General features: G+C 35.1%; 2 protein-coding genes and 1 pseudogene across 7 annotated transcripts; 1 reads left to right on the forward strand and 2 right to left on the reverse strand.

Moving 5' to 3' along the window:
* Positions 1-3,523: 3,523 nt before the first annotated feature.
* On the reverse strand, positions 3,524-39,014 carry LOC123678408. Of its 2 annotated transcripts, none has more exons than XM_045615423.1 (12): positions 38,312-39,014; positions 37,958-38,145; positions 37,096-37,278; positions 30,823-31,283; positions 29,080-29,388; positions 20,625-21,531; positions 16,411-16,857; positions 15,643-15,952; positions 12,912-13,372; positions 10,418-10,997; positions 8,129-8,503; positions 3,524-4,321 (listed from the first exon to the last, which is right to left on the reverse strand). In XM_045615423.1, exons 2-12 carry the CDS (start codon positions 38,018-38,020, stop codon positions 4,146-4,148), a joined length of 4,272 nt encoding a protein of 1,423 aa, XP_045471379.1. In that variant the 5' UTR covers positions 38,021-38,145; positions 38,312-39,014; the 3' UTR covers positions 3,524-4,145. The 2 variants fall into 2 exon arrangements, with proteins under 2 accessions (XP_045471379.1, XP_045471378.1); XM_045615422.1 differs by having other exon boundaries at positions 38,306-39,012.
* A 27,334-nt stretch (positions 39,015-66,348) lies between these two features.
* On the reverse strand, positions 66,349-121,365 carry LOC123678923 (E3 ubiquitin-protein ligase TRIP12). 5 transcript variants are annotated; one of them, XM_045616192.1, is made up of 18 exons: positions 121,210-121,365; positions 120,294-120,525; positions 117,594-117,923; positions 114,953-115,460; positions 96,063-96,251; positions 89,583-89,801; positions 86,581-86,771; positions 86,269-86,457; positions 84,480-84,952; positions 82,707-83,012; positions 81,595-82,048; positions 80,555-80,758; positions 79,026-79,433; positions 76,305-76,778; positions 72,470-73,004; positions 69,438-70,493; positions 68,295-68,678; positions 66,349-67,261 (listed from the first exon to the last, which is right to left on the reverse strand). In XM_045616192.1, exons 2-18 carry the CDS (start codon positions 120,441-120,443, stop codon positions 67,065-67,067), a joined length of 6,267 nt encoding a protein of 2,088 aa, XP_045472148.1. In that variant the 5' UTR covers positions 120,444-120,525; positions 121,210-121,365; the 3' UTR covers positions 66,349-67,064. The 5 variants fall into 5 exon arrangements, with proteins under 5 accessions (XP_045472148.1, XP_045472149.1, XP_045472150.1 ...); XM_045616193.1 differs by lacking the exon at positions 121,210-121,365 and adding an exon at positions 120,916-121,072; XM_045616194.1 differs by lacking the exons at positions 120,294-120,525; positions 121,210-121,365 and adding an exon at positions 119,866-120,084.
* On the forward strand, positions 77,888-78,625 carry LOC123678924 (annotated as a pseudogene).
* Positions 121,366-130,368: the final 9,003 nt, after the last annotated feature.

Raw genomic sequence — 130,368 nt, forward strand, 5'->3', positions numbered from 1 at the left:
GATTTGTCTTTAATTAATTAATAATTTAATAATAATTAATAATTTAATTAATTAATAATTAAAAATTATTTTGTGAGCTTTTTTAATTTTTTCTTCAGTGACACCCTCTTTTGGGCGTCCACTACGTTCGCCGTCTTCGGTGAGCTCATTTCACCAAGTTTAAACTTAGCATAACAATCAATGATAGTCGATTTTCCTGGTGCAGACCCCGGAAACTCTTCATCGAGCCAAGATTTTGCCCCAACTGTAATTTTTCCCTTCAAAAAGCAATATTTTATCAGCATAAGAATTTTTTTTCCATCTTTTTTTCAAACAACAAATCTCACAAACTAATGGTCGGACTGCTGTCAAATTTCGACACGTATCGTTTGGAGGTTGGTACTAACTAAAAATCATATGGATTTAATACAAGCACGTGTATCAGACCGGGGACTTTTCAATTGGCCTAATATAGAAAAATAAGATATTTCATGGTGACTAGCCCGCTATCTGGTCAGCTGTCACTTTTGAAGCTGTCGTTTTATGACATTTGACAAGTAGAAACTAGTACATTACTAAAAATGAAATGATACACATTTCAACAAAATGCATTAAAATTCTCTATAAAAATGGCCACAGTTCACAAAATTAAAACAGTCATCGTGAAGCACCTTCTCGGAAGGCAATAGTGAAACTGGTGGAAAAATTTGAGCTGTTGGGACAAGTTAGTGATGTGCAGGGCCCCCGCAACCGCGCGTGCAACGCGTGCACCGCACGCGGGCGCCACTCTTAAAGGGCGCCAAAACCTCTTATAGACCGCATGAAGAACCGATGGACTAAAGGTTTTCGAAAAAGATTCTTTCAAATTTTTTTAACAATTTTTTTTTCCAATCTTCTTGCAATTTATACAAGTTTCCGAACGTCGCAATCGTTATGAAATAGCCAGATATTGGTTTACAAAAACGCATACTCGATGCTAATCCTAGGGCATTTTTTGCGCCATGTGCTGCACACAGCTTAAATTTAACTGAAAATGATGCTGCTTAGGTTTCAAATAAAACAGTGGATTTTTTTGATATTGTACAAGAACTTTATATATATTTCTCTTCATCCACAAAAAGATTGGAATGCTATAAAAAAGCATGATCCTCAGTTACATCTAAAACCCCTAAGTGATACTAAATGGTCAAGTAGAATTGATGCTAAAGTTTCATTTTATTCAAATATGTGATAGCGTTTTAGAAATAGTAGAAAATGATACTTTTAACATAGAAACTAGACATAAAGCAAGTTCTCTTTTATTAAATATTCATTCTTTTAAATTTATTTGAAGTATAATAATTTCTTATGATGTTTCATTCCAGATTAATATTGTAAGCAAAATGATGCAAAGTGTAGCGATTGACATTAAAGGGTGCCAAAACTATTTGAAGAATTTAGTTGATCATTTCAAAAATTATAGGGATGATAATGTTCTCGAGGAAAAACTTGCGGGATCTGGAAAACTAGCGGCTGCTCTTGAGATAGATCAAGGTTTTTCTCCATTATATACTGTAAGACGAAAGTATAAACCAAAATTGTTCGATTATAAACAGACGGATGAGGTACCAGAAGATCCAAAAATCGCTTTTAAAATAAATTTTTTTTTGAAAATAATTGATCAAACTACAACAAGTTCCTTAAATAGTAGAAAACGTTAACGTTTTTTGTTTTATTTGTGATATTCTTAAATCAAATGACAAATATCTATTAAAATGCTGTCATGCTCTTGAACAAAAGCTAACTGATCAGGAAAAAAAGAGACTGAGGTGAAAGAAAATGGTTTATTCAACGAGGTGAAAGCTCTAAGATTGTTTTCATTATAAGAAGCGAAAATCCTCTTGAAATTCTACAATATATTTTTGGAAATAATCAAACTTCTTCTCTACCGAATCTTAGTATTGCCTCTAGAATCCTTCTCACTTTACCTGTGTCCTGTGTCTGTTGCTTCTGGTGAGAGATCATTCATTAAATTAAAAATAATTAGAACCTATTTGAAGTCTACCATGTCATAAGAAAGATTTTCTGGGTTGGCAATCTTAGATATAGAGCAAGAGATACTCGATAAAAATGATTGATTGATAATATAAAAAAAATTTGCATCAGCCGAATCTAGAAAAACATCCATTCAATTTCTGGATTGATCCTAATTAAATGTTAATGCCTTTATGAATAATTTATAGAAGAATACAGCTTATGTTTTGAAACACATTTGAAATGTATTATGTTACAACTAACACCATAAAGTTCTTAAGGCAATGAAGATTGCTGATAGATTTTCAACCATTCTACACTAAATTCTTAACAAAACTTTAAAAAAAAAATTCCGATTATCCAGCAGTGCTTTTCTCCACCTCCCCCCTTTAATGGGCGCCAAAATATCTATGTTCCGCACGCGTGCGTTGATGTCCCTCGCGGGGGCCCTGAAGGTTTGTCGATTCCTCGTCGATCTTGGGAATTAGGCATTCTAGTTCCACACACGTACGTATTTGGTATAAAATCTTAGGTCTTAAGGCTACTGAAAAACAGTTAACAGAGTACTTCCACTCAGAAATTGCGAGTTTTCCTTATTTCAATTCCTTCCTTGATGACTTTTGAAGTTTTCATTTTAGGTAGAAGGCAGTTTGCTTAAGTAACGCCCACCTCTTTTTATACTCAGAATTGACTGAAAGAATGGAAAAAAATTGAGTTTTGATGAATTTGAGTTGTCTTCGTCGCCACCACTTTGTCTTCATTATAATCTCATTGACTCATGAAACCGTTTCATTGAAACGTTTGGTTTTTACCCAAGTTATGGCTCATTGATGAAGCCTGAAATTGGCATCAAATAAGCTATCTAATGGTGCAATAATATAATGGGTGTGCCATTTGAAGTAAGAAAGAAACGGTCTAATCTGTTTTCGGTGTAACCGGAAGATGTCTAAAAATATTTTAAGAAGAAAGATCATTGTCACAAACCTCAACAATTAAATTTTCAACACAAACTTAGGATTTGTTTTCCATGAAGGTCTAATGAGCCGTCGCGGTAGATCACCCTGTATAAAATATTTTATCAAAATATTCCATGTGATCATATGAAACAGAGGGAAATTGTAATTGAAATAATTGTAATGTTTCGTAGTGCTGATGACCTACGCAATCAAAGCACGATAAATTTCATTGAAAAAAAGAAGGAATTTTGGTTGGAAAAGGAATTTCAGAGTGAAATATTTTCTGTTAAAAATGAATGAGTTTTGAAAAATTTTCTGTTAATCTGTGGAAAAGAAGTTTAGTGTTCTAAAATAAAATATCTTTCCATGTACATATCATTTCAATGAGTTTTCTGTATAAGTTTCAATTTCAAGTTTGAATAGTATTTCCACGAAATATTAATGTTTAATTGTATATTATGATTATATCAAATCGTACCAAAAATTATGGGTTTTTGTTTATTTTTTTGGGGAAAGGATCGAATTTAATGAATGAATTATTTATTAAAATCATCAGATTTTCACATTTTTCTCTAATATACAATATATACAATAATAAGTATTCATAATCAAAACTAAATAAAAAAGTTGTTACATCATTTCAAAAGTGTAGCCTAGTAAGAGCAATTCATAAAATTCGCAATATGTTTAGGTATGTTACATTATTTTTTTTCAATTCTAATTTATCCTGCACTTTGTCAAAACAGGTCATTCTCAATATCAAATATGTACTTTAATAATGTTCATGAATATCAGCTTAGTTTCCAGTTTCAATTATGTACAAAATAAATCTTATATAATACAGAATATTACAATATCATCACAATTGGAAATATCACAGTAAATCTTTCACAGCCAATATTCATAAATTCAAAATATGTACTTATTCTTTGTTTATTTTACATCCTGAAAATATCACAGATTTACATTAAAAAAAAGTTAAAAATTATTATCATTCGGTGATGCCTACATAAGGGATATTTTATTATTTTTCCCTACTAAAGTTATCTGGTATATATATTTTTTGAAGCAGGTTTGTACGGAAAATTTTTTAAAGAATCGAATACAATTAATAATGTCTTATAAGGGGAATTTTTTCGATTTTTCTTGGATAATGACATTCGGTCGAAATAGTTTTGTACAAAAGATGTTATAATTCTATGCGAGTCCAAAAGACTGATATCCCTCAGTTATTCCTAAATAATAGAATTTTCTCAGTTTTTCTTTCTTGATTCCAGCAGGTAGATATATTTTATTGAAACAGGTTTGGACAAATGGTGATTTATGCCTGTCTAGGCGTGCTATATGCAAGCGGGGCTCTAGACCTGCAAACCCTGAAAAAAAAATTATCATTCAATATGTACATAAGTTCACAGGATGTGCTGATCAGAATAAAATACAGGATGTTTCAGACTGAGATGCTGATGCTTAGAATAAATCCTCAGTACTACTGGATTCATTCCATACCAGCAGTACGTGAAACATGAAAATCGAATATGAATATAGAAAATATTATCACATCATAATTTTCGGCTCTATTCAAACTAATTTATTATCTAATTACGAAATTTTTGGCTCTTCAGATTACCAAGATCTCATGGGTACACTGGACTTATCCTATAGCGGTAGATGGTGAAAACTGCAAATGGGTTCAAACGTGAGCCTAAAATGAGCCTAAAATTATGGTGTAACCATTTTTTCCATGAAGGTACATTTTCGATTTGCATTTTTCACCAACTACCGGTATAGGATGAACATGGGCGCCCGCAGAAATTTTTCTCAGGGAGGGCAAAATGAAAATTATTGAAAAACAATAAGGCGTCCTTGATTGTCGTTGGAGACATCGGTATTCCGTTTCTTTCTATTTCTGTATTTATATTCATAAATATTGCAGCCCATAACTGAGCAGCTCTTCTTGTTGTTAAATTCATTGAAGTTTCTCCAGATGGTATAGCAAAAAAAGTTTTGAATATAGTATTAAAGTTTTCAGCGAAAACTCGCAAAGATTTAATTTAGCTGACCAACGAGTTCCACAAAACAAAGGAATATTTGGAATCAGAATTCTTCTTGAAGTACTCTCTCGAAAAAAGACTATAATGTCCTTAACGGTGCCAATGCTATTACGAATTTCAGTAATTTTACTGATGTCATTTATTACTAAATTCAACCTATGGGAGGCATAATGGAAATGAATTGCTTTCTTGTACTTATCTCTAATGATCTTTTGAACCCCGTGAATTACACCTGCCATTGTTGAGCATCCATCATAAACTTGCCCTACAAGTTTGTCTAAATTCAAACCAAATTTTTCTATTAACTCAAGAATTGAAGCAGCTATGCAATCAACATTCAATTTATTCAATTGTACGAATCCAAGAAACTCTTCTCTCACTGTAAAATTTTCATTTTGCTCATGTACATATCGTATTCCAATAGATAACTGGTCATGTCCAGAAATATCAGCAGACTCGTCAGCCATTACACTGAAATACTTCGAACAATTTGCTTCTTCTACAATATTTGTCTTTATTACATGCGCAACTATCGAAATGATCTCGTTTTGAATAATTCTGTGAGAAGTATATTTCGAGTTACCAACTGCATTAAATAAATGGATCTCTAAATCTTTATCACCAGCGTCTGAATTTCAAAAGATCACTAAAATTTCCATCAGAGTTCTTGTTGCCCTCTCGTATAGGCATATCGTGAGTGTCGCAAAAAACTATTGTTTTTATAATCGGTAAAAATTTTTTTCTATTTTCTGCAACACTTTTTTTTAAATTCTTACTTTTTCTTTCCTTGCCCTTTGGATTGAGAAAGTATTATTGAGGGTGTTGTCCTGAAAAATGAGGCAGTCAAAATCTCAGGGGGGGCCATGGCCCCCCCTGGCCCCCCCCTGCGGGCGCCCATGAGGATGAATGTAGTTGAACATAGGAGGAGCAACAAATTTCGTAATAGGGTAATAAATTAGTTTGAATAGATTCTAAAATTATGGTGTAATCATATTTTTCATTTTCATATTCGATTTGAATTTTTCACGTACCGCCGGTACAGGATGAATCTAGTAGTATAGTATACTGGTGGAATAAAATAAAGGATTAAAATAATTTAATTCGAAATTTTTAGCGATTTTTCAAATGGCTGTATAACGATAACAATTGTCGTATCTCAATTTGAAAACAATTTTTTGAAGCTTATAGTTCAGAGATCTCATGATGAAAAAATTTTTCAAGCAACGTGTACCGCTCAATCCTAATGAATACAGTATCTAAAATTTCCGCGAAATTTTTTCAGTTTTTAATTTTTGACCTACAGAATTGGAAATTTTTTTTCCAACTCAACCACTATATGGATGAGATAACTTGTTCATTCAGCTTCAATATCCTTCCTTCAAAATTTCGATACGAGCATTTTTCTCTGAAATATCGAATATTGAATTGAAAAGGACCTTTTTGTTTTTAAACATCAATATCTCACCCAGTGATGTTTGCACAGAAAATTTAGGGGATGTTTTCAAATCTTGAGTAAATTCTCTACAAGAAGTAGTTATTGTATTTTCGGAAAAAAAATTTCTTCGTTCTCTACACAAATTTGAAAAGTTGAAAAAGGCTTTAGGAGGCTTTTTGGATAATCAAGCGCTGAATTGAAAATTTCGTAAAAACCATCAATGTTGGGTATGCGTTTTACAGTTCAATATCACCACAAAAATCCCAGAGAATTTCAATTCAATCCATGGAGCGCATTTTTTGTTTCATTCGATCGAATTTTCAAAAAATTAAAGGATCACAATTTTCGATTCAAATGTAATCTCCAACAAAATGAAGAAATTAAATTTTTAAATTTTTTTCTCTGCATTTTCATCAATAACAGAACAGAACAATAACAGAATTCATGAAATAAATTTTTGAAAATTGAAAAAAAAATTTGTTTTCTTGTTTAATTTTTTTTTATTGACTCCAAATAAATCAATTCAACATGTCATTATCATTTCTAATGCGATTCCGTTATTTCATTCCACGATCTTGATGATAGAAACCAAATTAAATTCGAAATGCAGTTGATATATCCAAGGGAATTTCGAAATCGATCTACTCGCTTTTCAGAAAATGTATATCTCAACTTTTCATCTATAGAGCTTTCACAACGCTAAAAAAAGCCAGTTTATTCTCAAAACGAATTTGCAAAATTTGAAAATTTTTTTTGGTTTCCTAACATGGTTAGAATGCGTGGTCCTTTAATTTTTCGAAAATTGGATCGAATGAAACAAAAAAACCGCTACAAGGATTGAATTGAAATTCTCTGGGATTTTTGTGGTGATATTGAACTGTAAAACGCATACTCAACATTGATGGTTTTTTTGATATTTTCAATTCAGCACTTGATTATCCAAACAGCCTTCAAAAGCCCTTTCTTTATCAACTTTTCATATAATGTAGAGAACGAAGAAATTTTTTTTTCCGAGAATACCATAGCTACTTCTTGTAGAGAATTCCTTCAAGATTTCAAAACATCCCCTAAATTTTCTGTGCAAACATTGATTGGTGAGATATTGATGGTTAAAGACAAAAAGGTCTTTTCCATTCATATTTCGATATTTCAGAGAGAAATGCTCGTATGGCAATTTTGAAAAAAGGATATTGAAGCTGAATGAACAAGTTATCTCATCCATATAGTGGTTAAGTGGAAAAAATTTTCCAAGTCTCTAGGCCAAAAATAAAAACTGAAAAAATTTCGCAGAAATTTTAGACACTGTATTCATTAGGATTGAGCGATACATGTTGCTTGAAAAATTTTTCCAATAGGAGATCTCTAAACTATAAACTTCAAGCTTCAAAAAGTTTTTTTTTTCAAATTGAGATACGACCATTGTTTATTTTGATCCTTTAATTTAATCCCCTAGAGAAAATTGGTAATGGGTTCGAACTTGAGCCTGAAATTATGGTGTAATCAGATTGTCCATAAGAAATCGATTAGCTCGGTGATTCTGCTAACAAAACGTTCAACTAGCATAACCCGCGATTTCTTCGACAATTTGAGAGAAAAAAAAAATTTAATTGGGGTAATAAATTAGCGTAAAATTATGAACTTGAAAGAGTTTCTGCTAGTTTAACTGTGGTTAGTTATGGATTAACCAGACTTACCTTTAGGAGGCAGATAGGGACATCCAGTTACAAAATGTAAGAATCTCCTCTTCTCTTCGATGGTCATCTTTGAAATTATATCGAAAGTGTCCAATACTGTCGGACAATTAACAGGGAATTTTGACAGTTCGATGTTAGCTATGAAATGATCGAAAGTCCAGAATTGCGAGTCCTCAGCTCCACACGTCATTCCCAGCAACTCCGAAGGCTCTAACATCAGCAGGTATTCGAGTTTGATAATTCGATTGAAACCTCGTCTCATGGCAATCATACTGTCTCTCACACCAGATTTCAGAATGGAATCCACCATTTTGTATGAATAGTAAGTAGCGCTTTCATTCGTGACCAAGAAGTTCATACCGTCCGGGATCAATTCTGGAAAAAAATAAATTTAAATTCAACATTACAAAGACTTTCGAGCGCTCTTTTATTGATTCGCTTGATTGGCCGTTAGATATAGCAAAACCTTAGAACATTAATACTCTATAACATTATTTCTTTTAGTTCACCGTCTAGCGGGTTGGTACGTGAGACAACCCGGCTGACTCTTCAGCCAATGTTGTTCTCAGGAGCTGGTCAAGAACTTCCTTACTATCCGTGATTGTATGCTATAGACCTATCTGTGACTATGGCATGTATACATATTACATATACAGGGTGTTTCCTAAACATGCGGCAAAAATTCAGGGGGTTGTTCCTTGGACTATTCTAAGAATATTTTGTCCTTTGATGATTTTTGAAAAACCTATTTGTTTCGAAGATATAGGGGAAACAAAATTTCAGATAATAACATTTTATTATGAAAAATTACATGAAAATTTAATGAATTTCCATCAGCAAGTCCATAAATAAAATGCATGTCAGTCATCTCGGTGTTTGTATAGCGATTCATAATAGTCAAAGATAAAATGTTAATTGCTAATACATCACAAAACGAATTCAAATGAAAACCGTGTTTAATCTGTATTCCTTTACCATCTGCACTTATCAATTTTTAGTCAAAAAACTGGCCGTTTTTAGTAATTGGAATGTTGTTAAACAAATTTAAAAATAAATTGTACCTACTTAGTAAACACAGTGCGGTACGCATTTTTATTTAAACTATTATTAATTTTAAAAATATGAAAAATGTTGTTCGCCCTGTATCTTCGAAACAAAGAGGTTTTTCAAAAATCATCCAAGGACAAAACATGCTTAAAATAGTCCAAGGAACAACCCCCTGAATTTTTGCCGCATGTTTAGGAAACACCCTGTATATTAGGCCAATTGAAAAGTCCCCGGTCTAATGCACAGATAGCGGTGCTAGCATTAAATCCATATGATTTCTTTGTTAGAATTAAAGAAGAATCAAATTGAAGAAGAATTAAAAAATAAAAGTTATGGTTTGAGGTTTAACCTTCCTAGCAGCGTTAAAAATAAACCGTCACAATAAATTTGGAATATTGTTGAACGACCAAGACGCCGCTTTTAAATATTTTTTTGTAACCATTTATTGCCGGAAATCCCAAGATCCATTGTCAATATCTTGTTTCTACTTAGCTTATCCTATATTTAGTTATATGAGAAATAAGTTCACTTAAAAATGTCAGTAATTCAAAAATGTAAAATATCTGAAGAAACTATAATTGTTATATTAAATAATAATTGAAAGTGGAAATAGATTAAATCATTCGATTTATTTCAAAATTAATTTCCATAAAATGATGATCGAATCAATTCTCGGCTCAGAGTAATAAACATATCTAGAGGGAGCATACGTCATTTTCAGTAAGCAAATTTTGTCCCCAACATGAACTATCAAATTTAACATGAAGCGCGCGGAATTGAAAACATATCATCAGTGATACGATATTTTATTCAATCCGCGAGTTTTTTCACGAAGAACGCACTTCTTATGTCCCATAGTGAATCAATGTTTCATATTAACTCAAAATATATTGAAACAAGTACCTAAATATATCAAAAATTCAGAAAACAAACTTCAAGCGCGCCCAACGATGTGAAACAACCGATGACACTAGGAAAGTTGCAAAAGGTAGATACAGAAAATAATAAATAAAATATCAGATTCCGAATATTCAAATTTGCATATTTAATCGGCAATCACTCAAATAACTATATTTCATTCAATATAATATTCATTCATAATGATATAGTAAAATTATGGATTTGAAAATATATCAAAATCCGACAACGTAATTTAAACATGTTGAGGACATGTAAAAATTGCGTATACTCCCTCTATTTATGTTTATTACTTTATGAATCAATCCAATATTTGAAACTTACCAATTTCGTGACGAGGTAACACAAACGTTAAACAAAAGTCTTCTATTGAGGTTAGTAGCGATTCTTGAGGAATCCTATTGATCAATGCCCTCGTCCAGTTCAAGTCTGGCGAACTATTTCGAATTTTTGACTCATCATCCTTATCTTGGATAATTTTAAGCAATCTGTAGTACGACGGATCGACATATTTCAGATCATCGACGCACAGTTCCATTTCTTCTTGCGTCAACCACTTGAACACAGTCTGCGACAGTGGCAAGGGGAATATCCTGCGATCCAAGATGGCCTTCGCCATAAACGTTCCGATGATTTCAAATTTCATGTCTTGCGAACATTCATTGAAATGGCTATCGTATTTCCCTCTTTCCCCTAGGTTGAGATCGGGATAGAGTCCTGCTTCGGTGCGTAGGTATCCTGAATTGGTAACTTCGTCTTTTGAGGCGGCCCATAGGTTGAGATCAGCTTGCATCAGGCTCTCAGCCACGGTTGTGCACACGTCTTGTTCTACCCCTACGCCACTGCCCATTTGTGAATCGTAGGTCGTGTTCCAGTGGGAATATGGCCGTGTTTGCTTAAGGGCCTGAAATGGAAATTTCAATAAGTCTGCTGGGAGTAGTCTGTTCAGTGGCGACGCCAGCTTTCGAAAACAGGGGTGGCCAAGAGTGGGCCGAATTTTTTTTGGGGGGGCCAAAGTAATTATAGTTATGATAATCTTTTAGCCTTGGTATGTCAAATTTTAGGGGGGGCAACAGAATTTTAGCCCCCCCCCTAGCGTCGCCACTGAGTCTGTTACTTTGTGATAGGCCATATCTAAGATGTCTAAAAACATGGTGCCAATTTTTGAATGGAATGACATTCGACCAAATTGAGAATATTAGTTTTATTTCGAGGTGGCGCCGTAATGTCATAATCACAGATTACAGATATAATGTATGTGGTCATAATGTGCAAATGTCACTGTGGCGAAAGAAAATATAAAATCCACTAATGACAGGAAAAATACGATAGCACTAACGGTTTTCAGAATATTTTTCATGTAAGGCCCTAATCTAAGAAAACAAAGGTAAGATGAATTTTAATGAACTAGTTTAGTTCAGTTAGTTAAAGTGCATCGTGTCCAAAGAAAAGTGCAAGGAATGATCATCTTGCGACTATTTGTACTTCCTAGCAATTTCAAGAAGAAATCAGTGAAAAGTCATCTCCATTTCGTGGTACATCTGAAGTGAAATATTCACAAAACGTTCATTAGAATAAATTCAAATAATTTAAATAACAAGAATCTGTCATAATTGGTTAATAGCGCTACCTACAGTTGACATAACGAAGCTTAACTAATATTCCCAAAATAGGCAAAACAAAATCTAATCAGTGCATTCAACAGGTTTCCAGACATCTTAGTCATATCGAATGGAATAAGAAAAACAATGCATATTTTATACTATGGTGTGTTTACAGGGTTTCCCGGGAGAACTGTACATACTCTTACCAGAGGTTGAGTAGGGCTAAGAGAGTACGTATTGGCTGCAAAAAATTAAATTATGCCTTTCCTAAGAAAGGCACAGGGTGAGTTTGCATATTCATGGAAATAATGAAACTATCATCAGAACCAAACTTATCGGCGGAATTTATTGAAACTTTGGATGTAATTGACACATGCCGAGGTCAAGTCAGAGAGATGTTAATTAGGTCGATATTTCAGGACCGAACCCATTGTTTCTCATTCGAACTGTTCAGGTTTGAAGTATCACATTTCCAGTTTTGAAATCATTGTGTAAATTTTCGAAAACTGCAGAATTTCAGCTTCAATACGCGGTATCATTCGAAGATGTCACATCTAACGTTCTTTTATCATGAATTATTGAAATTGGAAAATGTTCGGAAAATTCGACATTTCGTAAAAGTCGTTAATGAATATGAAGAGTAAAAATCTTCTTCAAAACGCAGTGAACGTTTAGTATATGGTAATAATTTGCTGATAAATTAAATAATTTATTAGATTACTGATGGACGCTTGGAAAGTTCGGTTCATCTTGACTTCTTGCAAAATATTCAACCCATCAATCCAAATATCCAAATAGATAGATATGTCGAGGAAGACCCATTTCATGGTCTTCTCGATCTTTAGATCTTAAACAACTCGATTATTTCTTTGGGGATAATTGAAGAATATGCCTAATGAATACATCCAGTCAAGAGACTAGTTGAATAAAATAATTTTTTTCCGGAAAAATCGGATGCCCTTATGATATAACGTACGAAAATAGCGAAATAATAAACGAGTGATAAAAAGGAATAAAACATTGTACAAGCAAAACAGCTCAGCAGATACGTTTTCCGCCTAGTCATGTAACTCTTAAGTAATGACGATAAATGAAACGATCAATGAAGAATAGCCTTTTGAGCTGTAAAGCATTGAAAAAACTATTCAAAATAAACCATAGTTTGAAAATTTGCAGTATTTTCCGAATTGAATCGATTCTTTGTTCTTACTTACATTTTTGACTTGATCCAGTACGTATTTCTTGTTGATATTCACTAATGGATATCTGTCATCAAGTGTGAAAGTTTCGTAAAAGATTTTATGTCTATCGAAAACTGCTGTGGCAGCACGAAGTCTATCAGTCACTAGTACTTCAAATGCCATCTTCCTAGTATCAAAAGAGAAGAGAAAGGGGTAAGACTTTACAATCTCAACAATCCATTCTGGATAATTCCCAGTGAGAGCGCTGAAAGGGTCGAAGAGAGTCTTTGCCACAGACTTATCCAGCTGAGGAAATACAAATTCTTTTTTGTCTATGAGAGTTTCTCGGTCCAGGGGTTTAAAAAGACGCGATCCAAATCTGTTCATTCGATAGAGGAGGGCGAGAATCAGTAGAACAGTGTCTCCATACGCACTATCGAAAAATTTCCTATACTTCAAGTCATCCCATAGTGGATCTCTTTCTTTCGTAACATCTGAAAATTGAATTGTTTACACTATAGTATTCGATAACAAATTAAATAATAGTTAATAATAATAAAAGTAATAATATACATGTATTGATCCTTTCAGTCGAACAAGTGTAGGATAGGTCCTAATGAAATAAAATAATGAAAATTCAAACTTAACAAAATTTGCGAATGACTGTGTTATAGTTCTAAGTCATAATCCCCTAGATATTCTCTTACAAAGCAATAACATTTACTTACTAATGAGTTCGTTACAATTTTTTTGAAATGGTACAGGGTGTTTCACGTAAGTGGGTCACTGTATTTTGTGGCTTATCCTTCAGATATAAAAAGTTACCCATCAATATATATATTTTTCACGGGTTATCCAAATATGCTATTGGAAAAACTATCAAATCAAAGCATGGAAAGTTATTGAGGAAAACAATTTTTTTTTGCAATTTGACTGGTTTTCAAAATAGAGAGAGAGAGAAAAAGATGTAGAAAGCGAATTTCTCACCAACCGTTTCTTCATTTGAAACTCCGGTTTTCTAAAAAATGACAAAAATTTTTTGCAAAATGTACTTTATTACTCGAGAAACACTATTTCTCGAGTAACAGGAAAAATAATGAAGTGAATCAAAAAATAAAATGTTGAAAAACGATAAGGCTAAAGTGTAAGTTTAGTTCCAACTTGATAACTGCTACACACTACAGAGTGTTACGAATTTTACGAAACAAAACCAATTATAATTGCGTTACCCGGTATTTGCGAAATAAAGGTTTTTATGCGCATATTATGGTTTACACAGAGAAAAAAATCTGTCATCCAAAAAAAACTCCCAATTTGAAAAGTAGTTTTGACTGAAATGTATTTGGAACTTTTGCTTAATTTTAGTGGTGCGTTAATTTATTGGGAAAGCGTACCTACTTGTTATTTAATGCTACATAAATATCAGGTGTGTGAATAAGTCTTTCCCGTTTTTTGTAAGAGATGGCGCCACCAATACTGTGCGAGTATTTAATGGTTACATATGTCATAATCAAAGCTTATTCATCTGTCAACAATTCCACACTAACACATTAGTTGAAATTTTTTCGCATCATAAATTTTTGAAATCGTGAAAATGTCGAAATTTGAGCCGAGTCGACGTCATTTGCGGGAAGTTTCACTTTATTGGTTCAATTTGAAGAAATCTGCTGCCGAGGCGCATCGGTTGCTTCAGGAAGCTTATGGAGAAGGTTGTGTCGATGATTCAAGTGTTCGCGGATGGTTTTGACGCTTCAAAAGTGGCGATTTCGACGTGGAAGACAAGGAGCGTTCCGGGCGGCCGCAAATCTTTGAAGATCAAGAATTGGCGACTTTGCTTGATGAAGATTCGTGTCAAACGCAAGAAGAACTTGCTGAAGCATTGGGAGTTGACCAAACAACCATTTCCAAGCGTTTGAAAGCCATGGGAATGATCCAAAAGCAAGGAAATTGGGTGCCTTACGAACTGAAGTTGAGAGACGTCGAACGGCGTTTAGTCACTTGCGAACAGCTGCTTCATCGACATAAAAGAAAGGGTTTTCTGCATCGTATCGTGACTGGCGATGAAAAGTGGATCCGTTACGATAATCAGAAGCGAAGAAAATCATGGAGACTACCCGGCCATGCATCATCATCGACGGCCAAGCCAAATATTCATGGCGCCAAGCTCATGCTCTGTATATGGTGGGACCAGCTAGGTGTGGTTTACTATGAGCTTCTGAAACCGAATGAAAGGATCACAGGCGAGGTCTATCGACGACAATTGATGCGTTTGAGCCGCGCACTGCGAGAAAAACGGCCACAATACTCCGACAGGCACGACAAAGTTATTTTGCAACATGATAGTGCTCGCCCACATGTTGCACAGCCGGTGAAAACATACTTAGAAACGCTCAAATGGGAAGTCCTACCTCACCCGCCGTATAGTCCAGACATTGCTCCGTCTGATTACCATCTCTTCAGATCGATGACGCATGGCCTGGCTGACCAGCACTTCCATTCCTACGAGGAAGCCAAAAAATGGGTGGATGACTGGATAGAGGCCAAACCGGTCGAATTTTTTCGCAACGGGATTCGTATGTTGCCAGAAAGATGGGGAAAAGTTGTAGCTAGCGATGGCCAATACTTTCAATAATTCATTTGTAACCATTTTTTCACAATAAAGGCTCAAAATTTGAAAAAAACGGGAAAGACTTATTCACACACCTTATAAGTACCTCAATTTCAAGTATCCACCTACTTATTTGAATTGGAAAAATATACTAACCGTCTTCTGGCTCCTGGGAAATGTCAACTTTTTTTAAGAAAATAACGTATTGCGTTGTGTAAATTTCATCCTTCACAAATCCATATTTATTAATTGCTTCGTATAGTGTTATTTTAGAAGGAAGCTCAATGTCATTCATGTAAAGCTTCACTTTATTGCTAGAATTAATCCATTCTTTAAATTGGTAGTGGATATTTTTCTCATTAGCATAATGAGTCTCGTACATGTAGTGCTCCAAGTATTCTATCGAGGTGAAGGGATATATTTCATCTCTTACGATTTCACGGCGATCGGAGTCCATAAAAAGAATCTAAAAATTGAAGTAATGTTAACTGAGTACATAAAAAAAGGATAGCAATAAAAAAAGAAATCCATCTTAGGGCGTCTGTGTGGTAAACTTTATGCCATAAACAAAAATGTTTTTGGGTATAGAAATTTATATGGTTTATAACAAGTTTGTGTTATAACTTCAAAACTTGTAATGAAAAATAAATGATAACACAAATGGATTCTACTGAATAAGTGCCTGTACTATGTTTTTATTACTTATAGCTAGAAAACAGTTGAATTTATGAGGTTGCGTTTCCACCAAATAAATTCTCTCAAATATCGAGTCCAAATATGTGTCATTATTTTTTTTTTTGTAGTTCAAAGGGATTCTGTTATCCCCTCTCTAGACAGCGCATTTGAGACACCCTGCACATATTTTATAACCGAATCACAGCTCACGTCCTTCCTAAAATCTCTTATAGGTATGTATGTACTTACATGGATTGTTTTCATTGAAATATATCTTATGGTGTGTACTCCAGCGAAGAATATTTCATCAGTTGTCATTTCTTGAGGCCATGGGTATTTACTTCCTTTTAGTTCATAGTGATATCTCGCTAAATCCAAGAGTTTTTCGACAAATTTTCTAAATGGTTCAGCAGAAACCACCTCTTCATCCCCAATTTTTTCTACGTCTAAGAAAACGTAAAAGAACTGATTCATATTTTCTCCGACTTCGTTAAGCAACATGTGCACCAATCTTACGAGTTCAGAATGAGTAAATAGATTATTGGGTGTAGTTTCCACAAACTGTTTGCGTTTTTCTCGAAAATATGCTGTGGCCTTCGAATTTTGTGATACAGTATTATTGCTAGAAGCGCTTTCAATGAGTGGCCTTTGTTCTTGGACGATCAATTCGTATTCAGCCCGACATTCAGCCATAATCTGGAAAAAAAAATGTTTGAGAAGGGTACCTACTAGTCACTTATGCTGTTTCTTTCTTTGAATTTTCTGTGGTTTTGGTGATGCTATCAATAAATAATATTAGGTGTACAACTTTGCTTCCGCCGTTTTGCAATAGGTAACTGTAGCGGTAAGTGGTAGTTGAAATAAAAAAATCGTAGATGTCATAGCTTAGGTATTTGTAAACATAACGCCATCGAAATATTAGTCGATTTGTGTCTGTATCGTAAAGTTATTTTCGATCTTAGAATATTAATAAGAGGAACGGAAATCACCTTGTAACTGATGCATTTGTTTTGATGCCGACATTCGTCACTCCTCGTCTGACAAGACACTATAGCAGTAGCGTAACATAATTTGATTAATTTCGAAATTATCATGCTCAAAAATGGTTTAAAATATGATATTTTTAAAATTCTTTCGTGTTTTCTGATAGAGTTCGGTTTACTGATTGAGCTGTTGTGAAGTTATGGAAAAAGGATTCCTGATAGAGCATCCAACAATCAAAACAGGATTCTCCACGCCTATGGCTCGCACACACAATCGGCTAGCTCGATTGTGATCCATCTCTCTTGTATTCGGGATCGAGCACAAATGTTTACTTTCCGTTCCTTCTATCTATATTCTAAGTTATCGATTAAATATGTCAGCTCAAGTGCCAAATTCATTTGCGGGAGGTTTTAATTTTCTGCTTTGATATGAAGAAGTCCGCGGCTGAGGTCATCGAATGCTCTCAAACACCTATGGCGATGCCGCTATTAGTGAAAGAACGCTTCAATGGTGATTTTGACGTCGAAGATTAGCTTGGGGGTGGTAGAGAGAAGATTTTCGAAGAGGCAGAATTGGAGGCATTACTTGATTAAGTCGAAGGCAATAAGAATTGGCAGGATCATACGGAGTGACGCAACAAGCCATTTTTCGACATATACAGGGTGATTCACCGGGATGGTCGATTAGACGTTTATGGAAAACTAATTATAATTTTGAACTGAAAATTTGCATATTGAGGTTTGAGACAATGATCTTTCTCCCTAAAATATTTTCAGATCTCCACAACTTCTGGCTACACCTAAAACAGACTGCTACTTCCTTATTTCAAATGGCACACCCAGTATATTATTGAATCATTAGATAGCATTTTAACTTTTTTTTTCATCAAAGTATGCAATGTACATACCTAGGAGAAGAAATATTCAATAACTAGAGATTTTACCAAGAAGTACGGACTCACATGAATAAAGCATTACGAATATCTGAATGCTAGAGAGAAATAATGAGGAAGAACAAACATATCCAAAACAAAGACTCTGATGAGATGTACGGATATGAAAATCAACAATAAAGAGAATAACACTGCGGGACCAAATAAGAAGCAAGGTTATATGGGAAGAACTGGAACAGGATATCGTTCGGTTCGTACGGTCAAGACGCCGGAACTGAAGACCCTACGTGGAAAGAATGAGAAACGATCAATGGGAAAAAGGGCAAAATATGAAAATCCAAATTCAAAACAACCTCCTGGCCGACCACCAAAGAGATGGCACGAGTTGGATATCCACATCGCAAGAGGCTGGATGAACAGAAAATAACAAGACATGGTCTCAAGAATAAGGAAGAATAAGAAGAAGCGGGTTCAAGATTGAATGAAAGATTAAAAAGAAATGTAGGTAGTTCTTTCTTAGATATTAACATTAACAGAGGGTTATTTATTGAATGATCAATTCTATTTTACTATCCAATAATAATGTTGAAATATTAGAATATTCCAAACTGTTCACTTGTCACTTGAACTAGTCCATAAAAACGCTTGGCCATAGATGTCCCTTAGAAGTGGATACCGCGATCTTCTAAATACCGGAGTTTATTCGAGAGTATTGTTAGGCAATAAATTTACTGGCCCCAAAGGAATTTCTAGAAATTTGGAAAACCCTTGTATAATCGGAATATTCAGCTTCCTCCAAGTGACTTTGGATATACTATATATACCATTTCTGAAACAAAATGGAAAATGTGGCACCCACAAAAAAGCTAAAAGTTTTACAAGTGCATAAATAAAAGATGTTGCTCTTGATGAAGTTTATTTAATAGCCAAGGTTGTTGTGGTATTTTGGGATTTCAAGCGTTCGTTCAAGTGTTTGCCGAATTTGTGAAATAAGCCAGGTAACAATAGGTGACTCCGGAACGCTATCAATTGTGGAACTTTAAATACAAAAAAAGATCATGGAAAATGCTAACTCATATACAGGTCATTCGTTTCGAATGATCATCTGCTACAGCTTACATTTTTATTTGAATCTAAAGGAGACTTGATGACACTGAAGAAACATGGCGGTTAGAAGTCATCAACGATTGCTGAATTGGTATCTTTCAGGACAGAAATAGCTAATAATGTGTTGATAACATGTGGTAGTCTCGAAATAACACCTGATTTGCAACCAAGAATATCGAAAGAGTTGTGCCCATAGCAGAAAGAACACAACACAAGAAAATTGTAGAGAATACTTCACAGCAGTCGATGGTTTTCTTAGAAATAGAAAATAGAAATTTTATTTACTGATGAAGAGCCATTTTCATGAGGCATGGCGTCTTCAATCTGAAGAATTCGAATATGTGGACTGAAGAAAATCCTCATGAAATCAGATACACCAAATCCCAATACAAATTTTCAAAGTACGTTTGGTGTGGAGTTTATAAGACCCAATTGATTGGGGCACACATCCTTCCAAGACAGCTTACGGGTGGTCTTTATTTAGATTTCCTTCAAAATCGTCTACCTGCCATTGCAGGGATGTAATTTTCAGCATGATGGGAATTCATCCGAACTTTCCAAATATGTGGATAGGCAAAGGTGGACCCTATATGGGCCGGCTAGATCACCAGATTTCAATCCTGTCGATTATTTCGTTTGGGAATATTTGAAATCCTTAGTGAATTCGTCTGGAATATGAAGTGAGGAAATTCTCTTACAACGTATCGAAGATGCATACAATAAGATCCGTAATAATCCAGACATGATAAAAAAGGATATTCAACATAATTAAAAATGGGCAAGAATGTGTATCGAGCAAAACAATTGGCCTTTCGAACAACATCTGTGATTCTTTTTAAATGTTTTCTTTGTTCATTTATTTGTGTTTAGTAATTTATTCATTGTTGCCAACACCCCACAAGCCATACGTTTCTGGAAAATACTTTTGAAAATTTGTCAGAATATCAAGCAATACAAATATTCAATCAGCAAAACAAGAATTTCCCAATTTAATCTCAATGTACGATTTTTCTGAGAAGTTAGTGAAATTCCACTATTGAACTAAATTGCCATATTTTTCTAATAAGGACCTGATTTTTTCAATTAGTTTAAAGATTAATCGAAGGACCTAATGGAGTAAATTGTTCCTTCGAATATGAATCAAATATACTGGGTGGTTCAAAAGTTATAAGGAATTGAAAATATTGGTGAATTTATAAACCACCCTGTATCTCGGCTATGGGGAAGATTAGACCTATCATATATAGGTTTTTTGGACTCATCAGGGCAGTTCTACCTCAGGTCAACGTATGTACATTTACCAATGAAACACCCTGTATATCCGGGAAAAAATATTTCATAGAAAGTCCTTTTTTATGACCGATCAAATGTCAATCGTTTTTCCTTTTGTAGAAAAAATTTGCTTTCACAAGTTAGTCCCCGAGACTTATTGAGGAAAGTGTGACACTGTGATAAAGTATGTTGATTTACTTGTACCTACCCCAGAAATTCTGGAAGCATCCAGCAAGCGAGACAATGAACATTGCTTTACACATTCTTCGCCGTAAGGCTCGGGATGATAATATAGTCGAAAGAGACTTGAACAAATCAGCGCTTCATATGTCGTGTTCACTACGTCCGTTTCTGAAAACACTATTTGTCCAAACAACTTCTCTATGAGCGAGTTAGATGTGACAGCTGTTGGGTCGTAAAAATAATCCTCATCTACATCATAAAGTAGATCATTCTCGTCTGTCTGGACTTCTTGAACACCTGTACGTTCAACAACGGACTGTTCTGCTTCAATTATTACTTGGTTAAAATCTTCTTGTTCAACGTCAATTTCTTCAGTCTCCACTTGGTTGGACTCTTCTTGTTCAACGGGAAGATCTATTGCTACCAAGATAGGTGCTTCCGCCTCCTCTCGATTGAACGCTTCCTGATCAACATAAAGATCTTCTACAGCTTCCAAGACAGGTGGTTCCGCCTCCTCCCGATTGAACGCTTCTTGTTCAACGGGAAGATCTATTGCTACCAAGAGAGGTGCTTCCGCCTCATTTCGATTGAACACTTGTTGTTCAGCGGAAAGATCTTCCGCAGCTCCCAAGAGATTACCCTGGTCTTGGTGGTCCCTTCGTGTCTCTTCGTGACCTTGAATTTCTTCTTGTGTTTCTTCCTTGTATATTTTAAATAAGAGTTCGTTGCGTTGTCTGTCGGACAAGGAAGAAATCAAAGTATGAAGCGTTTCCATCAACAGATCCTTTTCTTTTGGAAAAAAGGTTTCAAGTCTCGAGTGGATGAATCGGTAGACGTACTTCACGTATTCTCTCGGTAACTCCTTTGGCGAGTATCGTTTTGTTTTTTTCAAATGCAATATGGAGATATCGGACTTCTTCACGATGAGCTCTCTGAAAATAAAATTTTATATATAGTGATTCCATAATTCTTTCGAAAAACTAAAAACTGAATAAAAATTCCAAAATGTGAGAGGAACTCAAACGTATTGTTGATCACAGAAATTAGAATATCTTTCAAGATGTTCTACATAAATTTTCAAGGTTCTGTGCTGTTTTTATAACGGATGTTTTTTTAGCTGCATGAGAAGTTTCGATGTATGTTGTCTATGGTTTGACAGATGAGAATGTCAAACTGTGTTGACGTTGACATTTCTGTTCAGCAAGGTTTGGCAATTCAACCGTTTCAAATTGTGGAAGTGTATAGACCCTTCTTCCATTTTACGAAGAAGCAATTGGTGCATTGATTGTTTTCGCTCTAGTTTTACTCTTTTCGCCCCTATTAGTTTAGTTTAGTGTCGCCAATCACAATCGAGCTAGCCGAATCCATAGGCGCGCAGACTCCTAATTTGATAGTTGAATTTTTTATCAGGAATCCTTTTTTCATAACTTCACAATGGCCAAATCATTGAATTGAGAAAAAAATTGACCTCCTTGAAGCACGAAAGAATTTTCATGAATATATCACATTGTAAACTATTTTTGAACATCAATTGATAATTTAGAAATAAATCAAATGATGTTACTATACTGCGATAGTGCCACGTGGCCCAGTGGGATAGATGTCTCAATAATTTAGGAGGCAATCCCTTGTCGAAAAATAAAGTGGGTCTTTCAGATTCCAGATGGCGCCCGAAAAGTAGTTTTTAATTTGTGAAGTGTTTATAATTGTTTGTTTTTGTTACATTTATTTAAAATTTGAACCAGTTCTCAATGAAAATATCGTTTCGACATCCTCTTATTTGATAAATTTAAGTTCGAAAATAATTCCAGCCTCAAAACTCAGGCGTATTATCTGTTGATAATTTTTTTTCTCAAAAACCACGAATTTCAGCAGAAAATTACAAGGGACTTCATTTTTATTGAATTGATCAGTCTATCCAATATTAATTTTTTTATCGTGAAATATGAGTAAGGAAAAAGTTATTGAGAAACAAGTTTAGGGGGTGGCTTTTTCAACCCCTTGGAATCATAGAGGAACACCACTAACATTTTTTTTGAATGCCTTCTTGCCCGCATAAAATATCAGCTCAATTATTTTTTGTGAATTTTCTGGTTTTTTAGAAAAAAATTTAAAACTACTTTTTGGGCGCGCCTTTGGGGGCTTCAACTGAGCAGTTTATAATTTATATAATTTAAAATAATTTTTTCGCATCTATTGATATACACCCTATATATTAATATTAATGATAAAGTATAGCTAGGTAGAAGAAATTAAAAGGTTTTATTTTAATGCATGGTGTCGGTATCCAATTTTTTTTCGATAGATACATTATTAGAGGTTTCATAATATATACTAAAAAAAATGTATATTTTCGTTGAATGAATGGTTTCAATATATAATAATGGTTTTTCATTACCGCTTGAAGATCGAAAGTGCTAAATGTTTTTTATAATAATTGTTGCTTGAGACATAGAAAATCTCATGAATTTTGGTTTTTATTCACACAGTACGACGGGCATCTATCCCACTCAGTATTTTAATGGGGGGGCAACTATTTATACCTGTAGGCATCTATCCGCAAAAAAAAGTATTCCACAAACAGCAGAATTTTGTAAAATTGCTAGGTCAAAAAAAATCATAGTATTCCATATCGAATGATAAGACTACTGAAGTCGTAGAAATTATTGATATAATATGAATATTTCCAAAATTATGAGTTAAATTTCATAAAAGTGGGGCATCTATTTGGATTTTACCCTACATGCAAAATTTCAACTTGGTCGGATCTGTGGTCACTAAAATATTAGGTCTTTTCTTATTTTTCTGGAAATTCTCTGAAATTTTGGACCAAATTATATACTAATTCGAGGTCGTGGATCTTTTTTTTCTTGGGAGAGGGGGGGGTTAATCGGAAAAAAATTCTTGAGGACAACGTTCACTCATATCTGTAATATGAGAAAGAAGGGTTGGATAACGAAGTTTACTCGAAATAATAGCATTTTTTTGATTCATACCATTCGATTGTTCCTAAATTGGAGGTACTACGAAAAATGAAAAATTCCTTGAATAATTTTAAGAAAAGGATCTTAAACAAGGATCTTTCAAGCTTTTTCTATAATCGGAACTGAGCTAGTGAGCTAGGAACCTGAAACTGCAGGGCCCACTCTAGAGGGGCGGCAAATAATGGAGTGTGGCATCTACTTTTTCTGGAAAATCTGGATTACTGGAAGAACGAATTAAACATTTTTTTTATGTAAACGAATTTCACTAATCATTTTTTTATCAAATTTCTAATATCAAACTTCTTTGCATCGTGAATATCTGTAACATCTATCCGAATTTGAAATAATTGTTTATTCGCATCATCCGGTTGTTTAATTTAATCATATCAAAGAAAAAAAAAACTAAATGTTCGAGTGTTATACAGGGTGGCCACTTTTTCAATGGGATTGTATTGGTAACTTTTAAACCATAGGAGTTAGAAGATCGGTCAAATGGAGAAAAAGTTGCATGCATAGAAGCATTATCAAGCAGTTCAAACAAATCGAGATTATCAGGGCCGGTTTTCGAGATACCATAAGAAAATTAAATTATGTCATTTTGATTTTTCTTTTTTTCCCACTTTATTTCAAATATTATAAAAAAATGTTACAGGAATTTTTTATTCGACAGTAAATTATCCTCAATTTGACGTAATCAGATTTCGTATCCAACGTTTCGTACTCTCTGGGCCACCCTCAACCTCATTTTTTTCAATACGGACCTGCATATTTTATGACATTTTTCGAAATAACCTTTAACGCTGAATTCAACGATATATCAAACAATGTCATTCAAAGTTGATTTTCAGGTGATTTTGACCGTCATCCAAATTTAATGGTGTGTATGTAAAAAAAAACAAGTCCATTAACGATATCAATGTTCTGACCCAAATTCAATCGAACCCAGAAAAAAAATCGAGAACTGGGGCCAGTGAATGGAATTTTTCAAAAACTGCTGTTAATAAAATAGTCAAGAGACGCGAATACAATGATTTTAAATTTGAATACCAAGCCTTGCAAAACTTATATCGTAATGATCTCAAAATAAAGTTCGATTCTGTAATTTGTTTCAACGGAACAAATGACAAATACAACAATAGTGATACCTCGCGAGAAAATTGAGAATGTTTTGGAAGGTATTCAAGGAGACCAAACAAGCAAATGTATAAGAAGTATGGGTTCCAGAACCGTAAAGTGCATTTTACAAAATGGTGAACATTTCGAACACTTACTCCATTAATTTTCATTTACTTTCGAATAATCATTTGATTTTTCTTTCACTAAATGATACTTTCGTTCAATTATTATGAATTGAAATATTTAAATGATTATTATAAAAGAAGAACCAAGAAACCAGTATACTGGTTTCTTGTTTTGATTCTAATATGTTCCATTTAGTTCAAGAAGGGTAAGTTGATTTTCTTATCGAAATTTATTGCATATTGCATGTTGTTAATTAAACTAAATGAAGGTAATACAGATCCGACCCAAAGAAAATTGGATAAGGGTCAAAATCACCTGAAAATACACTTTGAATGCCATTGTATGATATATCATTGAATTCAGCGTTAAAAGTTATTCCGAAAAATGTCATAAAATATGCAGGTCCGTATTGAAAAAAATGAGGTTGAGGGTGGCCCAGAGAGTACGAAACGTTGGATACGAAATCTGATCACTTCAAATTGAGGATAATTTACTGTCAAATAAAAAATTCTTGTAACATTTTTTGATGATATTTGAAATGAAGTGGGAAAAAAAGAAAAATCAAAATGACAGAATTTACTTTTTTTATGATATCTCAATAACCGGCCCTGATAATCTCGATTTGTTTGAACTGCTTGACAATGCTCCTATGAATGCAACTTTTTCTCCATTTGACCGACCTTCTAACTCTTATGGTTTAAAAGTTACCAATACAATCCCATTGAAAAAGTGGCCACCCTGTATGTAGTCAAAACTTAGCAGAAGTATCTGAAACCTGAATTCAATTAATATATTTTATCATTTATTCATTAGAATTCAATTGAGCACGTTTTTTGTTTATTACATTCCACTTATCCTAAATCATCTATTGGATTAAAATTTGAATCCATAAAAAGAATTACACTTAAAATACATTTTTTCTTTCCTTTAATACTTTTTATAAAAATGTGTGGAGTTTTTCACACTTACACACTGAATCTTTGAAAACAAATTAACCAAACCAACTCTGGACCCCGATTAACCAATATTAATTAGAAGTAAGTTTTGTTAAGGCGGCAAAATGGGTCTCTGCCTAGGGCGGCAGTTTGGCTAGCGACGGCCCTCACTATAAGAAATAAACTTGAACTTCAACATTTGCATCTCGAAAACAAATCGTTACTGGACCCATGTTTATCGCACTCTTGAAATCATCTGATGAAGCTGTCATTTTCGTTTCTGTATAGTAAATTCAAAACTAATGTCTTTACAAATAAATTGCAATTTGCATGAAACACATTAAATTGTAAAAAACATCACAGACAATTTTTCAATGGACTAACTCAGTTCAGATCTTTGATAACTGCAGTATTAAAATTTTGTGAGGAAAATGATAAAAAAATTAAAACAATGGTTAAGTGTATACCGATGACAAATGCAAAAAGTACAGATGGCAAAACAATGGGGACACCGACAAAACGGATAGGTGAAGGAAAATAATAAATCTCGGACATTGAAAAGCTCGTAGTGCAATAAAAAGTTATCATTTTGAAAGCGATAATGAACTCATAAACCGTATTTTATGCTGCCGTGTCGATTTTTAAGAGAATTTGAAACAGTATTGGTTCATTCTATGGAAAAATTTGCGTTCTTCGTCTCATTATGAAATTATATATTTTGGAAATCTTGGGGGGGGGGTTCTAATTAATTAGAAATGTGCCATAATTTACGACTGGGCAGAACAGTGGTTTTTGAAAAATAATTTTGTAATGAATACCACTAAAACCAATATTATAATATTTCGTGCAAGTAATATAAAACCTAAACCGTACACAATAAATTTTAACAACTTCACCGTAAACACAACAGAAAGCACCAAATTCCTCGGAATTGTTTATAGATGAGTTTTTAAAATGGACTCCACATATAAACAACTTGGTGAAAAAACTTGATATATTCTGTTATGCTCAAAGAATATTAAACAAATATGTGGATGAAAAAATTTAAAAAATTCTATATTTTGCTAACTTTGAATCCTTGATTAGATATGGAATAATTTTTTGGGGAATTAGTGCCTCAGTACAGTCGGTATTTATTATTCAAAAGAGAGTAGTAAGAATACTCTTGAACTTGAGATACAGGGAATCGTGTAGGGGAAAATTTAGGTCCTTGGGAATATTAACTGTATATGGTCTTTACTTGCATGAATGTTTGTTGTATCTTCATAGAAATAAAGCTGAATTCCTTCAGAATAATACAAATTTCACCTACAATACAAGAACAGCCAATATCAATGTTCCCATGCACAGGTTGACTATATCCGAAAAGTGCCCTTCTTATATGTGCATACGAATTTTCAATAATTTGCCCCAAAATATTGAATATATACAGAATTATAGACAATTCAAATCAAAAACTAAGAAGTTCTTGATAGACCTTGAGGTGTATGGTTTAAATGATTATTTCGAACGGAAATTGTAAAATATTTAGTTATAGGTTGAGTTTATTTGAGTAGAGTTAAGTTATGTGTTATTGACACTATTCCATTTCTTCTTTATGTATTCTCAGGGAATATTTGAAATAAAGTTATCTATCTATCTATCTATCTATCTATCTATCTAATTACCCCCAGTCCCCCCCATTTCTACGCCCTTGTACTAACTGACAAATAAACTGCAACACCCATGAGGAGCTGTTTAAATTTAATTTTTTTTTTGTTAAACATAGATAGTACCTATAGCAAGGAGTAAATGATTGAATTTGGAGACAAAATCGTGAAGGTTCTTCCATGTGAACAATTTTTGTTATTTAAATATTGAAGTCGGTTTTTGCATGTTTTTTAAATTTCACAAACAAACCAGCTGTTCCGAGGAGATCCATTTAAATGCCTAGAGCACTCGTACGCGGAATTTATCGCCAGCTAAGTGAATTTGAAAGAGGTCAAATTATTGATCTACGGGAGGCAGGGTTGTCATTTTGAGAATTAAGAATTTGGTTTGATAATGCCCAAAATCGAAGAAGACTTATGGCAATTAAAGATCGATTTGCGACAACTCGATCTTTGGCTGATGAGTGGTTAGGAGAACAAGGCCATTCTGTAACTGTCCGAAAGGTTTACCGCCGGATAAGGTCTTTTGGACTACAGCATTATCGACTCCATCTTATGTTACCTCTGACGGTTGGGCATCGCCGGCAACGATTACAGTGGTGCGGAGAACCAACATTGGAATGTGGAATGGCATCAGGTCGTCTTTTCTGATGAATCTCGATTCTACTTGGGTGCACATGATGGCCGAAGAAGGGTTAGACGACGTCGGGGAGAAAGACGTGGACCTCAGTTTGATGTTGACCGTCATGTACACCGGACAGTAAGCGTTATGGTATGTGAGCTATTGCAAATACAAGTAGGTCACCTTTTTTATCCGAGGTAACATGACAGCGCTGCGTTACCTTCAAGGAATAGTGGATCCATATATATTTTCCCTTACCTCAACCGGCTCGAGAATCCAATATTTCAGCAAGATAATGCCTGATCTCATGTTGCCAGAGTTAGTTTAATCTTTTTCGAAGCGACCCATGTGAATCTTTTACCATGGCCGCCCAGATCCCCCGTTACCTTCAAGGAATAGTGGAGCCATATGTTCTCCCTTACTTCAACCGGCTCGAGAATCCAATATTTCAGCAAGATAATGCCTGATCTCATGTTGCCAGAGTTAGTTTAATCTTTTTCGAAGCGACCCATGTGAATCTTTTACCATGGCCGCCCAGATCCCCCGATCTTTCACCCATAAGCATGTTTGGAACATCATGGGTAGAAGGCTTGGAAAGTAACCCCAGCTCCACGGACTTTGGTGGCTCTGAGAGATGAAGTACAGGTAGCTTGGGATAGTTTCCCTCAAGAAGAAATAGACCATTTTATTGCATCAATGCTGCCGAGATGTGTTGGGGAGTGTATAGATAATCACGGTGGACAAACACATTATCAACAAATTTATTGAAAACAATTGTAAACCCATCTTTTTTTCTCCAAATTTCAATCATCTACTCCTTGCTATACTATGTTTTACCAAAAAAAAATTAAAATTTAAACAGCTCCTTCTGGGTGTTGCAGTTTCTTTGTCAGTTAGAATAATTCGAAACTTCAATATTCTGAGATATAACTCGGAATTTCAGGTAAAATTTCAGAGTTATAATTTGGAAGTTGAATTTTTATTTTGGATGACCCTTCCAGGGCTTCGTACAAACTACTTTCAAGAATAATTCGAAAAAGATACTTACGTTGTCATCATCGTTGCGAAATTTATCATGGTTTTGTCTTTCACGTTTACTTGGCATACTTTGTTGTCGTCAATAATCAAAACATTATCTACAACCTGGTTCTGACTTGTCACTTGTAAGAAAGAGGATACCTTTGGTGTAAATGGAAAGGTAGATTGCCCACCGATGACTTTGTGCCAAGTGTTCCACTCATAGGACTTGTCATTTTCTTGATTCTTTTTTTCGTTCACTCTTACTATATACTCATCAGTAAGATTAGGCATGAGAGCCCACATCAGAACAATCAAGTCGTATTGAGGATAAGGATCCCTGAAAAGAAGATTTCATTGTTATTCAGCTCATTCGTTGGTTCAATATTAAGTTTTGACCTCAGAGTATCCAACATAGTTCAAGAATTGATCGCTCAATCACGATTGAATGGTGAAATTTTCTAATTTTCTTTCGACACAGTACCAAATGATGGAAATGACCAGATATTTTGGTGATAATATTAAAAATTACTTTTTCCTAAGGATTTTCAACAGAGCTGAATTGGAAAAATGGTAAAGGTGAAAGTGTTTCTTTTCACATTAGGAATTTTCTGTTGTTAATATATAAAGGTCCAGATTTTAGTTAAATAACATAAAAAAGTTACGATAAATATATATCCTAGTAACTTCGTTTTCGAAATTTGAAGTTTGAAAAAAAAAATTTTTTTCTATAACTCTTGTATTATGACATTCATTATTTGAATTTGTAGGTGTTGAATGATGTAATGCTTCGGATTAGGTGTCTCCTGCCAAAATTATCCAAAGGCGTAGATATAGGGGTACGATGATCCTTTTCTATTGAAAATCCGGACCACTGTCTATTTTTTGGGAAAATTATTTCATTTTTGAAATCAACAGAGCTTCACTAAAAAAAAAAAGTTGAATTTCCTCTCATAAAATGTACCATTGTTCAGATAATCGAGTAGAAAGCACTATCCACGAAAATTCACAAAAATTGATTTTTCAAATTTTCCCATTAGTGATGAATGAAATACAAAAATTGACGTATAGGTCATTGTAATGCTTTTAGATGTCATTTATTTGAACAATTCAAAAAGAACATCTGTCAGCAATAAAAAAAATTGTGAGTATTCTGAAAATTGATGTTAAATGTTAATGATAAACGTTCTTTCTAAAATGTCCATTTGAATGCCATCTTAAACGTTTCAATACACTAATTTTTGTAGTTCCATTTATCATTAATTGGAAATTTGGAAGAATTATGGATTTTCCTGGATAGTGTTCGCTTTATTTCGATCATCTCGAAAACGGTCCATTCTATGAAAAAAATTTAAGGCACTTTTTTTTTAGTGAAACCCTGTTTATTTCAGAAGTTGAATACTTTTTCTCGAAAAAAAGACAGTGGTGTTAATTTCCAATAGAAAAAGGATCATCGCACCCCTATATCTACGTCACTGGAAAATTTTGGTAGAAGACACTCACCTAATTCGAAATATTACATTGTCTTAACTTCAATACCAAAATATTAAAAGAATGAATGTAATAATACTAGAGTAAAAGATAAAAAATTGATTTTTTTTCAAACTTTAACATCCTGTATCTCGAAAACGAAGCTTGTTAGGATATATGTTTATATGAACTTTCTTTCATGGAAAGAGTTGTTTTATCAGAGGCCAAACTTATTGAACTAAAATCTGGATCACCCTGTCTGTACGAGTCAAAGACTCGTCCTGGAATATTGCTCTATACTTACATGTTCTTATATTGATCATAAAATTTGGATATGCAATCCAGTATTTTAAGACGCAATAGGAACCTAGCGTTCTTATTGTCGTGTACGGCAATTACGCTTAGTATGCGTATTATGAAATGCTTGTCCATGATGAGTACAGCATTTGTTCTCCACATGTCGAACAACGTTCCTATCAAAAATCTGGACGTCATTCGGTTGACGATTTCCCCGTCGTCTCTATAGTCCATGTAGATATTGTGCAGGCATTCAACTAGGCCTTCAACTAGAGCCAAATCTTTATAGGGGTGGAAATCAAACCAAAAATCCGCAAAGGCAGTCAAGAATTTCTCTATTATATTGACATTAGAGACGGTTATGTGTACATATTTTTTGCTCAACAGGGTGAGCAGCACTCTGAGTACTTGTTTCGGATAGCAGTAATGTGTCTTCATGCAGGTTAAAAGAGCTGCCTCCAGTTCGACCTGAAAAAGATGTGAAATAAGTTATTTGATAAGGTTTTGTATAAACCTTGGCTACCGAATATACCAGGATGTTCGTATATTGAGGCGACGCTCTATTACGATTGTTTGGATGTATTAGACCAACTGAAAAGTCCTCGGTCTGATGTACAGACGGCGGTGCTAGTATTAAATCCATATGATTTTTAGTTAGTACTAACCTTCAAACGATACGTATCAAAATTTGACAGCAGTCCGACCATTAGTTTGTGAGATATTGCGTTGTGAGTGTAGTTACTTTTGTTATTTGAAAAAAGATGAAAATAAAGAATTTCATGTGCTGATAAAATATTGATTTTTGGAGGAAAAAATACAGTTGAAGCAAAATCTTGGCTTGAGGAAGAGTTTCCGGGATCTGCACCAAGAAACTCAACCATCATTGATTGGTATGCTAAGTTTAAACGTGGTGAAATGAGCATCGAAGACGGAGATCGCATTGGACGCCCAAGAGAGGCTATCACCGACGAAAAAATCAAAAAAGTTCACAAAATAGTTTTGAATGACGTTAAAGTTAAGTTGATCGAGATAGCAGACATTGTGAAGATATCATCTGAATATATATGTACATCATGTCATTCAATAATATTTGTACGAGCTCACAATCGATCAAAAGCAACAATGTGTTAATGATTCTGAGCAGTGTTTGAAGCTGTTTAAGTGCAATAAACCTGAATTTTTGCGTCGATATGTGACAATGGATGAACAGGGCCGGCGTTGGGGTGAAACAGTAAAGCGACTGTTTCAGGCGCCTCTTTTCGATGGGCGACAATTTAGCCCAGTTTGTGGCTGCCCTTTCATATTTCTAAAATAATATAGTCTTGACTCTTAAAAACAACATGAGCTTGGTCCGCTTTGCTGCGTTTATCAACATTCCCTGCAATAAAAATCTCCAAACCGTCTTAATGCCCGCCACTCACGAGGCGTTTTTTCGAGCGTTTGGAAGGAGGCGACCAAGTAGCTTGCGTCGAAATGGTAGCTAGTCTACACTGACGGACGTCCCTTGCTGCCATCGAAACCCGCCACTCAAGAGGTTGTTTTATTGAGTATCCAGGTCGGATTTCAGATGATCACAGACAACTGGCAATTTATCAGGTACCGTCAGAACTTCGTAGCGTACCAAATTCTTGTGCAAAATGAAAGAATTTTTGATAGGTTTCATCGAAATATTTAGGCAGAAAACCTCTCGATGGAAAATAAAAAGTTCAGCATACGCAAACAGGAATATGAAAAGTAAAGCCTATGGGGAACTAGTAGAATATTCCAAAGGAAAATTGCAGAATGAAAGAATAGATATAAATTTCTATTTGGCCGATATCGTTTTCCAACGTTATCGACAAATCTTCCTCTACATAGAAATAAACATTCATTAATTTCTCTTATAATTGAAAATAATAATCCAATTAGAGGTTTGGATATTTACTTTTAGACTTTGTCTGGTATAACCTAACCTTAGCTAAACTTTCGCCTAATAAAGGCGGTTATTATTATTATTATATGACCAAAATTTGTTTCTTTTTATGAAGAGATCTTTCTTCCATAAAATGTCCCATTTGATGGTAGTGTTCCTAGTCAATCAGTATTTTTACCGATGTGGAAGCCTAATCGAAAAATTTTTCTTTGCAACAACGTGTACTCATATCTGTAATTTGAGAAAATGAGATTTGAAAGTTCGAACCAAATTACTCAAAATAAATTTTTTTATTATCAATTCGATTGTCCTAGCCTGTAATTTTCTGTTTACGTATCGAATGAAAAATCCGAAAGTCGTATCAAAAAATATGTCGAAAACTATAAATGTTATTAGCTAATTTGAAATGAAATAAGCTAAAATATCAGTTGTTATACTGGAGGGGTTTTCCAAAAAGAGCTGTCATTTTGATATCAAAGAAAACGAGTATATTTTAAGAGAAATTAATGAATGTTTATTTCAATGTAGAGGAAGATTTGTCAATAACGATGGAAAACGATATCGACCAAATAGAAATTTACATCTACTCTTTCATTCTGTAATTTTCCTTTGGAATATTCTACTAGTTCCCCATAGGCTTTATTTTTGATATTCCTGTTGGCGTATGCTGAACTTTTTATTTTCCATCGACAGGTTTTCTGCCTCAATATTTCAATGAAACCTATCAAAAATTCTTCCATTTTGCACAAGAATTTGGTACGCTACGAAGTGCCGACGGTACCTGATAAATTGCCAGCTGTCTGTGACCATCTGAAATCCGACCCGGATACTCAATAAAACAACCTCTTGAGTGGCAGGTTTCGATGGCAGCAAGGGACGGCCATCAGTGTTGACTAGCTACTAGGGATGGAAATACCGGTTACTCACCAGTCGCGTTACATTTGCGACCGCTCCAGAAAAATACCGCTCCAAAATACCGCGATTTTGTAACTGTGGTTATAGGTAACAAAACCGTAGGCGATTGCAACTAAGTTGAGTACCAGCGACGGAGGAACGAAGGAAACGAGACCGTTGGTATACCTAGACTATTTGTGGACTGTCCTGTTTAATAATAATTCATTGTTCATTGAGTTTCTACGTAATTTTAGAAGAACGTATGCAAGCATAACAAAATCATAAAACTATAAAAATGTTTTGGTGGCTCAGAATAACAACAAAGGTTAGAATCTTCGAAGGGCACCTCATTAAAAACAGATGGTGTAAACTCCAGTGGAAATATACCATCATCGGGTAATCTAGGTATTACGTGAAAGAAATTATATCTGGAATTTCATTGGCAAATTGAATATAACGAATTGATAGAAACTTATTTCACATATAGTAATATCTAGAATCGATTTTTTGTTTACCGTTATTTTACAGAGAATTTTTAAGTATATTTGCATTTCCGATTGAGAATAAGTTTCAATTGTTGAAAGTAATCTCGGACTAACTAATTTACATTTGCTACAACCAATTTTCATCGAAGAAATAATAAAAAATATTTAAAAAAAAACATCGAAAATATTGAAATCATTAATTCTGGAAAATACTATGGAAATCAAATATATTCCATTAGGCTTTGAAAACACAATGGCAAAATAGTTATTTATAATACAAGTGCAGAAGGCATTGATATTCTTCCACGAGTTCAAAATTCAAAAACGAGCCACGAAATTGTTTATTACATATTTTACAAATATGCCTCTGGCCACGAAGTGGCGAGTTTTGGAATGAACGAGTGGTAGAATGAGCCTTCTGTACGAGTATTATACATTATTTTCTCTAATTCATTGCAATTTCATTGAAATTAATGAAATATTTCCATAAATATAATTTAGTGATTTTTGCATTGAAAAATGTTGGTTGGCAGAACTGATTTCTTTAAGGCAAATTGATGAATTGACAGATAAAGCCGTAGCGGAAAGTTCGGAGTGCCAACATAGAATAATAAAATATAACCATGAAAACTGTGCGTTTCTGATATATTCTCGCACGATTTTGTTCTACCAGATATGGAAGAATGAACGGATTAACCACAGAATTAGAGAAACGATTTTTACGAAGTTACAGGAAAGTAAATTAATTTCTCCTCGTTGAACATGGCGCAAATGAATGAAAAAAATTAAAAGCACTGACAGCAGGAGTTTTTGGGTGATCATAAATGAATTTAGTTTTGTAAAAGGAACTGGCGTACTATTTTTTTTTCGATGTTATTATTCGAAGTCCGGTGCCGGTACGCCGTAACTATCGTTACTTTGGAACCGGTTACTTTACGTTTGTGGAACGCGCGACTACGTTACTCAAAAATACCGTTCCAAAATCGCGGTATTGAAATACCGTCCCATCCCTACTAGCTACCATTTCGACGCAAGCTACTTGGTCGCCTGCTTCCAAACGCTCGAAAAAACGCTTCGAGAGTGGCGCGCATAAGACGCCTGTTCAATTCACTTTCAGTTCAATAAATAACACATGGCAACCCAACCAATACAAGCAGCATTGCCTATTACCCTAATTGAATGAGGGATGAAATGTTTTTCACAAAGACGAAAAACAACACAACGAATTACGTGAAAGTTGTTTACACATTCAACATACGGAAAATTTCTACGATTCTGAATTCGAAAAAAAGTTACTGATAAATGCTGAATGTTTTCAGCGGACATATAATATAAAGACAATGCGCCGTCACAAATCAATGAAAACAATGGCAAAATTGCATAAATTGGGCTTCGAATTGCTTCTTCATCCACCGTATTCGCCAGATCTGGCCCCCAGCGACTTTTTCCTGTTCTCAGACCTCAAAAGGAAAGAAATTTAGCACCAATGAAGAAGAAATCGCCGAAACTGTGGCCTATTTCGAAGCGAAAGACGAATCGTATTACAAAAATGGTTTCGAAAAGTTGTAAGATTGCTATAATCGCTCTATCGCCCTCAAACTGCCTCAAAGGCAACTATGTTGAATAATAAGATCGAATTTTGCCAAAAATATGTGTTTACTATTGTTACCGGGGACTTTTCAATTGACCTGTTACACATGGTATGTCAAAAGTGCAATTGATTTTTTTTTTGTATGGAACATTTTTTTTTTCTATTGAATTTCCAGATTGCATGGAATAAAAGAACTGAGGTTCGTTTCAAGCTTCAGATGCTTAAAACATAACGTTTTTGAGTTATTTCGGTTTTTCATCAATTGGAGGGTCTTTGGAAAAACACAATATCTTCGAAATTACTATATATTATTCAGAAGTGAATACTGAAAGAAACAGGTATGTTTGACCTTTTGATAATCATTGTGACATTTACTGGGTGTTCAAAATGCGACGGTTCCATGACGACTCATTCAAACTTCTGTATCGGGGTTATTTTTACAGATAATTAATCGAAAAATAATGGAATTCGATAGGATAGATCTCAATAATTTTCCGAAGATAATAAATTTGCTACCTTATAAAAAACTAAAATATAGGGTGTGCAATGTAGAATAGGCCCGATAACAACGCTTGAATCAGTAAGCTGAAAAATGTTGTCCATAAATTATTCGAAAAATTTTACTCAGAATTTTTTTTTCAATTATATTTGGCACGAATTTTCATCCCGATCGAATATGCAATTTTGAAATTGAAAGGGAACAATAGTGAAATAATTTTTCTATCCGATTGACAGCAAATATTAGTTTTGCAGACACATATCAATCAGTAAAGCATAGGTAGCAAAGTGAGGACTTTCTTGCCTAGTCACCAAAATGATTATTCTCAATGGTAATTAAACATTTCAAAAGTTGTCAAACTGAATTCCCATAGCAATCAATCATTCCAAAAATTGCGATTTCTATCAAATATTTTTCAATTTACCACTACCGGAAATACAATATCCTACATATACCATTATAAACAATTGGAGAAAAAATTATATGTTCAACTCGGCAGCAAAGTAGATTGGCTGCCTCAGCTGAATTCCTAGTTATGAACTATCAGCAGTATCAGCCGCGGCTTCAATCTACTATTTGGCTGCCTAGTAAAACAAATAACCAATTTCCACTCCCCTTACAGAATATGACGAAATTTTCACAATTCGCCAACTACGTAACTGTCTATTTATGCAACTGTGAGATTTACTCTACCGTAAACAGAATACACGATTAACAACCAATAAGTTAGCATCTGTAAAGTAAATCACACAGTGAATAACCAATAAGATAAAACCTTTGGTAGTTGCCATGTCAACGAATAACAAACAAACCGCGCAGCTGGTTCTTGCAACTCTCGTTATGTAATATACAATTATCTTCTAAAAGTATGAATAAAATGCAGAACTGAAAAAACTTACGTCTAACTGCTGTGGTGTTTCTTTGGGGATAGAATATCCCAATAATCTCACAAACATCCCAAGTACATCGCTTACGGTTCTTTTGTGATGATAAACCAATATATCTCTTCTTAGTTCCCAAATTAGCATTCTAGAAAAGTTTATCCTTATTCGGTTCAAAACTTTCATCACTTTGAACACCAACTGAAAATATTCGTCCATAGAAATAGCAGAAACAAAATGGAATAACAACATTTTATTTATTTTTCTTTCAACAGAACATTTCTGCAGCAACAAAAAAGAGCGCGTTACAATTATCAACTAACAGAAAGCCAAAATAGTACTATGTATGCAGAATTAATAGATAACAAGAGTTACACATTTACTTAAATTTGTTTTATGTAATTTTGAATAAAGGTAACTTCATGATTTGTGACAGGTTATAGGGAATCGTTGAAAAAGGTCTAAAAGTATAGCATCACCAGTTTTTATTTTAAAATAAAAAAAGGAGAGCACTTAATTCATGCGCCAATTGCTCCATTGGAGATCACATAATTGTATATAGGTTTACATGTGGTCGCTAGGGGTGCATTTGACGACTTTACGATAGATTTGTTATCATTAGGTATTTCTTTTCTACTTTTTAACATATTATTGCATAGCTTCTATTTGTTATTTGAACTTTAAACTAATAGTTAATTGGATACTTATAGAATGAAAGGAAAGCCTAATGATATATAGAACATATAGAAGTTCCGTAAACATTTATCGGGATAAAAAAAGATATAGGTATGTTGTATTTTAAGTGAAATGAACGTTTCTTGCTCTTCTAATATATTTTTATATTTTTTTATTATTACCTATTATTATGCCAAGGACTCACCGGTATATATCTGAATTTCATTAAAATGAAGTATGACATTTCAAACAATTTATCCATATTCATTAATGTTTTTGCTCTTTCCTGTTCTATTTGGACATTGATTTTCTCGAAGCATTTTGATATCCTGTTCCTCCATTTGATTGTTGATTTCAAATAATATGGCGACCAAAGTTGTAGATCATCATAAACTGAAAGTTAATTTATTTAAATTAGTTTATTTAGTTTCAAAAGGGTTCAATAATAAATTATTATAATTACATAAATTATTTGCAGAGACTCTTTTTATATTTCAAAGGTTACATTATGTGATTATGTATGGAAAATAACATCATTCAAACCGTTGCTCACCTGTACCTTACGTACTGAATTTTGTTATCACTTTTCCACACTCTGTATAAGGTAACTGTATACCCAATATGACCTACGTATTTTTTTTTTGATTATGATAATGTTTAATAATAAGTTTTTGGGAGGTGAAAATACAAATTTCGAGGGTATTGATAAAATTGAAAACAAAATAAAAACTAATTGTTGCATAATATTGAAAATAAAATAAAAACATTGAATGGTTCAAATGAAGAAATGCAACTGTCAATACAGAAAATAAGTATGTATATTGAATAATTTATAATACATATTTCGGGCATATGAAGTCCTCTTTATCAGTATTCTTCAACCGAAAACAATCTTCATGAACGTAAGTTTCACAGACAATACAAATACGCTTATCCTTCTTCTCATCTTCATTGCAGATTGAACAAAAAGATTTTAATTTTTTTTCAGAGAAAATATGTTTTATAATGGCGCAATAATCAATTTTTCACCAATCCTAGGTAATTATCAAAAAAATAGATTGTTAACTCGTATATACAATTAGATCAGGCTCATCATTATTCGGCATCAGAGAATATACGTGCACCGATATTAGCGTAATAGTTCAAATAAATAAACATTCTAAATTTAAAATAATGATTTTCGTCTGAAAATATTTTAAGAAGTATACAGGGTCTATCACGGTCGCGTCGGTGGTACGTTAAACGTTTATGGAGAACGGAATTCATTGAAAATTTGGTACAACTGCTTTATCGATCTAAAATATTTCAAGTGCTGCGGTGTTGCCACTTATGTCGAAGAGTAGAGGTAATTTGTAATTTCAAATGGAACACCCTGTATATTTTTGCATCATTAGATAGCTTTTTTGACGATAATTGCAATTTGCAATATGCCATAACTCGGTTGAAAACTCAATGGTTCATGAGTTAATGGGATTTTTATGCAAAAAATGGTGGCGATGAGGACTCAGATTTTTTGAATTTTTCGGCAGAAAAAGCTTTTCTCGAAAAAAAAACTTAATTTATCTATTTTTTTTTCGATTCTGCTAATACGTAGTATTATAAGACTTTTTGCGGTTTGGACCAAAAATGTACAGGGAGTTCATAAGAAGATCATGAACTTGGACAACTCAAATTTATCAATGAATTTTTGCTTTCCGTTCTCCGTAAACGTTTTACGTACCATCGACCGTGACACATCCTGTATATATTGGCATGACAGACAAGTTTTTTTTACCTTAAGAAAGAGTACCTCCTCGAGCGGGAATCGAACCCGCAACCTTACAAAAAAATTCTTAATTTACCAAATGGTTATTCAGAAAAGTTTATCAAGAAATTCCCAAATGGGAAAATTAAGAAATGACGCATTTGGAATTCAATTCCATTTCAGCTGAAAGTGTCTCCAAATATTTTCTCTAAATAACAACTTGATGACTTTCGGAAGTGTTCTGCTTCAAAATCGGGCATTTGATTGTCTTAATTAAAACACCCTGTGTAAGAACGATAAACCAAATTCTTCAACTGTTTTCTCTTGAAAATTGGATAGTAACGATAATGTTCAACTTTGTGATAACTGTCGGAAAATAATATAGATAAGAGAAATATGCCAGAACCATCACTCCAAATGAAACTACTAACGTTCTTAAGATCACATTGGCCATAATAATTAGATGAAGATGAAGAAGTTTCATCGATATTTCAGAGTAATTGCAATATTTGAAGAAACTCTAGTTGTTATAGAAAATGAAAACAAAAATAATTTAAATATTTGTTAGTACAGGGTGTTTCACTGAATTTTGTGGCTTATCCTTCGAGCAAAATTGAAAAGTGACCCATCAATGTATTTTTAACGGGCTATACAAATATGTTATTGGAAAAACTAACGAACCACGGCATGAAAAGTTATTGAGGAAAAACCGTTCCAATTCCATTCATAATAATCAATCTGGGGAAATTCAGATTGCATATTTAAAAAATTTCTCTATATTGTTCCTGTATTTCTCCATTGCTCATAGTGTTTATGAAAAAACGTTCTATGCGGAATATTTTTTCTCTAATTCTGTGGTTATTCCGTTCATTCTTCCACATCTTGTAGAACAAAATCGTGCGAGAATATATCAGAAACGCATCAGAAACTCGCCACTTCGTGGCTCGTTTTTGAATTTTGAACTCGTGGAAGAATATCAATGCCTTCTGCACTTGTATTATAAATAACTAATCTATCTGGATGCAGTGTTTTGTTATTTTTAATATATATTTCCAAAATATTACATCTTTTTTCAAGAGTATACATATCGAGAGCTTTGAATGAAATTTAGGATTTATATTTCAGCTTTCATTATAATCGAGATTGAAAACTTCAGAATTTGACAATCGAATATTTATTGAACCACAAACAACTTGGATGAGGTTGATTATAATTGGAATTGCTTGAAATAAATATAAAACTACCACTATATTCATATATTCTGATTTAGAATCGATTGAGCATTCAGAAAATATGGGAAAATATTATCAAGTATATTTTGCTAGAAAAAATGTTCAGTTTTCAGAAAACTGGAAGTTCAAATAAAGAAACGATTGGAGATAAATTGTCTCTAGACCTCCTTATTTTGAAAACCAGTCAAATTTGAAAAAAAAAATTTTTTTGAAAAATGTTTTTTCTTTAATAATTCTCTATGCCTTGGTTCGATAGTTTTTACGACAACATATTTTGGATAGCCCGTGAAAATTACTATCATTGTGATGGGTCACTTTTCAATATTGCTAAAAGGATAAGCCACAAAATCCAGAGACCAGCTTACGTGAAACACCCTGTACAACCCTGGCGATGAAACGTAAATAACTAGGACCACCCTGTATGATATTCGGCTCAGATAAAAAGTTATAAGCATTTAATGCTAATGGGCTAATGTAATGTATAATTTTTTCGGATTGTATTGTATGGATTATTTTTTTTTTTGGATGAACGTTGTCACATTTTGCATTGTGACAATCGATTTGGATCACATTAAGTAATTATGTACCATTCATCGAAAAAATCTTATTTTGCTTGAGGAAGTGAAAAATTAAAATTATGACATACATATATTATTCCGAAAAAATTTGTCGAATTTTTCACTTGATTTATTTAACCTTTTACATCTTCAAAATGGTGCGTTTGGCGGGAAAATATGAGCACAAATTTTATTTTTATTTGAATAATTGAATATTCTAAGAGGGACTTTGGATAATACCTACTAGTATTTTCATGCTAATTTCGTACAGTTTTATGATTGCCCCTTTTTGAAAGGCAACTTTAGAATTTCACACGTAGTGTTCGATGAAAAAAATGTTTTGTAACTTTTGAAATATCTCAAACGGATATCGAGGTATAGCGAAATATTTGGAACATTAATTTTTGAAAATGCCCCGCAAGTCGAAAAGGAATCAAAATACGATCTGATTTTTGATATTTCTGGTCGAGATATACCAGTTCTTGAATCCTCAAACCAGGGCCGTATCTAGGGCGTGGCACTTGCCACGCACGCAAGGTTCGCAGGGGCGCCAAAAAAAGTTGGAACTTGGAACACCAGGCGAAATAATTCGAAAGATCACAACTCGGTTTTCATGTATGTATACGCCTCGTAACGAGCGATACCGAGGAATCTGGATTCTGAGAACATTTAAAATATTGCTAGCCTTCCCTAGAATTTGCGTACTAAGCCAAATATAATTATAAAATCAACAAAACTTTAATTTAAGGTAGGAAACAATATAAATATGGATATGTTCAAGCGTGCAGTAATCTAGTCATAAATATCTCTGTCGGGTGTCGGCATGTGTGCTTACCCCTATTTTGCGCTTCATCAAGCTTGTCAGTTTTTCTTCGACAAACAGTACCATCCATTTTTGTGGGAAGTGCGGCTCCTTTTTCTTTGATATAATTCCATTTTCAGATCGTCAGGATTCGCTTTATATGTATGTATATGAAATGTGTATTCCAATTGTTACAATAAAAATACGTACATATGTATACAGGGTGTTTATGAACAGTTGCGAAAAAAAATTGGTGGTGATTTCTTATCAAAATTAGGGCCGGTCTTTTATATGAACTTTTTTCAGCCCCTTCCCGCTAAAGGTGAAGCACAAAAAGTAGTTTTTAATTTTTTCTCCTCAACCAAAATATTCACAAAAATATAATCAAGCTGACATTTTATGCGGGCAAAAAGCATTTAAAAAATTTTTGGTAGTGTTCCAAAGGGTAGAAAAAGCCACCCCGCAATTACTTTTTCTTTACTCATATTTTGCAATAAAAAAATAAATTTTGGATACACTGACCGATTCTTAACGAATGATGTCTCTCGTGATTTTTCACTAAAATTCACGGTTTTTGAGGAAAAAATACAACAGATAATACGTCTGTGGAGGTTGGAATTATTTTCGACGTCAAATTTATCCAACAGGTGGATGTCAACACGATATTTGTATAGAAAACTGGTACAAATATAAAATAAATGTGGAAAAAAAAATGTTTTATATCAACTATTCATATACCCCCAGGAAAATATTGTATTTTATTTTAAAGCTTTAACGAAAATATATGATTCAAATTATGAGCAACGAATTATTGAAAGGAAATATTATTATTATTATTATTATTATTATTACATATAAATGAAGGCTGAGGACCAAGTCCTATGTAAGCCTAAAAACTAAAGAAATCAATAAGCTGACTGAATGCATGCAGAGAAAAAAAAAAGAAAAAAAAAATATAATGGATAAAAAGAAAATCTTCGAAAATGGGGGGCGCTGTCTGATATATTGCCACGGGCGCAATAATACCTAGATACGGCTCTGCCTCTAACTCACAGTTGGCATCGAGTTTGGGACACACTGTTGTGAGAGCTCAAAAATTAGTAAGTACTAAGTAGTTTGTTCTCTAGAAATTGCTGAGACATGGTGGTAGTTTTACTCACCTCGAATGATATCTTCCAAAAAAATTGCAGAATCAAGACTAGGACAAGCATCAGCTTCATCTTCTTCATCTGAATATGGAGGGTCGATAGAAGGTGATGGGTATAACCACGATTTACAGTCGATTTCTGGTAGTTCCATATATTTTAAAAAGGGGTTCACATGGTAAGGCTCTTTTATGATCATTTCAACCTCTGGTATTTGTTCTTCTTCTTCACTGTAATCGCTTCGTTCATCATAGTGTTCTACACCACCGATCGCTTCTGTTAGATATGGAGGTAATGAAAATATGGTTGGATCCATACCAGTGTTGTACTCGAAATTCTGGCCGAACACCATTTTGTGGCAGGACCAATCAATTCTTGTACTGAATTATTTTTGTATCCTTTAGTTTGTCACGTTAATGCATGCATTACACTATCTGCGTAAGACGCACAACTCATCACGAAAGAAAAGGAAATGAACTGTGTTCATGGTTGCACCACCTGTATATAAAGTTTCGAAAGTCGGGATGACCTTGAGGTGGGGGAAGTTAAAACCCTCAGAGGATTCGTGCTTTTTCGCAATGATAGGGATGGGCAACGGACAGAAAACTATCGATATATATTGTATCGATATTTTCTGGCACTATCGTAAAAGTAAAAATATCGATATATATCGCTGTAATATTTTTGTGTGGGGAAATTCTGTTGAATTCATAGACTAATAAACATATGTTTATTACTCTGAGGTTGAATTCAATAAAGTTTTTCTATCATAGAGGAGAATAATAAGATTCAGATGACGAGACTCAGTTGAAAACGACATATTTAATAGTTTGCTTCCAATTTTATGGTATATTTTTGATATACAGAATTTCAGTTTAGCAATTCTACATATCGATATTTATTTTAGAGTACCGATATTTTTTAATATTTCGTATTATGATTTCGACCACACGAAACATAGTATGATCTAGTTGCATTAGTCAAAAATTCTGATTTATCGTGATCAAATTCAGTTGAAAACGAGATATTTAGTAGTTTGCTCCCATTTTTATGGAATATTTTCGTTCTTCAGAATTTCAGTTAAGCGATTCTACATTTCGATATTTATTTTAGAGTTCGAATTCGATATTTTTTGATATTTCACATTATGATTTCGACCACACGAAACATATTATGATCTAGTTGCATTATATTGTATCGATATTTTCTGACACTATCGAAATGTATCGAAATACCCATGTAAGGGAAACATATCGATTGATCGATATTTATCGATATAGTATATTGCTGTAATATTTTAGTGTGGGAAAATTTTATTAAATTCAAAAAAAATTTTCTATCATAGAAGAGAATAATAAGATTCAGTTGAAAACGACATATTTAGTAGTTTGCTTTTTATTTTTTAATTTTTATGGAATATTTTCAAAATGAAGTAGATACTTCAGATCTGAAATTCTACATATCGAAAATCATCATCATCATCATCATTCAGCCCTAAACCGTCCACTGCTGGACATAGGCCTCCCCAAGGCATTTCCATCTTTCTCTATTCTGTGCGGCTTATCGAAAATACTCGATATTTATTTTTAAGTGTCGAATTCGATATTTTCCATTTATTTATTCATTTATTTAATAACTACACCCATCTACAGCCTGAGCCATTTACAGAATGGGGGAATACAAAATTACAATAGACAATACAAAATAGTATATATACAGATAGCTGCATAAAGAAATTGCGACTCTTAAACAGCCCTTTTTATATCAAAATGAGTACAACAAAAAATGTCTTCTAAAATATTCTGAACATTGCAAAAATCTTGATACATTCTGAACAGAGGCGAAAATCGAAGTACGTTAGTACGCGGAAAAGGAAGGTAGAACGTGGTTAAATTTCGAACAGGCAGCCTTGGAACGTGCCAATCTACTGAGGCTAGCAAGTAAGGGCAATCAATTTGAGAACTTATAATATTGTAGAAAAAAAATTCTCAAGTAAACTCTGCGCACTTCTAGGGAGTTCACATGAAATCTATTGAATAAATATTCCTGTTGCATGCTACGATTTGGATACATGCCATCAATTTTGAAACAAACACACTTCAAAATAGAGAAATATGGCGCCACGCAGCAACGTCGTTTCGGATATGTCGTGCAGAAAATGCTCGAAAGAGGTGAAAATATTTATTAGTTGTGGAAAGTGTGACTCTAAATACCACCCTAGTTGTGTATTGAAGATCTGTGGCACCTTTGTCAATTCTGAGGGTGTGGTTATATGTTGTGAAAACCGAAAGGATTGTAAATGTGAGGTTAAGGATAGAGAAATCGAGGAACTAAAACTGAGAATTTCTGGTATAAATGAATCTTTATTCGAAAAATCCCTAGCATTAGATCGAAATGGCTCCGATGTCGTTGAACTGAATGGAATATGCGACAGTAAAAATGAACAATCAATTATTATGTATGGGAATGAAAGTAAGTTCGACTATCAAGAAATGTTGATCAAACAAAAAGATATGCTGATTTCTGAAATGAGCGATAAAAACGAAATATTAAAGAAGCACGTCCTCCTTCTCGAAAAGTTTCAAAATATGGAATCTCCCTCGATCGAAAACCCCAAACAACCTGAACGAAAAATAAATAATAACATAAATACAGTAAATAAATCAAACAACGCATGTGGAAATGCCGGGGATCCGTATTCGAATTGCGATAATAATGAATTAGATAAGGATGATTCAAATATGATATCGCCAAGAACATGTGAATCCCAGGAATCCTATAAATGGCAACAAGTGAAACACAGGGGTAACGGAAACAATAACAAAGGAAGGAAATCTTTTACGGGAGTCTTTCCTGTCCAGTCTGTGCAAAAATCATCATCGGTGAGGGATGTCAACAAAAAATCTCGTCCTGAAATAGTAAAAGGTACCGGAAAATCCGATGGAGAGGTACAAGAGTTCTGCAGCAGTAGACCCAAAATATGGCTTCATGTTGGTAGGGTCAGCCCCAATACGACTGAGGAGTCCATTATGAAACATTTGAATAGGACCTTCCCAAACCGACCTTTCACTGTTGAGGCTCAGCCAACAAATGCGAACTCCGAAAGCATATCATTTAAGGTAGGTGGAGACGTTGATTTACAGGAAGACCTGTATAAAAGTCATAATTGGCCGGAGGGAGTGACTATAAGACGGTTCACATTTTTTCGAAAAAGAAACTATTATAAATAAAATGAAAAATAAACAAACTAAGCAGATCACACTTTTAAATTTTAATCTGCAATCATTAGCAAATAAAATTGACAGCGTTCGACAACTTCTTGAATCGCGCCATGTTGACATAGCGTGTTTTACAGAACACTGGCTTACGGCTGATATTATTTCGAAAATTAATCTGGGAAATTATGAAGTAGCTAGTTCTTATTGCAGACAGTCTTCACGACACGGAGGCACAGCTATTGTCCTCCGTAAGGATTTACCTTTCAAGGAATTATTAGAAGTAAAATCTAACTCTGTTGAAAAACAAATAGAACTTGCTGGCGTCCGACTGACGAAATACAAAATATTGATACTCTCACTGTACAGGCCGCCATCTGGTGACGTGTCACAGTGCCTTGATGTTTTGACAAAAGTACTCGAATTATGTCAGGCCTTATATCCGACTGATCGATTGTTTGTTTCGGGAGATTTCAACATCGACTTCGGGAAGAACTCGAAAGATCGACAAAAAACCATCGAGGTCCTCAAAATGTTTAACCTGGATGTGGTTTTCTCTGAGCCGTCACGTGTGACTAACATATCAAGCTCGTGTATAGACAACATTTTCTCCAACATCAGCATCGGTTCTGGCGGGAGATTCACTTTTCAGCCTTATCTTTCAGACCATATGGCCCAAATCGTGAGATTTTCAGTTTGCAACCTTGAGCCTGAAACAAGAAAATATAAATTCATACGGGAATTCAACGCAACCAAAACTCACCATTTTCTAGAATGCATAAGAGTCGAGGACTGGACGAAAACATATTCAGATAGTCCGATTGTTCAGTTCACAGAATTTCACGACCGTTTGTTGGATATTTTCCGGTCATGTTTTCCTGAAAAAAAAGTAATTGTCAATAAAAAAAAGAAAAAATACTCTGTAAGTCAGGAAATAACAACAATTAAGGATAGATTGGAGGCAGCTGACACAATAGCAAAGGTTAAGAAGGATCAGGCTAGTGAGGAGCTGTGTAAGGTCTTGAGAAGGTCTCTGCGGATGAAAATCAGGGAAACAGTAAAAAAGAAAAATGCCGATAAACTGTCGATATCGAACAACAGACTATGTGGCAGTTGATTCGCGAGGAAACGAATAAAAACGGATCAGCAAGGACAGAGAATAATCTCACTGCCGATGATTTGAATAGATACCTGGTTTCTGTTGGCACGAAATTCAACTGTAGTTCTGACATTTCCATCGAAAAATCAGAAAGCCTGCTTAAAAAGAAACATGAATCAGTTCAGACATCCATGTTCTTGTTTCCCATAACGGAATTGGAAATTGCAAATGCGTCCCATGACCTCAAAAGTAAGAATTCTCGGGACATTAATGGAATGTCAGTCGCTTTGATGAAACAAATGATTCCTTTGCTCTTAACACCACTGTGCAAAATTTTGAACGACTGTATGACACAAGAACGTTTTCCTGAAGAACTAAAAATTGCTAGAGTTTGCCCTATTTACAAGAAAGGTGATGTGGATGATGTCTCCAATTACAGGCCCATATCGATATTACCAGCATTATCGAAAATATTTGAGCTCATAATGAAGAACCGCCTTGTTGAATTTCTGGAAAAGCACTCAATTATCCATGATTCCCAACATGGTTTCAGACAGAACAGATCAACAATAACAGCAATGATCGAGGTGCTCGAGGAAGTTATGACGGCATGTGAGAGAGGGGAGGAGGCTGAGTTTACGTGCGTGGACTTGAGTAGGGCTTTCGACACGGTGAATCACGAAATCCTTCTGAATAAGCTCCATCACTATGGTATAAGAGGAAAAGCAAATAATCTATTCCGTTCTTATCTTTCGAAGAGGAGGCAGGTGGTTGATTGGAACGGTGTGGTGTCAGGATTCGAGAGCTTGGGGAGTGGAGTTCCGCAGGGGTCCATACTGGGGCCGGTGCTGTTTATTTTATACATAAACGATCTATTTCCAAATGTCAACTCCGATAAGACCGTATGTTATGCTGATGATACTGGTTTTATAAACAGATCAAAGTGTCCCGAGGAGCTCCACAGATCGTCGATAACTTCAGAGAGAGATGCACGTTCATGGTTCGCGGCTAATGGTCTGGTGTTCAACGAGGACAAAACACAGAAATTGGTTTTCACCGGTAGGGACTCTGGTGAGAACTCATTGATTTACCTGGGATTGCAGTTCCAGTCTTCTCTCGGCTGGGCCACTCACATCGACACACTTTGCAAAAAACTGTCAACTTCGATATTTATGATACGTCGAATGAGAGAAATAGTTGACCAAACAACAGCTAAGCAAACCTACTACTGTGCCTTCCATAGTTTGGCAGTCTATGGAATAATTCTTTGGGGACACAGTAGTCATGCCGAAAGAGTCCTCCTGAAACAGAAGAAAGCTTTGAGAACCTTGTATGATATGCGAAGCACAGAGAGCTGCAGGGAAACTTTTAAAAAAGAAGGCATACTTACCATAACCTCCGTGTTCATATTGGCTTGTGTAGATTATATTCACGCAAACAAGGAGAAGTACACAAAGCACTCGTATTATCACACCTACAATACTCGAGAGAAACATAAATATACATTACCCCGTCTAAAAATGAGGAAGGAGGAACTTGGTCCAAATTTCTGGGGACTCAAATTCTACAACAAGCTTCCAGATGAAGTGAAGAGCCTGGGAAGATTGCGGTTTCATAAACGAGTAAAGAGTTTGTTGCTGCAGAACACTATATATTTTTTACATGAGTTCCTTGGCTGATTCGTTAGTACTTGCATTGTTTTAGATTATGTATAGTGCCAAATTTGTGTTTATATTTTTTTTATCATAGTTAATTATGTATATCGTACCAAATTTGTGTTTGTATTTTTTATCGCAGATTATTGCATTGTAGCGAGAATTTATATATACATATTATATTCATAAGTATTTACATAATTGTGAAAAGTTCTGATTGACATGTCATGTAATTCATTGATGACGTTAATATATATTACTATTACTATTAAAAAAAAATCGCCTCTGTATTTTCTCCAAACTATCAATGTGAACTTTATAACCAGGGCTCCACACTACACATCCATACTCTAGCTTTGACCTCACAAGCGCCGTAAAAAGGAGAAAAAGGGTTCGAGACTCAAATAAGTATTTGGAGTTTCTAAGTATGAAACCGAGAGTCCTGAGTCCCTCCGAAACAACTGCACTCACATGTGTCACAAAAGTCAGCCCTTGATCAAATAAAATTCCCAGATCTCTACATTCAGTCAATCTGTTTAAAACACAGCCTTCAACGTTGTACTGAAAATTATTTTAGATTTCCCACGACCAAAGGATATCACATTGCACTTTTTTATATTTAATGAAATCAAGTTTCTTCTACACAAATCAATCGATTGCCAATGTCGCTCAGAAGATCCCAACAATCCTGTATGGAACCAATTCGGTGAAACAATTTACAATCATCAACATACAAAAGAAACCAGCACATCAAAAATAAAATCAAACCATTCATAAATAACATAAACAACAGAGGCCCCAAATTAGAACCCTGCGGAACGCCAGATGATGCTATGAACTCAAATGACCTGAATCCGGAACACTGAACGAACAATTTTCTATTTGTAAGATAAGATTCCAGAAAAAAGACGAAATTCGTTGTTAAGCCAAAAAAAGACTTTGTCAGAATAACTCCATGGTCTAGCCTGTCAAACGCATTGGAAAAGTCAGTATATATAACATCCACTTGGGAGGACTCATCCAAAGCAGTGCTCAGATATTGAGTCAAACAAGTCAAGTTCGTTGCAGTGGAGTGACCTCTAATTAAACCGTGCTGACTATCATTTCTACATTTTACGTGTGCATAAATTATATCACATAATACTCGTTCGAAAACCTCACTGAAATTGCTCAGAATGACAATGGGTCTATAGTTCTCAACGTCTTCCTTGCAGCCATTCTTGAAAACAGGGCACACTTTCCCTTCCTTCCAAATACCCGGAAAGCAGAGTTTAGAGATAGAGATAGCTTCAAAAGCAACGTTAAAGGCTTTACGAAAATGATGGCGCAGTATCTCAATAAAAAGGATGGCATTTCATCAGGTCCAACAGTCATGCTACTCTTGCACTCTCTCAAACATTTCAACACACTATCTTCACTTATATTGGGAATAGGAAGAGTTTGCTCAAAACAGCCCTGGCGAACATGGTTTTGTTGATGTCTAGAAGAGCTTACAAAAGCAGACTCAAAAAAAGTCGCAAAAGCATTTGCAACATCCTGAGGCGCAGATAAAACGGAACCATTGAATTTCATCGACCCCGAAATAGATGAACTTCCTCTAATTTTATTTTAATAAGCCCAAAATTTAGACGGATCCCTAGACAAATCATCCTCAGCCTCACGACAGAAACTGGCTCGAGCAACCGATATATCATTTTTTAGATCTCTGCGAAGCCTTCCAAACTCCTCCAGTAATGAAATGCAACCTGTAGATTTATAGCTACTTCGACATCTTTCTTTGGATTTTAACCTAAAAATAATTTCATTAGTGAACCAAGGTGGATATAGGGACCTTTTACCCGATGTTTTGGGAACACATGCTGTCAGTATGCAATTCAGGTTTTCATAGAACCCCACACAAGCCAAATTGATATCATCATATTCAGTCAAAAAATCCCAGTTAGCATTCAGCAGATAGTCATAGAGCAATGAGAGGTTAGATCTTCTTAAATTGAATCTCTTGGAACCACCATCCTTTATATTATCTTAAGGCTGACAAAGTCAGAGAAAACTCTAGAGGAGGATGATGAGCATCTCCAGGAACAAGAGAAGAATTAAACCTTGAAACGAGGATTTGACGTAGACAACAAACAAGATCCAAAAGTTTTCCATTTATATTCACAACATCATTGAATTGACGCAATTCCATATCAAAATCCTCGCAAAGCTTCAACCCTACATACAAATGGAAAGAAGATAACTGACAATCCACATATTCAGGAATATTAAAATCTCCGAGAATAATGATATTGCCATCATCTAGAAGCAAATATGGTAAGCTTGAGACAGCATCGAAGAGTTCTTCATATTGTTCAAGTCTGGAACTAGGGGGTATATAAATGGTGAAAATATATAAACTAGAACCTCGCTTCCAATATTTCGCGTTATGATTTCGATCACCACGAAACATGTATGCTCCAGTTAATTAATTGAACATCCAGATTTATCGTGAACAGATTCAGTTGAAAACGACATATTTAGTAGTTTGCATATTTTCAATACAACTTATTGTATAGATTAATATTGGGTAGGTACAAGGGATCTTGGAAAATTCAGCAATAACCAATTATTGGTTTAGGACGTTTAGGTACAGAAAAATATTTGAAAACGGCCGTTGAATTATATTTCAATTTTATCGTGTCTATTTATTTCTTGCGCTGTTAGCAAGGTTGAGTCAAATTTTTATTTTCGATATGTAAAATTTCAAAACTGCTACATATCGAAAATATTCGATATTTATTTTACAGTCCGCTAAATCAGGATTTTCGACTAATGAAACTAGAGTAGGTATAATAAGTTTCGTGAGGTCGAAATCATAATACGAAATATAAAAAAAATATCGAATTTGATATAGGTACATATATCGATAATATTTGAATTAAAAATATCGATGATATTTATCGAACATTTTCTGAAAAAATATCGATATTTCGATATATCGACTTTTTTTGCCCATCCCTACGCTTTGACGATTGACGAATAGGTCACTTTCTTGACACGTGGCCGTTTCTTGTTGCCAAGTGGAAGAGGCAATTCGAAATGTGCACCCTGTACAGGGTGCTTCGCAAGGGCGTAGATCTTTTTTTTTCTTGGGGGGGGCATAATCGAAAAAAAATTTTACTCATATCTGTAATGTACGAAGAAAAGGTTTGATTATGAAGTTTGAACCAAAATTACTCGAAATAATAGCATTTTTTTTTACCGATTCGATTGTTCTTACCTTATACGAGGGGTTCCTAAATTGGTGGTACGAAGTAAAATGACAGATTCCTTGAATAATTTGAAGAATAAAATGCCCTATACATGGAACATGGAACCGCAAATGCTACTACTAGTACTACGGTACTATTTTTTTGTGATGCTTGTAACAGTATCGAATCTTCATTTATCTTTACTACAGATTGGGTAAATAAGAATCAAAACTTATAATTAATTTTATTCATCACAGCTTACTGCATCTTATAATAATTTGAATTTTCCTAAGGATTACTGAAGAATTGATTGACAAGAATCGACATGAAACCAAAAAGTGTATTACTAGAACAGAGTTTCTTATTACAATTTTCTAACAACCAGTGGTTTTGCGGGTAGATGAAAGAAAATATTAAACCTCGGAGATAGACGTGCTCGTTGTGCAATAAAAGTAATCATCTTGAAAGCTATAATAAACTCATAGTTCGTATAAAAGGTTTCGATTTTTTGCTGCCGTGTCGATTTTAAAGAGAAAAATAAAAAGATTAATGATTCATTTTATGGAAAAATTTTCGTTCTTCGTCTCTGAGAGAATTCTGAAATTTTATATTTTGGAAATCTTGGGGTGGTAGTTACCCCCAGTACCCCCCATTTCTACGCCCTTGGTGCTTCGAAGTCGATGTCTAGTGAAAGAATATCCGGAACTGCAGTAGTTAGAGAAAAATTGATGGCACATTTTTTTCAAGGGCAGCTGCGAGATTTTTTGGCTCAATAGAAAGTTAATTCATTATAGGCAATAGTTACTATTCATTGGATTTTGTTGGACTATTTATTATTTGAGGTTCTCTCTGTGATAAAGTACATCGTACTCAGAATATTGAATTTTATACATAAGTAATTTTTGCAGCATAACAAACAGATTTCATTGCGATTTCCATATCAATAATGTTTTTGTTTCAACAGCAAACTTTGACAGATGATTGCTTCCATCTTGAACATTTTTCCCTTTGAATATTGGTTCGATTCGTTTTTGTTCAGAAATCACGAGAATTTGAACAAAATTATAACAATATTATTCGAAATATCCACCTTAGGCTTAAACGTAAGCCTCACTTCGAAGAACCCAAGATTCTGTTACTAGGCTGATCAGATTTGGGTTGTTTCTCATTTGTTTGCTCCATGTTGAATTGGATCAAGTAATACATGGTTGATGAGATGTGATTTCAACATGATTGACAAGCTTCTTCATATGTTCCCATAAATAAAAATCTATCAGATTGAGAACCGGTGAATGAGGTGGCCACGGCGTAAGTTCACCTTCACAGTTGAAAAGTTGAAGTTGAAAACATTGTGTTCCAAAAAATTTTCGGACATATCTGCATTTGAACAATCATTTATAACAACCACTACATCAAATCATTGTTGAAAATCCCTCCCCAAACGTTGACACAAAAACGATATTGAAATGGTCTAATGGCTTATGAATTTTGTAGTGCCCATACATGTTCATTATTATTGTTGTTGATATCGTCCTTAGTGTAATAAACATCGTCAGATCACCGGAAAAATTAAATAAATCTATTTTTTTTGTGAATGAGGTTGGAGTAACCATCGACAAAATTCTAGTTGGCATATCAAATTGGTATTTTCGTTAGTCGGCCTACTTTTAATTCATAAATAAAATATTTCGAATTCTTGTAACTTCTTAACGCCAACGAAAATATATTCAGGAAAAAAATTACAAACTTTAACCAATCAACGTTTATCATAGGGCTTGAAGAACACTCAGTATTGAACCCATCATCTAGATAAAGTACCAATTAGGTAAATTATTATGAATCATATCTTATCCATATAATCATACACCACTACTATGATAACACAGTTTTTGTGTTGAAATGAGAGGCATTTCAAAATACAATTTTCATTAAGAATGGCCAGTCTCTAAACTGGGGATTCAAAACCTCAAAATATGATGATTCTGCCCAACACTCTTATACAAATATTGCTGGTCTCCGAGATATCGGGAAAATTTCGAAAATGAATTTAGATTTTCCTAGTTTTTGTCATTCGATGAGGTAAGAAGAAGTAATAAAACATTTACATATAGTGTAAAATTTCAAACGGTTCAGTTGGGATATGATTCTAAATCTAAAGCCGTCTAACATATTTCGAAAATCACCTTGATGGTCAAAATGTTGAAGTTTTGTGTTGTATGGGTCTTTTTCTCAGATACAAGGGCACAGAGCAGGTACTTCGAATTGTTGGAACCGTACCAATAATCCTCTGGTACCATAATTACAAAATGCACTTATTTATGGTCACTCCACGGCAAAGCAACAAAATTTACAGTATTTTCTATTTGGTTATTGGTAAATGAATTTTTGACAAACATTTATAACGTGAAGTCAATATCTCAAAAAAGAAAACCTTTGAAAATAAAACTTGATTAAATTAACGATTTTTTGTTCAATTTCAATTCCTGTTTCTGAATTGGGAATACAAAAAAAAATTACAGATTCCTCGAATCATTTTAAGGAAAGAAAATTCTATAAATATGGGTCTGCAAACGCCTTGTTTTCCAGATACATGGTGTTGAAGTTTGTTTTTTTATCTCATACCCCTTCCCTTCATAAGATATTCATTTAACTTGAATTCGGCGGGTGTTGAAGTTTGTTTTTTGCTCATAGCCCCTTCCCTTCTCAAGATATTCTTTTAACTCAAATTCGGCATTGATATTCCAATTTAAAGTTTTCATCTTATGATATGCTAATTTTGCTTGCAAATGATATTTTCTGGAACAGCGTCCACTTATTTTCTCCAAAACTTTTTTTAGTGGACCAATGGTAAAAGAATAAGAAAAGAAATCTTGGGTCAGTAATACTTTTTGGTTTCTTGTAGTTTTGTCGTAATTCATTTTAAGTTTTGGTACTTATTCACCCAATCTATGGCAAAGATTTATGAAGATTCGATAAAATCGTAATATCATCACAAAAAAGCAGAACTACAAGAAGAACCTGCATCTTGAAAACAAAACGTTTGCAGGCCCATTTTCATAGGACCCTTTTTTCTTAAAATTATCCAGGAATTTCTCATTTTCCTTTGTACCTCCAATTTAGGAACACCCTGTATATCTATGGAGTTGTTCAAAGAAAAAATTGTGTCTGCAGTTTAGAGTTTTTCTTTAAAACTTAGTTGTTCAAAAAATAGATAGACGAATACCGAGAACCCGAATCAATATATTCTCGGATCCCACATCTATGTATCAAGTGGAATTTGCTACGCCCATGGATTTTAGCATCGAAATGAGTACGATAGATATTCTAGAAATTATCGCAACATTTATACTCCGGGTTGACTTTTAGAAGAGAACAGCTTATTTTCTCGATGTTCTTTTGTTACCAACGCGTAGAAATGCACTAGAAATACGGAACGATCTACTGAAGCAACCCTTACCACCCCGTGACCATAGGCGTCCTACCTTTTTTTATTGGGGAAGAAAATCTGAATTGATTCGAATTCCTTCTTCGTGGTAGTAGAATGACCAATATGAATTGCATTATACGTGTTACCATTATGTAGAAGAACACATTTTAAACTACGTTTTAAACTGTCAATAAGAAGGCGCTAATTATCTGGAGTGTATTCTGTCAAACTCATTTCTGCTAGGAGTTTTTTATACTGTTACAACATTCCAGGTTGTAGTTTCAAGTTTTCATCATGATATATACTAATTTTGAATGCCAATCCACAGGAGGATATTTTTTTTGGAAGGGTGCCTGATTCTTTTCTTCAGAAATATTTTTTGGTGAACCGCTGGTAGTTCTGATTCAATACTACACTTTTTGGTTTGTTCTAATTTTATCGTATCTGCTAACGATTTCGAGAAAAATATTTCACACAACTCTCTAGTAATTCTCAGGAAAATCCAGATTATTATAAAGATCAAGCTAGTAAGCTGTAATGAAGTAATTATAAGTATTGGTCTTATTTACCCACTCTGTAGCGAAGCTTAATAAAGATTTGATAAACTAATATAAGCATCGCTAAAAAGTACGACAAACTAGAAACACCCTGTATCTCGAAAACAAAGCGTTTGCGGGCTTACATTCATGGGACTTTTTATTCCTAATATTATTCAAGGAATCTCTCATTTTCCTCCGTAACTCTAATTTAGCAACATCTAGTATAAGGTAAGAACAACCGAATTGGTAAAAAAAAAATTTTTTTCGAATAATTTGGTTCAAACTTCGTTATCAAACTTTTTTTTCTCAAATTACAGATATGAGTAAATGAGGTCGTCAAAAAAAATTTTTCGATTACCCCCCAAGAACAAAAAGATTTACGCCCTTGTTAATATTCTGCATCTCAAAAACTAGAGCTGATAAAAAAATTTGGTGTAGTTTTTGAAATAAGCACATCAATAACATTCAAAATTAGTTTTTGACTTTCCGGCGTCAAATTTATTTCTATTCTTTTGGCCTGTGTTTTTTTTTGGTCCGATACGCAGAGTGAGTCACCGAGATGACCTAGTAGACGTTCATGAAAACTAATCTTAATTTTGTGCTAAAAATTCGCAAAAATATTTTCAGGCCTTCACAACCTCCGGTTATACCGGAAACAGACTACTACTTTCATATTTCAAATGGCATACCCAGTATATTATTGCATCATTAGATAGCTTAATATTTGATATCAATTTCAGCAATAGACCATAACTTGGGAGGAAAAAATGTGACGGAAGAAGCGATTTTACCCTTATTGTCCCCGATGTGGACGCCTGTGACTTCATGCCGAATTCCAAAGTTTCTACTGACAAAACCAGTTGTATCCAAGTCAACTGCGATTTTTCAGGTAGAAAATCTCTGAAGGCCAAATTATGGCCATATGACCTTGAATGGAAAGCTCGAAAAAGTTTCAACGCCACCCCCCGATCATCCCTTTTGATTTTGGTAACATCTGCGTAGATTTGAATCTCTGTGTTGCCATGTTGCAATGAAATTCTTTCGTTCTACTGAGAAAATTTTTTGGAAACCGTACATTGTCGAAATACAGAAGTATAAACAGCGAATTTCATGTATGACCACTTAATTAATAACAAAGGTGAAAAGTTATATTTTTTTTGAGTTATAATGTCCGAATCATCGATAAAATTATTAAAAGTTTACAAATTTCAGAGTTTTGAAATATTGAATATTTAGTGTTCAGTAATAATTTTTTTTTAAAGCGATCCCACGATACACCAGATCTTAGTACTTATTTCGATATTTGATAATTGAATTTTTAAATTCCATGCGAGAACAGATAAATTCCTAATTGTTCTTTCTACTGGTAAAGAAGAAAAATTTTAAAAAGTAGCTAGAAAAAATTTTTTGATATTCTTTCTGTTGATGAAATGGCACAACAGTTTTATATACTCATGCGGGGTTTAAGCATTATTGAATTTGTTCACAGTGATTCATTTTGTACCAAGCAAATTTTCCAATTTTCAAGATGGGTCGCAACTGTTGAAATGTCTAACATTGTCTCAAATTTTGCATTGCAAATTTAATTTGGTGTGTCAAAGAGGATTCATAGATTCTGTAACATGTAAGTTTAAACAAATCTTATCGAACAACTATCGTATTCTCTTGATTTGGTTCCGGCAGACTTTAATCTTTTCCCAAAACTGAAATTACCGATGTTTGTACAATGTACAATTTTCATGTCAATAGCTATTGTGGTTTCCAAGATAAGCTTTGGAATGCGGGTGGTAAGATTTTTTTCAATTTGCTTTGAGATTCTACCCATTTCTAGCGTGCACAGTTCAGGGCGATTAGAATAATTTTGCCGTGAAAGATTTCAAGAGATAAACTGAAATTCCAAAATTCGCACCCACTGGTTTCTTTCTTGCCACGTTTGGTTAACTACCTGCCTCATTGACTTAGGGTAGGTGCATTTCGAAAAACGTGTCGGAACAAGAAAATTTTTGAACAATAAGTTCTGACAATCACTAGGCAACTAGACTGCATGCTGTTTGAAGATTTACAGTTGGTACATGCTTGCTTCAAAACGAATAACTATTTACGTTTTCTCTTATTCCAAGAATAATTTACATTGCTGGATGTTTTAGCACTACAACTTTTAAACCAGATGAGATAGACAAAATCTGATACCCCATTCTCGGTCTCTTTTTGTGAGAAACTAACAAGGGTAGTATTCATTTTTGGCCACCTTTTTTTGTTTTCGAGTTATACGTGAAAATTGGAAAAATGGTGATATCGAAAAACATTTATATCTCCGATAATACTGATAATAGAGCTCTGAAATTAAAACATTATAGAGGCACTTTTTTACGTAGAATCCAGTGGCGTGCTCGTATTTTCAAAAGAGTTTTTAATTACGAAGCTATGACTCAAAGTTATGTTATTTCAAATGGGAACACTAGGTTTTTGTGCCATTTTCTGAAAGCTTAATTTTTCCTGATTTCAAAAATATATAACATCGTATGATTCGTATCAATATAAATAATAGAAAATGGCCAAAAACCTCTTTTCACCTAAGAGTCTCAATATTTCTATGGTTTCAACTGTTGATGAACACATAAAAATTGAGCTTTCTATAACAAGGGCAGTGTCCTTCCGTCAATCTGATTATTTCTATTCTTTTCACTTATTTCTACAAAATTCGAATCTAGATATGTTTTATAAATTTTTATCTAAAAATTGATTTGGAAATGACGGAGAAACCACATGATCGAATTTTTCAATCGAAAGAGTTGTATTGAGATGCATGTATCAGAAGATTATTTACATAGGTCTCCAAAATCAATACGCACAAGTACCAATCCATTTTAAACAGCATATGAAACAATGCATATATGATTGAACTCAACAATTTAATTACGAAGGGACAAACAAGAAATCATATTTCACCTAATAATGACAACAATTGCACAATGCACAGTCGACACATCTTCTCGATTTTTCAATAGATGAATATTTGAAACTGTGTTCAAGCTACCTAGGAAACTTTTTCCCAGTTCGTTTATCTTTTCGAAACTATTTGTATAAAATAAATATAGATTCGAATTTTGTAGAAATAAGTGAAAAGTAGAGAAATAATCAGATTGACGGAAGGACACTGCTCTTGTTATAGAAAGCTCAATTTTTCTGTGCTCATCAACAGTTGAAACCATAGAAATATTGAGACTCTTAAGTAAAAAAAGGTTTTTGGCCATTTTATATTATTTATATTGATCCGAATCATACGATGTTATATATTTTTGAAATCAGGAAAAATCAAGTTTTCAGAAAATGACACAAAAATCTAGTGTTCCCATTTGAAAAATCATAACTCTGGGTCATAGCTTCGTAATTAAAAACTCTTTCGAAAATACGAGCACGCCACTGGATTCTACGTAAAAAAGTGCCTGTATAATGTTTTAATTTCAGAGCTCTATCATCAGTATTATCGGAGATATAAATATTTTTCGATATCGCCATTTTTCCAATTTTCGCTTATAACTCGAAAACAAAAGAAGGTGGCAAAAAATGAATACTAACCTTGTTAGTTTCTCAGAAAAAGAGACCGAGAATAGGGTATCAGATTTTGTCTTTCTCATCTGGTTTAAAAGTTGTAGTGCTAAAACATCGAAATTTGCCCACCCTGTACATCAAATGTTCAAAAATGGAATTTATCCCCAAAAAATACATTAAAACCCTAATCAAAAAGGCTTTTGGCAATACTACTACACTTCTTATCCATATTTTATGTAGCATCGAATATCGGGTGAATTTCCATGAACACGAACCTAAGAATATCCGATTGAATTTTTGCATAAGAAAAATATCGAAAGTTTTGTCTGTCCTGAAATTACGGTTTTCAAATAGAGATGAAATTTTCTGCATCGAATCGAATGAGCTTGAATAAAATATATGTGTACTTCAATTGTTTTTTCGAATATTTGATTCCATTTATTTCTCCATGAAGCCTTTGGATCTGCTATACCACAGGTATTTTAATAATTTCAGGTAATTTGAAGGGAAAGCAAAAATGTTTGTATTCCGGTAAGTAAGATGCAGCACATTCCTAAAGACTTAATCATCATTTAAAATGGACATTGTTCGAAAATTGAATATTCACAGGTGTTTATTTTGTAAATGAAAATATACCCGATATTTATCAATGCGACAGAAATTATTGATAGGAAGTGTGGCAGTTTTGCCAATTGTTTGATAGGCTGTTTTGTTTTGAAGGATGATTTTAATTTTGAAAAAAATTTTATAGTACAAAGTGTTTTATAAGATGTAACATAAAACATATGATTTTCTCAGTCCAGACCTGTGCTATAGAGAAGTCACTAGAAGAGATAATTGGCCATCATAGGCGCCCGCAGAAATTTTTCTCAGGGGGGGCAAAAGATGAAAATTATTGAAAATTGATAAGGCGTCCATGATTGTCGTAAGCGATATTAGTATTCCGTTTCTTTCTATTTCTGTATTTATATTTATAAGTGGGGGGAGGACTGCAAAATAGAAATTATGAAGTTTTCACTTCAACATTTTTTTTAAACATCAACAACATAGGGTGATGTAAAATAATACGTTAACTCTCTTCAAAAAGAGTCACATTCAATGGAAGAATTTACAAAAAAATAAATATAAAAATATGGAGAACGAAATGAAATAATTATTATAATTGCTGATAAAGAAAAAACAACGAGTAATAACGAAATAAAAAATATATACATATATGCTCGATAAAACTATGTTCATAAGAATAATAAAAGAATAATAATAAATCTTGAAATATACAGTGAATGACGCAAACAATGGAGTTTAAAACATGATAGTAAAATATGATTCAAAATAGCACAGAATTGCTCCAGAATGTAAAAACAACAAACAAGTATTTTATCAAAATTAACAAATCATAAATTGCAAAAAACAACTCATAAAAACAATATTAATTCTGAAGACAAAATACTTAATCGCTATACAACAGAGTAGGCATATTTTATTCTGATCTAAAATTTAATTCTGCGCTGAAACTACGCACTATAGCACGAGTAGTACATGGAAATGTAAGGAGAGGAATAAGGCATTCTTTGATAGCAGGAGAAAATTTACATTGTCCGATAAGATCTTCAATTTTTATGTTTTCATCCATTTATGATTTAGATAAAAACTCATTCCAAATGTTCAATTCACTTTCTAAATTTTCAATGTTATACATATTTCCGACCTTAGATGCGAAAGATTCAATATCTAGTAATTTTGAATTCTTTGGCAATTGAAGAAAGAAAAAAGCATTACATGTTCTTTCGAGAATCTCGTTTCAAGGGCTGAAATCAAATGATCGAAATATGGGATGAATATAGATTTTTCAAAGTAATCTCCAGCTGAATCTGCTGTATAATTAGATCTGTATATTTGTCTACCGCAAATTCGTGGTTTTCCAATCTCTATATTGAGACTCTGAGCAAAAGTTGATGCTTTGGAAAAAATTTCTGTGAAGCACGCATCATCTGAGCGATGTTTTCCACATATTTCTATAATTAAATTTATATGACGGTGAAAATCTACAAAATCAATAGAAACACCTTGTAGCTTGTAGTGTATTTGCTATTGGTTCCAATTTATTTTAATATTTACTTGCTACCGTCAAACAAATCACAAAAGTGAAAGAGTTTATTGCAGCCCATAACTGAGCAGCTCTTTTTGTTGATGAAGAATTCATTGAGATTTCTCCAGATTTTATAGCAAAAACAGTTTTGAATATAGTATTGAAGTTTTCAGCGAAAACATGCAAAGATTCATATTTAGCTGACCAACGAGTTTCACAAAACAAAGGAATATTTGGAATCAGATTTCTTCTTAAGGTACTCTCTCGAAAAAAGACTATAATGTCATTAACGGTTCCAATGCTCTTACGAATCTCAGTTATTTTACTGATGTCATTTATTACTAAATTCAACCTAGTGGAGGCACAACGGAAATAAATTGCTATCTTGTAATTGTCTCTTATGATATTTTGAACCCTGAGAATTTCACCAGCCATTGTTGAGCCTCCATCATAACCTTGTGCTACAAGTTTGTCCAAATTCAAACCAGCTGCGTTGAATGAATGGATCTCTAAATCTTTATCTCCAACGTCTACTCTGAATTTCAAAAGATCACTAAAATTTCCAGAGTTCTTGTTGCTCTCTCGTATAGGTATATCTTGAGTTCCGCAAAAAACTTTTGTTTTTATAATATGTAAATTTTTTTTTCTATTTTCTCCAATACTTTTTTCTTACCTTCATATATTAAAGACAATAGGAGAGTATATATAAGATGTTTTTTTTTAAAACGCTTCTAAAAAAGTTTTCAATTCAAAAAATACCTCTGCCGATTATGGATATGTGTATGTGGATGTCTTTATAGTAATTCCATTGAAAACTGGAAAATTGTTGTGAATCCATTACTTTCCTTTTTTCCTTGCCCTTTGGATTGCGAAAGTAATATTGAGGGTGTTGTGCTGAAAAATGAGGTTATCAAAATCTCAGTTTGTAGTTTAATTCGCTTTTTGAGAAGTTACAGGAATATTAAACTACTATCTTGTATACTCTCGAGGATTTTGAGTATCATTTGCCTTTAAATTTATTCTTGAAGCTCAAGAGTTTTCTGAGCTTGGAATTGGTCCTTCAGCCTGTAGATGAAAAAATACATAGATGACACTTATGGCGATTAGAGATGTATAATGTTTATTCTGGTGGTCGCATTTTTAGAAATTGGCTTATTTGGATGAATAGGTACCTAATTATATGTGTACTAAGCAGAAAAAATTTAGTTACATCAGCAGTTTTTGGTTTGCATAACAAAGTTTTTCAAGAGATGCAGAGTAAACTTATCAAAACAGGAGTTCTAGTACAAGAAGATTGATTGAATGCATTTCAGGAGTAATTGACATACTTAAATGGTGGATAAATTAATAATAAATTCGCTTCAATGAGCTTGGGATTGGTCACCAACCTGAGACTTTCAGCCTGAAGCAGCAGCTTTAATGTAAAATTCATCTCAACAGGACAGGTACTGGAAGATCGATTAAATGCATTTCAGGAGGAATTAAAAATGAATACCCTTTATTAAACTTGGAGTTGGTCACCAACCTGAGTCCTTCAGCCTGCAGATGAAAAAATACATAGATGACACTTATGAAGATCAGAGATGTAAAATGTTTATTCTTGTGCTTGCATGTGTAAAAATTTGTTCATTTGGATGAATAGGTAAATATACATATATGTACTAAACAGAAACAATTTAGTTACATCAGCCGTTTTTGGTCTGCATAGCAAAGTTTTTCAATAGATGCATATCAAACTTATCAATAGAGGTGTTCTAGTACATGAAGATTAATTAAATGCATTTCAGGATTAATTTACATAAATGGTGGATAAATTAATAATAATTGCCCTTTATTAATCTTGGAATTGATCACCAATCTGAGACTTTCAGCCTGTAGATAAAAAAATACATAGATGACACTCATGGAGATCACAATTATTTTGTAAAATGTTCATTCTGGTGCTTGTATCTTTATTTTCATTAATAGTTAATTATATATCAATAATTGAATGTGCTAAGAAAGAACAATTTACTTACGTCAGCAGTTTTTCGTCTGCACAACAAACTTTTTCAATAGATGCTTGCAAAACTAATCAAAAAAGGATTTTTAGTGCTATAAGATTGATTGAATGCATTTCAGGAGTGGTTTAAATAATTGGTGGATAAATTAATAATAAATGTCCTTCAGTGATCTTGGAATTGGTCATCAACAAAGGCTGACGCTCTAGGTTGAGAAAGAATTTGCTGTCCTAACAGAAGCCAACTTTGAAGAATGCAAAAAATTCATATTGTAACTATGAATATCAGGAGCAGGAGTAAAATCGAATAGGCAAAACACAAAACGTCTTAGTGTATGATTGGTTGCCTATAGAAGATTTGCAACCCGAATACCTCCTCCTTCATCATATGGTCCTGATACGAATTTTTGTGTTAGGATTTGATTTTCGTGTGTGAAATGGGTAAATTCGAACGAAACAACAAAAATTTGGCGTACGAATTTTGTAACAGGAACATATGAGACCGAGGAGGTATATCAGGAGCAGGAGTAAAATCGAATATGCAACACACAAAACGTATTAGTGAATGATTGGTTGCCTATAGAAGATTTGCGACCCGGATACCTCCTCATTCATCATATGTTCCTGATACGAATTTTTGTGTTAGGATTTGATTTTCGTGTGTGAAATGGGTAAATTCGAACGAAACAACAAGAATTTGAGGTACGAATTTTGTAACAGGAACATATGAGACCGAGGAGATATATCAGGAGCAGGAGTAAAATCGGATATGCAACACACAAAACGTCTTAGTATATGATTGGTTGCCTATAGAAGATTAGCGACCCGGATACCTCCTCATTCATCATATGTTCCTGATACGGAATTTTTGTGTTAGGATTTGATTTTCGTGTGTGAAATGGGTAAATTCGAACGAAACAACAAGAATTTGGTGTACGAATTCTGTAACAGGAACATATGAGACCGAGGAGGTATATCAGGAGCAGGAGTAAAATCAAATAGGCAACACACATAACGTCTTAGTGTATGATTGGTTGCCTATAGAAGATTTGCGACCCGGATACCTCATCATTCGTTCCTGATACGAATTTTTGTGTTGGGGATTTGATTTTCGTGTGTGAAATGGGTGAATTCGAACGAAACAAAACGAATTTGGCGCACGAATTTTGTAACAGGAACATATGAGACCGAGGAGATATATCAGGAGCAGGAGTAAAATCGAATATGCAACACACAAAACGTCTTAGTGTATGATTGGTTGCCTATAGAAGATTTGCGACCCGGATACCTTCTCATTCATCATATGTTCCTGATACGAATTTTTGTGTTGGGATTTGATTTTCGTGTGTGAAATGGGTGGATTCGAACGAAACAACACGAATTTGGCGCACGAATTTTGTAACAGGAACATATGAGACCGAGAAGATATATCAGGAGCAGGAGTAAAATCGAATATGCAACACACAAAACGTCTTAGTGTATGATTGGTTGCCTATAGAAGATTTGCGACCCGGATACCTTCTCATTCATCATATGTTCCTGATACGATTTATTGTATTAGGATGTGATTTTCGTGTGTGAAGGAAATGGGAAAATTTAAACCATCTTTTTGAAAAATTTTAATAAGTTTTATCTATCTGGTGGAGTAGTTCCAACCAAATTCTGGTAACGTTACAGAATTTTACTAGTGGTTGGCTGCGGTAAGACTAAGTTTAGTAAATTTTGTATAGATGGCTTCTAGGCAAACCCTCTACTATAGCGATTTAATCAAACATAGTGACCACAATTCGTTCAAATTGAGCCTAAAAATGGCGAATAGGGACATAGAACTTAAGAATACAATTGACTGAACTGACACATGTCAAAATGAATTATTGTTATTGGGCCTGATATTATTTGATTGTATATAGAACAAATTTATTTAACTGAAGATTACTACAGTGACTATATAAAATGGGCCTTACATTTTGAATAAATCCCAAAAATCGGGTAAATGGAGAATGTAAAAGCCGCCATATTTATGCTCAGCCAATCAAAAATGAGACTTCGCTTGTTGCCACTGTGGTTTATTAAGTCACTGTATCCTCTACTGAATTGAATTTAAATGAAAATATCCCGTAATGAAAAGTCATCTATACTTCGACTTGTTCCTTTCTCAGGGGTATAATCTGTAATTTTCTTTGTATTAATTTTTAATGAAAAGGGGTACCTACACAAGGTCTGGTAATTGAGTAATCCGAGAGCTGTCAAAGACTCTTCACAATTATTTGATAATAAAAGAAAATGGTAAGTAAAAAATAAAAGCATAATATTATGTATACAAATTTATTGAAACATATTTTTGGAAGAAACCTACATTCTGATAATGAAATATAATATGGCTGTTTTCCAATTGGTCGGACACAAAGTGGTGGTTCGCAGATTTGGCTAGTCCGAACAAATGTTATTTGCACAACACTCTTTGAAAATACCATTTGTGTCCATTGCACTTATCAGTCAGGATTGCAGCTTATCACTTTTTCACTTTTTAAAACTTCGAGTCCTTTGCCCACCTTGTAGAAATCAATTTTCACTCTCTTCAATATATTTACGGTATATGTAATATTAAATATTAATTTTAGGCATTTTAACTTTTCATAATATGAAGTTTAATCACAAACTTAATAGTGCCTGTATTCTCAAATAGATTAATAAAAAATAAACATCAATTTTCAGAATTTTTTTCAAACAAAAGTAATTATTATCGAAGACACCATTATTTACGGGGGCTACAGTTCCTCTATGCTTAAATGTACTAGCTTCCCGAAACAATGAACCAAAGAAATTTTACCACAAACTAAAATATTTTAAGAATAAAATGTCTGCAACAATTTGTATCACTCTTTTCATGTTTTAGATAAAATCTCGCCGGTGTTTTTGTTCGGTTCACATCATTCACAATAAATCAGATGGTTCGCAACCATTGGTACTGATAATAAATAACACTTTTTTATTCACACGTTTTCGTCTTTGATTTCGTATAAATGTCTATGACAAATGGAACGAATGCTGTCCTTCCGAAGCAGCCAATTTTAGCTTTTCACGCATCACTTCGATACTTGAATAATCAGGTAACTTGAGGTAGTTCACACAGGTCATCACAGATGGCAGATAATCGTCAGGGTTCATGTTGGGCTCCAGTGTTTTCCGCACTACAGTCAATGGCGGAGAGAGTGATTTGAAACCTGGAAAAAAACATTATCAGTTAAAATAAGAATTTTCAACTCTACTTAATTTATAAGAGTTTTTAATTTAATTTTATAAGAGTTCGGTTCAACTCAACAACCACAGGGCTATTTCGGGCAGCAATTGATAAGGTCCGTGTCACCATCATGTTAGCCAACATCCAGAATGGATAGGCACCAAAAGAAGAAGAAATTTATAAACCCATAATTAGGCACCAAGTCTTTTTTCATGCTTGAAATAAAAACGAAATTTGTATACCTCCCAGCTTATTTTCTTTTATAGTTACTTCTTTCAAGGATATTTCTGAACTATGTTTTTGATTTGTCATTTAGAGAAATAAATTTCTTATATAATTGAAATCCATTCAATTCTTTAGAAGAAAATAATTCGATAACTGTCTGAGATACATAAAACAAAAAAGAATAATTTTTTAAGTAGAATCTAACGTTCTTCTATTTTACTATTTCACTCATAGTTCAGCCGAAAAAAATTTGCTTTGATTTACTAAACACAGATAATTCTCATGTAAAAAAACGTAAAATTGCCACTTTTCAAATGGAAATTGTAAAAACGAGAAAAATCTCGGAAACCACCAATACCATGTTGGCAGAATATTCATACTTTGAGGTCTAGCATCTATAGGGTTTTTCATTGAGAGGTTTGATTTCGAATTGAATTTTGAAGTTGTTATCTTTTGACAATTGACCCCCTAGATCTTGTGATTCAACACCTTGAGACTTTTTTATTTGGGGCCACGTGAAAGATAAGGTCAATAAAAACATCCATTCACTTCTCTCAAACTATACTAGTTTTTTTAAATATCAAAATGAAACCATTCTTTGGAAAACCTTTTATAAATCAAAAATTGGACATTCTTAATGAATCACATATGTAGCGAAAAATGTCAAATAAAGTTTTGCAGCTCTTAAATCGGCCCTAAATCAAGTAGCAAGAAGGCCACAGTTCTGGAATACACATGAAATAGGAACGAAAAAAGACAAGACAAGCCAGAAGATCAATAATTCGACTCACCTCCTACTGGTAAACGGGGACTTCCCGTAAGAAACTGTACAAAGCGGCGTTGCTCCTCCCTATCGTAGGAACTCAACACTTCAAACAGGAACCTAATGGCCTTGGAGTCCGCATTGTAGCCGTGATCTGGCCGACAACACTCCATCAGCGTTTTCGCGTCCCATCCGCTCAATGTGTCTTTGGGACTACCGCAAAACACGGACTCCAACTCGTCGGGGAAGAACAGTCTCAAATTCTGCAGGGGAAACACTGTCTCGAAACCTTCACGTAACGATTCCATCTGTCTGGACACACCTTCAATCAGTGTCCAATGCGTAACTAGGTTCACGTACTGATGGAGGTTGTGTATCGTCAAGTGGATGTTCTTTCCGTTCTTCATTAATTCTGAAACAAACAAAAAGTTGGAATTATACCTATCTGAAACAATTATATTTATAAACCATTCAGGAATTATTGATATCCCGGACGGCTGAGGAAAATCGAAATTGAGTTGGTAATGGCTCATTCAGTAATATTTTTATTTGCAGAATTCAAGTTGGTATTGGAAATGTTATTGACAGAAGATACATATTTTGAATTTAATTCACGATTGAATTACAAAGGAAGAATCTCTTTGACCCATGCACTTTTCATGAATGAACAAGTGTTAGAATGACTCTATACCAGCATTATACATTATTTTCACTATTTCACTGAATTTTTATTGCAATTAATATTTCTATAAATATCTCTCGCAAATTGCTGAATATCTGAAAAATCCCGAAGATTATACAGGACAAGGCTTAAGACAATCCTTAATATCTATGTTAATCGAGGGCCAAAGAGATTTGCGTTCTTTGACAGTGGCTGAAGGCTATATCGAAGAATCTGTAGGTAAAATGATTGATGTTTGTCGTAAATTCTTTAGACATTTGAATATGGCAAAAACAACGTCAACATCAGAACACAATGTAATAAAAGAAAAACAAAAACTGAATACTTCTACGAATATAGTAGCACATTCGACTGAATAGATATAATTCTTCAATAGTGAATAGAACCCGATCATCGTCTGCAAAATTCTGAAATTACAGACATTTGGGCCCAAACATAGCCCGTTGCTTCAATGGAACAAGCGCAAATAAAGAAAAAAACTTTACTCACCTATATTATGACCAGGCAATACGAAATCCAATCCAAGATCGGCTATCGGACAACCGTCGAAAGTGATCTTCTCTATTTCGACCTCAATTTCCTCGTGGGACAAATTCTTATTCTCCATTATTATATCACGCTGTCTGACCAACAGCTGCATCTTCTGCAGAGTCCTGTGCACTTCGGGAGCCACGCACTTCAAATCGGACAAGGACAGACTGTGCTCCTGTCCTAAGAGCCACCGGTAGAAGCTGACTGAGAAAGGCAGGTCCAACATTCTCGAATCCATGACCGCCTTGGCCATGAATTTTCCCATAAACCTGAACTTGGTCTTTAGTTTGGTCACCTGACCGACCTTGGCGCTCTTGGCTATCGGCGCTGGGAACAGACCGTCCTGGTTGTGAACGTACTCTTTCTCGTCCGTACCCGGCGCGTTCCACAGTTCCAAGTTGGTCCTCTGCAGTTCTTTGGAGACGAGGGCGTAGAATTCGAGGGTGGGGCCCAGACCGGTGCCCACCTCGTTCTCGTACTGGATCTCCAGGAGCGCCTTGGACGAGGCCATGTCTTGCATCACCTGTTCCGCCTGTTTAAGGACGTCCTCTCTGGCGATGGTCCTCTTCCTCCTGTCCAGACGTGGCGTGACCCTCTCCTGGGAGTCAGTGGAGCTAAGTTCGGGCGACATGTCCAGCAGTCTCTGTAGGGCGCGGTCTCTGTCGAAGGAGGTGGCGTAGAATAGCAGCTGACGAGTCTCGAAGGGAAACAAGAACGGACAGACTGTCGCTATCTGTTGCAACCAGTTGGGCAGATTGCCCGTCATTATCACAAGGGGATCTTGCAGTTGCCTGCTCGCCTTCGCAGCTATCTTGCTGTTCAGGAAATCCGAAGGCGGTAGGATTGGCCTGTATTCGAGCATCGGGTATAGGCTGTTCCAGTAGGTGTTCAGACCGTGTAGGATGCGCAGGAGGCAGAGCACTTCTAACGACGCGTCTTGTATCGTTACAGTTTCAGGTAGTTGCGTCCTCAGATAGGGAGTCAGTGGCGACTGGATAGCGGGGGCTATTCCTTCTGTAAACACAAGATTGAAAGATTTGTGAAAAAATGTTTGTAATAAGTCGATGATTCAAGAAAGAAAAATTTGGGGGAAAACAAATAGTTGCGTGGTCTTGCTTTTTGGGAACATTTGGTGGTGACTCGACGAATTACAATTTTGAAATATGTAGCAATGTCAACAACTTTATACGCAGGTATCTGCAGATGAAGGCAGACACTGACACAGGAGATGTTTTTTCATTTTGGCCTTGTTTAGACATGACAATTTACTAAGAGGAATTGCCATGCGAATTTGGGGGCCATTTGAAATGAGTTTTTGCTTGAGAGATAAATTCTCAAATATGTTTTTCAGTAAATATCAATTCCATGCATTCTTCTTCTTCTCTTCCAGCTACACGAGGCATATACCAACTATTTTTATATTGAATGTGACTATGCAATTTTGTTGAAAAATATATCAAAATATGAAGAAGACTGTAAGTAATTTAGATGTCGATAAAATCACTTACCAAAGACTAAGGAATTGACCAAAGAGTAAAGATTTTTTTATCTTTCATATCATATTTTGCATTGGAATAGTTACAAAGGATTATCCAATAGGAATGATAAGTTTTAAAGTGGTCATAACGGCAGTGTATTATTTTGTGACATTTCTTATATCATTTGTGTTCAGTAGGTTATGATATTTAATAATACGCTTTAACAATGTTTATAAATTGTTTTATCAATACTGTGCTCATTTGTGAATACTGAGAGAAATTCAGGAATCCATAAACGACATTTTTCAGTTAATTGACTCACTATTCGTAGTTTCGATAAATTTGAAAATAATTTTCTTTACACGATAAAAAGGTACCAAGTACTGAGCCGTCTTGATACAATAAAACAACATATAGTCGGTTAACTGAACAATATCATCCATGATTTCTTCTTAAATTTGTCCCAGTATTAATAAATGAGCATTGATTTCGATGAAACAATTTCTAAACGTTGTTGAAACATGTATATTTCTATGATTCAATGGCAAATGGCCAGATGCACCATTTGCCTAAAAAAAAAAAAAATTTTAATCAGTGTTTAGGCAAATGGTGCAACTGGCCCATAATCTACTGAACACAAATGCCATAAGAAATGTCAAATAATTATATACAGTGTTGCAATTATAACCATTTCAAATTCTATCATTCCTATGGGAAAATCCTTCACAAGCTATACAACAAGCTCTGTTGTCACTTTGTTCAACCATAACGAAACGATTAAACCATTTTTGACACTGAATTTTGATAGTTTTTGCAAATAATTTGAAAATATGGATGAAACGCATGGAAATGAAGTTTAAATTTGAAGATAATTTCCCATCATCTGTTGGACAGTCCTACTATGAAAACCTTCAGTACTGCCTTGTAAATTATATGTTCAGTAGAAAATTAGGCAAAACTGTACAAAAGTGACGGTCAGAAATTTAAAAGCTAAAGAACAAGAATTTCAGAACTGCTCAAAGACAAATATTTTTAAGTAAACGAGTTCAATTTATTGAGCAGAGCCTCTACAGTTATTCAATGATAGGGTTATTTTTATCATTTATGGTAATATTAAAATTTCATGGCTGATGATTTCTCTTTCTGATTTTTTTTTGTATCTTCAAACTGGATATCCGATATACATTGAAATGATTTTTTCAATTAGTAATTTAATTGTAGCTTAAGGCCCCTACTTTGATTCGTCTGTATTCTGAATGAATCAGCCCACTAGTTGTTACGGAGTTGTATGGATTCTCAGAATTACTTATGGTTTTGACTATACACTACCTGTTTGTTGTGCAAAGTTTACCTGCGCATGGATTGCTAAATTGAATATGCTTAATAAATAGTCTTCCACTTAACGTGTAGTAAATGACAACTTAACCAAAAGATATAACGCTAGTTACGGCAAGTGTCCACTCGAGATAAAATAGTCCCAAGTGAACACTCACCATCCCAACAAAAACTTACCGTTCCAGAAATCGTCCACCTTCCTCCTGGACACGCTCTTGTTCGACGCCCCCTTGCCTTTCCTGCTAGTGTGTACCGTCCCGGAGGCGCCCGTCGCGCCACCTGTCCTTCCGGCCGGCTGGTCTTCCTTCAGCGGCCTGTAGTATATCACGTGAGTCTGCACCCATATTGCCGCGTTGCCGAGCGGCGTTTCGTTGTCCGTGTCGGTCTCCGACTGATCGTTGCCGTTGTTGCTGAACTGGCGCACCGCCTGATAGACGGTCATGTTGTAGGGCAGCACGTTGTTGCCGATCAGGAACTGGAGCTTGTGCCTGGCGCCCGTCTGGGATATCACGACGGCAGCCAGGGTGTCGTCGATGTCGTCGTCGGAATCGGCGTCGTCGCTGTCACCGCTGTCCTTGTCCCTTAGGCGGCCGTAGCCTCGGACCACCAGGTAGCGCTCGATTGCCTGCACCAGGGCAAGGGGGTCGATCTTGACGGTGCCCCCTTTCCACTGCTTGAGGTTGGTGCAGTCGGGGTGGCGCTGTAGGTTGCACTGGAAAAAGAGTGCGAGGTTAGATTGGGTGATTCGGTTGGCGTTGTTGAAAAGAATATTGAGAATGAGATTGTGATTTATAGGTAGAGCTATGAGTAGTGAGGCAATGGAGTAACAAATGAATTAATTGAGATGCTTCTGCTAGTAAAGAGATAACAGTTGCTTGAGCAACATATTTTAGGTGCTAGTTACTCTTTGCAAAAACAAAAGAAACTAGGATTCAGTAACATACAAGTTTAATCTGGATCTCCGGTCAGCCGGGAATTAAACAAAATGAAGAGGCCAAAACAGTCCTTTCATTGGCCCAGAAGCTTGCTGTTGTATAGGTAAAAATACCTACAATAAAGAGTTACAGGAGAAGGAAAAAACCGAAAGAGAAGTCTGACGAAATCTTCCTGGGTTGGACCATTCCAAAGAGTTTTTTCGAAGCTTTGATACTGCGAGATCTAAGAAGTATCTAGGTCTTGGCAAGAACATGCTACACCTCCTCACTGGATTTCTTAAAGGACATTGCCGCCTCAGGAAGCACCTTATGGGAATGAGCCTAGCAAAAAACGACAAGTGCAGATTCTGCAGGGAGGAGGAAAAACTCCGGATCACCTACCTGGTGACGGAATGCCTCGCCTTAGCTAGCCAACGCAAAAATGCTTTGGATAAGAGACTTGCAGAACTGAGGAGGTAACCTCCTTGAAGTCATGCCAGATACTGAAGTTCTTTATAACTCTTTATAACTGAAGGGATTGTAGGCTACTACGACTAATGGCGAAAACAGTTCTGATGGGAGGTCATAAGGTCGAAGTGCAATGAAACCCCAACTAGATCTACATCTAACTAAATAACGTACTGACTTCATTTAACAAATGGGGTTCCCCGCACTAGATATTTACAGTATCAAGACGTATCGTTCCCAATACAATATATTCGTAGTTATTTAAGAAAATGAACACAAATCATGAAGATACATGTTCGAAAAATTTGTTAAATTATCAAGTGTAATACCACAAAGATCAGAAAACCATCAACAATTCTGCCAAGATAAAATATATCATATCTGTTATGTGAATTTATATGTTCCAACTTGTTTGGATGTTGGCATAACATGTAAAGGTCATCTAATAATAAGGAAACCAGTTGCTGCTTTGCCATTTTTATGTTGGCTTTGTATAGACACAACAATCAACTGAACCGATTGTTATGCGAATTTCAAAGCCTCAAGTGGCTCAAGATATCTTATACTCACTTTTTTCAAAGACAAGTATATTCAAATTTCGACTGATACTTTGAATCATGTGATTTAACAAGTAACTTTAAGCTCTAAGCTTCTAAGAGATCTCATAGAGGCTTGAATGGAGTCCATGATCTACAAATTAAATTGAATGTAGGCGTCGATTTGTTAGGAAGCAGTATTGCAAAATAGCAACTTTCTTCATATCTGCTCAACAATTCCCGAAAGATACTCCATGAGCACTTAGCTAATGGTCCTAACAGTCGATGCTACGAAGCATGATAAATTGAGTAACTATACATTCGAGGTGATAGGAAAGTGAACTATTGTGAAATATTTGGAATGTAAACAACTTTATCGCAGAATCTGCAGATGCAGGCAGACACTGATACAAGAGATGTTCTTTAGTATTGGCCTTGATTAGACATGACAATCTACCAAGGGGAATTGCCATGCGAATTTGGGGGCCCATTTTAAATAGAAAATAGTAATTTATTGGATTTTTTATTTCCAGTCACGATATTTCGATACTATGAAAATTTTGTTAGCAAACATGATTATAACGAAAATAGGCTTTTGCTTGAGGATAAAATCCAATTTTGGTGAATTTCTACTCATTTGGGTAGAGATCAATTGTTAATATTAGGTGTAGTGAAAGAAATCCATTATTTTTCCAATAGATGGCTTTATTATTATTTGAACTGGGGTCGTTTTGCTTCGGTAAGCCTTCCGGGAACTGCGACCATGCAGATCTTTTGTTCACTACCCTACTCATTCATAGAAACCCAGGGAGGCCGTCAATGACGAACAGATGGGTTTAGTTATGCGTATATCCCGTTGTATAAGTCCGATCGGGTTCCACTTGATGGCGTTAGAAAGAGAGATTTCGAACTACAAAAACATTTCTGACACATTTGTGATTAGCTGACAAAAATAGACGCTAGTATAGAGAAAATACGCTATATTTTACAGTTCTTCTTCGATAAAGGCGAAAATGCAAGCCAAGTGGGTGATGATGTAAATAATTTTTATGGTTCTCATACTAAAACGGCCAATCACGCGCAATTTTGGTTTCGCCGATTCCGTTGCTGTAATTTCGATGTCAAAGGTATACCACCATTGAAAGGCCAATTGTCGAAAATGTAGAAAAACTATGAACACTGTCGAATCCAACCATGTAAGAACTATTTCGATTGCTTAAGTGCCTAAAGATTGAACAAAAAACCATTTGCATCAGCGCATCAACAAAATCGACCCAATTTTGAAGCGGTTGATGACTGGTTATGAGAAGTGGATCACTTAAGACAACGTCAAGCAAAAACGGTCGTGATCGAAACGCGGTGAACCGGCGGAAATGGTGGTCAAGCTAGGATTGACGTCGAGGAAGGTTTTGCTGTGTGTTTGTTGGGATTGGTAGTGAATTATCTACTACGACCTGCTTCCCTACGGCATAACTGTTAATTCGGTCAACATTTGGACCGCCTGAAGGAAACAATCGCCCAGAAGCGGCCAATAGGAGAGGAATTGTATTCCATCAGGAAAACGCCAGGTCACACACATCGCTAGCGACTCGTCAGAAACTCCTGGAGCTTGTTTGGGAGGTTCTTATGCATCCGCCTTATAGTCCGGACATGGCACCAAGTGATTACCATCTGTTCCCGCCCATGGCGAACAATTTTGCTGTAGTGAAACTCAATTCAAAAGAAGCTTGTGAAAATTGACTGTCTCAATTTTTTGCCAATAGGGACGAGGGCTTCCATGAAAGAGGCAACAAGTTATCGAACAAAACGGCGCATATTTGAACTAAATCAGATCATCCTATGATAATTAAAGCCTTGTATTTCGTGCAAAAAAATAAAGGATATCTTTTTACTACACCTTATATAAAAATATTCAAATGGAAAAAATCAAGGTTAAGAGTGATGACGTGAAACGTGATGTCATCGGAGGTGTATGTTACAGACAGATTTATACTAGTCGGTATAAATTTGTCATTATTAATTGTTAAGTTCATATGTTAGCTGTAAGGTTTGTAACTAATTATAACCTCTAATAAGAAGAAAAACAACACCTACCTTGAGTTGATGCGTGTTGAAGAACTTCAACGCGCTGGTACCACCCCTGCCGTTGCCGGTGGACGCGGGCAGGTCGTGCACCTTGACGGGGAACTGTTCCAGTTGCGACACGCAGCCGTTCAGTTTGGCGACGAGCGCGCCCATCCACGCCGGGTTGAACTCGCCCGGTTCCGCTGCGGCGCCGTCTAGCGGACAGTTGGCGAACACGTTGAGCAGCACGCGCAGCCTCTGTTCGCGGTCGATCGGGCCGTACGGGTCGGCGATGTAGCCGAGCAGCGACCTGATCAGACCCGAGTAATTGACCTCGAACGGCGATATGTCCGACTCGATCAGGATGTCCCGGAACTCCTCGAGGGCCTCGCGACACTTGATCGTCGGCAGTTTCTCGATCGCGTGGCGGAGACGGGCGAGCACGTTGGTTGCCGGGTGCTGGTCCTCCTCGTTGCCGGAATACGTGTCGATGAACTTGTTGGCCTGGAAGGAGAGGAATAGTTATTTATAATACAAGTGCAGAAGGCATTGATATTCTTCCACGAGTTCAAAATTCAAAAACGAGCCACGAAGTGGCGAGTTTTGGAATGAGCCTTCTGTACGAGTGTTATACATTGTTTTCTCTAATTCATTGCATTTTCATTGAAATTAATGAAATATTTCCATAAATATAATTTAGTGATTTTTGTATTGAAAAATGTTGGTTGGCAGAACTGATTCCTTTAAGGCAATTTGATGAATTGACAGATAAAGCCGTAGCGGAAAGTTCGGAGTGCCAACATAGAATAATAAAATATAACCATGAAAACTGTGCGTTTCTGATATATTCTCGCACGATTTTGTTCTACAAGATGTGGAAGAATGAACGGAATAACCACAGAATTAGAGAAAATTTATAGATGTTATCATTGATATTGTTTGGTTAGTTTATCAGAGTGATAAACATAGATAGAGGAAGCATATGTCATTTTTAGTAAGTAAATTTTGTCCCCAATATGATCTATCAAATTTGACATGAATCGCGCGCGGAAATGAATACATATCAGTGATATGATATTTCACTCAATTCGCGAGTTTCTCCACAACAAACGCACTTCTCATGTTCCATAGTGAATCAACGTTTCATATTAACTCAAAATATATTAAGATGAATATATCAACAATTCAGAAAACAAACTTCAAGCGTGGCAAAAGACGTGAAACAACCGATGACACTACGAGAGCAAAAGTTGCCAAACCTTGAAATTCAGCAGGTAGATAAAGAAAATAATAAATATTCTGCTTATTTAAACTCGACAGGAAAAATATAGGATTTCAAATTTGCATATTCAATCGGGAATCACCCAAATAAATATATTTCATTCAATATAATATACATTCATAATGATATAGTAAAATTGTGGATTTGAAAATATAACACAAACCGACAACGTAATCTAACCATGTTGGGGACATGTAAAAATTGCGTATACTTCCTCTATCTATGTTTACATCATAGTCGTTAGGTGTTTTTCAGATAGAGATACTTGCAATCGAGAGATGTATGCAACAGTGTTCTTTAACGTGGAGTGGTTTGGAATTCTTTTTCTAAAATGCCTTCCGTTAGTTTGAAGGACGTGGATCAACACGCTTTCGTCAAGGCTTTCTAAGCCTTCTTGAAAAAGACTGGCAAATTGAGGGTACCAGAATTGGTTGACATTGTCAAAACCTCCAAGTCTAAAGAATTAGCACCCTACGACAGTGAATGGTATTATACCAGATGTGCATATATTGCACGTCACATCTACATCAGGAGCCCAGTTGGTGTGGGTACTGCTACTAAGATCTACGGAGACAGAAAGAGGAATGGTACCAAACCTTCCCATTTCTGCCGATCTGCATCGCAAGGAAAGCCTTTCAAAGCTAAGCCTTGAAAATCATTGAAGTTGTCCCTGAAGGAGGTAGAAGAATATCTCAACAAGACAGGAGGGATTAAGATAAAATTGCTGCCCAAGTCAAAGCCTCTGAGAGGAGAGCACTCAAGGCTCAAGTCCTGACCTATTAAGAAACTATCAGAAATGTGATATAGCGATTCTGACAGTCAGGCTGCAATCAAAGGATTGAGCTCATATATTATAGATTAAAAGATAGTATTGGGGTGCCAAAAGAAATTCAACAAAATAGACAAGAATAACAAGGTTTTTCATATTGAGTTTCCGGTCTCTCGGAAATTAAAGGAAACGAAGAGGATAACAACCTCCTTTTATTTGCCCAGAACCTTTCTGTGGTAAAGGTTAATGTACTGTTAAGAAAGAGAATCAGGAAAATAAAAAAATCAAAAGAGTAACACCCTGGCAGAATCTTCCTCAGTTGGATCATTCTAAGAAGTATCTTATTCTTAGCACCTCCTCACTAGATTCGTTATAGGACATTGGCGCCTCAGGCAGCACCTCATCTGAATAGGTCTAGCAGAAAACGACGAGTGCAGATTTTGCGGAGAGGAGGAAGAAACTCCGAATCACCTGGTGACGGAATGCCTCGTCATCGCTAGCCAACGCAAAAAAATTTTTGGACAAGAGACTTGAAGGAGTGAGGAAATAACCTCCTTGAAGCCTTCCCAGATGGTGGAGTTCATGAGAACTCTGGAACTGGAGGGCGCTCTGTAGACTACGACGACAACAACTCTGATCGGGGACACAATAGACCGTAAGGTCGAGGTGTAATGAATTAAATCTAATATTTATATATTACCTGATCTCTGATCCACGACCTGGTCTTCTCCTTGTTGCCGGCAGTGATGTTAGAGTTTGACACCGACTTGGACAGGTTGGTCGAATCCTTGCTGAAGTTCCTCTCGTGCACGGAATTGACGCTCCTGCCCCAACGCGCAGGGTTCAGGCTCTGCAGGAAGCTGTTCCTGGTCGCCGAGCCGGTGTATCTCGGCGGACGGCTGGAGTTGCTGGGCGTCGTCGTGGCCGACGCGGTCGTAGGAGCGCCGCCACTGACGGCGTTCTTCGAGAAGATGTCCTGCACCAGGTTGGTCGGCAGGGGCGTCTCCTCCTGTTTCGTCTTGGCACGGCTGGGCAGACCCCTCTTGACCCTCTTCCTCTTCAACACGTCGGTCAGACGCATCGAATGGCTGGGACTCTGTGCTTGTGCCTGTGGGTTAAAGAATCAAGTTAGCTTTGTAGGCACACGAATTTATGGAAACTGCAGATAAAGACGAGTTTTTTGTCAATGCTTATCACTATTTTGGCTCCCTAAACAAGAAAGGATTTTAAAAACTTGACCGGTCTCAATTCGCTTGGAAGTTATGTGCCTAGGAAGACTAAAAATTTCCATCTCCATTAGTTGAACAACTAGCGTGAAATCATTTTCGAATCCGATAGTAGGCTACTTGGCAGATTCATCGAATCCTTTTGAATGTTTATTTAAGTGCATAAGAATTGGATATCTCCGATTCACAAGAATAAATAGCAAAAAAAAAGTTTAATTGTAAGAGGCTGTCGAAATGCAATTTTGGAAAATTTGTAGCGTCAGTGACGTCAATTGGAAGTATAAACAAGAAAGTGCCTTATACGAAACCGTATGTTTTCAGTATTGTTTCAGCCGTTTGTTTTTTTATAAAGATCATTACGATGTAAGTAATAGAGTTATTACCATTTACTAGTATTTCATTCTGAACATTACTTCGATTTATAATATTCATTCTGTTGTATCGATCTGTTTGACGTTTTTTGTCTTTAATATCCTTTTTATACGATTTTTCTTATAGAAATTATATAATTTAAAATGGTTTTAATGCAACACTTTATAAGTTTTTGACATTTCTTCTGTTCAACAGGTTATGCCATAATCATGGAAAGGTACACGCTTCAATAACGTTTAGTAATTTATAAATTGATTCATCAAAATCAGTGCTCATTTGTGAATACTGAAAGAAATTTAAGTATAATTCATGTATGACAATACAACAAATGAATTGATTAACTGAATAATATCCTCCAAGAATTCTTCTTAAATATCTCAGAATTCCCAAATGAGCACTGACTTTGATAAAACAATTTAACAATTTCCAAACGTTGTTGAAACACGTATATTGTCATTATTACATGGTACAAGCTACTGAACACAAATGACACAAGTAATGTCAACAAATAATACAGTGTTGCCATGATAACCATTTTAAATTGTATCATTCCTATTGGGAAAATTTAAATGAATCTGATGCTAAAATGTGATAGCCATATTCCCAAATCATAAAGAATATTCCATTTTACCTCTAAATCCGATGATTTTTGGCTGTCAGCAGCGGCATAATGATTCGATGATATAGGTGTTGCAACAAGCGGTGAGCTTGATGAGGAACCATTCAGACTTAGGCCGCTAGGTGTTTGGGATGGCCCTGGTTGGCTGTCAAGTAAATTTGGTGAAAAAGAAGATGAACTGGAACACACTTTCGGTGGGCTTATGCCAAGAGGAACCTGAGAACAGAATCAGATGGATATAGTTTCAGTAAATTGAAATTTTCATCGGAGTCATTTTAAAAAATAAATAAAACATAACATAAAACTATTCGATAATAAAAAACTTATGTAGCCGTAGGCAATATTAATGAGGGAATGCGACTTTTGAATTGGGCCATTGAATTCCTTATATATTTTTTATGGATCAAAAAAATAGACGAATTTTCCCAATTTAAACGCTTTGGCAACATTTCAAAGATTTATTTCTGTTGCAGTAGTTCAAAAACCTTATTTCAAAATTCCATCACCGAAAATTTCCAAAAAATTGTATATTTCCATGGGAAAGGAAGAATGAACATTTGTGAGCAAATTCAATGAAAGGGATTCAAAATGTAAAGCTTTTTGTTTACATTGCACAATCTGAAAGCGTCGACAGCAGATAACATGAATAGAAATGAACATTAAATCTGTTACGTTGATCAAGTAAGCAAAGATAGCTATAATTTGATTAGGTTAGGTAGCAGCCAATGACAGACTTCATATCTGTCATATTGCATTGGATAGGTTGTACAAGCTATCCTTCAAGGCGCCGTTGTCACCTTGTGCTGCCGTAACGAAGCGATTTAAGTATTTTCGAAACCATTGCTGGCTCCCCTAATTTAAGGATAAATAAAAGTGAATTTTGAAGCATTCGACATGAACAAATGTACTAATGATTAAGTTTCCCGAAATATTCATAATAAAAAAAAATTCTAATATGAACCCTCGTCAAGAGTACGATTTTAGATCCATGTTCACATTTCTAGTTAGCGAAGGGGTTTGATTATTATTGGTGTAAGACTATTAATACTCACTTCAGGATCGGTTAATCTGTTAATCTGATAAATAACACCCTCCCTCCTGAAATGGACCCCGAACTCGTCCGGTAACTTGGTCATCAGTATCTCGGCCATCTGCAGGGCCCCTACGACGATCCTGAGATCGGACGAGGCCATCATCCCCGCGATGTGGCTGCTCACCACCTGGTTCTTGAGCACGTCCCTCAGGAGGTCGGCACTCGCGTAGAACACCATCCTGAGCAGGGCCTTGAGACACTTGCACCTCACGGCCGGTCCGGCGCTCGACGAGTACACCTCGTAGAGCACGCTGAACAGGGAACGGATGAAGGCGGCGGCAAGACCTCGTTCTTCGCGCAGGCAAGCCACCCTCGCGTCCCTGCTGGCGGAGGCGGGTCTGTGGTTCACTGGCTGTGGATCCGAAGGGGGCGTGGCTTGGATATTGGCGGGTGTGAAACGCCTCTGTACAGGCCTGAAAATCGAAACGAGGGAATTAGGTGAATGAAAATAATATTTCCCCAAATCTGTGAGAAATCCTTTCATCCTGTACAACAAAATAGTGCGGGAATATCTCGGTTTTACACAGATTTCATGGTTATTTCATTATTATATGTTCATTATTCAGTTAATCGACTCACTATTAGTCGTATTGATAAAATAGACAAAAACAGTACAGTGTTATCATTATAACCATTTCAAATTGAATTATATCTATTGAAAAACGCTATACAAGAGTGTCAATTAAGGCTATTATTACCTCGAAATATTACCCTCTTGCCACTAACACAGTTGACTCATAACTCTCAGGAATAATAGCTTAATAGCTATCATTATAGATTTATGGTACTAATTTTAAGGTTATTGAGAAATAGAATTGTTCATTACAGATAATGGTGATTATTACCTCAAAATGTAAGGAACAGCTATTGTTATTAATTTGTAGTACTAATTTTTATGTTATTAACAAATAAAGTTGATCATTAAGGATTATTATTACCTCAAATTGTAGTTAATAGCTGTTGTTATCGACTTATGGTACTGATTTCAATGTTATTGATAAATAAAAATTGTATCTAAAAATGATGGTTATCGTTATCTCAAAATGTTACTACCAACATTACGAAACTCACCTAGTAGTTCCTGTATCTTCGTTGATTTGAGACATCGAATGGAAATCAATAGTATAGATCCTTCCTAACGTATTTAGACTGACCTCATCGTCACCGTTAATGTGTGCAGCCTCGATAATTCTGCTATCGACCGCTCCGTAAGGTCTCCATAGTCCACGGTCGTCTCTCCATTGCCAAACGAACTGGTCTTTGACCTGGGTACTAGATTTTTCCAAAAGGGCGTCAACAGCGAAAAGACCATCTGTTGGCAGTTTTGGCATCAATTCTCCAATCAATGCTGTTATTTCGAACTGTTCTTGCGGTTGTCTGCAAGAAAGGAAAACTTTACGTTAGAGAAATTCGCTGAGATGAATGATTGAGATGTCAATGTTATAATGAATTTAAATTTGAAGCTTCTTTAGAGATTGTTGTTTTATAATCAATAAAACAATCCTTCTATTGGTATTGGAAACACTGTGTAATATTTTTCGACATTTCTTATGTTATTTGAGTTCAGTAGGTTATGTCATTTAATCATGTAAAGGCGCACACACACAACAAAGTTTAGAAATTGTTTCATCAAAAACAGTTCTCATTTGTGAATACTGAGAAAAATTTGAGAAGAATTCATGGGAAACATTATTCAGTTAATTATGTCACCATTAGTCGTATTGTAGGCAAATTTGGAAGTGGTATCAAGTGCGGCTCAATATTTCGTACTGGTACTCTTTGTATCGTGTGAGGAAAATTCATTCATAACATAAGAAATGTCAAAAAATAATACAGTGTTGCCTTTATAACCCCTTTTTTTATCATTCCTATTGGAATAATATGCTATGTATATCTATATGGAATACTTAAAAATGACGTACAAGCTTTAATTTGATTATCAGGTAACATGACTGATTGATGTATTTTATACTCCTACTTTATTGGAAATTTTATTGATATCAATGTTAAATTCGAAATTGATTCCTCGCATATCTCTTGGTGAAACATACTTCCAATATTAATCAAAGAAAATAAATGAAAACACTTCAAATTGTGAAACGTATAGTCAAGTGATTTTGTTTATTTTCTTTGATTAATATTCAATGTTAGATTCCGAGATATTTACTAGAATCTTTTCAACATATATTATTCTCTAAGACCATAAGGTCTTGTATTCTTCAACACCGTCATCTAGCCTATTACAGCTTGAATCTCGAACTGTTACAATACAAGGTGTTCCATAATTGAAAGTGCAAACGAGAATAAGAGAATTCTAGGATGATTTCAAGAAACAAGTCCTATAAACCTTGTTCTGCTAACGCTTGGTTTTCCAGAGGCTGTTTCCTACTTTTCTGTGATGATTACAGACCTGGGAAATAAGCACCAAAACTAATAATCAATTTTTTTATCACAGCTTACTAACTGAGTATTTATGATAACTTTGAATATTCCGAGGATTTTGAGAGAATTGTTTTGAAAATGTTTCAATCGAAATCGATAGTACATACGACAAAACTACAAGATATCCAAAAGTTTAGTGCTAGATCCAAGTTTCTTTTTCTCATTTTTTTTTTTGAACTACTAGCAATCTACAGAAAAAAATATAACCTTGTAGATTTGCAATAGATATTAGCATATCACGTGATTTGAACTCTAAATTGTATTATCTATGCCAAATTTCAGTTGAATTTCTTGTAAAGTGCTGAAACTAAGAAAAAAAATCCGTCATTTTCGTTTGTGCGTCCTATTTAGAACACCCTGTACAAAGGCTCACTATTAAAAAAAATAAAGCTGTCCACCCACCTCGGTATCAACTCGATATCGTCGTGATTGAACTCGACCGATCCAGTGAGCAGGTATACCAACGTCTCGGCGATGTTCTGCTTGAGCAGCGTGAGAGCAAGGTCGGGACAATTGGCGCACATGACGGACAACATGCGCAGCACGGTGATGAACGTGCCGGTGCTTATGATGGGAGGTGTGACGACCAGCAGCTGCTGCAGGTTGGTCAGCAGTTCGGCGCTCGCGATCTCCTGCAGCTTGGTCGGCTCCATCTGGAAGCTGTCCACGAGGCGGGAGAAGGCCAGGCAGACGCTCTCGACGCACTTCTTGTCCTGCTGGGAGAGCCGGCTCGCGAGCAGCGAGAGCGATTCCTGCACGTACTGGAACTCGTCGTTCGACAGGTTCTGACAACAGTTTGCGGTGATCGAGAGGGCGTTGCGTTGGGCGCTGATCGAGAAGAAGTCCAAGTACATCAGGCAGGCAGATACTCCTCTCTGGAAATGAAAAAAAAATCGTCAAATAAATCTGTTATATTCAATAAATTAAGTAATTAGAACAGGTGACCCACAAGGAACTGAACTGGGCTCAGTAAAATTTCACTGTAGACCAGTCCGAAACTGAACATATTATAGCAGGTACTTTTGCTAATCACAATCATACTATCTAATGATGAAGATTCTGAAGTTGCATCACTTATTATTTACCTAAACTTGCTCTTAAAATTGTTCGAAAGATGGAAATTAAGGTAAACGAGTCCAAATCAACCCAAATAACTTTTACATTGAGAACAGTTTCCTGCGGTAAAAGTCATTAATAGACCTATGCAGCAAATGTCATCAGTATGGTACAAGAAAATATAAATTGACACTAGTCAATGAAGCCTTGGTATATAAAACTCATAAAAAAAAAATCAAGTCATAAATCGATTCACGGGACTGTACAATGGTACAGTTCCGTGGTCTGGTCTTCAAGTGTGCAATTGGTGCACGAATGAAAGAGCACTTAAAAGCTGCGGACCGTGTTCTCCTCATTATTATTATTGAAAATAATGAATCAAAAACCCTACAACCTATAAAGTCATTTTTTCCCACAAAATTCTAGTCTTAATGGTTTCAAAGTTCGTTTGTTATGAAATTGGTGCAAAAATGTGAGCTGTTGGACAAGTTAGTGATGTGAAGAATTTAAGCCATGTGCGCCTTTCAAAAAATACTGAAAATATTGCTTGTGTAGCCCAGTGTTGAAAAAAACCTTGGATTGTTGATTCCTCTTCAATCTGATATGATTAATGATTTTTTTATGGCTGGAATTGGAAGATATCCATGTGGACGACGTTTAATTTAACAAGACGGAGCTAAGTACCACACAAACAATGGAAAAATCGCACTTTTGTTTCCTGGTCGTGTTGTTTCTTGAAGGGGTGATCACAATTGGCCACAGAGGATCTTGTTATTTAACACCTTTTGATTTTTTTCTTGCCAATGCTCTACAATTGATTGGAGATCTTAAAGATAGAATTTGTGAAGTGATGGTAGACACACAGCCGCAAATTTTCGAATTAGTGATTCAGAATTTCATGAAAGGGATAAGGTGCTGCAACCATAGCGGCTATTTAGCTGATATCATTTTCATCATTAATTGCATACCTTCCTCTTTACAATCAAATAAACATCCATTGATTTCTCATAAAACATGCTAGTTTTTTTTTTAATATCAAAATGAAAATCTTATATTTAAATCATTATAAAAATATGTTTTTCTCAAAAAACGCGAAAGCTAACATCAAATTGACAATAAAAATAACGTTACTTACAGCTTGAAGTATAGCTTTCGAGTGTCTTCTGGACAACATATCAAGAGCGGTTAACGATTGCTCTGCTACATCCATACATTGGATTACTTGAAGTTTCTCTAGGAAAACAGGAACGGCATCTACTACAACAGCAGATGACCTTGGCAATGCTTCCATCATGTAGGTTAGGGCACGACAAGCATGATTCATCTGGAAAAAAATTGAAATTTGAAATTTGTTGTTTCAACAAATGAATTATAAAAAATAATAAACTCAATCAATGAATTTCCATTGAATAAGGACCGAATCCATAGATATTTTTCAAACACTTACAATGTCAAAGTTGTGTTCCATTCCCAATAAAGTAATAAGTGCGGGAACCACATGTTTCACTGGAAAACCTGTCAAGATTTCTTCATTTCCCATAACCAAAATTTGGCACATTTCAATAACTGCTTGAAGCTGTTGACCTTCATCTCCTAAAGCTTGTAACCCTGGTAATAATGCTTGTGCCTTTGCAACAGCTGAAAATTGAATAAAATTATAGAGAATCAGAATAAAATTGTGAAATTATTCTATTCATAAATTTATGGAGAAAATATAACGAATAATAATAAGTATGAACTTGTGAACAACATCGAGTGAGTAAAGAAATAAATATAACTTGAATAATGAAAAGTTTCCAGCAGTGCCATGAAAAAATATTATTACTATTAGAATAGTACTTTTAGCACAATGTTATTAATGTTATTATTGTTGAAAAATTTTCCTGAGGAAACGAACAAAACTTCCCCTAGTCGAATATGTTCCAATAGCAAACTCAACCCAAGGTGTTTGAAATCCGAACCTACCTTGTAAGTTTCTAGGTGCTCACTTTAGAAAGTAATTATGTATAGAAAGAATAGAATTTAAGTAAGGATTCGTCATAATTTAGTTAAATCTTATCGTTTGAGACTTCATAGTAAAAAACATAGATAAAGGGAGAATACGCCATTTTCAGTAAGCAAATTTTGTCACCAACTTGAACTTAAAATTTGAAATAAGGTGCGCGAAAATGAAAACATATCAGTTATACGATATTTCACCAAAAAGAACGCATTTCTTATGTTGCATAGTAAATCAACGTTATATATTAACTCAAAATATATTGAAATAAATACTTAAATATATCAGAAATTCAGAAAACAAACTTCAAGCGCGCCAAACGATGTGAAACAACCGAAGACACTGGGAGAGCAAAGGTTGCCAAACCTTGGATTTCATCAGATAGATACAGAAAATAATAAATATTCTGCTTGTTATAAATTCGATAATTAGGAAAAATATCGGATTCCAAATTTGCATATCGGCAATCACTCAAATAAATATATTTCATTCAATATAATATACATTCATAATGATATAGTAAAATTGTGGATTTGAAAATATATCACAATCCAACAACGTAATCTAAACATGTTGGGGACATGTAAAAATTGCGTATTCTTTCTCTATCTATTTCTATTACTCCATGTTTGAGACCATTTCCCATTCAAAATTCGAGAAATACAAACATTTTGACGAAATGATGACTTAAAATTTCACTGTGTAACTGAAAGTAAGTACAAGAAGTCTGATTTTTACATCTATAGAAACTCCAATCTATATACAGGGTGTTCCTCCATTGGCGGGACGTCTATTATCTGAATTTTCGAATTTTTTTCCACGCTATCTCATTAGGCTTCAGCAGAGTTACATTCACAAATTGTTTGGAGATACACAAGGTGTCACAAAAAAGTGTAAATCATAAAACAAAAATATATATTTTTTTCAAGGAACACCGTTTTTTATTGAATTTTCAGATCGAATGGAATAAATGAATCGTTCGAAGTTTTATATGCTTAAATCTTGCCGTTTCTGAGATATTTCGATTTTTCATAAATGTCTTTGGGAAAACCTAATAACTTTGGTGCCATTTGGAATAAGCCCGATATTAATGTTTGAATAATATATCAATGATTTGTGTCATTTTGAACACCCAGTAGCGTTCTCAATGATTATCAACAAGTCAGTAATTCCCCCCATTTTTCTAGAATTCGCTTTAAAAATATCATTGAAATAAATTCGTTCACTTCGAAGAAATAAGGTTTTTTCAAAGACTCTACAATTTATGAATAATCGAAATATCTCAAAGTTTTAAGGATATGAAACTTTGAACAAACTTAGGTTTATTTTTTCTTTTCAATATGAAAATTCAATAAAAAACAGGGTGTTCCATAAGAAACAACTTATGTTTGGTCATTTACACTTTTTTTTTGGTACACCCTGTGTATTTCCAAACAATTTGAGAATGTAGCTCTAATGGAGTCTAATATAATATAATAATAATAAACTTTATTTAGCACTCGGCTATTGAAAACAATACAAATGTAATCCACTAACTCAATTAAATTCTTCATAAATATAACTCATTAAACATTTTTTGAATTCTCTATAATTATTACAATATTTGATCTTTTCAGGTAGTTTATTGGAGATAACTAATCCCCTGCTAAATGTGGATTTATTCATTAATGTAGTATTAACTTTTTCTATGTAAAAATCATCTCGACGTCGTGTATTATAATTATGTATCTCATTAGCAAATTTTAGGTTTTCACTCAAATATTCAGGTAACATTTCATTCCTTGCTTTGAATATTAAATCTAATGTTCTATAAATAATCCTTTGATTGACACTCATCAATTTCAAACAATTTAACATATTTCTTATGGGAGTTCTTTTATTACATTTCAAAATAATTCTCATACCTCTATTTTGTACTTTTTGTAACCTATCTATGCTACCTTTATTTAAATTTAACATAACTGACGAGCAATAATCCACATGAGGAAGTACAAATGATCTAAACAACATCAGTGACGTATTCATATCAATTTTACCCCTTATTCTAGATATGAAACCAACATTTTTGGACATTCTATTTGCGATATAATCCACGTGAAACTGGAACTTTAAATTCTCGTCCCAAATCAATCCTAAGTATTCCATTTTAGTAACCCTCTCTATTTCATCTTTATCTTATATTCACTACCTATTAAAATATACTTCGATTTTTTTTTCTAATGATATATTACCGAAAAAAAAAATCTAAAATTCCAACCCTTAACCATAATAGAGCGTCGCGTCAATGTTGGAACACCCTGTATACACATTTGAATGTGTTTCAGAGCTAAATATCATCTATTTTCCTAAAAATATATATTGTTAACATAGGCAGGCACTGTATACAAAATACAGTTCTAATCTAATCTAATATTGTACTTTAAATTGAATAGATATAAATTTAAACTTACAACTGTTGCTGCTCATGCTTCTATGCAGAATATGCTGCATTCTAGGACCCAGGGCGCCAAACAAATGCGGAGGTAAGCCTCGAGCCTCCAAAAGGGCCTGAAGCCTCCCAACCTCGTTCTCATCACTTTCTGAATCCAAGCCCAAGCCTAACCCGGAAGGTCCACTGCCTGCCGAGATGGCTTGGGGCCCATCTTGGGGAGATGGGGGTTCTTCTCCGGCTGCAAGAAAACAAACAAAAATTAGATTACACCACTATCATTCACATCTACCGATCTAGGGTCTAACACTAAAGTTAAAAGAAAAAATTTACCATCTGAACATGAAGAAGTCGACGACGACGTAGAAGATGACGAAGAACTCAAGGAAGAAGACGACGGAGATGATGGGGGATGCACCCCATAAACATCACGCCAATAGTCACTCATGATGAATCCGCCAATTCGCAATATTTGTTTTTCCGATTCGCGATTTATTATATTCGAGCACGACTTGAAACGATAACACAAACTCGAGAACTAAACACAGCGCGCCAACGTTTGACGTTTTGCCAACAAAGTCTGAATCGAGCACTCGGCCAACAATTTAGAATTGAAAGTATTGAACAAGTTGTCCCAATATATACATGATTGGATCGTTAAAAACATATTTAAGTACCATTATGATAGTTACAATAATAATAACATGGAAACGGTTTTCTTCTTCTTTTTTTTGAATGTTTGATTTTAATTAAGGGAAGAAAAAGAATCAGTTCGTGTTCTATGGAAAAACAAATTAAAGGAAACAAAACGCACCTCACAAGTACCGAACCACTTGTCTTAATGGTCTAAGGCACTAAGATTTCAGTACACTCCGAGGCATGCGCATTCTTTAAAGATCGAAATTTATCTGAATAGCAATTGGATAGGAGTTGGCAAACTTCAGATTACTTTTTGCATGAAAACAGCGTAGATTTTAAGTACAAATGTAAGTCCTATCGAAATTCCGTTTTTTTTTTAAATATGATCCCAATTTGTAGTATAGTATATAATTACTTTCTGGAAGTGTATATAAAGTTACTTTTGGTATCTAGTTACTCTCTTCGAAAATAAATTTGAATAGGTACTCATCTTAAATTATTTTATTTAGATGTAGGATAACACATTTTTTCAGCTCATTCTGTGAGACTTGTAATATATGAGCTTCATGTTACAAGATGCTAAGTTTTCGAGCTGCTAGTTACATTTTGTCGACTAATTAAAGGATCTAACATATTTTCTTCAAACGACTCTGATTATGCCGAAAATAATTTAAGCACGACCTTGACATTATAATTAAGATTTTTTTATTGGCATTGAAAAATCAGCTTCATATTTGTCTAAACTTATTTTAGTCATTATAGAAACCTTCAATATAAACTGAATATAGAAATTTTGAAAGACAAATTCAATTATTTAATGGATTCGGACCTTGATATATATCCATAATAAATAAAATAAAACAAATTAATTTCAACAATAATAATATATAGTTATATATATTTGTGGAAATTACTTCGTTTTATTCTAAAAATTTATTTTTTTTTACAATGTTATTCCTTGTTTATTGAAATGAAGATGACGCATGGAAATCTAAGAAACCATGAATTGTTCATTATCTATAATGACTTATGGACCTTATTTGCAATTGTTATTATTGAAATTGTCAGTAACTACTTCCGATTTTCTCTTATCAGATAATTAATTTCTTAGTACAGGCAGTGAAACCGTAATTTTCATCAGATTAACAAAGTATACAACCCAAAATTTTCAGTTAAAATATCATTATTTATTATTATTCTTTTGATCTTTAGAAATTATTAATCCATATTCTCCGAAATAATAAAATTTAATCTATAGAACAAGTTCGAAAAAATTTAGGTATTCTGGGAAGAAATTAATGAACCATAGTGCAAAATTTGCATTACTTCAATTTTTATCATAAATGAGGTCATTTGTAGGGTAGGTTGTATTGATCAATAATCGTGTTGATTATTTATGGCATATGAATCAGGTTTTAAATAGGTAATATGCAATATGACGAAAAGAAAAAAGATATAGATAGACTAATGATTGTTGCTGGGATTTCCAAAATATTTGAAGATAGTTCGCTTATCAAAATGTGTTAACAACTATTTGTTTATTTAAAACGAATTTTTGATAATTGTACCTGTTAAACTCAAGCGATTTCGAGATTGTTAATCTAGGTATATAAACAATATTAAAATCGATCAACTATTGGTTGATGGAATCATTTTGTGCCGAGCCGTTTTCTATCGAAAATTGTGGAATTTCTTACGTATATTGTTAAATTTTTAACGTACTTGAAATATGAGACACTTTTATTACTCTTAATTCTAAGGACGCAACATAAATCCAAAGATATATCCCCTCCGTATCTTTCTGAATAAGAACGGTAATGACACTCATAACATTTCTCACTTTTCGAAATATTCTGCGAAATTCAGGTACCCAAAGTTATATTAGCGTAGTAAATTTAACGTTCGAAATTTCTGAGGGTTTTACTAGAAACCTCAGGACAAGATTTTGAAAACGTCAGAGAAGCCTATTATAACTTAACAATGTTAATTCCTCAAAATTTACTGAATTCTACATCTGCATTTGAATAAAGAAACGCATTCAAATGAGAAAATATTCAAATTCCGAGAAGTGCTTTTACCTATAATTGAGTTGAAGAAATTTCATCAATTCTAATATTGAAATAATGTCAAAAGTACTCAAAACGTAAGGTTGAATAGAATTCAATACACATACCATTTAGAAAGCGAAAATTAAGTAAACTTTGTTGAAATAAAGTAAAAAGAAAAGTGTCAGAGATGAAAAAAAAAAAAACAAACGATAAAAACTAAAACAATGAAAACATAAGGAAAGAGGTGAATAGATAATTTTATATGACAACCACACAAAGAATCAATGCTTCCTAATTTTTACATAAGTGCCAATACTGATGCGCAAATCAAAATATAACACTGACTTAATCTATATCAAAACTCACATCTGTCATTGCGTCGAAAACAAGAAAAACATTTCATTTGTCACAGTTTTAGGTAAACAATCGTAAACACCAAGTTTAGAGTAGACTTTGAAGTAGGCAGTCTTCTTGTCTCTAGGGTCATCCCCAGCTGCTTTCAAACCAAAACTTTTGTGGTGGGAGAAGCATTTATTTCAGCACGCTTGAGCATCGCACTTCTTATCAAAATTTACATAGAAATTTGTGTTATATGACACAATGGGGTAAGATATTTTCGAAAACACAATTAGTGTTTAGTACTTTTACGTTTTTAGGGATTATTTATCTATCACTACTATTTCCAAAACAAAGTTATTTTACAAATCCAGGCTCCAGCCTACTACTTAAACAAAAAATGAAAAGGAAGCCTAGATATTTATGGAAATGCACCGACAGACCTCTTCAAATTAAATGGGTATGAAAATACATTGTTATACAACATGATGAATTATTTACGTAGTAGGCAGAATTGTCAAATAACTCTGTTGACAGTTGATATGTGAAACCATCACTTGAGTTTTTTAAATATTATAGCAAAATGGGACGTTACTTATAGAACAGAATTAAGGGTTTTACGAAAATTAAGTGATGGTTTCACATAACAACTGAACGAAGTAACAAGTTGAGTACTTGATAATTCTGGCACCAGTCTACTATTTAAACCAAAAAAAATAAAAAGGAAGTTCAAATTTGCGTAGCTAGACACGTTATTTTTGTGAAACATTTTTGAATTCGTAATTCAACAACGTAATTTAAACCTTACTCCACCATTAGAATCTCTTCAATGTATAATGGCTACAGAAACAAATGAGTTATACAGAAAAAAAAAGTCTCGATTTCCAGATTTTTCGAGATATCTCGGGAATCATTGAAGATATTTTAAATCTGGTCACAACAACACACTCGTCCCTAAATAACGCAACTTTTTTGTAACTTAAGCCACCCTGTATTTTTAACGGTTTTCGATATCCCTTTAGTGCCCCCTCTAAATAGTTCTAATCTTGTATATTATGTATCAAGAAGAGCAGATATTTTTTTGCTATAAAAATAATTAGAAGCAATCAGAATACAAGAAAAAATAAATTTCTATCTAATGACAGAAATGTATAAAAATGAATAATAGTTTATGAAAACCCGAGGCGTATCTTGAATTAACTACACGTTTATCTTCAATGTGTTTATGCAATTTTGTTAATAAATATGTCGAACTTTTCTTATTTTCGGTTCCTATTTTTTTTCCAAAATGAAGATATTATTTTGGAGACGTCAGTAAGTAATTTTTTCAAAATCGGGTGCTTGCATATACAGGATGTCCCGTAAAGACCACGTCAAACCGAAGGAGAATGTATCAAAGGATAACTCACCTGCTATGACAAAATTCCCATTATAAAAGTCTTACCGTTTTCGAGATTTTTTTTTTGAAAATAATGAATTTTAATAAAAACTGCCATATATTTTTTCTTTGAATAACAAATAACTTGTGATACCTTTTTGAAATCACTATAAAATAGACAATTTATTGGTGTAATGTGCAGCAGTAGCTCAGTACATTTCGGTTCCACTATACGATAGGCTAAACTTCATGAACGAAAGAACCCCCTACCAAAATTTTCAATAAAAATATTTCTCACAGCCCCTATTCGGATAACTTTTTTAATATAAATGTTAAAATAATTCTTCAGCAATATTTTACTAAAAAAAATTAACCAAAAAGGTGTAAAATTGTACCAACCGTAAAGACAAAACTATTGAATAAAATATCTCGAAAACGATAAGACTTTTATAATGGGAATTTTGTCGGTTATCCTTTGCTCTACATTCTCTCTTGGTTTGACGTGGTCTTTATGGGACATCCTGTATATTCATCATTTATATTATTCTGAAATATCAACATATTCCTTAGTAATTTGACCAAAATGTAGATTCTTTCAACTTCTTAAACAAGTGGGAGAAGTATGCAATCTTTACATTTTCAGATCGGGAGGTAGTCTTTTTTCTTAGCAATAATCCATGAAAAGTTTGTAAGCGTATTAATATTTTTCCTTGCATTTATAAGGTAAAAAACTCAACATGACCTTATCAGCAGCATTTACCAACTCTGGTGGTGTCTGAACATCATATCATCATCACTGTCCATTTAAAATATTTTTGGAAGATAAGTAATTAAATAAGTATATTAAACCGAAATAATTATTATCTGAATTGTCAAAGCGATAAACGATGTGATTGTGAAGGAAATGATTTCATAGACAATGAAATTAGAAAATCATTATTTAAAAAAGTTAACTAATTTCTATAAATGACTGAGACACTTGACATGCAACATCAAAATTCATGAATCACAGGAGCATACCGAAATCAGATCTTCTTTACTCCTTTACAATGTGCTTGGTTGTAAATCAGATGTCAGCTTGACATCCAACCATAGAGTAATAACATAGATAGAGGAAGTATCGCAATTTTTACATGTCCCCAACATGGTTAGATTACGTTGTCGGATTGTGATAAATTTTCAAATCCACAGTTTTACTATACCATTATGAATGTATATTGTATTAAATGAAATATATTTATTTCAGTGATTTCCGATTGAATATCGAAATTTGAATATTTGGAATCCGATATTTGTCATAATTGTCGAATTTATAATACAGAATACCTGCGGAAATCCAAGGTTTGGCAACTATTGCTCTCCTAGTGTCATCGGTTGTTTCACGTCGTTTGGCGCGCTTGAAGTTTATTTTCTGAATTTATTATATATTTAGGTATTGATTTGAATATATTTTGAGCTAACATGAAACGTTGATTCAATATGGGACATTAGAAGTGCTTTTTTTTGTGGAGAAATTCGCGAATTGGGTAAAATATCGTGTCACTGATATGTTTTCATTTCCGCGCACCTTATGTCAGATTTGATAGTTCATGTTGGGGACAAAATTTGCTTAGTGAAAATGACGCATGCTTCCTCTTTCTATGTTTATTACTCTGAGCATCCAACCTATAAACGCAGTGAAAAACATCACATTTGACAAGTGTAATAACTGCTCTTTTCTCTCGGTAGATTATAGTACAGTGACTTAATAAACCACAGTGGCGACAAGCGTGGTCTCGTTTTTGATGGGCTGAGCCTAAATATGGCGACTTTTTGTTTACATTCTTCATTTACCTGATTTTTGGGGTTCATTCAAAATGTAAGGCCCATTTTATTTAGTCGCTGTAGTATTCTTTAATTTAATGAATTTCTTCTATATACAATCAGGCCCAATAATTTTGATTTTGACGTGTGTCAGTTCAGTTCAGTGAATTGTATTCTTCAGTTTTATGGTTCTATGTCCCAATTCGCTATTTTTAGGCTCAATTTGAACGAAGTGTCGCCACTATGTTTGATTAAGTCACTATATATTATAGGGTTTTTCGATGATTTTTCTACTTACGTATGGCACTGTTGGTGGGTACATCTGGCTGTTCAGTGGCCATGGCAGCGGCAGCGTGAAGCGTTGGCGCTGTTACTTGGCCTGACGTGGAGGTGCCTACTTTTTGCTGTCTAGCCGCCCTTCTGGAACTGCCGCCGCTACCGCTAGCCCCGCTTGAACTTGCACACGAACCCGTTGTTGACGGATGCCCTGAAAAAAAAAGACACAATGATCATTCAAGGTCAACATAGACATTTCGACAGATAAACAAAATGGCCAGCACAATCTCCTGATTCAACTCCTATTGACAATGTTTCAAGGAATTAACCACATCTGTGTCAAGATATAGGACTCTGTGAGCTTCTGGCAGCTTTATTCCAATAAGAAGTTTAAGTTGCTATCTAGGAAGCTGCCATCTTTTGACATTTGAAAAATAAAAACTACGCCATAAATGGAACAACACACGGTTCAACGGCGTATTAAAATGGTTAAAATTCACTACAAAAAAGGAAATTTTGCAATCTTTGTAAGACTTAAGCATATTTGGGTCGTCGTGAAGAATCTTTTCGGCCGATAATAGTGAAACTCGTGGAAATATTTGAGATGTTCGAACAAGTTAGTGATGTGAAAATCGAAATCGTGTGCGTAGCTCAATAACAACTGATAATATTGCTGCTGTAGCCTGTAGTTTCAACGACTGTAGTTTGTCGATTCCCCGATCTTGATGATTTTTTATGGTCGGAATTGAAAGATATTTATGTGTACGACATAAGCATCGAATTTTGCAGAAAAGTATTTCCTGGCCGTGTTATTTCTCGAAGAGGTAATCACAATTGGCCACCGAGATCTCGTGATTTGGCACTTTTAGTCATTTTTCTTTCGGGCCACGTGAAGATAAAGTCAATCCATGCCAATGCTCCGCATTTGATTCAAGTTAGGGATTCATCAAGCCAAGTAGCTTGACATTTTAACCAACTACTTGACTTGAAAATCAAGTTCGTGAAAAATTACATACTTGAGCTTGGCTTGATTTAGATATTAATTGCTTGATTTGATATCAAGCTATTTGACATTACTTGAGCTTGATATTCCTGCAATTTTAGACTAAATAAGAGGATTCCTCGAGCGCCGAGAGATCGAAGCATTCGCCAGTGTGATTTTATTATTATTTTTCTCACATTACTATGAAATCTATTGGTAGATTTTGGTATTTTTAGAAATATCTTTCTTAACTTGGCCAATATGGCAAAGGATTTTTTTTACCAACGCCAGTATCTTCAGCTCTTGTTGAAAGACAATTTTTCAGATCTGCTCTTACAGTAGTTACAAAAACCTGCAATAGGTTAGGCGATAAATCTATAAGATGCCTCATGTGTCTTAGAACCTGGATGGAAAATTATGAAATCAAACAAAGCCTGGAGGTTTCTCCATATTAAGAAACTTTATTTTTTATTTTGTTATGATTTGTAGTGATTTAATTCATGTTTCTATTTCAAAAAAGTTGATATTTTCGATTTTCATACAATAAGTTTATACTTTTATACAATAGTTTAATAAATAAAAGTGTTTTTTGCAAGGTTCTTCTTATTTATTCATTTTTTTATTGATGTGAACCTACACAATAAAACTGCTAAAAATCAAGTAGCTTGATATGATTCAAGTACTTGATGAATAAATACTTGACTTGAGATTGAAAAACTACTACTGACTTGAGCTTGACTTGAAATCAAGTCAAGCTCAAGCCAAGTAGCTCGAAAATCAAGCCAAGCCGTGAATACCTAATCCAAGTCCTTAAAGATGGAATTCGTGAAGTTATCGAGGGCGAAAATTGTTGATAGAAAATTTAATAAAAATGATATGGTTTTCCATTGTTAATGATATACCTTACTCTTTACAATGAAATAAACATACATCTTAAAATAAACTTGCTTTTGTTTGATATAATATTATTTCTTTACTACAGAAAACTTATCAATTGAATACATAAATACATTTTTCAACGTATTCATCTAATTCTTAGGAAAACCCCATTTTAATAAACCTCTGGACTTTCCCGATTAGTGTACATATGGGTATGTTTCGAATCTATTTTTCAATTAATAAAACCACATACATAGGTTAATCCTAGCAGATACCACAGATCTGTTATCACCCAACTCCCTAAATGGTCGGAGAGTGCTCATAAATCGAAATCAATATTAACGAGAGGCAAGTTTGAGCGTAAGTTTTATCGGAAACGATAACAAGTGATAACTGAAGCTAACGACAGAATAACACAGAAATGATAATTTATTGAATATGAATTGATAATGTTCTGTAAGTATCAGTATACACAGATATCCAAAGCTTGACGGAACCTGTACCTGTTGTACTCCACTTCGATTTAGGCTTCGAAAAGACGCAACAATTATTAAATTTAAATTGAGCGTCGATTTTTGTAGCCATTTTCATTCGAACAATCGTTCTAATATGCAACAAACTAACACTAAAAAAAAAATAAAATCCTAATATTCACTATTTTCACATTTCAAAAACAAACGTATGTCATCTACTACGTGTTGATTTCACCATCCCAATATTAAATTAGATGGAAGATGTAGCCACGTAATGCCTATAAAAGATTAATATGTCAACAGGGAAATAATTTCAGACAATCATGTAGAATCACTTATAATTCGTTTAAGTTCAAATGATAGTTGCGATGGCGACAGTTTTCCAGAAGATGTTACAATAATTGTACCAAGAAATAGTTTATCATTTACTAAATATCAATATTCGAATTTGTTTCTCTCTCAGATGATTGTTTTGTAGCAATGCGATGTATAATCTCGTTTTATCATGTTAGAAATGAAATTTTGTCAATCGATTGAAACACTGTATTCATTGATACACAGGGTGAGTCTTTGAATTGTACATATACATATTTCAGCCGAAGATTCCTGAAATCAAAGGAAACACGTTTTTCCTTTACCATTTTCGCCAATTCGGGGCTTGATTTGAAAGATACATGGTGTTGAAAATCCAGAAAAAAATTTAATTTTTAGTTATATCTCGCAAATGGAATGGTATCGAGAGAAATAATTTTTATTGGTTTGATGAATGTTTTCCTTTCATAAAATTCCCTCAAAGTCCGGCCAACTCCTGAATGCCAGCTATATGAATGAGAAAAAAATCGAATCGGAAAAAATAGTAAAGAAAAAAAGTGTTTCTTTTGACTCAAGAATATTCGGTTGAAATATATATATAAGTCAAAGACTCACCCTGTATATGTTTCTATCAATATTTCGATCATTTATACTATACAGATTAGAAGAGACAGGTTATTCACTGAGAAATGTTCTAGGGCTCAACAAAAAATTTGCTATCAATAAGGGCTAACTAATTACTGAGAGTTGAATAAACCCACACCGAGAACTTCCAATTGTGAAGAATTGCTGATCCTTCACCCAAAGATGTATTAAAGCTTACAACAGATTTTGCTATTGGTAAAGATTCATAACCATATACTGAAGGTTTGTACACTTATCAAAAAATGTCCATCAATATGGGCCTACTAATCATTCTCCCAAAGATGAATAATGACTCACAAACAATGTGCTATCAATAAGGAATCATTGAACATATAGTGAGGGCGCGTATAAGTGATGACAAAAATATTTCCATCAGCAAGGAACTACTGGTCATTCACCGAAAGATTAACTGAAGCTTACGAAAAATGTTGCTATTGATAAAGATCCGTTAACCATAAACTGAAGGTTTGTATAAACGCTTACTACGGACCTACTAATCATTCAGCTCAATATGTACAAAGATTTACAAAAAATGTGCTATCAATAAGGAATCATTGACCGCATTCTGAGGGCGTGTATGAGAGCTTACAAATACATTCCCATCAATGAGGAAATACTGATCATTTGATAAGAGATGTACCAAGGATTACAAAAATTTGCTATATACTGAAGCTGTGTACAAACACTTACTAATAATTTCACCCTTAATACGGATCTATTGATCATTCATCCAAAAATGTACGAAGGCTTCGAAAGAATTTGCTATATATAACGAATTATTTACCACAAACCGAGGCTTACAAAAACATTTCTACTGATCATTTAATGAGATATATCAAGGATTACAATAATTTTGTTAATCATAATTGTGAAGGTGTGTATAAACCCCCACCAAGAAGTTTGTCCTTCATTTATCCAAAGAAATAATGATCAATAAATTTATTATACAAAGGTACACAAATAATTTGCTATCAATGCCCATACTGAGGGAGCTTATAAGTGCTTACAAAAACACTCTCATCTGTGAGGAACTACTGAACATTGAGAGATGTACCACGGATTACAAAACATTTTACTATTGATAACGAGCCACTGTTTATAAACTGAGAGATGTATAAAGGCTTACAAAATATTTAGTATTAAGGATATATTGACTACATACTTTGTTATTGAAAAGGATCAGTCCAACACATATCGAAGTTGTGCATGAAAGCTTCCCAAATAAGGAATAGAATCTTACTGAAAAATTCCTACCAGTAGGACCAACGCTTACCAAGAAATTTACCCCAATACGGACTAACTGTTCATTCGCCAAATGATGTACAAAGACTCACAAATAATTTGCTATCAATAGGGAATCATTGACCAAATACTGAAGGCATGTATAAGAGCTTACAAAAATATTTCCCTGAGTAAGGAACTACTGATCATTTAACGAAAGTATACCAAGGATTATAAAATAGTTTGCTATTGATAAGAACACATATTCTAAGATGTGTATAAACACTAACCAAAAACTGAGAGATATATTAAGGCTCACTCACAAAGAAGCGAGCAAACGCTTACCAAATAAAGACCAAAACCTTACCGAAAACTTTCCTAGCAGCAGGGCCTTCTAAAACCCTTCAAGGGTGGACCAACACGACCGTCGACTAAGGTACACCGCCACCGTCACCACCGAAGACGTCCACCACGTCGACCTCCCTCCGTCGCGACGACCGATCCACGGAGATAGACGCGTCACTCGCGGTCGACAACATCGCGCCCGATACAATGGAAATTCTCGGGTTTCGCTTCCACCTTCCGCGTCTTCGCTCGTAACCTTACAACAACAATAACCGCACGATTTAGCGATGCATTTTCCCAATTGAACACACGGCCTGGCTCTCCCACTCGATCCAAGGTCCGTTGGGTAATCCGCGACGCGTTTCTGGTAAATCTGAGCTGATGAGGCGTGTACCCGGGTCGTCCGACAAGTGAACCGTCCCGTCTTAGCTTCGAATTCGATGTTTCAACGAGGAATTTCCTCGATTCGAACATCATTCGTGATTCTTTCGAGCAAGCTGCAGGAACAATTCGAATTCGGTTAACGAAAATGGTGGAATCGCTTCGTTACGGTTGCACAAAGTGACAACATCGCCTTGACAGATATGAAGTATGTGGTTTTCTATGTCTATTCTGTGATCGTTAGCTCCTACTCTAACTTGATCGATTATAGCTATCTTTGTTTATCCAATCAAAATAACAGATGTGATGCCGTTTTACATCCAAGTAATTGCACTCGACGTTGTCATTTGCGTAATAGGAATTTTGAATCCCCGATATTCCATAACAAATACCCATTTTTCGTTGGAGGGGAATTCGCAGATTCTTGTTCAAGATCTCACTTTTCATTAATTGGTTCCTAGTACCATTATGGAAACAATTTTTGAACTCCGTTTCCAAAATCTATGAAGGATACATGTTGAACATGACCAAAGGAGGAAAGCGCTGAATTCGCTTTCCACTAGTTAATTAGTCTTTTCCAAGCATTCTAGCGTCAACTGACACCCCTATTCTCTTCGGGTCGCCAAAAGGTAGACGCCTACATGGATGAAGGAAGTGAGGATTCTCTAGATTGTTTTCCATCCAATAGCTCTACACTATACGGAATACGATGGGGAGGCATTCACTTTGGCGACCCACAGAGAAGAAGTCTTCGCTCGGATTATCTACACGAAAATGGCCGAGGAACAGACGAAGAGAATAATAATAATGTATTTATTTTGCTAATAAGTACAGATGGCAGAGTCTGCTGAGGTTGATTCTCATTCAGTAGCGAAGGGAAGAGACGCAGCTTATAACGCTAGAATTCTCTACAGGAAAATAGACGAGTAAAAGACAAAGTGAATAATGTATTGCTGATCCTTACATATGGCAAAGTCTGCTAAGGCTGATGCTCATTTAGACGCGAAGAGAAGAGACGCGGCTTATGACGCTCAGATACTCTACAGGCCAAATAGGTGTCAAATTTGCCTTCTTAAGTCTCAAGAAAATGGCCGAGGAACAGACGAAGAACATAGTAATGTATTGCTGATCCGTAGAGATGACAGAGTTCAGTCGCAAAGAGAAGATACGCGGTTTATGACGCTCAGATTCTCTACAGGTCAAATAAGTGTAAAATTTGCCTTCCTGAGTCCCAAGAAAATGGTCGAGGAACAGACGAATAGAATAAAGTATTGCTGATCCGTACAGATGGCAGAGTCTGCTAAGGTTGACTCTCATTCAGTTGCGAAGAGAAGAGACACAGCTTATGACGATCGAATTCTCTATAGGAAAATGTTCGAGGAACAGGCAAGATAGAGTACAATGTATTGTCGATCGGTACAGATGGCAGAGTCTACTAAGACTGACACTCACTCTGGCGCAAAGAGAAGAGGCGTGGTTTCTGACACTCACATTCTCTACAGGCCAAGTTAGAGTCAAATTTGCCTTCTTACGTCCCACGAAAATGGCCGAGTAACAAAAGAAGAGAATAAGAAGAATAGAATAATGTTTTGCTGATCCGTACTATATAGCGGGTAAAGTTGACTCTTAGTCAAGAGCGAAGAGAATAGACGTGTCTTATGACTCTCGGATTCTCTACGGGGAATATTGGTGTCAAATACGCTTTCTAACGATCCACGAAAAAGGTCGAGGAACAGACGAAGAGAAGAGATGCGTCTTATGACGCTCGGATTCTCTACAGGGCAAGTAGCTATAACACTAGCCTGCTGATTTGTCACGAAATGGCCGAGAAAATATAGCCAAAACGACGTTTCGCCTCGAGAATATTGCCTCCACCAATCGTTTTTCGAAGGCACCCCGTACGCTCGACCTTTCGCGAATCGTACGTAAACACGGCACAAAGAGAACGTTCGGTCGGAGACCGAGAAACGCGCTAAATGGGATCGCTAATCGACGTGAACGCGTGAATTTCCGCGGATGGCGACCTTGTCTCTAAACTGGTTATCGATGTTAAGTTCATATCTGTCCGGTTCCTCATTGTTCCCGTGTTCGGCAGCGACTAGGAAGTGCACACGTACGTACGAAAGTGCGTGACGTACGCTACTGGTGCGCTTCCTAGATCGCGCGCGGGCGACGAAGTCTGCCGGGGGTGGCGACCTTTAGGTCCTTATTCGAGCTATTCTGGTATTTTGAAGTCAAGTAGCGAGTAATTTACTGGTTGCTCGACTGAAATACTGGTATAGTTCGAAACAAGGCTTTAGGCTCGTTCGGATAGCCTAGTATTTTAATCGAGTAATGAGTAAAGGCAAGTACTAAATTACAGGTTACTGAACTAAAGTAATCATGTAGTCTGAACAAGGTTTTTCAGTTACTAAATTACTTGTTACTCCATTTAAATAAAAGGACAGAACCAATAATTACAATAACAACAAGGTTTTCCAATGGTTTTATTTTGAATGGCCAGCTGTTACTTTTGGCATTTGACAAGTAAAAACTACGCCATTAGTAAAAATGGAATGATACACGCTTCAACAACGCATTTAAACTGTTAAAATTCACTACGAAATGGTGACTATTTTGCAGTCCAGTTTGTAAAACTGAAGCATTTTTGGATCGTAGAGAAGCACCTTCTCAGCCGGCCATAATGGTGAAAAAATTTAAACTGTTTGGTCAAGTTAGTGTTTTGAAAAATCGAAACCGTGAGCGTCGCTCAAGAACTAAGAATATTGCTGCTGAAGCCGGAGTCCAGGTTTGTCGATTTCTCAACGAACTTGGGAATAAGGCATGACTTTTTATGGCCGAAATTGGAAGTTTTTGATGTGGACGTGGCGCTACGAGCCACACAAACAACGAACCAATCGCAATTTTGCAAGAAAAGATTCCTGGTCGTGTTAGTTCTCGAAGAAGTGATCAAAATTGGCCACCGATATCTTGTGATTTAACACCTATAGACTTTTTTTTGGGCCACGTGAAGGATAAGATCTATGTCAATCCTCCACAATTGATTCAAGACCTTCAAGATGGAATTCGCGAAGCAGTAAAAGTGCGGATTGCTCATGGAAATTTTCATGGAATGGATATGGTGCTGCAATTGTAAACGTGGCGGCCACACACACTGCTGATCGTTTTTCATCGTTAATGGCATACCTTCCTCTTTACAATGGAATAAACATTCATAGATTTCTCTCAAAATATGCTAGTTTTTGTTTTAATATAGAATAATATAGAAATTAATTAATTACCTATTTTCAAACCCCTCAAAATGATATTTTTTTTGGCAACAGTTCGAGCATTTTGTTATATAGGAGGAAATAAATAACCCTGATATTATAAATTTTGGAAAGTTTATCACTATCCATTCCATTTATACCGGTGTAAAGTTATCCATATCCACAAGTACACTCCGGGCCAAAAGTAGGGTCCTAACAAAAATGGTATATTTATGATTTTCAATATGGAAATGCCAGTTTTTATCTGATTCAAGCAATACAGACTTTTTTTTGAGATATTTTTTCTATTCTTGAATATTTTTTAGCCATTCAGAGAGGCCGTTTCTAGATAAAAAATGGTATGTGGTGAATAGAGGAAAACTGAATCAAACGACATAGTTCATGTATTTTATCAGCCCTCGGGGAGGGGGTAAATGCGATAATGGGGGTATTTTCTAGTGAAAAATTCATAACTTTTTTGAATGAAGGAGTTCTGTTTTCTGCTTCTGGTATGTGGGGTAAACAGAGGAAAACTGAATCAAATGAGATAGTTCATGTAGTTTGTCAGCCCTCGAGAAGGGGGGGGGGGGTTAAATGAGATTCTGTGGGTATTTTTTAGGTACTCCTTCATTAAAAAAGTTATGAATTTTTATCTAGAAACAGTCCCTTTAACAACCGTCTGAATGGCTAAAAAATGTTCAATAATAGAAAACAATATCAAAAGTCTGTATTGCATGATTCAAATAAAAATTACTATCCATTTCCATATTGAAAATAATAAATAAATGAATAATAATAAAATAAATATTTTTTTTTTGCTTGGACCCTACTTTTGGCTCGGAGTGTAGTTGTGGATAACTTCACACCGGTTCCATTTATTTCGGAGTAAAAAAGAGATAATAACTAACAGTAAAATTGAATCGGCTAATCGCATTCACTTCATGAATAAATAAATAATGCTCGTATTTTCGCTAGTCATCGATACCAACCAAAATGACGGATCTATTGTTATGAACAATTATTATTGTTGTATTCGGAAGAATCAATTAAACAATCGAAAGTTTTCTTGTATTGATAACAAGACAATAGAAAATAATCATTCAGCGAAAAAATATCTGTACCTACATGAATTGGATACTAGAACATCCAAGAATTATTAATTGTAGATTTCTATGTAATTTCCATGAAATGTCTACGTCAATCCTCTGAAGAATTTATACTGCGGTAAATATTTCTTTATGTAAAGATATTTGTGTGATATTGAATTTAGCACTGTTAGATATTGACAATTGAATCTTGGTAATTAATTGTAAAATAAAGACATAAAAGCTTATGCAAAATTTCGTTTCACTGGGTGTTTGGAAATAATTATTTTTAAAAATCACAACCGCGTTTTCTCGAAACCTTATAATTCGGACGATTATGAAGGCGAAACATGAAAATCATTTTGTGCCATTGTCTTATTCTATGGATAAAGAAACGTCTTTCTCGGAAAGTTTCCGTCAACCGCAGCGATTCTACGACTTTATCTAACAAATACCTAACAATTCTAGCAATCGCGTAACTGGGCGGAGCTACACGATTGTTAGAATTGCTATTGGTTGGATAAAGTCGTCGAAACGCGGCGGTCGACGGAAACTGGAAAACTTACTTTAAGATGTCTGAACACACGGGTGTGTCTATTGATCAGATTTTGTTCAAGATATTACAGCTGATGCAAACTTTAGGTTGGCCAAATTTCCTTTTCCTTTCTTTGGGGGCGCTATATATTGAATTGAGCAGATCTCTATAAAAACGAGAGCCATAGGCTAAAATAAGGTAGATGTCGCTATACAGAGTGATTCAAAAGTCTAGGTCATAACTTTATGGAGTGATAGTTCTAGCTAAAATAAGAAATTATTTCAAGTTCATTTTTTTTTATCTTGAATACTTTCGGCTGTTCACCTAAATTTTTATAATATATGTATTATTATAAATTATAAACGAGTTGGGATAATAAGTATTTGAATTTTGGAAAATATTGTTCTCATATTTTCGATGAGTTCCAACCATGCCTCAGTAGCGTAGTTTCAGGGTTATTATGTTTTTTCAGTTGCCAATGAGGATACGGGCTATCAAGAGCCATTTCCTGGTGTTCCCGGCTTTTCTTCACAAAAAAATACTCTTCAAAGTTATCGATACATCAATATTTGTCGCACAACAATCAACACTTTTCACTCAATCTCCTTTTTTTTGCAACATAATGAATGTTTTCTACAACTGCTATGAAAAGTAGCATATTTTTCATTGCTTACTAAATTTCAAAACTATGTATTGTTCATACTGCGAGGCTCATGCCTCAAACTTCCACACTGACAAAAGTTAGACTTGTTGCACTGCACAATATACTATTTTCTTTGAAACAACTGGTGTCCCGAAAGTCATTTTTCTCGAAAATAGTACGTCCTAACTACTTTCACGGAGGTCACATTTTTTGTGCAGAAAAATAGGGCTATAAATAGCCCTATATCCTCAACACTTCATAAAGTTATACAATGAGCTTTTGAATAACTCTGTATAAAGAAATTGACGATGTCCTTAAAAAATGAGAGTTGAAGTTTAAACTTTCTTTTCTCAAGTAGATAGCGCTATACTGGATATTGCACTATTTAAAAAATGTCAGTGTTTAACTGTAATAGAGCCAAAGGTGGAACACCATGTATACAGCATTGAACTTTTTTCATGAGGTAAAGAGCCTCCAAGCAACAAGCTCTTGACCAAGATGTCTAATACACTGGTGTGTTTACTCACTCTTGAAAAACCTTAAGATAAAAGTGGCTACTTTTGAAGGGACCAACCTTTTTGGATATTAATGGTATTGTACCCTTCTCACTTGATTTTCGTTTCGTTTCTTATGGCGCTCACGTCGTCTTTCTTTCATAGTTTTGAGGTTAATGAAAATCAGCTAAATGACTTTCGACAGAACAAATGAAAATTTTAAAATGATGCCGTTTATTGGTCAATTTACAGTGACTAAACCACAGTGGCGATATTCGTGGTCTCGTTTTTTGATTGGTCAAGGTTCTATATGGCGGCTTTTTGTTTACATTTTCCGTTTCGCTGATTTTTGGGGTTTATTCAAAACGTAAGGAACATTTGATTGAATCACTGTAGTTGTTACAAAGCTCAAAATAAGATGCTTTAAGAACTTTAAGTTGTTAAAGGCCGGAGAGAATTAAAGTGGACTGATTGGACCTCAATCCTCGAGATTTCCGTTGAAAATTCAATAATAGCGAATAGGACCCCTCACAAATCAATAAATTAAATAAATATTGAAACAAAACCAACGATTTGCGACTTACCCTTAAAAGGATGGTTCTGCTGCTGCTTGAAGGGCCCTTCTTTCTGGAGATGAACACAACACTATGTCCTTTGGTATGTATTCACGAACTATAGCGGCTTGATCACAAGTAAAATAGTTGAAATGCGTCCAAACTTTTGGAAAATAGCGAAAATAGCGAAAATAGAAAAAAATAGAATTTAACTGCGTGGCGGTTTTTTAAGAATTGTCTTCCTGTCTTCTGCTTAACCACTACGCACATGCGCCAACAAAAAAGGTAGCTGTACGCAACTCGTTGGCAGAATATTCAAAACTTGAATTTAAAAATAAAGAAAAAACTTGTGAGAAGTCCCTCATAATGAAAAAAAAACAAACAATACATTCTCGTATATATTTCGTGATTACGAAACATACTCCCGCCTCCAAAGGCGACTGTAATGAGCCTTTTGCTCTTAAAATTAATAATTAATTAAAAAATTAAATCTCTACAAGGTGGAGATATAATGAAAAATTTAATACCCACGAATAATAAAAAAAAGAAAAAATGTAGCATATGCTTGTTCAGCAGATATCATTTGTGTTGAAAATTATTCAATAGGCAAAGGACATAATTTGTTCAGAGGTCGTTTTATAGTACCCGACTTGGTTTTAACATCAGCAACTCGTGCAACACCATCTAAACCCGGTGTAAGCTTGAGTATTCGTCCCATATCCCATTTTAAAGGAGACAGGTTATCATTTTTTATTAAAACTAAAGAACCTTCCTTTGGCATATGAGAAGATTTTAACCATTTATTTCTTTGCTGGAGAGTATGCAAATATTCGTTTTTCCACCTACGCCAAAAGTGTTGTTGCATTTGTTGAATAAGTTGCCACCGTTTCAAGTGGCTTATATTTATGTCCTGATAATTTTCATCCGGAACAGAACCTAATGGTTCCAAGGTTAAAAAATGTCCCGGAGTTAATACCGCTAAATCATTCGGGTCTGAGCTCATCGGAGTAAGAGGGCGAGAATTGAGTACCGCCTCAATTTGTACTAAGAGCGTATAAAACTCTTCATAGCTCAATACTTGATCACCTATCACTCTTTTGAGGTGAGTTTTTACTGACCGTACGCCCGCTTCCCATAATCCGCCCATGTGAGGGGCATTGCCTGGCAGAAAATGATGAGTGATTAACTCACATTCAGCGCATTTTTTAGCTAAAGCTACTAGCTCCCTATTAGCACCGACGAAATTTGTCCCACGGTCAGAGTATAAATGTGAACATTTTCCACGTCGTGCCACAAATCTGCGTAGGGCAGCTATAAACACGTCACTACTCATGTCGGACGCCAATTCTAGGTGAATCGCCTTGGTGGACATACACACAAAAACGCAGACATAAGCCTTAGAAGATTTAACTCCTCGGTGCCTACTCATTGTGACTAGAAAGGGACCGCAAAAATCTACTCCTGAGTGAGAAAACGGTTTGGCTGGAGAGATTCTGATATTCGGTAAATTTCCCATTATTGGTTGCGACGTAACAGGGTTTGTTTTCCAACATTTTAAGCATTTTGATAGGACTGAGCGTATAGCCCTTCGTGCAGATAAAATCCAATAATTTTGCGAAATTAAAAAATGAAGCGTTCCTGATCCTGCATGCAGATATTTTTTGTGGTAGGAATCAATTAATAATTCAACAAGTCTGCACCGCTGGGGCAATAATACCAGATGCCTTTTATCAAAAGATAATTTTGAATAGGTGAGTCTACCGCCAACTCTTATGATTCCTTGAGAATCTATAAATGCATTTAATTTCTTAAAAGGTTTAGGGAAAATTTTTGTTTCAAATATTTCATTGAAATATAACTGTTGGGTTCTCTTAATAAATGTCAAGGCAGCACGATTTAATTCCCATAGGGATAAAGCATGATCTTTATGTATATGCTCAGTGGAGCGAAAAACGAATCGTAAAACATAGCACAAGATACGTTGAAGAACAGAAAAATTTGAATATTTTATCAATAAATCGTCAATAAAATGTTTTTCTTCAAATGCTAATAAAACAGACTTTCGAAGTTCTTCTTGCGTTTCGAAATTATTAACGATATCGAACTTCTGGTGGATTGAACGGAGATGTTTAGGTCCTTGAAACCATACTTCATTAGTGATGATTTCCGAGGGAAACATACCACGTGAAGCTAGGTCCGCAGGATTTTCTGTGGATCGGACATGTGACCAGGATGAAGCAGGTACCCTTTCTTGTATGAAAGAAACCCTGTTTCCAACGAAAACCTGCCATCTGTGGGGTGACGAATTCAACCAGGCTAGTACAATTTCAGAATCGGTGTAAGCGTGAATGGAATCGAAACAAATCTTATCGCGGTAAGTGATTGTAACCCATTCTAAAACTTTCGCCAAAAGTACTGCACCGCATAGTTCCAATCGAGGAATACTTAATTTTTTGGAACAAGGGGCCACTTTAGATTTACTACATAAAAAAAATGTATTAATAGTTTCAACACTGTCTGTGACTTTACAATAAATAACAGCACTGTAACCTCGTTCACTAGCATCACAGAACCCATGTAATTGTGCAATACAATGTTGAGGAATATTTATAAAGCGCGGAATACGTAAGTTGGACAATAATGTCAATTCATTCTTATATTTTGTCCAAACTCGTAATATTTCATCAGGCGGACATTCATCCCAATCCAATTTTGCTAACCACATCTTTTGGATCAGGTATTTGCACAAAAAAGTAATAGGTGCAAGAAACCCTAGAGGGTCAAATATTCTGGCCAGCTCGGACAGAATATTGCGTTTGGTACAACTGCGATCACTTGTTTCAACGTTGAATTGAAAGGAGTCATTTTTTGGTTCCCAAATGAGTCCCAATATCTTGATTGAACAATTATCTTGCAAATCAAGTGAATGCGTGCCTGAAGATATCTGATCTGCAGGTATGCTAGACAAAAACTCAGAACTGTTACTAGACCACTTGCGAAGGTGAAATCCACCCTTATTCAAAATATCATTTATATTGTCTTTGAGTTTTAAAGCGTTTTCTAGAGAATCACCACCGCTACAAACGTCGTCTATGTAAGTCTCCTCAATTAACGCAACCGAGGCTGAAGGCATATTTCTACCTTCATCTTCTACTAATTGGTGAATGGTTCGCATCGCCAGATATGGGGCACAATTGAAGCCAAAACATAATGTTTTTATACGTAAATCTAATAATTTTTCATTAGGGGAAAAGCGGAAAATTAAACGCTGATAATCTGTATATGAAGGATCTACCAAAATTTGGCGATACATCTGCTTTATATCTGCAGTGAAACATACTGAGTGTAACCGGAATTTCAATAATATTGTGCTTATGTCCTTCTGTAACTTATTACCAATAAATAAACAATCGTTAAGTGATTTATTATTAGGCATTTTTGCGGAAGCGTTAAAAACAATACGCAACTTCGTAGTGGCATGATCTGGTCGTAGAACGGCGTGATGGGGTAAATAGAAAAAGTTTGTATTTTCTTGTGGTGGATCAACAATTTCCATTTGTGCCAATTGGAGATATTCTTTAATTACAGAACAATATTGTTCATGTAAATTAGGTTGGCGTAGAAGACGCCTTTCTAAAGCGAGAAAACGTTGAATTGCTATCGTACGACTTTGTGGAAAAGCTGGATTCAGTTCTTTAAATGGAAGAGGAACAGTATATCTTCCAGAAGGTGAGCGACAAACGTTATTTTTGAAAATATCCTCGCAAGTGTTATGCATATCTAAATTAATTCCAGGTACAGTTTCAATTTCGAAAAACATTCTCATTGTATCGTCCAAATTATTTTCTGAAAGTGTACTAATAAAAGAATTGCATTTTATTTCTACTGGGCTTTTCTCAATTTTTCCAAGTAAAACATACCCAAAAATGGTGCGAAGCGCGTTTGGACCTCCATCTTTTCCATAAATGAGGTCATTTGATAAAATATTTGCGAATATATCTGATCCTAACAAAACATCGATTTCATTAGGAATATAATAATGCGGATCAGCGAGAGGTAAACCGAGTAAATATTTCCAAGATTTGGAATCTAAAGGATAAGCGGGTATTTTGTCACATATTTTGGGCAAAATAAGGGCGTCAACAGTTAAACAAATATCAGAATTCCCAATGGGATTCAAAAAAAGTTGAGCAATCCCATTGTTCGCAACTTGAGTATTGCCGATGCCGTTAATGACTACGTCTGAATTAATTTTCGGAAGATTCAAAACGTTAAAACTTTTTTGCGATATAATCGAAATTTCTGAACCAGAATCCAGTAACGCACGAAATTTCTTGTGCGTACCATCACGAGCTCGCACTTCAATCAATGCAGTACCCAGCATAACAGTACCGGATCGTTGTTGCGCAGCGAACGAATTATTATTATCGAACGCAATCGAAGAAGATGCGGCAATGTCAGCACTGGGCGTCGCCGTTTCATTCCGGTATCGATTCGAATTTATAGGAACAGATTTTTCAAAATGTTCATTTTCAAAATGCAAAGTTGTATGATGTTTTCTGCTTCCACATTTTCGGCATGATGACTTTGATTTACATTTATTCAACATATGCATTTCACCCAAACAAGCAAAACAAAGAAATTTACTCTTGGCGTATGAAAACCGGTCGCGGGGCGTTTTATTCAAATATTGTTCACAATTGTAGACATTATGATTTTCCTTACATAATGAACACTGTGCGGCTTTAGAATCTCGGCGTGCAAGAAAATTATTTGAAGATTTATTTGCTAATGGTTTAGTGGATCTAGAAATGGGTTTTTGAGTATTGCTTCCAGAAATATTGTTCAAACCATTGCAGTACCTTTCAAGAAATTCAAACAAAGTTTTATATTCCGGAATTTCTGTTGAACCGTATTCATTCTCAAAAGCTCTAGCAGTATCAGGATCAAGTCGGGATAATAACATATGAGTCAGGACAAAATCACATTTGATATCTACGTTCATATTTTTCAAACTTTGTAAATTTATAGAGAAAGTGTCCAATAGTTTGCGGAGTAAAAAAGGATTTTCAGTTTTTAAAGGAGCGAAGTTTTCAATAGGGAGCCAATAAGCTCGAGCTTGGGCTCGAGGATTTGTGAAACGTTTTATCAAGGTATCATAAGCTGACTGGTAGTTTTCATTAGTTGCTTTGAGGTGTTTGATGAGATCTAATGGCGTACCATTTAGCGAAGAGATCAAATAATTAAATTTCTCAACTGGTTTGAGATTTGAATTTGAATGAACTAAGGCATCAAACATATCTTTGTATGCAGGAAATTCTCTAATATCGCCTGAAAACCGTTTCAAATCAATTTGAGGTAATCTCACGTGCGCAATTTCAGAAATGGTTTTATCTGCGGCAACAGTCGCATTCAAAGGAGACATTGCATCGTTTTCAAATAATTCGGCATAAATCGATTTGACATCATAAAACATTTCAAGAAACTTACGCTTGAGATCATCTTCTGCGTTCAAATCTGAGTCTTTATCAGCTGATAACAAAGATAGAATGCCACTATGATATTTTTGAAATTCTTCATTCAGAAAATCAAGAGAAGTATAACGAACTTTGAATTTCGTTTGTAGCTTGTGATCCTTTTTAACTGATATAGCTAAATTGTTAATTATTTCCATCTCCTTTATACAACTCTGCCTCAGAGCGACCTGTTTACGAAATTTATCAGACATTTTTAGAAGTTTGTATCAATAATAAAAGGAGTGAATTCAATACGCAACTATAATATTGTGTTTGTAAACAATGCGAACCTCTGAACAAATATTAACCTGAAACTAGTTTGACAATGACTGCTGAAAATATGACGTTGAAGGATGACCACTGATAACGGCTGAACTGAGCATATGATTTCAGGAGATAAATTATCTTCAAGATGGTCGAATAATGAAATAAATCGAATTTTCAGGAAATGAAAAATTTTCGAAATTTTGCGGTAAATCAAAACGAACGTACTGAACAATATATTAAAATCATTCAAAATGTTATTTCGAAGCGATTGGCCTGAAATGACCAGCAAAAAGAGATGTAATTCAATTTTGAAAAAAAATGAAAATTGGTATTTAGAGTATATTTCCAACAAAAATCAAAGAGAACGAAGGGCCTTAATATCCGGCTCGAAGGACCATGTTACAAAGCTCAAAATAAGATGCTTTAAGAACTTTAAGTTGTTAAAGGCCGGAGAGAATTAAAGTGGACTGATTGGACCTCAATCCTCGAGATTTCCGTTGAAAATTCAATAATAGCGAATAGGACCCCTCACAAATCAATAAATTAAATAAATATTGAAACAAAACCAACGATTTGCGACTTACCCTTAAAAGGATGGTTCTGCTGCTGCTTGAAGGGCCCTTCTTTCTGGAGATGAACACAACACTATGTCCTTTGGTATGTATTCACGAACTATAGCGGCTTGATCACAAGTAAAATAGTTGAAATGCGTCCAAACTTTTGGAAAATAGCGAAAATAGCGAAAATAGAAAAAAATAGAATTTAACTGCGTGGCGGTTTTTTAAGAATTGTCTTCCTGTCTTCTGCTTAACCACTACGCACATGCGCCAACAAAAAAGGTAGCTGTACGCAACTCGTTGGCAGAATATTCAAAACTTGAATTTAAAAATAAAGAAAAAACTTGTGAGAAGTCCCTCATAATGAAAAAAAAACAAACAATACATTCTCGTATATATTTCGTGATTACGAAACAGTTGAATTCTGCAGTTGAATAAATTTTTTCTTATATAATCAAATACTATCAGGCCCAATAATATTAATTTTGACAAAGTATCAGTTCAGTTCAGTCAATTGTATTCTTAAGTTCTATGTTAAAACCATATGGTTCGCCATTTTTAGGCTCAATTTGAACAAATTGTCACCACTGTATTTATTAAGTCTCTGTAGGTCAATTCTTTGTATAGCGCCACCTTAAGGAAGAAACGTACCCATGTATCTTAAACAAAATCTAATCAGAGAAACACACTAGTATTTCAGAAATCTTACTCTCGGCCAAACGGGTACAAGGGTGGTGAGTTTCCTGACAACCAACATGCTAAATGCTTCTCCTACCTTTGTAATTCCTAGTGCTTCGCCTCAGCACGGGACCGCTGCGTGTGAGGCGCGGAGGCTCCTCCCTCGAAGCTGACTGGCTGCTGCTGCTCGCCCCCAGCGCTGACGGTTCTTTCGCCTTCGGCTGTTGCTGTTGTTGCTGCCCTGCGCTTCCCTGGCTACGCTTCGGCTGGACCCTCGTCGGCGGGCCGACGTCCGTCGAGCCGCGTTGACCGTGCGACGACGCCTTCGACTGTTGCTGCTGCTCCGAGGCCTCTACCTCGGAGCTGGAGGACGCCGCTACCGCTGCCGCTACCACTACCGCCGACCACGACGTTGACGACGACGACGACGGCGGTGGGTTGTGCCTGGGATTGTGCTGCTTCCTGTGGTACTTGGGCCTCTTGTGTCCCGCCTTGGACCGGCCGCTCGTCTGGTCAGCCGCTACCTCCTGCTCGTCCGTCCGCGGACTGCCGGCGGCGGTCGTCGGTGACACGCTGCGATGGTACCTCTTCCACGGTTTCTTTCCCTGAAGGATAAGAGATGCGTTGATTATCGATTCCCAAAATTACTGACTTTTCTATAGACGTGGCAACGTTGCAATTTTATTGGGAGAAGAACCATTTTTCTTCACGAGTTGAAACAAAGACAATTGGATTTGCTACAGCAAAAATCAAATGCAAAATGATAGGGTAGGTTGATGTGCGTTCGTATATAAGATGTAACATGTCGTTCCACCTTCTCTTGGATGTAAAGTTATAGAGATGAACACCAAGGCTGGTTTTAGAGTCACGCTGACCGTCAGCGCTGAAGCCTACGCGCGTAGCAACTAGCAAGTCGTTTCAGAGTCACGCTGAACGTCGTGAGGTACAGTCAAGCCCAACCACAACTTCAATCACACGACCAGTATCAATACCGCGATTCATTGTTGCGTTTTACTGTCCCCGTCAGCGCGTACTTTTTACGTAACACAGTAACGATCCCTGAGCTCGGTAGCGCGGCGTGGTCAGCGGCGCTGACGCGTTGCACGTTCGCGCTCGATGCCTCAGCGCTGAGCCGTCGGCGTTATTCTAAAACGCTTCATAAGTAATCATACATATTGGCCTGTCAGCGCCGACTCTAAAACCAGCCCAAAGGTGACCTGCTTCCGTAAGGAGCACAAAGCCCCTTCCTCTCATACCATAGTTTCAACAGTGTGGAGCACATTCCTTTCTACAGAAGATTGAGCATCTTGTACTAACCCTTGTACAGCTGAACTGGGACTTCGAATGGAATGCCATTGTCTTCAGCGACGAATCCAGATTCTGTTTGAACATGCATGATGGTGGATTAAGGATAGAAGACGACGCGGTGAAAAACAAGTTCCTAAATTTTCTTTAGTTCGATTCAGTGGAATTACAAAGGTAATAACATCATACCGAGAACATTCATACATGTATACATCAGCAACAGCAAACATCAATTGAAACTATTGGGAAAGAGAATCTACATTCCTAGCTCTCGAAAAGAATACCATAAAATGGTACACAGATGTTTCTGAAGCCACAAAGAAGACTGGCCGTGGAATGTTAGGGGCTGGCATCAAATGCTCACTATCGTTAGGCGGTGTCCAAGTCTTTCAGACAGAGATACTTGCAATCGAAAGATTAATGAACCAAGCAAGAAACTATCAGAATAACTGACATTCAAGCCGCAATTAAAGCATTGAGCTCACAGATAATCAAGATGGTATTGGATTAACAAAGAAAACGTAACGAAATTAAGGCAAGAATAATAACAAGGTCTATTTAGTCTGGGTTCCCGGACATTCGGGAATAAAAGGGACGAAAACACTTGCCAGAAAGAGAGTAAAAATTCCTTTCATTGACCCAGAACTTTTCTGCGATATAGGTAAATGTACCTTCAAAAAAGAGTTTCAGGAGAAGGAAAAAACCGAAAGAAAAACACCTTGGCGGAATCTTCCTTGGTTAGATCATTCCAGAAAGTTTCTTCAAAAGATACTGCGAGATCTAAGAAGTATCTAGATCTAAGCAGATACAGCTTTTCACTGGATCCCTAACTGGACACTGCGGCCTCAGGAAGCATCTCATGAGAATGAGTCTAGCAGAAAGACTAGTCCAAATTCTGCGGGAAGGAGGAAGAAAATCTGGATCACCTGGTGACGGAATGCCTAGCCCTCGCTAGCCAACTTTTCAGACAAGAGACAATCGAAACCATCAGCAGCATGAATAGAGAAAAGGGACAATACATATAGTATATATACGGACGCACACCAACCTACTTATCCAACAAGATAATACACGATAATATTGCCAGAGTTACATTGGCTCATTTTGAAGGCATTCAAGTCGATTTGTTGCCTTGTCCCTCTAGGATCTAGCGATTTATCATCCATTGAACATGTCTGGGACAATATGGGAAAATTACTCTGTTTACCCCAAACTTCACAGACTTGAGTGGCATTTCGGTAAAAGTAGCCTAAGATGAATACCTCAAGAAGAGCTCATTCCTCACATTAAGAGTATACTAAGTGTATAAGATATTATAGAGGTCCAACACATTTATTATCCGACTCGCACTTGCTGTGTATACAATCTGAGCGTCAACCGTAACACCACTTTTTTTAAACTTCTTCCCAACAAAAAAAACCTTGAATTACTACCTGATTCGGTGCCGGATTCTCTACTCTACTTGGACCGGCCACTGATGTGTCGTTATTCTGATTTCCAACTTGGTTCGCCTTTAAGCTGGTGCTGTTCTGTTGATGTCTGGTGCTCCTTCGGTACTCGGCTACGCCAACCTCCGCGGATTGGTTGCCTCCGCGCTGTTTATGTTGAGAGTTCGACCTGTTGCTGTTCCTGCCTCCTTGCCTCTTCTCCTTGCCGGTCGAGGTGCTCGGGAAATCACTCTGCGAACTACTTGCCGCCGACGCTTGCTCTGGTTCAGTCTGGTCCGCCTGTTTGGTTTTCTGGTGTTTCTTGGGATACTGAGCCTGCGGGAAAGATAGAAAATTCAAAATTGAAATTGCGTTATCTGTTAAGGTAAACGTAAGGTGATCATATCAATTACAAGGTCCTCCAGATATCTATTGGCTTTCCTTTAAGGAATTATTCAATATTGACAATGGAAAATTATTGAACCTTAACACTATTAACCTCAAAACATACGGAATCTGTCATTATCAAAGTGACAATGTCAATTCTATCTGTGAATTTTTTTTTGACTTGACAACTTAAATTAAAACGGATAGTGTCTATAACATTTGTAGTTGAGCCCTTTGCCATTTCACTTCATTTTTTGCCGCTCTTCTAATTATACAGAAACCATGATAATTATCCCTCAAAAATGTACGAACAAAACACAAACATAACCTCATTTGTAGTTCTGTAGCAAGCTTTGAAATAAACGTTGAAAAAGCATAGTGAAACAGTGACTGACAAGGCAAAAATTAGCTCAGAAATAAGCCTTACAGAGGTAAGATGACAAAGCAAAAAACACAAAGAGTATGCTTTGGAACGATATCGTAAAGCACGGGAGATTTGAAAAAATCCAGAAAAGGGTAAAAGACAGAATTTTTCTTCATGAACTTCAAATTATTTATCTTCATCAAACTTCTATCCAACAAATATCACTGTCAAACTTCCCCTATAAAAACCATTTGCTACACATTCAATCACTGCCTTTAGTTTTCACAATAATTTGGAGAAAAATTTCTCAAATTTATGGTAAAAATCAACCAAAATTCGACACGAAATAATATATGACCTCGATCGACATTCTAAAACGAAATGATAAGTCGTTGGACTAGATTATCATATGTAATTCTCGATCTGATATTTTTGACCACCGTTTTTTACAGTTACAGCCATTGCAAAACTTCGGTTTTCGATAAGTTTGACCTCTCCAAACAACTGTGGAAATATTTCACAGTTGACTAGTTTACTATAAATGAATAACATTACACATCAGACTCAAGTTCTTTGTTGTTGCTTTTCAATGTCATTACAAAGTCTGAATAATATTGAACATTTCACGTCATCTTGAAAAAAAATCTATAACATCCCTGAGAAATGTTTTTGTGTATTTTTTTTTGAGGATTCTTATGGTGCCTCTTCAAATATTGAACTTAGAAAAATAGTTGATGCCATTTTTTTCTTGCAACATACATTGGAAAGAAATTGATAGAATATTTAACTGAGACTTTTTGACAAAACATCGAACCTACAATTCACATTAACCTCAAGACACACTGGGAGACAAATAAAAAGCAAACAAGATTCACAGAATGAATAAACAAATAGCATTTATTGTTTGTTTTTCAAGAATAAAACCACTACAAGCCACTGTTAACTACTCCTCATTTATATGAATTATATAAATTTTCAAGTGAACAATGATAAAGTATTTCATATATGAATAATGTTGAAGAATATAATTTTTTTAATAAAGAATTAATGATCAATATGTACCTAATTAATTTTTTGGAATCCCAGCAATCATTTGATTTCAAACTCTAGAATCTAGATGAACTTCAATGATTGTATGAGGATAGTTAAAAATTAGTTGTAAAAATATAAATATGCATGACAAGTATTGAAAAATATTTTAACTTATGAAAATAGATATCAATACCAATCAATCCGACTCATTCTCCAAATATACATTCACTTCATTTCAAAAGATTATAATATCATTATACATGCATTATTTATACATGACAAATCAGGAGAATTATTGAAACCTCAATATTATTTTTGTGAATCATACAAAATACACTAATAGGAAAGGACAATATATTTCAATTTGGTTATAGCACGAATGCCAATTGCAAATGGACAAACTATTTTGTTGAATGAAAAAATCCAAACAAAAAAATGTAGTTAGAAAAAGATGTTTGTACATGTCTATCTTTCCTCAAAAATTCATATACATACCCCAACAAAATACTGCATTTCTGCTATATACCACATTTAATAGTGAGTATCGATGATATGATCGATAATCTTCGAAAATCATTATAAAACATTTTGTAGAGAAGTTTCTTATATTTGTGACAAAGGAAAAATTGAAGAAGTAGGGATTATTTTCTTCATTTTTGAAGGAAGCTTGATTTACCACTCATCGAATAAAGAAAAATATGAAAGAAATACTAAGAAATGAGTTGTCATTATCACAGAAATTTGGAAGTTATCTATGATCAAAATAAACTATAATTACACAAAGCAACCTATGATATTCAAGTGGCATTACATAGAATTTGATTTGATTTAGAAATTGCAGTGAAATGATAATGATATTGATGAAAATTCAAATTGAAGTTAGAAACTGGAGATAAAAAATTTGAGTCATTCTAATTACTTACCTTTCGTTTATTTTGTTGTTGAGGTAATTCACTGGTACCTTCTTGGGAAGAAGTACGAGGTTTCTTAGCCTCTATCCGTGGCTGCTGGGGCAGCACACGTTTACGGCGACTTGTGCTGGGTGCAGCGGGTTTGTTAGCTGGATCTGCCATAGACGAAGCGTACTAGGCACTTTAATATATTATTGACAGTCATTACCTTTTAATTGTACTAGCTCTTGATTATTACGTTGGGCTGAAACAAAGAACATTTCATCAGTCATTCACAATCTAAGATGCTTGTTTATGTTTTCATGTTTATTATGTTTTGAAAGAGATATTCAATCAGAAATTGCTGAGAATCCTATCTGATTAATTTCTGGTTTCACAGATTCTATCATAATTTACAATTTCAAACACAATGCAAAGATATTTCAGATAGAATCTATATTTAACTATTCACCACGCACCATTTTGTTTTATTTTACTTTATAATAGCTCCATTTCAATATATACAGTTGAATTAATGGGAAAACTTAATTTAAAAAACTATAATATCATGATGACTATACGTCGTTTAGAAAACCAGACTACAGTATACAACTGAGACCCATTATGAAAATCTAACTAAATATAGTGAACATACCTACACACCACACCACACATAATTTTTTGAGGTTGTATTCATGAGAATAAGAGGTGAGAAATGAGAAAAAAGTTTATTTTCGATATTTCACAACATTCTAAAAGACTAATTCTGGTCTAAAGCATCGACTGTCATTTTTTGTGAACTCTTCCCTGTGTAACCAGCTCGAGAAAAAATCCCGTTCACACAACACAAAAATCTCTAAACCTGTTCTGGAAACCAGTTGGGGTATTTTTTGGATGGAGCTTAATAAATGGTTGGGACTAATATGTTTCGACTTCAAGACAAACTTACGTTTTCAAGCTAATAAACAAAATTTTTCACTATAACATATGATCCATAGTACACCATTTTATTGTTCCGTCTGGGTGATTGTGATAACTAACTTTTATTGTGATTAGAACAAGTATTGTGGCGCTATCTACAATAGTATTCACGAAGAACGTTAACACAGCCTCAGAAATCTGACTTACCTAACAGGAAACTGACATTGACAAACGGCACAGATTATAACCAATAACTTAATTCTTTTTCTGTAATATTACACTGGGGTTCCGACTAGTGAGCGAATTTTATAAGCTTCGATGCAGTACCGGTAGATGGTAAGATATTCAAATAAAATTCAATGAACAATTTTTCTTTCAAGAATTAATCCAACATTTTCAAAAATTATAGTGCCAAATCATTCTGTACATGGAATACTGCACGCAATCAACACGAAATTTTGCACGAAGCTTGGAATTGCTATTCTATATTGTCTATACAATGAGTACGTGAAAAATTTCAACCCAATCGGATCTGTTTTCACGAAAATATAGGGTATTTCATTTACAATAACCTTCTTGAATTTTCTATGGTTCTGATCATAGAATCAGTTTGAAATTTTGAACAGAGTTTGGAATTGTTATTTTGTATCTACGACGTAGATACAAAGTAACAACTACGGTCAGAATCTCATGTTCGTTGGTTTTGTGGTCGCATAAATATTTGGTAATTTTGTTCAATATTTTTGTAGGGTATTCTCTGGTTCTAGTGACGCGATCATCACTCAGAGTAATCAACATAGATCAAGGGGGCATATGTCATGTCATTAGTCATTTTCAGTAAACAAAAATTGTCTCCAACATGAACTATCAAATTTGACATGAAGCGCGCGGAAAGGAAAACATATTAGTGATATTTCACTCAATTTGCGAATTTCTCTACAAAGAACGCACTTCTCTTGTCCCATAGTGAATTAACGTGCCACATTAACTCAAAATATATTGAAACAAATACTTGAATATAATATTAGAAATTCAGAAAACAAACTTCAAGCCCGCCAAACGACGTGAAACAACCGATGACACTAGGAGAGCAAAAGTTGCCAAACCTTGGATTTTAGCAGGTAGATACAGAAAAAAATGAATATTCTGCTCATTATGAATTCGACAATTGTGAAAAATATTGGATTCCAAATATCCAAATTTGCATATTTAATCGGGAATCACTCAAATAAATATATTTCATTCAATATAATATACACTTTTTCATAATGATATAGTACAACTGTGGATTTGAAAATATATCACAATCCGACAACGTAATCTAACCATGTTGGCGACATGTAAAAATTGCTTATGCCCCCTCTATCTATTCTTGTTACTCTATGGGTATTTCATTTCCAATAACCTTCTTGAATTTTCTATGGCTCTGATCATGGAATCTGCATGAAATTGTACACAGAACTTGAAATTGTTATTTTGTGTCTATGTAAGTCCAAAATCTCATGTCCGTTGGTTTTGTGGTCGCATAAATATTTGGTAATTTTGTTCGATATTATTTTTGGATTTTTTCTGGTTCTAGTGACGCGATCATCATGAAGTTTGAAATTGTTGTTAATGAGTGCAAGATTTCATTTCGATCGCATTTGTATTTTTTAAATTATCAGGAAAAGAAAATTTTGGAGCGGGTGTTTGAATTTTCGAAATGCAACTGCGTTGGAGCGAAGATTTTCGAGTGGATATTCGGGATGAGAGCGATCGATGCGGCTGGACCAGCCAACTCCGAGAGGCGCCGTCGAAACAACCCCAGCCAGGTTTTCCAGTCAGTATGTTCGGAAAACTCTCGGCGAATGCGAACGCTGTCCCAGTTTTCCCGCTTTCCCGGTTCTCGGCGTGTTTTCCTCACAGCTGATCTTGCGGAGCGCAACACATTTCTTTTCATATCGCGGACTCTTCCACCATTTTCCGAGATGTGATTGTTGGATTTTGACTATTTTAACACAGGTTAGTGGGTGCATTTTATTCAAAAACTGGTGAATATGAATCTTTTCCTACCATTCCGAATGATGTTAGTATTCTGTGACACCGATAACTCTCGACAAAAAAGATTGGGAGATTTGAAATTTTCAGAATACGTTTGTAATCTGAGTATATGCCTTATAAGGTCTCGGATTCATAGCAATCTCATGAGAATTATTCTCAAAAAGTTGAATACCTCTGATAATATTCGCCACATTTGGCAAAAATTCCATCTTTTGATTTATTCAGCCTTTAAATTTCATTGATCAATGTGGATAATTTTCAGTGTCGTAAACATTTCCATTGGACTGCCAATGGAATTTCGGAAAATAGATATTTTTTTATTAATATACTGAGGAAATTTCTATTGAAGTTATTTAGGGTAGTATTTTGTATGTTCGGAAAATAGATATTTCTTTATTAATATACTGAGGAAATTTCTGTTGAAGTTATTTAGGGTAGTATTTTGTACTATAATAGCACTCCAATCATTGATTCGATATCGTAGATTGAAAAAATGCTTTCAGTTTTGATATCAATCCATTTTTTCAGAAGTTATAACGTTAAAAGCATAATTTTCTAGAAAAACAAATTATTTTCTCCTAGTTGTTATGTCCCACTGAGTCACGATACGGACCTGAGGATTGAGTATATTGAATCAACTTTCAATATATAAAAAACATTAATATGTTAAAGGTCTATGACCTCAACTTTTGTAAAGGTCCAATTTTCACCAACTTTCGAGTTCGATATTTCGAAAAATTCAAGAGCTACCCAAAAACAGTGAACTACTGTACAATAAACGATCTCGAATTAGCGAAATTTCGAACTTACATAAAAATTGACGTCCGAAAAATTTTTCGCAAATATTATATCACCTTGTAAAAAATTTTTTTTTGAAGAAAAAATTAAAGTTCCAAGTGAAACCTCAATATCACCTTGTCTATTGATCCAATATCGTAAATCAGGTCAATTGTGAGATAAGTATGTTAATTATTTCAGAAGTTATAAAGAAAACTAAAATTTTGGGAAACAATTTTTCGATCATTTTCGCCGAACATCTTCTGAGGAGATTAGATACGTACTTGAAATTTTAGTATAGATACCTATCCACTCGATAGATAACAACTTTAGTATAGAGTACGGATAGATCAACCTTTAATATAACATATAAACATTTATAATAACAATTGAGTGTTCTGTGCAGGGCCGCCGCCAGGAGCGGCATACCGAACATTTTGCCTGGACGCCAAATTGTAGGGGCACAAAGTAAGTTAATGAAACAAGACTTTTTGCACCTTCAAGAACTCAAGAAATTTGACAAAGTGATCTCTAGCTGAAAAATACGATTTCTTATGAAATTGAAGAGATGCCTTGGAAGAAAAACAAAAGTTCCTTGAAAGAAAATGCAATAAATAAGGTAAAACAGGGCGGCGAAATTTTATTTTGCCGGGGCGCTTAAATGTCTGGCGGCGGTCCTGGTTCTGTGATCCATAGTTTTGAAGATATGTATAACGTTTCAAATTCGAATTTTGAGGAATTACGCTTGTACTCAGTAGCCTTCAAAAGTTTTGAAGAGGTCCATGATACGGGGTAATAATAGCCACTCTTACAGTGTATTCCACTTTACCTAGAATTAATTTATCAGTGGAAAATTTTTAATGCACATTCTAGTATTATTACCTATTCTTTGCTATTATTTCCAAGAATTATTTATCAAAAAAGTCTTTCCGGTTTAAGCCCCATTGTGTTGTCACGAAAGTGATACTAGCATTACTTTGCTCTGACGAACAACACATGCTCTACCAGTTACACCTTAACCTGGGCTGGCTGGATGAGTATGTGTCTGACTGGTTACGACCAGCGTTACTTTCTAACGTGGGTCCGGGGACTTTCCTCAGGACAATTAAGAGTAACGAGTACTCAGTAAGTAGTCCCGTGGCTAGTAACGGAAGGACGTGAACTTGACTAGCTTACTGCTATTTGAACTGAGACCGCTCTTGTACTAGTGAGTATTATGTAAGGTGCTCTTACTGGGAATAATCCTTGATATAATGTTGTTAAAATAAAAAAAATGACCTAAAATATGAATAAACAAAAAAAATTAAGGGAATCAAGAAAATATTCCTACAAATTCCCAAAGTATGAGCCCAGAGAAAGCAAAAAATTGGAATGAATAATTTCATATAGGCAACACACAATACATGATATACATAAGAACATCCACTAACCTGAGTGCTATAGCATGTAACCTTGTAGAGTTAAACCGGTAAAAAACTGTAATTTTGGGAATATTTCATAAAAATTTACCAGATTCAAATGAAATTTAGTATTTGGGCATTTTTTCATACATCAAATAAATTTTGTCCTTAGAGAATTAACTAATTTCTATCTTCTTTATTAATGGAGGTTGGATATTACCATGTCAATTTCTACCAGTAGGAGATAATCTGTGGGGTGATTCAAAGGCTCCTTTGAAGAAAATGCAATAAATTAGATGAAACAGGGCTGCGAAATTTTATTTTGCCGGGGCGCTTAAATGTCTGGCGGCGGTCCTGGTTCTGTGATCCATAGTTTTGAAGATATAACGTTTCAAATTCGAATTTTGAGGAATTACGCTTGTACTCAGTAGCCTTCAAAAGTTTTTAAAGAGGTCCATAATACGGGGTAATAATAGCCACAACTACAGTGTATTCCACTTTACCTAGAATTGGAAGAAGTGGAACATTTTTAATGCACATTCTAGCATTATTACCTATTCTTTGCTATTATTTCGAAGAATTATTGATCAAAAAAGTCCTTCCGGTTTAAGCCCCATTGTGTTGTCACGAAAGTGATACTAGCATTACTTTGCTCTGACGAACAACACATGCTCTACCAGTTACACCTAAACCTGGGCTGGCTGGATGAATATGTGTCTGACTGGCTACGACCAGCGTTACTTTCTAACGTGGGTCCGGGGACTTTCCTCAGGACAATTAAGAGTAACAAGTACTCAGTTAGTAATCCCGTGGCTAGTAACGGAAGGACGTAAAATTGACTAGCTTACTGCTATTTGAACTGAGACCGCTCTTGTACTAGTGAGTATTATGTAGGGTGCTCTTACTGGGAATAATCCTTGATATAATGTTGTTAAAATAAAAAAAATGACCTAAAATATGAATAAACAAAAAAAATTAAGGGAATCAAGAAAATATTCCTACAAATTCCCAAAGTATGAGCCCAGAGAAAGCAAAAAATTGGAATGAATAATTTCATATAGGCAACACACAATACATGATATACATAAGAACATCCACTAACCTGAGTGCTAGCATGTAACCTTGTAGAGTTAAACCGGTAAAAAACAGTAATTTTGGGAATATTTCATAAAAATTTACCAGATTCAAATGAAATTTAGTATTTGGGCATTTTTTCATACATCAAATAAATTTTGTCCTTAGAGAATTAACTAATTTCTATCTTCTTCATTAATGGAGGTTGGATATTACCATGTTAATTTCTACCAGTAGGAGATAATCTGTGGGGTGATTCAAAGGCTCCTTTGAAGAAAATGCAATAAATTAGATAAAACAGGGCTGCGAAATTTTATTTTGTCGGGGCGCTTAAATGTCTGGCGGCGGTCCTGGATCTGTGATCCATAGTTTTGAAGATATAACGTTTCAAATTCGAATTTTGAGGAATTACGCTTGTACTCAGTAGCCTTCAAAAGTTTTTAAAGAGGTCCATAATACGGGGTAATAATAGCCACAACTACAGTGTATTCCACTTTACCTAGAATTGGAAGAAGTGGAAAATTTTTAATGCACATTCTAGCATTATTACCTATTCTTTGCTATTATTTCGAAGAATTATTGATCAAAAAAGTCCTTCCGGTTTAAGCCTCATTGTGTTGTCACGAAAGTGATACTAGCATTACTTTGCTCTGACGAACAACACATGCTCTACCAGTTACACCTTAACCTGGGCTGGCTGGATGAGTATGTGTCTGACTGGCTACGACCAGCGTTACTTTCTAACGTGGGTCCGGGGACTTTCCTCAGGACAATTAAGAGTAACAAGTACTCAGTTAGTAATCCCGTGGCTAGTAACGGAAGGACGTAAAATTGACTAGCTTACTGCTATTTGAACTGAGACCGCTCTTGTACTAGTGAGTATTATGTAAGGTGCTCTTACTGGGAATAATCCTTGATATAATGTTGTTAAAATAAAAAAAATGACCTAAAATATGAATAAACAAAAAAAATTAAGGGAATCAAGAAAATATTCCTACAAATTCCCAAAGTATGAGCCCAAAGAAAGCAAAAAATTGGAATGAATAATTTCATATAGGCAACACACAATACATGATATACATAAGAAGATCCACTAACCTGAGTGCTAGCATGTAACCTTGTAGAGTTAAACCGGTAAAAAACTGTAATTTTGGGAATATTTCATAAAAATTTACCAGATTCCAATGAAATTTAGTATTTGGGCATTTTTTCATACATCAAATAAATTTTGTCCTTAGAGAATTAACTAATTTCTATCTTCTTCATTAATGGAGGTTGGATATTACCATGTCAATTTCTACCAGTAGGAGATAATCTGTGGGGTGATTCAAAGGCTCCTTTGAAGAAAATGCAATAAATTAGATGAAACAGGGCTGCGAAATTTTATTTTGCCGGGGCGCTTAAATGTCTGGCGGCGGTCCTGGTTCTGTGATCCATAGTTTTGAAGATATAACGTTTCAAATTCGAATTTTGAGGAATTACGCTTGTACTCAGTAGCCTTCAAAAGTTTTTAAAGAGGTCCATAATACGGGGTAATAATAGCCACTACTACAGTGTATTCCACTTTACCTAGAATTGGAAGAAGTGGAAAATTTTTAATGCACATTCTAGCATTATTACCTATTCTTTGCTATTATTTCGAAGAATTATTGATCAAAAAAGTCCTTCCGGTTTAAGCCCCATTGTGTTGTCACGAAAGTGATACTAGCATTACTTTGCTCTGACGAACAACACATGCTCTACCAGTTACACCTTAACCTGGGCTGGCTGGATGAGTATGTGTCTGACTGGCTACGACCAGCGTTACTTTCTAACGTGGGTCCGGGGACTTTCCTCAGGACAATTAAGAGTAACAAGTACTCAGTTAGTAATCCCGTGGCTAGTAACGGAAGGACGTAAAATTGACTAGCTTACTGCTATTTGAACTGAGACCGCTCTTGTACTAGTGAGTATTATGTAAGGTACTCTTACTGGGAATAATCCTTGATATAATGTTGTTAAAATAAAAAAAATGACCTAAAATATGAATAAACAAAAAAAATTAAGGGAATCAAGAAAATATTCCTACAAATTCCCAAAGTATGAGCCCAAAGAAAGCAAAAAATTGGAATGAATAATTTCATATAGGCAACACACAATACATGATATACATAAGAACATCCACTAACCTGAGTGCTAGCATGTAACCTTGTAGAGTTAAACCGGTAAAAAACTGTAATTTTGGGAATATTTCATAAAAATTTACCAGATTCCAATGAAATTTAGTATTTGGGCATTTTTTCATACATCAAATAAATTTTGTCCTTAGAGAATTAACTAATTTCTATCTTCTTCATTAATGGAGGTTGGATATTACCATGTCAATTTCTACCAGTAGGAGATAATCTGTGGGGTGATTCAAAGGCTCCTTTGAAGAAAATGCAATAAATTAGATAAAACAGGGCTGCGAAATTTTATTTTGTCGGGGCGCTTAAATGTCTGGCGGCGGTCCTGGTTCTGTGATCCATAGTTTTGAAGATATAACGTTTCAAATTCGAATTTTGAGGAATTACGTTTGTAATCAGTAGCCTTCAAAAGTTTTTAAAGAGGTCCATAATACGGGGTAATAATAGCCACTACTACAGTGTATTCCACTTTACCTAGAATTGGAAGAAGTGGAAAATTTTTAATGCACATTCTAGCATTATTACCTATACTTTGCTATTATTTCGAAGAATTATTGATCAAAAAAGTCTTTCCGGTTTAAGCCCCATTGTGTTGTCACGAAAGTGATACTAGCATTACTTTGCTCTGACGAACAACACATGCTCTACCAGTTACACCTTAACCTGGGCTGGCTGGATGAGTATGTGTCTGACTGGCTACGACCAGCGTTACTTTCTAACGTGGGTCCGGGGACTTTCCTCAGGACAATTAAGAGTAACGAGTACTCAGTAAGTAGTCCCGTGGCTAGTAACGGAAGGACGTGAACTTGACTAGCTTACTGCTATTTGAACTGAGACCGCTCTTGTACTAGTGAGTATTATGTAAGGTGCTCTTACTGGGAATAATCCTTGATATAATGTTGTTAAAATAAAAAAAATGACCTAAAATATGAATAAACAAAAAAAATTAAGGGAATCAAGAAAATATTCCTACAAATTCCCAAAGTATGAGCCCAGAGAAAGCAAAAAATTGGAATGAATAATTTCATATAGGCAACACAGAATACATGATATACATAAGAACATCCACTAACCTGAGTGCTAGCATGTAACCTTGTAGAGTTAAACCGGTAAAAAACTGTAATTTTGGGAATATTTCATAAAAATTTACCAGATTCAAATGAAATTTAGTATTTGGGCATTTTTTCATACATCAAATAAATTTTGTCCTTAGAGAATTAACTAATTTCTATCTTCTTCATTAATGGAGGTTGGATATTACCATGTCAATTTCTACCAGTAGGAGATAATCTGTGGGGTGATTCAAAGGCTCCTTTGAAGAAAATGCAATAAATTAGATGAAACAGGGCTGCGAAATTTTATTTTGCCGGGGCGCTTAAATGTCTGGCGGCGGTCCTGGTTCTGTGATCCATAGTTTTGAAGATATAACGTTTCAAATTCGAATTTTGAGGAATTACGCTTGTACTCAGTAGCCTTCAAAAGTTTTTAAAGAGGTCCATAATACGGGGTAATAATAGCCACAACTACAGTGTATTCCACTTTACCTAGAATTGGAAGAAGTGGAAAATTTTTAATGCACATTCTAGCATTATTACCTATTCTTTGCTATTATTTCGAAGAATTATTGATCAAAAAAGTCCTTCCGGTTTAAGCCCCATTGTGTTGTCACGAAAGTGATACTAGCATTACTTTGCTCTGACGAACAACACATGCTCTACCAGTTACACCTTA

The sequence above is a fragment of the Harmonia axyridis genome, chromosome 4 (assembly GCF_914767665.1).
Source record: "Harmonia axyridis chromosome 4, icHarAxyr1.1, whole genome shotgun sequence".
Lineage (NCBI taxonomy): Eukaryota > Metazoa > Arthropoda > Insecta > Coleoptera > Coccinellidae > Harmonia > Harmonia axyridis.

Coding starts and splice junctions, on each gene's coding strand:
- LOC123678408 (XM_045615423.1), bottom strand. CDS start 38,020: ATGAATATGGATAAATTGTTTGAAATGTCATACTTCATTTTAATGAAA. Junction 10,998..12,911: donor TACTGGATCAAGTCAAAAAT/GTAAGTAAGAAC, acceptor TTTCCATTTCAG/GCCCTTAAGCAAACACGGCC. Junction 4,322..8,128: donor TCCCTATCTGCCTCCTAAAG/GTAAGTCTGGTT, acceptor TTTTTTTTTCAG/GGTTTGCAGGTCTAGAGCCC.
- LOC123678923 (XM_045616192.1), bottom strand. CDS start 120,443: ATGGCAGATCCAGCTAACAAACCCGCTGCACCCAGCACAAGTCGCCGT. Junction 117,924..120,293: donor AACAACAAAATAAACGAAAG/GTAAGTAATTAG, acceptor TCTTTCCCGCAG/GCTCAGTATCCCAAGAAACA. Junction 73,005..76,304: donor TCAACACGCATCAACTCAAG/GTAGGTGTTGTT, acceptor CTCTTTTTCCAG/TGCAACCTACAGCGCCACCC.